Below are 144,179 nucleotides of genomic sequence, written 5' to 3'. Positions count from 1 at the left end.
TCATTCGTTGTCGTCCGTAGTATTTGTCATGCTCAACCACCCCAACAAGTAGCACTTACTGAGAGTAAACACAAGCCAATGCTCAAGTTGAGGTAATATAAAAGACTTCAAGTGAGGGTATCCCTGGGTGCACCTGGTTCTTCCTTGGATCCTTGCTGTGTCCCAGAAGCTGTGCAAGTGATGTTTCTTACACAGATTTGCCCATCTTAAATACTAAATGCCGGCCAGTCACACGAACCCTGCCTACTTTGAGATGAACTTTCAATGGTCTTGACGATGTCGCTAAACAATAGCCTCAAGAGACGATCATCCTAGATGTATGCATGGCATTAGCATTTGACGAGTGGTCAATTAGACTGCAATGAGTCATCCTGGTGCCACTCCCTGCCACATGATGGCCTGCAGTTGCAGCTTCATCAGCCGTACTTTGAAGCAAAACAAAACAAATGTAGTTAGCACTGTGTAAAATAGCATATCTCACTGGACTTTTTAAGTTAAATACTGCGTACATACTTGAAGATGCATACATCAGCAAAACTACCCCAACAAGAAGCACTTACTGAATTCAACAGTCAATGCTCAAGTTAGAGTATGAGGATATAGAAAGCGTGTAACGCTCTGTATAGCTCCCCTGCTGTCTCTTGATACGTCTGTCGAATAAAACACAACCAAGACAACTACAAAGAGAAGCACTTATGAACGTAAGCATCATCAGTGTCTCCGTTTGAGGTTATCTTAATGTGGCGTCTTTGAGATCCATCTTTAGTAGAGCACGTCCAACCAGCATTTCCAAATGACACACAGCTTGCATACTTGAAGAAACCTAGATCAGCAAAACTACCACAACAAAAAGCACTTACTGCATTGAAAACAAGTTAGTGTTTTTGTAAGGGTAATCAGATTGACTAAATCTGCACAAAGAGAGGAACAACTGGACTGAATTCAATCCAATCCGATTGTCACAACCAAGACAACCCCAAAGAGAAGCACTTATGAACTAAAGAATCATCGGTGTCTCCGTTTGAGGTTATCTGAATGTGATTTTGTTGCGATCTATCATTCGTTGTCGTCCGTAGTATTTGTCATGCTCAACCACCCCAACAAGTAGCACTTACTGAGAATAAACACAAGCCAATGCTCAAGTTGAGGTAATATAAAAGACTTCAAGTGAGGGTATCCCTGGGGTGCACCTGGTTCTTCCTTGGATCCTTGCTGTGTCCCAGAAGCTGTGCAAGTGATGTTTCTTACACAGATTTGCCCATCTTAAATACTAAATGCCGGCCAGTCACACGAACCCTGCCTACTTTGAGATGAACTTTCAATGGTCTTGACGATGTCGCTAAACAATAGCCTCAAGAGACGATCATCCTAGATGTATGCATGGCATTAGCATTTGACGAGTGGTCAATTAGACTGCAATGAGTCATCCTGGTGCCACTCCCTGCCACATGATGGCCTGCAGTTGCAGCTTCATCAGCCGTACTTTGAAGCAAAACAAAACAAATGTAGTTAGCACTGTGTAAAATAGCATATCTCACTGGACTTTTTAAGTTAAATACTGCGTACATACTTGAAGATGCATACATCAGCAAAACTACCCCAACAAGAAGCACTTACTGAATTGAAAATCAAAGTCAGTGTTTTTGTAAGGGTAGTCATAATGACACAATCTGGACACAGAGCGGACATCTGTTCTGCATTCACTTAAATCTTCTTCCATTCAGTTGCTTTATTTACCTTAAACTGCCCCAACATTCAGCACTTACTAAATTCAACAGTCAATGCTCAAGTTAGAGTATGAGGATATAGAAAGCGTGTAACGCTCTGTATAGCTCCCTTGCTGTCTACACAACCAAGACAACTCCAAAGAGAAGCACTTATGAACGTAAGCATCATCAGTGTCTCCGTTTGAGGTTATCTTAATGTGGCGTCTTTGAGATCCATCTTTAGTAGAGCACGTCCAACCAGCGTTTCCAAATGACACACAGCTTGCATACTTGAAGAAACCTAGATCAGCAAAACTACCACAACAAAAAGCACTTACTGCATTGAAAACAAGTTAGTGTTTTGTAAGGGTAATCAGATTGACTAAATCTGCACAAAGAGAGGAACAACTGGACTGAATTCAATCCAATCCGATTGTCACAACCAAGACAACCCCAAAGAGAAGCACTTATGAACTAAAGAATCATCGGTGTCTCCGTTTGAGGTTATCTGAATGTGATTTTGTTGCGATCTATCATTCGTTGTCGTCCGTAGTATTTGTCATGCTCAACCACCCCAACAAGTAGCACTTACTGAGAGTAAACACAAGCCAATGCTCAAGTTGAGGTAATATAAAAGACTTCAAGTGAGGGTATACCTGGGGTGCACCTGGTTCTTCCTTGGATCCTTGCTGTGTCCCAGAAGCTGTGCAAGTGATGTTTCTTACACAGATTTGCCCATCTTAAATACTAAATGCCGGCCAGTCACACGAACCCTGCCTACTTTGAGATGAACTTTCAATGGTCTTGACGATGTCGCTAAACAATAGCCTCAAGAGACGATCATCCTAGATGTATGCATGGCATTAGCATTTGACGAGTGGTCAATTAGACTGCAATGAGTCATCCTGGTGCCACTCCCTGCCACATGATGGCCTGCAGTTGCAGCTTCATCAGCCGTACTGAAGCAAAACAAAACAAATGTAGTTAGCACTGTGTAAAATAGCATATCTCACTGGACTTTTTAAGTTAAATACTGCGTACATACTTGAAGATGCATACATCAGCAAAACTACCCCAACAAGAAGCACTTACTGAATTCAACAGTCAATGCTCAAGTTAGAGTATGAGGATATAGAAAGCGTGTAACGCTCTGTATAGCTCCCCTGCTGTCTCTTGATACGTCTGTTGAATAAAACACAACCAAGACAACTACAAAGAGAAGCACTTATGAACGTAAGCATCATCAGTGTCTCCGTTTGAGGTTATCTTAATGTGGCGTCTTTGAGATCCATCTTTAGTAGAGCACGTCCAACCAGCATTTCCAAATGACACACAGCTTGCATACTTGAAGAAACCTAGATCAGCAAAACTACCACAACAAAAGCACTTACTGCATTGAAAACAAGTTAGTGTTTTTGTAAGGGTAATCAGATTGACTAAATCTGCACAAAGAGAGGAACAACTGGACTGAATTCAATCCAATCCGATTGTCACAACCAAGACAACCCCAAAGAGAAGCACTTATGAACTAAAGAATCATCGGTGTCTCCGTTTGAGGTTATCTGAATGTGATTTTGTTGCGATCTATCATTCGTTGTCGTCCGTAGTATTTGTCATGCTCAACCACCCCAACAAGTAGCACTTACTGAGAATAAACACAAGCCAATGCTCAAGTTGAGGTAATATAAAAGACTTCAAGTGAGGGTATCGCTGGGGTGCACCTGGTTCTTCCTTGGATCCTTGCTGTGTCCCAGAAGCTGTGCAAGTGATGTTTCTTACACAGATTTGCCCATCTTAAATACTAAATGCCGGCCAGTCACACGAACCCTGCCTACTTTGAGATGAACTTTCAATGGTCTTGACGATGTCGCTAAACAATAGCCTCAAGAGACGATCATCCTAGATGTATGCATGGCATTAGCATTTGACGAGTGGTCAATTAGACTGCAATGAGTCATCCTGGTGCCACTCCCTGCCACATGATGGCCTGCAGTTGCAGCTTCATCAGCCGTACTTTGAAGCAAAACAAAACAAATGTAGTTAGCACTGTGTAAAATAGCATATCTCACTGGACTTTTTAAGTTAAATACTGCGTACATACTTGAAGATGCATACATCAGCAAAACTACCCCAACAAGAAGCACTTACTGAATTGAAAATCAAAGTCAGTGTTTTTGTAAGGGTAGTCATAATGACACAATCTGGACACAGAGCGGGCGGACATCTGTTCTGCATTCACTTAAATCTTCTTCCATTCAGTTGCTTTATTTACCTTAAACTGCCCCAACATTTAGCACTTACTGAATTCAACAGTCAATGCTCAAGTTAGAGTATGAGGATATAGAAAGCGTGTAACGCTCTGTATAGCTCCCCTGCTGTCTCTTGATACGTCTGTCGAATAAAACACAACCAAGACAACTCCAAAGAGAAGCACTTATGAACGTAAGCATCATCAGTGTCTCCGTTTGAGGTTATCTTAATGTGGCGTCTTTGAGATCCATCTTTAGTAGAGCACGTCCAACCAGCGTTTCCAAATGACACACTGCTTGCATACTTGAAGAAACCTAGATCAGCAAAACTACCACAACAAAAAGCACTTACTGCATTGAAAACAAGTTAGTGTTTTTGTTAGGGTAATCAGATTGACTAAATCTGCACAAAGAGAGGAACAACTGGACTGAATTCAATCCAATCCGATTGTCACAACCAAGACAACCCCAAAGAGAAGCACTTATGAACTAAAGAATCATCGGTGTCTCCGTTTGAGGTTATCTGAATGTGATTTTGTTGCGATCTATCATTCGTTGTCGTCCGTAGTATTTGTCATGCTCAACCACCCCAACAAGTAGCACTTACTGAGAGTAAACACAAGCCAATGCTCAAGTTGAGGTAATATAAAAGACTTCAAGTGAGGGTATCCCTGGGTGCACCTGGTTCTTCCTTGGATCCTTGCTGTGTCCCAGAAGCTGTGCAAGTGATGTTTCTTACACAGATTTGCCCATCTTAAATACTAAATGCCGCCAGTCACACGAACCCTGCCTACTTTGAGATGAACTTTCAATGGTCTTGACGATGTCGCTAAACAATAGCCTCAAGAGACGATCATCCTAGATGTATGCATGGCATTAGCATTTGACGAGTGGTCAATTAGACTGCAATGAGTCATCCTGGTGCCACTCCTGCCACATGATGGCCTGCAGTTGCAGCTTCATCAGCCGTACTTTGAAGCAAAACAAAACAAATGTAGTTAGCACTGTGTAAAATAGCATATCTCACTGGACTTTTTAAGTTAAATACTGCGTACATACTTGAAGATGCATACATCAGCAAAACTACCCCAACAAGAAGCACTTACTGAATTGAAAATCAAAGTCAGTGTTTTTGTAAGGGTAGTCATAATGACACAATCTGGACACAGAGCGGGCGGACATCTGTTCTGCATTCACTTAAATCTTCTTCCATTCAGTTGCTTTATTTACCTTAAACTGCCCCAACATTTAGCACTTACTGAATTCAACAGTCAATGCTCAAGTTAGAGTATGAGGATATAGAAAGCGTGTAACGCTCTGTATAGCTCCCCTGCTGTCTCTTGATACGTCTGTCGAATAAAACACAACCAAGACAACTCCAAAGAGAAGCACTTATGAACGTAAGCATCATCAGTGTCTCCGTTTGAGGTTATCTTAATGTGGCGTCTTTGAGATCCATCTTTAGTAGAGCACGTCCAACCAGCGTTTCCAAATGACACACAGCTTGCATACTTGAAGAAACCTAGATCAGCAAAACTACGCCAACATAAAGCACTTACTGCATTGAAAACAAGTTAGTGTTTTTGTAAGGGTAATCAGATTGACTAAATCTGCACAAAGAGAGGAACAACTGGACTGAATTCAATCCAATCCGATTGTCACAACCAAGACAACCCCAAAGAGAAGCACTTATGAACTAAAGAATCATCGGTGTCTCCGTTTGAGGTTATCTGAATGTGATTTTGTTGCGATCTATCATTCGTTGTCGTCCGTAGTATTTGTCATGCTCAACCACCCCAACAAGTAGCACTTACTGAGAGTAAACACAAGCCAATGCTCAAGTTGAGGTAATATAAAAGACTTCAAGTGAGGGTATCCCTGGGGTGCACCTGGTTCTTCCTTGGATCCTTGCTGTGTCCCGGAAGCTGTGCAAGTGATGTTTCTTACACAGATTTGCCCATCTTAAAGGACATGTATTACAGAATGCAGTCGCTCTACGTCCCTCGAGTGGTGTGAAGACTTAAAGGACATGTATTACAGAATGCAGTCGCTCTACGTCCCTCTAGTGGTGTGAAAACTTAAAGGACATGTATTTCAGAATGCAGTCGCTCTACGTCCCTCTAGTGGTGTGAAGACTTAAAGGACATGATTTCCATAATGCAGTCGCTCTACGTCCCTGTAGTGGTGTGAAGACTTAAAGGACATGATTTCCAGAATGCAGTCGCTCTACGTCCCTCTAGTGGTGTGAAGACTTAAAGGACGTGATTTACAGAATGCAGTCGCTCTATGTCCCTCTAGTGGTGTGAAGACTTAAAGGACATGTATTACAGAATGCAGTCGCTCTACATCCCTCTAGTGGTGTGAAGACTTAAAGGACATGATTTACAGAATGCAGTCGCTCTATGTCCCTCTAGTGGTGTGAAGACTTAAAGGATGTGTATTACAGAATGCAGTCGCTCTAAGTCCCTCTAGTGGTGTGAAGACTTAAAGGACATGTATTACAGAATGCAGTCGCTCTACGTCCCTCTAGTGGTGTGAAGACTTAAAGGACGTGATTTACAGAATGACAGCACGACATTGTGTGGAGTTGTTCTCCAGAGGTCTTTGGTCAAATCTGCCCAATCGGCCATTCACAAATCCAAGATGGCGGCTATTTTTCAAGATGGCTGCTAATTGGGTCTCCAAAAAATAGTTTTCTTCATAAAACTGTTTGCATTTGCCCGATTTGAATGATCTTGGTGTCTATTTTTATGTTTCTAAGTGCTAATTTTAAACATGCTAATTTATTAGACTTACTACGATACATCTCACAGGTACTGATTGTATTGTTACTGTACTACATCACAGAGGTACATATTGTATTGTTACTGTACTACATGTCTGATTTTCCTAGCTGCTCCTGAACGCATCATCTCAACTCTTCCGGTAAGCTCCGGTTGCCAGCTCAGCAGCGAGCATGATTTCTTCTTCTCTCCCTCCCGCTCCCTCTTGCTCAGTGTGTCTCATGTATAGTTATCCCTCTGCCTCCCTTAATGATAACGATACATGCAACAAGTGTAGTTTATTTGCTAGGTTGGAGGCAGGTCTAAGTGGGTTAGATGCACGGCTCCGCGCCATCGAAGCTCAGACAGCTATGCTAGTTAGCCCGCCCTCTCCCGTAGTCGGCGCGGAGCTACAGTCAGCTGATGCTGTTCTCCGGTAGTCCCCGAGCAGCCGGGATCGTGGGTAACTGTTCGCAGGAGTAGTAAGTCTACACAGAAGCCCGCTGTGCACCAACCACTTCACGTTTCCAACCGGGTTTCCCTGCTCAGCGACACACCCGCTGAGGAGCACACCCTGGTTATCGGGAGCTCTATAGTCAGGAACGTGAAAATAGCGAAGCCGCGGACCACAGTCGTGTGCCTCCCGGGGGCCAGAGCGGGCGACGTGGAGTCTTGTTTGAAACTGCTGGCTAAGGACAAGCGGAGATACAGTCAGATTGTAATACACGCCGGTGGTAATGACGCCCGAGCCCGCCGCTTGGAAGTCACTAAAATTAATGTGGAATCCGTGTGTGCTTATGCCAAGATGTTGTCGGACACCGTCGTTTTCTCTGGCCCTCTCCCAAATTTGCAGACAGACGAATTGTTTCGCCGAATGTCGTCTTTCAACCGCTGGCTGTCGAGGTGGTGCCCAGCGAATAATGTGGGCTACGTAGACAACTGGAAGACTTTCTGGGGAAAGCCTGATCTGATGAGGAGAGACGGCATCCATCCCACGTTGGACGGAGCGCGTCTCGTTTCTGCAAACATAACCAAGTTGATCAACGGACAGCCATATCTGTGACAACGCAGGGTTCATGTCATAAAGCAGAAACAGAGTAGCCCCACGCCCCTGTCATCCCTGTCACCCAGTGTCCCCCATAGCACATCCCCCCCCCCCTGGGGCATCTGCCCCCTCTCACCCAGTCCCTCCCAGAGCTCCATAGATAGATAGATAGATAGATAGATAGATATATACTTTATTAATCCCCAAGGGGAAATAAATTTGTCGTGACAGTAGCAGCAACACACAAGAATAAAAAACAAAACGCAAAATATAAGAAACACGGATGGAAGATATACAAGTATACAAGATAAAAGTAAAATACAAAACAAAATATATATGTAAATATACAACACACATGCATACACAACACACAACAACACTGACAAATCAAATACAAAAATATTAAATATAGACAGAGTGCAAAAAGCAAAGTGTGTGTATGAGTGCAGAGCAAATGAAATGAAATGTGTGTGTATGTGTGTAGTGCAAACAAATGAGATGTGTGAAGTGCAGATCAACATAGTGTAAGTATTCAGTTATTGCACTATGATCTGGCAAGAGGTGATTTGTTATAGAGCCTCATAGCCGTCGGCAGGAATGTTCTCCTGTATCTGTCCTTGTGGCAGCGGAGCGTGAGGAGACGTCTGGAGAAAGTACTCCTCTGTCCCTGTAGGAGGTGGTGGAGAGGGTGGTCCGGGTTGTCCAATTTGGACACAAGTTTCTTCAACGTCCTCCTCTCCACCACCTGTTCCAGGTGCTCCAGCTGGCAGCCGATGATGGAGCCAGCCTTCCTAACCAGTTTGTTGAGACGGCTGGTGTCACCGGCTCCGATGCTGCTCCCCCAGCAGACAATGGCAAAGTGCAGTACACTGGCGACAACCGACTGGTAGAATAACTCCAGCATCTTGCTGCACACGTTGAAGGATCGAAGCTTTCTCAGGAAAAGAGTCGACTCATCCCCTTCTTGTACACAGCGTTGATGTTGGCCTTCCAGTTCAGTCGGCTGTCGATGGAGACGCCCAGGTACTTGTACTCCTCCACCATGTCCACGTCCACTCCCAGGACACTCAGAGGTGTAGGAGCAGTCGCCTTCCTCCTGAAGTCCACCACCATCTCTCTGGTCTTGGCCACGTTCAGCCGCAGGTGGTTCTCATCGGGCCACTTTACAAAGTCACTCACCACTGCCCTGTACTCCTCCTCCCGTCCATCCCTAATACACCCGACCACTGCAGAATCATCAGAGTACTTCTGCAGATGGCATGACTCCGTGTTGTACTGGAAGTCACTGGTGTACAGGGTGAAGAGGAAGGGAGACAGAACAGTTCCCTGTGGGGCTCCAACATCACTGACCACCGTTCCAGACAGCACACGGCCCATTCTGACAAACTGTGGTCTGCCTGTGAGGTAGTCAGTGATCCAGGAGATGGTGGACGCGTCCACACCGACCACCCGCAGCTTCTCACTCAGCAGCAGTGGCTGGATGGTGTTAAATGCACTGGAGAAGTCAAAGAAAGTGACTCTGACAGAGACACCGGTTCCATCCAGGTGCGACTGAGCTCATTGCAGCAGGTAGATGATGGCGTCGTCCACTCCCACATGAGGCTGGTAAGCAAATTGCAGAGGGTCCAACGACGATTTCACCTGCGGCCGGAGGTGGGCCAAGACCAGCCTCTCCAGCACCTTCATCACATGGGAGGTGAGGGCGACCGGTCGGTAGTCATTGAGTCCAGATGGTGTTGACTTCTTTGGGACAGGGACCAGGCACGACGTCTTCCACAGCACCGGGACTTCCCCCAGCCTCAGGCTGAGGTTGAAGAGGCGCTGCAGGACACCAGACATCTGGGTGGCGCAGGTCTTTAGGACCCTGGGGCTGATGCCATCAGGACCTTCAGCTCTGCGCTGGAGTAGTTTCTCCAGCTGTCTTCTCACCTGGTCAGTCGTCACAGAGAGAGGGGGGAGGGTGGAGGAGCCCATTGTTATTGAGGGCTCGGTGGATGTGCAGCTCAGCAGGGGGGACAGAGGGGGAGGTGTTTGGGAGGTGTGATGTGTGGAGGAGACAGGAGAGGGCTGTGAACTGAACCTATTGAAAAAACAGTTCAGCTCGTTGGCCCTCTCCAGGGAGCCCCCTGGCTGTCTCCCTCCCACCTTGAAGCCAGTTATCTGCTTCATCCCAGACCACACCTCCTTAGTGTTGTTCAGCTGGAGTTTGGCCTCCAGCTTCCTCCTGTAGGAGTCCTTGCCTCCCTGAGCTTCACCTTTAGGTTGCGCTGGGCTTTCCTCAGCTCATCCCTGTCTCCAGACCTGAAAGCAGCTTTCTTCTTGTTAAGAAGCGCCTTCAGGTCCCTGGTGATCCAGGGCTTGTTGTTGGGGAAGCAGCGCACAGTCCGTGATGGGATGGTGGTGTGTTCACAGAACTTGATGTATTCCGTGATGCAGTCGGTCATACTGTTGATGTCCTCCCGTGCGGTCCACACAACACATCCCAGTCCGTTGACTCAAGCAGTCCTGTAGAGCGTCGTTAGCCTCCAGAGACCACCTCCTCACAGTCCTGGTGGTCACCGGCAGCCTCTTCACCAGAGGAACATACCTGGGTGTCAGCCGGACCAGGTCATGATCAGACCTGCCGAGGGGGGGAAGGGCAGTGGCGCTGTATGCGTCCTTAGTATTAGCATACAGCAAGTCCAGAGTTTTATTGTTCCTTGTTGGGCAGTCTATGTATTGATGGAAGGTTGGCAGAGCTTTATCCAATGTGGTGTGGTTAAAGTCACCAGTGATAGCCATGAATGCTCCAGGCTGATGATTCAGCAGAGCAGACACAGTGGAGTGGATGGTGTCCACTGCTTCCTCAGCGTCAGCTGATGGTGGCACGTACACGACAACCACAATGGCGGACGTGAACTCTCTCCGCAAATAGTACGGGCGCATCCCCACGGCCAACAGTTCAATGTTCGGGCTACAGAAGCGCTCCTTCACGCACACATGGTCCGGATGGCACCACCGTTCATTCACATAAACAGCGATCCCGCCCCCCCTCTTCTTACCGCTCTGTGTAGCGTCTCTGTCAGCCCGAACAGTCCTGAAGCCGGGTACAGACGCGCTGTGATCCGGATAGTCCGCGTGCAGCCACGTCTCAGTAAAACACAAGAGACTGCTCTCACGGAAGATCCTCTCAGTCATTACCAGCGCGCCGAGCTCATCCGTCTTATTCGCCAAAGACCTCACGTTCCCCGTTATGATCGACGGTACCGAGGGTTTGTATCTCCTCGTTTTAGCCCTACGTTTGACACCCGATCTGCAGCCGCGAGCCCTTCTCCGTAGCTCCAGCGGGATCAAAGGTCTTTCTCCAGGCAGAAGCAGCGGCTTGCACAGCGCGATCAACTGAGCACGCGAGTAGACGACGGTCCCCGTCATTGTTTTGCTGTGGCTCTCCGATACTCACGACAAAGTGAACAAAAGCCACAGTAGAAGTATCGAAAAAGTAGTTATGGTCCAGTGTCCGACCGTAACTAAGACAAACGTGAAAGAAAAGAAAAAGAGAGGAAAAGTGCAAAAAAAGACAATAAAATAAAAGCAAAACGCCACTACTGAAACAAGCAGCCGTTGGCACAGCGCCATTTTGTTGAAGAGACTGTGTCTGTCCCACGGTCACTTAAACTTAAATTAATTCTATCAAAAGAAAGCAGAAGAGGAGTCGTACACAATAACCTTATTCAAGTTAACACCATTATTTCAGCAGTGCAACAAAACAGGACTATTAAATGTGGTCTCCTAAATATTAGATCTCTGTCATCTAAAGCTGTGTTACTAAATGATTTAATATCAGATAATCACATTGATTTATGTTGTCTAACTGAAACCTGGCTGAGCCATGAAGAATATGTCTGCCTAAATGAATCGACTCCTCCAAGTCATATTAATACTCACATTCCTCGAGGCACCGGTCGAGGAGGTGGAGTAGCAGCCATCTTTGAATCGAGCCTATTTATTAATCCTAAACCTAAATTACACTACACCTCATTTGAAAGCCTTGTTCTTAGTCTTTCACATCCAACCTGGAAAACACTACAGACAATTCTGTTTGTGATTCTGTACCGGCCACCAGGTCCATATTCAGAGTTTATATCTGAATTCTCAGAATTTATATCAAGTTTGGTTCTTAAAACTGATAAAGTTATTATTGTAGGAGATTTTAATATCCATGTGGATGTTGATAATGATTGCCTAGGTGCTGCATTCATCTCATTGTTGGACTCGATTGGCTTCTGTCAGAGAGTACAGAAACCCACTCACAGCTTTGGCCACACGCTTGATCTTGTTCTTACCTATGGCGTTGACATTGAGCATTTGAAGGTCTTCCCACAGAATCCTCTTCTGTCAGACCACAACCTCATAACTTTTGAATTGATACGACCGGAGTGTACACCGTTAGTCAAATGTTTCTACACCAGATGTCTAACTGACAGTGCTGTAGCTAAATTTCAAGAAGCGATTCCTTCTGCATTTGATTCGATACCACGTCTCAATATAACAGAGGACTCCTGGTCTAACTTTAGTCCGTCCCAGATTGATCATCTTGTTGACAGTGCCACAGGCTCTCTGAGAATGACACTGGACTCGATAGCCCCTCTGAAGAAGAAGACAGTGAGGAAGAGGAGGTTTGCTCCCTGGTATAACCCTCAGACCCGCAAACTAAAGCAAACGTCACGAAAGCTTGAAAGCATATGGCGTTCAACTAATCTGGAAGAATCCCGCTTAGTTTGGCGAGATAGTCTTAAAACTTATAAGAAGGCCGTCTGTAATGCCAGAGCAGCCTATTACTCGTCAGTAATAGAGAAAAATAAGAACAACCCCAGGTATCTCTTCAGCACTGTAGCCAGGCTGACAGAGAGTCACAGCTCTGTGGAGCCGAGTATTCCTATAGACCTCAGTGGTAATGACTTCATGAACTTCTTTTATGAAAAGATTTTAACTATTAGGGACAAGATTAATAATCTCTTGCCCTTAACCAGTGCCAATCTGTCCTCAAGTGGAATGGCCTTGGAAACCGCTGTATGCCCTGGTGTATATTTGGAGGGCTTTTCTCCCATCAACCGTGACCAATTATCTTCAGCGGTTTCTACTTCGAACACGTCTACCTGTCTCTTGGACCCCATCCCGACGAGGCTGCTTAAAGACGTTTTGCCTTTAATTGGCAGCTCTCTATTAGATATAATCAATGTGTCTCTGCTAACAGGCCACGTACCACACTCCTTCAAAGTAGCTGTTATTAAACCTCTCCTGAAGAAGCCCACTCTGGATCCAGAGGTGTTGGCTAACTACAGACCGATCTCTAACCTCCCTTTCCTCTCCAAGATCCTTGAGAAAGTGGACGCAAATCAGTTGTGCGACTTTCTACATCATAATAGTTTATTTGAGAAATTTCAATCAGGATTTAGAAAACACCACAGCACCGAGACAGCACTGGTGAAAATTACAAATGAACTCTTAATGGCAGCAGATAAAGGACTCCTCTCTGTACTGGTCTTGTTAGACCTTAGTGCTGCATTCGACACCATTGACCATGACATCCTATTACAGAGACTGGAGCAGTCGATTGGCATTTCAGGCACGGCACTAATTTGGTTTAAATCCTATTTATCAGATCGATCACAATTTGTATTTGTAAACGATGACGCCTCGATAACCACCAACGTTAATCACGGAGTTCCACAAGGTTCTGTGCTTGGACCAATTTTATTTACCGTATACATGCTTCCTTTGGGCAATATTATCAGGAAACATTCCATAAACTTTCATTGTTATGCAGATGATACTCAACTATATCTATCGATAAAACCAGAGGAGAGCAACCAACTCGGTAAAATTCAAGCATATCTTAAAGACATAAAAACATGGATGACCTGCAACTTCTTGATGTTAAACTCAGACAAAACCGAAGTAATTTTAATCGGCCCTGAGCACCTCAGAGATCAATTATCTGGTGATGTGGTTTCTGTAGACGGCATTGCCCTGGCATCCAACACCACTGTAAAGAATCTTGGCGTTATCTTTGATCGGGACTTGTCCTTTAACTCCCACGTAAAGCAAATCTCAAGGACTGCATTCTTTCATCTATGTAATATTTCAAAAATCAGGCACATCTTGTATCAAAAAGATGCAGAAAAATTGGTTCACGTGTTCATTACTTCGAGACTGGATTACTGCAACTCCTTATTATCAGGCTGCTCTAATAAGTCTCTTAGGTCCCTCCAGTTGATCCAGAATGCTGCAGCTCGTGTTCTCACTAAAACTAAGAAAAGAGATCACATCACTCCTGCACTAGCTGCTCTGCACTGGCTCCCAGTAAAATCAAGAATCACTTTTAAAATTCTTCTCTTAACCTACAAAGCCTTGATTGGTGATGCACCATCATATCTTAAGGAGCTTGTAGTACCATATTGCCCCACTAGAGAGCTACGCTCACTAAATGCGGGACTACTTGTAGTTCCTAGAGTCTTAAAAAGTAGAATGGGAGCCAGAGCCTTTAGTTATCAAGCTCCTCTTCTATGGAACCAGCTTCCACCTTCAGTCCGGGAGGCAGACACAGTCACCTCATTTAAGAGTCGACTTAAGACCTTCCTCTTTGACAGAGCTTATAGTTAGGGCTGAATCAGGTTTGCCCTGGTCCAGCCCCTTGATATGCTGCTATAGGCTTATAGCTGCCGGGGGACATTTTAGGATGCACTGAGTACCTATCTCCTCTTTTTGCTCTCCTTATGGATGAATTTTCATCTCTCAATCACACGTTACTAACTCTGCTTTCTCCCCGGAGTCCTTTTGACTTCACGTCTCATGGGGTCATCGGACCCTATGAGACGGCATAGATCATATCTGCCTGATGGATCATCGAGGTCTGGGTCGTGGAATTCCTGCTCCTGACTACGCCACTGTCCTGTTGAGATTCCGCCCACTGTTGAGACTCCGCCCACTCCTCCTCTCTACCGCCATCTGCCTGATGGATCGTGGAGGTCTCCATCGTGGAATATGCCTACAATGAACTATTCATACACTCTGTCACATTCATTGAATGTATTTAAACTCTAAAACTGTCCTTCTGTACACATGACATCTATTGCACCTGTCCATCCTGGAGAGGGATCCTCCTCTGTTACTCTCCTGAAGGTTTCTTCCCTTTTTTTCCCCCTGAAGGGTTATTTGGGAGTTTTTCCTGGTCCGATGCGATGTTTTGGGGCAGGGATGTCTATGTGTACAGATTGTAAAGCCCTCCGAGACAAATTTGTAATTTGTGAAATTGGGCTATACAAATAAACTGAATTGAATTGAATTCTGCTCTGTTGTGTATTTATTGAAAGGAGAGAAGATTTAATAATAATAATCAAAATAACTTTATTTATATAGCACCTTTAAAAACAAAGTTTACAAAGTGCTCTACAGAGAGTCGAGGCAAAACAAATAGAAAAGTAAGAAACAAATATAACATTAACAAAATAATATATATATATATATATAAAAATTTAAATTAAAAAGTAAAAACAGACAAACTAAATTAGGGGAACCAAAGTTCTGCATAAAAGGACGAAAACACTTAAAAGCTGTTCTATAAAAATGGGTTTTAAGAAGTGATTTAAAATAAGTTACTGATTCTGCACTGGAACCCTCTGTGTGAGAAAAGGAAAAAGGTAAACAAAGTGCATTCAGTGTGCTGTTGATGCTTTGAGAGATGCATGTAAATGTCTGCATCATGTTGTTAAGAAAAGGTTTAATTTTGACACAAGTGAGACGTTCATGTGAGCAGTAAAGAAAAGAGAAAACCCAGCTGGACGACAGTTCTCCAGTCTCCAGGCTCGGACTCTCTGGTTTGGTGGTCCTCTAGCGCCACCTGGTGATGGACTTTCATTCTGTTTGACGTTGACATGTTGAATAGTCAGACTAAAGGTCGAGGCGGGTGTGTTCTGTTGTTGTTGGATGACCCAATACAATAATATTGAAATATATAATGAACCCTGAACCCTCAAAGGCTCACTGACGTCACCTGCTAAGAGCTTGGGAGTGTGGGAGACTGTAGGGCTTGACTACATCCCGTTACCATGACAACATGACAGCATATTGTGTATATATCGTTGCGTTTGTGGTCAAATCTAAGAGCCAATCAGCTCTCCGTGACGACAGCGAGGCGTTTCCCATCATGCACTACATCCAACTACGCATGCGTCGTTCAAAGATGGAGTCCGACGAGCCTCCGGTGTCGGTCTCCGTGTCTCCGGGAGAAAAGATGAGGCTGTTGGTGAAGCAGCGAGTCCACGCGGCCGTTGAAGAGTCTTCTGGGCTGTTGGACACATTGACAGCAGCTTATGAGGACTCCGTGTCTCAGCTCAGAGAACACGAGTGACACGCATCAGGTTGGTGCTTCTTCTTTCGTTGTTCCGGGTCTCCATGCCGCGTGGTACGGGGTCTGCACGTGGAGACTGCGGTCAACTCAGCCGTCACATACATTTCTGTGCCCCTATAGACTAATGTTCACGGTAAACGCATCGATCGGGAGCGCGCAAGGGTTTTGATAAAGTTAGCGGAAAGAACCACGTGAAACAACATCTGGTTTTGCAAAGTTAGCGGAAGAATTCACGTGAAACGATATCTGTTTTTCAAAATAAGATGTCGACAAATCATACACTAGCATATAAAAGTAAACAATTAACTGATTTTGTATCTTTATAGATGTATAGAAAGATTGTTTCTGAGATTTAGCTTAAATTATGCTAAAATTAAAACATTTTTACTGTACCAAGGAAGAGAGAGGGGGGGGGGGGGCAAGTGACTTTTTTTTTCTCTGCTCTGATGCGGGCAGACACGTCGCCATCGGAGCTCTGCGGCTCAAGAAGGAGAGCGGAGAAGTGTTAACGTGACACGTAGAGACAGAGTGACATGCTGCTGTAGAGACGACCAACAACAGACGTTTAGTTTAAGAAAAGAACAAAGATGTCTTTAAGAAAAGGACCTGAATTACTTCTGCTGTAATCTGGCGCTATAGAGAAAATTATAGGGTTAGGGTTTCTTCTTATTTTTGCTTCCATCCACTCTCATCCGCTTAGTCCGGGGTCGGGTCTTGGGGGCAGCAGACCCAGCAGGTTGACCCAGACTTCCCTCACCCGCAACATTTTCCAGCTCTTTCTGGGGGATCCTGAGGCGTTCCTAGGCCAGCAGCGAGATGTAATCCCTCCAGCGGGTCCTGGGTCTTCCCCGGGGTCTCCTCCCAGTTGGACGTACTTGGAAAACCTCTAAAGGGAGACGTCCAGGAGGCGTCCGAATCAGATGCCCGAACCACCTCAGGTGACTCCTTTCGATGCGAAGGAGTAGCGGCTCGACACTAAGCTCCCTCCTGATGTCCGAGCTCCGTACCCGATCTCTAAGGCTGAGCCCGGCCACCCTACGGAGGAAACTCATTTTGGCTGCTTGTATTGGCGACCTTGTTCTTTTGGTCACGGCCCAAAGTTCGTGACCATATGTGAGGATTGAAACGTAGACCGACCAGCAAATTGAGAGCTTTGCCTTTCGGCTCAGCTCCTCTTCACCAAGACGGTCCGGTATAGCGCCTGTTTTACTGTTGCAGCCGCACCGATCCGCCTGTCGATCTCTCTCCATCTTACCCTCACTCGTGAACAAGACCCAGAGATACTCTAACTCCTTCGCTTGGGGCACTCTGTCCCACCTGGAGGGAGCAGTCCACCGGTTTCCGGCAGAGCACCATGGCCTCAGATGTGGAGGTGCTGACTCTCATCCCCGCCGCTTCAAACTCGACTGCAAAACGCCCCAGTGGTGATACACAATATTATGGAATTTGATGATTATTGTTAAGGTTATAGTTTTAAAGAGCAGTCTCTGTGATTATTTTCTGCACGTGTTGTGATGATAGCTGGTTGTTATCGTCAGAGCTCAGATTCAAACCTTCACTGTTTACTCTAAATGTGGATTCAGACTTTGACTATTGGCATTTTTAAGGAACACCAATGTTAAGACTTTATCCAGTTTGCCCAGTTAAATCTTTAGTAAGAATTGTTTAAATTTCGAGTGAAACATAAAGAGTGTATTTGGGTTTTCTTTTAGCACCTGCAGTACTGAAGTAGCCCTGGGGCGGAGCTCTTGAGAGGTACGGGAATGCGCTCCTGACTGAGTTACTTAAACATCTGGTTTTTACATATTCTTTCTGGAATATACTATTTCAGAAGGTATGAATTAAATATACATACTTATACAGGCCGCTTATCATTATATAAAATGAAGTGGTAACCTCAAGTGTGAAGTCATATGTGTCATTGAAGCTGGTCGCCATTAGCTAGCCAATGTTATTTTAGGTTGACATGTGTGATGGCAAAAACTAACTAATATAATCACACCAGAGCTAAAGCTGTAGCTAGACTTCATCCAGTTTGCAGAGTAAAATCTTTAGTATGAATTGTTTAAATTTCCAGTGAAACATATAGTGTATTTGGGTTTTCTTTTAGCACCTACAGTACTGAAGTAGCACTGGGGGCGGAGCTCTTGAGGAGAGTTAAGCCCCAAGTCTTGGTACCAATCGATTCTATTGACTTTTATATATGTTTGAATGTGTATATATATATGTATATATATAGGTATATATTAGGGATGCACCGATCTGATCGCCGCCGATCCATATCGGCCGATATTCCCATTATCGGTTTTGATCGGCGTTCTCAAAACGGCCGATCAGATGACGTAACATCTGCGAGAACTATCAGACGTTTCAATCGCCGCGCACCGCAACGGAGACAATGCGCCCGGCGAGGGCCGGCAGAGGTCAGAGGTCCGCGAGGGGATCCTCACTCACCGAGTGGCGTCCCCGTCCCCCGAGTTGAATCTCTGGGTCAACTCAGCCGATTCTCACATGTCTGCTCCTAGAGACTGATGCTCACGGTAAACGCATTCGATCAGGAGCACGCGAGGGTTTTGATAAAGTTAGCGGAAGGATTTAAGTGACAACATCCGGTTTTGCAAAGTTAGCGGAAAGAACCACGTGAAACAACATCCGGTTTTCAAAATAAGATGTCGACAAATCATACACTAACATATAAAAGTAAACAATGAACTGATTTTGTATCTTTATAGATCGTTTCTGAGATTTAGCTTCAGTTATGCTAACATTAAAACATTTTTCCTTTACCAAGGAAGAGTTTATAAAAATAAGTCAGACTTTTGTATGTTAAGAAAAGTCCTGTAAATAGATTTCCCCAAGAGTTCCAGGAAATGAATAATGCAGATGTGTTCCATACATATCTGAAATCCCCGACAATAACAATCAAACAATTTTAATGTATCAATTAGGACATTTTTCAAAGTAAAAGATGTAAGAAATCTGTAATTTCTTTAATGTTTGACGTGCTTTATATATGTATTTCCTCAGTCCTAGGTAATAATGCTACACAATAAATAGAATGCTTCAATCGACACCGTGAACGGTGATCGGTATTATCGGTGATCGGCAGATCCTGATTTCGGTGAAATTTAAAGACACTTGACAATTAAATGCAGTATATGAATTCTTTGACATTTTATAATTTAACCAGTTTGCTCCAACAGATGAAAAACTAATACAAGTTTTTAATCACTTTGTTTGATTACAAATACAGTTCTATCTGTGCAAAAAATCGCTTATTGTGGCTGCAATTAACCTGTTTTGCACTGAATATCTTTTCAAGATCACAAAAATAACTTGCAAAACAATACTAGCAGACATGTCAGTCATCACGTGTTATCATTATTATTAAAGCTTAATGTTGAGCTCTTGTTTTGAAGGGCAACGGTAGAATTCAAGGAGGTAACACCTGGTAAGTCGCCAAGAATCTCGGCCGTCGCGCAATCAGATGTTTTGTTTATGATTTGTCGACCAATCAGAGGTCTTCTTCGAATCTCATATTAATGAGATGCCAAGTCATAATTATGAGATACTATCTATTAGACCAAAAGCATCTCAACGTACAGACGCGTGTTGTTGCGATAGACGCAAATCTTTTCCTAGCGGCGCGTTTTCGGCACTGCGAATTTTGCCTTTTTGCATCTTTGGGTTATATAATTTAATCAAATCATGAACTTTGAGATCCATCTTTAGTAGAGCACGTCCAACCAGCGTTTCCAAATGACACACTGCTTGCATACTTGAAGAAACCTAGATCAGCAAAACTACCACAACAAAAAGCACTTACTGCATTGAAAACAAGTTAGTGTTTTTGTTAGGGTAATCAGATTGACTAAATCTGCACAAAGAGAGGAACAACTGGACTGAATTCAATCCAATCCGATTGTCACAACCAAGACAACCCCAAAGAGAAGCACTTATGAACTAAAGAATCATCGGTGTCTCCGTTTGAGGTTATCTGAATGTGATTTTGTTGCGATCTATCATTCGTTGTCGTCCGTAGTATTTGTCATGCTCAACCACCCCAACAAGTAGCACTTTCTGAGAGTAAACACAAGCCAATGCTCAAGTTGAGGTAATATAAAAGACTTCAAGTGAGGGTATCCCTGGGGTGCACCTGGTTCTTCCTTGGATCCTTGCTGTGTCCCAGAAGCTGTGCAAGTGATGTTTCTTACACAGATTTGCCCATCTTAAATACTAAATGCCGGCCAGTCACACGAACCCTGCCTACTTTGAGATGAACTTTCAATGGTCTTGACGATGTCGCTAAACAATAGCCTCAAGAGACGATCATCCTAGATGTATGCATGGCATTAGCATTTGACGAGTGGTCAATTAGACTGCAATGAGTCATCCTGGTGCCACTCCCTGCCACATGATGGCCTGCAGTTGCAGCTTCATCAGCCGTACTTTGAAGCAAAACAAAACAAATGTAGTTAGCACTGTGTAAAATAGCATATCTCACTGGACTTTTTAAGTTAAATACTGCGTACATACTTGAAGATGCATACATCAGCAAAACTACCCCAACAAGAAGCACTTACTGAATTGAAAATCAAAGTCAGTGTTTTTGTAAGGGTAGTCATAATGACACAATCTGGACACAGGACATCTGTTCTGCATTCACTTAAATCTTCTTCCATTCAGTTGCTTTATTTACCTTAAACTGCCCCAACATTTAGCACTTACTGAATTCAACAGTCAATGCTCAAGTTAGAGTATGAGGATATAGAAAGCGTGTAATGCTCTGTATAGCTCCCTTGCTGTCTCTTGATACGTCTGTCGAATAAAACACAACCAAGACAACTACAAAGAGAAGCACTTATGAACGTAAGCATCATCAGTGTCTCCGTTTGAGGTTATCTTAATGTGGCGTCTTTGAGATCCATCTTTAGTAGAGCACGTCCAACCAGCGTTTCCAAATGACACACAGCTTGCATACTTGAGGAAACCTAGATCAGCAAAACTACGCCAACATAAAGCACTTACTGCATTGAAAACAAGTTAGTGTTTTTGTAAGGGTAATCAGATTGACAAAATCTGCACAAAGAGAGGAACACCTGGACTGAATTCAATCCAATCCGATTGTCACAACCAAGACAACCCCAAAGAGAAGCACTTATGAACTAAAGAATCATCGGTGTCTCCGTTTGAGGTTATCTGAATGTGATTTTGTTGCGATCTATCGTTCGTTGTCGTCCGTAGTATTTGTCATGCTCAACCACCCCAACAAGTAGCACTTACTGAGAGTAAACACAAGCCAATGCTCAAGTTGAGGTAATATAAAATACTTCAAGTGAGGGTATCCCTGGGGTGCACCTGGTTCTTCCTTGGATCCTTGCTGTGTCCCGGAAGCTGTGCAAGTGATGTTTCTTACACAGATTTGCCCATCTTAAAGGACATGTATTACAGAATGCAGTCGCTCTACGTCCCTCGAGTGGTGTGAAGACTTAAAGGACATGTATTACAGAATGCAGTCGCTCTACGTCCCTCTAGTGGTGTGAAAACTTAAAGGACATGTATTTCAGAATGCAGTCGCTCTACGTCCCTCTAGTGGTGTGAAGACTTAAAGGACATGATTTCCATAATGCAGTCGCTCTACGTCCCTGTAGTGGTGTGAAGACTTAAAGGACATGATTTCCAGAATGCAGTCGCTCTCGTCCCTCTAGTGGTGTGAAGACTTAAAGGACGTGATTTACAGAATGCAGTCGCTCTATGTCCCTCTAGTGGTGTGAAGACTTAAAGGACATGTATTACAGAATGCAGTCGCTCTACATCCCTCTAGTGGTGTGAAGACTTAAAGGACATGATTTACAGAATGCAGTCGCTCTATGTCCCTCTAGTGGTGTGAAGACTTAAAGGATGTGTATTACAGAATGCAGTCGCTCTAAGTCCCTCTAGTGGTGTGAAGACTTAAAGGACATGTATTACAGAATGCAGTCGCTCTACGTCCCTCTAGTGGTGTGAAGACTTAAAGGACGTGATTTACAGAATGACAGCACGACATTGTGTGGAGTTGTTCTCCAGAGGTCTTTGGTCAAATCTGCCCAATCGGCCATTCACAAATCCAAGATGGCGGCTATTTTTCAAGATGGCTGCTAATTGGGTCTCCAAAAAATAGTTTTCTTCATAAAACTGTTTGCATTTGCCCGATTTGAATGATCTTGGTGTCTATTTTTATGTTTCTAAGTGCTAATTTTAAACATGCTAATTTATTAGACTTACTACGATACATCTCACAGGTACTGATTGTATTGTTACTGTACTACATCACAGAGGTACATATTGTATTGTTACTGTACTACATGTCTGATTTTCCTAGCTGCTCCTGAACGCATCATCTCAACTCTTCCGGTAAGCTCCGGTTGCCAGCTCAGCAGCGAGCATGATTTCTTCTTCTCTCCCTCCCGCTCCCTCTTGCTCAGTGTGTCTCATGTATAGTTATTGCCTCCCTTAATGATAACGATACATGCAACAAGTGTAGTTTATTTGCTAGGTTGGAGGCAGGTCTAAGTGGGTTAGATGCACGGCTCCGCGCCATCGAAGCTCAGACAGCTATGCTAGTTAGCCCGCCCTCTCCCGTAGTCGGCGCGGAGCTACAGTCAGCTGATGCTGTTCTCCGGTAGTCCCCGAGCAGCCGGGATCGTGGGTAACTGTTCGCAGGAGTAGTAAGTCTACACAGAAGCCCGCTGTGCACCAACCACTTCACGTTTCCAACCGGGTTTCCCTGCTCAGCGACACACCCGCTGAGGAGCACACCCTGGTTATCGGGAGCTCTACAGCACCGGGACTTCCCCCAGCCTCAGGCTGAGGTTGAAGAGGCGCTGCAGGACACCAGACATCTGGGTGGCGCAGGTCTTTAGGACCCTGGGGCTGATGCCATCAGGACCTTCAGCTCTGCGCTGGAGTAGTTTCTCCAGCTGTCTTCTCACCTGGTCAGTCGTCACAGAGAGAGGGGGGAGGGTGGAGGAGCCCATTGTTATTGAGGGCTCGGTGGATGTGCAGCTCAGCAGGGGGGACAGAGGGGGAGGTGTTTGGGAGGTGTGATGTGTGGAGGAGACAGGAGAGGGCTGTGAACTGAACCTATTGAAAAACAGTTCAGCTCGTTGGCCCTCTCCAGGAGCCCCCTGGCTGTCTCCCTCCCACCTTGAAGCCAGTTATCTGCTTCATCCCAGACCACACCTCCTTAGTGTTGTTCAGCTGGAGTTTGGCCTCCAGCTTCCTCCTGTAGGAGTCCTTGCCCTCCCTGAGCTTCACCTTTAGGTTGCGCTGGGCTTTCCTCAGCTCATCCCTGTCTCCAGACCTGAAAGCAGCTTTCTTCTTGTTAAGAAGCGCCTTCAGGTCCCTGGTGATCCAGGGCTTGTTGTTGGGAAGCAGCGCACAGTCCGTGATGGATGGTGGTGTGTTCACAGAACTTGATGTATTCCGTGATGCAGTCGGTCATACTGTTGATGTCCTCCCGTGCGGTCCACACAACACATCCCAGTCCGTTGACTCAAGCAGTCCTGTAGAGCGTCGTTAGCCTCCAGAGACCACCTCCTCACAGTCCTGGTGATAATCCGCAGCCTCTTCACCAGAGGAACATACCTGGGTGTCAGCCGGACCAGGTCATGATCAGACCTGCCGTCCTTAGTATTAGCATACAGCAAGTCCAGAGTTTTATTGTTCCTTGTTGGGCAGTCTATGTATTGATGGAAGGTTGGCAGAGCTTTATCCAATGTGGTGTGGTTAAAGTCACCAGTGATAGCCATGAATGCTCCAGGCTGATGATTCAGCAGAGCAGACACAGTGGAGTGGATGGTGTCCACTGCTTCCTCAGCGTCAGCTGATGGTGGCACGTACGACAACCACAATGGCGGACGTGAACTCTCTCCGCAAATAGTACGGGCGCATCCCCACGGCCAACAGTTCAATGTTCGGGCTACAGAAGCGCTCCTTCACGCACACATGGTCCGGATGGCACCACCGTTCATTCACATAAACAGCGATCCGCCCCCTCTTCTTACCGCTCTGTGTAGCGTCTCTGTCAGCCCGAACAGTCCTGAAGCCGGGTACAGACGCGCTGTGATCCGGATAGTCCGCGTGCAGCCACGTCTCAGTAAAACACAAGAGACTGCTCTCACGGAAGATCCTCTCAGTCATTACCAGCGAGCCGAGCTCATCCGTCTTATTCGCCAAAGACCTCACGTTCCCCGTTATGATCGACGGTACCGAGGGTTTGTATCTCCTCGTTTTAGCCCTACGTTTGACACCCGATCTGCAGCCGCGAGCCCTTCTCCGTAGCTCCAGCGGGATCAAAGGTCTTTCTCCAGGCAGAAGCAGCGGCTTGCACAGCGCGATCAACTGAGCACGCGAGTAGACGACGGTCCCCGTCATTGTTTTGCTGTGGCTCTCCGATACTCACGACAAAGTGAACAAAAGCCACAGTAGAAGTATCGAAAAAAGTAGTTATGGTCCAGTGTCCGACCGTAACTAAGACAAACGTGAAAGAAAAGAAAAAGAAAAAGAGAGGAAAAGTGCAAAAAAAGACAATAAAATAAAAGCAAAACGCCACTACTGAAACAAGCAGCCGTTGGCACAGCGCCATTTTGTTGAAGAGACTGTGTCTGTCCCACGGTCACTTAAACTTAAATTAATTCTATCAAAAGAAAGCAGAAGAGGAGTCGTACACAATAACCTTATTCAAGTTAACACCATTATTTCAGCAGTGCAACAAAACAGGACTATTAAATGTGGTCTCCTAAATATTAGATCTCTGTCATCTAAAGCTGTGTTACTAAATGATTTAATATCAGATAATCACATTGATTTATGTTGTCTAACTGAAACCTGGCTGAGCCATGAAGAATATGTCTGCCTAAATGAATCGACTCCTCCAAGTCATATTAATACTCACATTCCTCGAGGCACCGGTCGAGGAGGTGGAGTAGCAGCCATCTTTGAATCGAGCCTATTTATTAATCCTAAACCTAAATTACACTACACCTCATTTGAAAGCCTTGTTCTTAGTCTTTCACATCCAACCTGGAAAACACTACAGACAATTCTGTTTGTGATTCTGTACCGGCCACCAGGTCCATATTCAGAGTTTATATCTGAATTCTCAGAATTTATATCAAGTTTGGTTCTTAAAACTGATAAAGTTATTATTGTAGGAGATTTTAATATCCATGTGGATGTTGATAATGATTGCCTAGGTGCTGCATTCATCTCATTGTTGGACTCGATTGGCTTCTGTCAGAGAGTACAGAAACCCACTCACAGCTTTGGCCACACGCTTGATCTTGTTCTTACCTATGGCGTTGACATTGAGCATTTGAAGGTCTTCCCACAGAATCCTCTTCTGTCAGACCACAACCTCATAACTTTTGAATTTATACGACCGGAGTGTACACCGTTAGTCAAATGTTTCTACACCAGATGTCTAACTGACAGTGCTGTAGCTAAATTTCAAGAAGCGATTCCTTCTGCATTTGATTCGATACCACGTCTCAATATAACAGAGGACTCCTGGTCTAACTTTAGTCCGTCCCAGATTGATCATCTTGTTGACAGTGCCACAGGCTCTCTGAGAATGACACTGGACTCGATAGCCCCTCTGAAGAAGAAGACAGTGAGGAAGAGGAGGTTTGCTCACTGGTATAACCCTCAGACCCGCAAACTAAAGCAAACGTCACGAAAGCTTGAAAGCATATGGCGTTCAACTAATCTGGAAGAATCCCGCTTAGTTTGGCGAGATAGTCTTAAAACTTATAAGAAGGCCGTCTGTAATGCCAGAGCAGCCTATTACTCGTCAGTAATAGAGAAAAATAAGAACAACCCCAGGTATCTCTTCAGCACTGTAGCCAGGCTGACAGAGAGTCACAGCTCTGTGGAGCCGAGTATTCCTATAGACCTCAGTGGTAATGACTTCATGAACTTCTTTTATGAAAAGATTTTAACTATTAGGGACAAGATTAATAATCTCTTGCCCTTAACCAGTGCCAATCTGTCCTCAAGTGGAATGGCCTTGGAAACCGCTGTATGCCCTGGTGTATATTTGGAGGGCTTTTCTCCCATCAACCGTGACCAATTATCTTCAGCGGTTTCTACTTGAACACGTCTACCTGTCTCTTGGACCCCATCCCGACGAGGCTGCTTAAAGACGTTTGCCTTTAATTGGCAGCTCTCTATTAGATATAATCAATGTGTCTCTGCTAACAGGCCACGTACCACACTCCTTCAAAGTAGCTGTTATTAAACCTCTCCTGAAGAAGCCCACTCTGGATCCAGAGGTGTTGGCTAACTACAGACCGATCTCTAACCTCCCTTTCCTCTCCAAGATCCTTGAGAAAGTGGACGCAAATCAGTTGTGCGACTTTCTACATCATAATAGTTTATTTGAGAAATTTCAATCAGGATTTAGAAAACACCACAGCACCGAGACAGCACTGGTGAAAATTACAAATGAACTCTTAATGGCAGCAGATAAAGGACTCCTCTCTGTACTGGTCTTGTTAGACCTTAGTGCTGCATTCGACACCATTGACCATGACATCCTATTACAGAGACTGGAGCAGTCGATTGGCATTTCAGGCACGGCACTAATTTGGTTTAAATCCTATTTATCAGATCGATCACAATTTGTATTTGTAAACGATGACGCCTCGATAACCACCAACGTTAATCACGGAGTTCCACAAGGTTCTGTGCTTGGACCAATTTTATTTACCGTATACATGCTTCCTTTGGGCAATATTATCAGGAAACATTCCATAAACTTTCATTGTTATGCAGATGATACTCAACTATATCTATCGATAAAACCAGAGGAGAGCAACCAACTCGGTAAAATTCAAGCATATCTTAAAGACATAAAAACATGGATGACCTGCAACTTCTTGATGTTAAACTCAGACAAAACCGAAGTAATTTTAATCGGCCCTGAGCACCTCAGAGATCAATTATCTGGTGATGTGGTTTCTGTAGACGGCATTGCCCTGGCATCCAACACCACTGTAAAGAATCTTGGCGTTATCTTTGATCGGGACTTGTCCTTTAACTCCCACGTAAAGCAAATCTCAAGGACTGCATTCTTTCATCTATGTAATATTTCAAAAATCAGGCACATCTTGTATCAAAAAGATGCAGAAAAATTGGTTCACGTGTTCATTACTTGAGACTGGATTACTGCAACTCCTTATTATCAGGCTGCTCTAATAAGTCTCTTAGGTCCCTCCAGTTGATCCAGAATGCTGCAGCTCGTGTTCTCACTAAAACTAAGAAAGAGATCACATCACTCCTGCACTAGCTGCTCTGCACTGGCTCCCAGTAAAATCAAGAATCACTTTTAAAATTCTTCTCTTAACCTACAAAGCCTTGATTGGTGATGCACCATCATATCTTAAGGAGCTTGTAGTACCATATTGCCCCACTAGAGAGCTACGCTCACTAAATGCGGGACTACTTGTAGTTCCTAGAGTCTTAAAAAGTAGAATGGGAGCCAGAGCCTTTAGTTATCAAGCTCCTCTTCTATGGAACCAGCTTCCACCTTCAGTCCGGGAGGCAGACACAGTCACCTCATTTAAGAGTCGACTTAAGACCTTCCTCTTTGACAGAGCTTATAGTTAGGGCTGAATCAGGTTTGCCCTGGTCCAGCCCCTTGATATGCTGCTATAGGCTTATAGCTGCCGGGGGACGTTTTAGGATGCACTGAGTACCTATCTCCTCTTTTTGCTCTCCTTATGGATGAATTTTCATCTCTCAATCACACGTTACTAACTCTGCTTTCTCCCCGGAGTCCTTTTGACTTCACGTCTCATGGGGTCATCGGACCCTATGAGACGGCATAGATCATATCTGCCTGATGGATCATCGAGGTCTGGGTCGTGGAATTCCTGCTCCTGACTACGCCACTGTCCTGTTGAGATTCCGCCCACTGTTGAGACTCCGCCCACTCCTCCTCTCTACCGCCATCTGCCTGATGGATCGTGGAGGTCTCCATCGTGGAATATGCCTACAATGAACTATTCATACACTCTGTCACATTCATTGAATGTATTTAAACTCTAAAACTGTCCTTCTGTACACATGACATCTATTGCACCTGTCCATCCAGGGATCCTCCTCTGTTGCTCTCCTGAAGGTTTCTTCCCTTTTTTTCCCCCTGAAGGGTTATTTGGGAGTTTTTCCTGGTCCGATGCGATGTTTTGGGGCAGGGATGTCTATGTGTACAGATTGTAAAGCCCTCCGAGACAAATTTGTAATTTGTGAAATTGGGCTATACAAATAAACTGAATTGAATTGAATTCTGCTCTGTTGTGTATTTATTGAAAGGAGAGAAGATTTAATAATAATAATCAAAATAACTTTATTTATATAGCACCTTTAAAAACAAAGTTTACAAAGTGCTCTACAGAGAGTCGAGGCAAAACAAATAGAAAAGTAAGAAACAAATATAACATTAACAAAATAATATATATATATATATAAAAATTTAAATTAAAAAGTAAAAACAGACAAACTAAATTAGGGGAACCAAAGTTCTGCATAAAAGGACGAAAACACTTAAAAGCTGTTCTATAAAAATGGGTTTTAAGAAGTGATTTAAAATAAGTTACTGATTCTGCACTGGAACCCTCTGTGTGAGAAAAGGAAAAAGGTAAACAAAGTGCATTCAGTGTGCTGTTGATGCTTTGAGAGATGCATGTAAATGTCTGCATCATGTTGTTAAGAAAAGGTTTAATTTTGACACAAGTGAGACGTTCATGTGAGCAGTAAAGAAAAGAGAAAACCCAGCTGGACGACAGTTCTCCAGTCTCCAGGCTCGGACTCTCTGGTTTGGTGGTCCTCTAGCGCCACCTGGTGATGGACTTTCATTCTGTTTGACGTTGACATGTTGAATAGTCAGACTAAAGGTCGAGGCGGGTGTGTTCTGTTGTTGTTGGATGACCCAATACAATAATATTGAAATATATAATGAACCCTGAACCCTCAAAGGCTCACTGACGTCACCTGCTAAGAGCTTGGGAGTGTGGGAGACTGTAGGGCTTGACTACATCCCGTTACCATGACAACATGACAGCATATTGTGTATATATCGTTGCGTTTGTGGTCAAATCTAAGAGCCAATCAGCTCTCCGTGACGACAGCGAGGCGTTTCCCATCATGCACTACATCCAACTACGCATGCGTCGTTCAAAGATGGAGTCCACGAGCCTCCGGTGTCGGTCTCCGTGTCTCCGGGAGAAAAGATGAGGCTGTTGGTGAAGCAGCGAGTCCACGCGGCCGTTGAAGAGTCTTCTGGGCTGTTGGACACATTGACAGCAGCTTATGAGGACTCCGTGTCTCAGCTCAGAGAACACGAGTGACACGCATCAGGTTGGTGCTTCTTCTTTCGTTGTTCCGGGTCTCCATGCCGCGTGGTACGGGGTCTGCACGTGGAGACTGCGGTCAACTCAGCCGTCACATACATTTCTGTGCCCCTATAGACTAATGTTCACGGTAAACGCATCGATCGGGAGCGCGCAAGGGTTTTGATAAAGTTAGCGGAAAGAACCACGTGAAACAACATCTGGTTTTGCAAAGTTAGCGGAAGAATTCACGTGAAACGATATCTGTTTTTCAAAATAAGATGTCGACAAATCATACACTAGCATATAAAAGTAAACAATTAACTGATTTTGTATCTTTATAGATGTATAGAAAGATTGTTTCTGAGATTTAGCTTAAATTATGCTAAAATTAAAACATTTTTACTGTACCAAGGAAGAGAGAGGGGGGGGGGGGGCAAGTGACTTTTTTTTTCTCTGCTCTGATGCGGGCAGACACGTCGCCATCGGAGCTCTGCGGCTCAAGAAGGAGAGCGGAGAAGTGTTAACGTGACACGTAGAGACAGAGTGACATGCTGCTGTAGAGACGACCAACAACAGACGTTTAGTTTAAGAAAAGAACAAAGATGTCTTTAAGAAAAGGACCTGAATTACTTCTGCTGTAATCTGGCGCTATAGAGAAAATTATAGGGTTAGGGTTTCTTCTTATTTTTGCTTCCATCCACTCTCATCCGCTTAGTCCGGGGTCGGGTCTTGGGGGCAGCAGACCCAGCAGGTTGACCCAGACTTCCCTCACCCGCAACATTTTCCAGCTCTTTCTGGGGGATCCTGAGGCGTTCCTAGGCCAGCAGCGAGATGTAATCCCTCCAGCGGGTCCTGGGTCTTCCCCGGGGTCTCCTCCCAGTTGGACGTACTTGGAAAACCTCTAAAGGGAGACGTCCAGGAGGCGTCCGAATCAGATGCCCGAACCACCTCAGGTGACTCCTTTCGATGCGAAGGAGTAGCGGCTCGACACTAAGCTCCCTCCTGATGTCCGAGCTCCGTACCCGATCTCTAAGGCTGAGCCCGGCCACCCTACGGAGGAAACTCATTTTGGCTGCTTGTATTGGCGACCTTGTTCTTTTGGTCACGGCCCAAAGTTCGTGACCATATGTGAGGATTGAAACGTAGACCGACCAGCAAATTGAGAGCTTTGCCTTTCGGCTCAGCTCCTCTTCACCAAGACGGTCCGGTATAGCGCCTGTTTTACTGTTGCAGCCGCACCGATCCGCCTGTCGATCTCTCTCCATCTTACCCTCACTCGTGAACAAGACCCAGAGATACTCTAACTCCTTCGCTTGGGGCACTCTGTCCCACCTGGAGGGAGCAGTCCACCGGTTTCCGGCAGAGCACCATGGCCTCAGATGTGGAGGTGCTGACTCTCATCCCCGCTTCAAACTCGACTGCAAAACGCCCCAGTGGTGATACACAATATTATGGAATTTGATGATTATTGTTAAGGTTATAGTTTTAAAGAGCAGTCTCTGTGATTATTTTCTGCACGTGTTGTGATGATAGCTGGTTGTTATCGTCAGAGCTCAGATTCAAACCTTCACTGTTTACTCTAAATGTGGATTCAGACTTTGACTATTGGCATTTTTAAGGAACACCAATGTTAAGACTTTATCCAGTTTGCCCAGTTAAATCTTTAGTAAGAATTGTTTAAATTTCGAGTGAAACATAAAGAGTGTATTTGGGTTTTCTTTTAGCACCTGCAGTACTGAAGTAGCCCTGGGGGCGGAGCTCTTGAGAGGTACGGGAATGCGCTCCTGACTGAGTTACTTAAACATCTGGTTTTTACATATTCTTTCTGGAATATACTATTTCAGAAGGTATGAATTAAATATACATACTTATACAGGCCGCTTATCATTATATAAAATGAAGTGGTAACCTCAAGTGTGAAGTCATATGTGTCATTGAAGCTGGTCGCCATTAGCTAGCCAATGTTATTTTAGGTTGACATGTGTGATGGCAAAAACTAACTAATATAATCACACCAGAGCTAAAGCTGTAGCTAGACTTCATCCAGTTTGCAGAGTAAAATCTTTAGTATGAATTGTTTAAATTTCCAGTGAAACATATAGTGTATTTGGGTTTTCTTTTAGCACCTACAGTACTGAAGTAGCACTGGGGGCGGAGCTCTTGAGGAGAGTTAAGCCCCAAGTCTTGGTACCAATCGATTCTATTGACTTTTATATATGTTTGAATGTGTATATATATATGTATATAGGTATATATTAGGGATGCACCGATCTGATCGCCGATCCATATCGGCCGATATTCCCATTATCGGTTTTGATCGGCGTTCTCAAAACGGCCGATCAGATGACGTAACATCTGCGAGAACTATCAGACGTTTCAATCGCCGCGCACCGCAACGGAGACAATGCGCCCGGCGAGGGCCGGCAGAGGTCAGAGGTCCGCGAGGGGATCCTCACTCACCGAGTGGCGTCCCCGTCCCCCGAGTTGAATCTCTGGGTCAACTCAGCCGATTCTCACATGTCTGCTCCTAGAGACTGATGCTCACGGTAAACGCATTCGATCAGGAGCACGCGAGGGTTTTGATAAAGTTAGCGGAAGGATTTAAGTGACAACATCCGGTTATGCAAAGTTAGCGGAAAGAACCACGTGAAACAACATCCGGTTTTCAAAATAAGATGTCGACAAATCATACACTAACATATAAAAGTAAACAATGAACTGATTTTGTATCTTTATAGATCGTTTCTGAGATTTAGCTTCAGTTATGCTAACATTAAAACATTTTTCCTTTACCAAGGAAGAGTTTATAAAAATAAGTCAGACTTTTGTATGTTAAGAAAAGTCCTGTAAATAGATTTCCCCAAGAGTTCCAGGAAATGAATAATGCAGATGTGTTCCATACATATCTGAAATCCCCGACAATAACAATCAAACAATTTTAATGTATCAATTAGGACATTTTCAAAGTAAAAGATGTAAGAAATCTGTAATTTCTTTAATGTTTGACGTGCTTTATATATGTATTTCCTCAGTCCTAGGTAATAATGCTACACAATAAATAGAATGCTTCAATCGACACCGTGAACGGTGATCGGTATTATCGGTGATCGGCAGATCCTGATTTCGGTGAAATTTAAAGACACTTGACAATTAAATGCAGTATATGAATTCTTTGACATTTTATAATTTAACCAGTTTGCTCCAACAGATGAAAAACTAATACAAGTTTTTAATCACTTTGTTTGATTACAAATACAGTTCTATCTGTGCAAAAAATCGCTTATTGTGGCTGCAATTAACCTGTTTTGCACTGAATATCTTTTCAAGATCACAAAAATAACTTGCAAAACAATACTAGCAGACATGTCAGTCATCACGTGTTATCATTATTATTAAAGCTTAATGTTGAGCTCTTGTTTTGAAGGGCAACGGTAGAATTCAAGGAGGTAACACCTGGTAAGTCGCCAAGAATCTCGGCCGTCGCGCAATCAGATGTTTTGTTTATGATTTGTCGACCAATCAGAGGTCTTCTTCGAATCTCATATTAATGAGATGCCAAGTCATAATTATGAGATACTATCTATTAGACCAAAAGCATCTCAACGTACAGACGCGTGTTGTTGCGATAGACGCAAATCTTTTCCTAGCGGCGCGTTTTCGGCACTGCGAATTTTGCCTTTTTGCATCTTTGGGTTATATAATTTAATCAAATCATGAACTGCAAGTAACCACATAGATATGCTTAATATTTGTTGATTTCATTTAATTACCATAATCTGGATGTAACAGAGTGGAAATCATACCAGTGAAAAATACATTTCATAAATGAAGAATATTCATTTCACATGCAAATTATAAATGTAACTTTCTTAAGCAACCATTTAAACATTTATCATGAACACACATATTTAGTTTGAAAAGAAAAAGCAGCAGCTGCAGCTTGCTTACAAACTCTGGGACAAATATGGAAGAACAACATTGAACTGAAGTCATTTTGGTGGAAACATTGGCTGAACTTTCCAAATGTTTGTGAGCCACCAAGAAAACAACAGATGACTTGAACAGCTGTTACAATACTAGTGAATCAAAGGGAGAACGTTCGGTGAGCAAAAGGTAAAATATTCACGTCTTAAAACAAAGGATTCCCTAAATCTCAAAGAGAGATCAGTAGAGGATGATGTTGAAGAAGAAAGGAGGAAGGAGACAATTAACCACAATTATTTTCTCAATTTAGTCATTCTTCAGTTATGGAACACAATGTCAGTTTCTCTTTAATGTGGGGGGCTCTCGGTCCTCTGGAGAATAATAAAATGCATTAATACGTCTTATGAATCTCATATTAAACTCTTTATTATTCAAGAGGTTTATCAATGAGAAAGCAGTGAATGAGAGAAGCATGACCTCTAAATAAAAAGCTGGCGCTGTCATTAATTGTCCTTTTATTCATGAAGAAAAATATAATAAAGCCTTGGACTGCAGAAGAGGAGGAACCAGTCCTCCCATCAGGGACGTTCCAGTGAAGCAAACGCAGCCTGAAGCTGGAGAGCAGAAGATCTGAGCAAGAAAACTAAATCAATAAGTAAAATGTACCTCTGAGAAGTAGGACATTAAAAAGTACTCTGTACCTCTGAGAAGTAGTACAGTAAAAAGTAATATGTACCTCTGAGGTGTTGTACAGCAAAATGTCCAATATTTACCTCTAGGGTGTAGTACAGTGTGGTGGAAAATGTATCATTAATCTTTCTTCTAAATGGATCTGTGTTACTGAACTCAGAGCAGAGCTCAGTTCAAGGGACAATAACTGATTTTATTATGGTATGGCAGAGTGCTTTGTTGTTTTTCTCTCTCTCTATCACCTCGTAGGTAGACAGCACAACACCAACTGGGAAAGCAAACAGAACCTGCTCCCATGGATGCCGTGGGAAGGAGGAAGAAGCAAGAAAGGGAGGGTGGATGGAGAGCATACACTTCATCAATAATTATGACTGCATAGGACTATGTTGGGGCTGCCAGAACATCGGAGTGCTTTCAGGCCTCTGGATGTTTTGACTCCCAGTATGACCCAGTCCCGTTGTTTGCTCCAGTCTGAGACCGCATGTCCCTTTGCAACCCCAGCTTTCCTCTCTCTGTATGTTTGCCTTGTGAATTGTAGCTTCAGTGCATCCTTACAGACTCAGATTGACTCTCACACTGCTCCTTCTCTGCGCAGAGAACAAAAGAGCCTAAAGAAAAGTTCTGGTATCATGATATATATTAGTTCAGCTTAAAAGGACATAAAAAATGAATGAATGTCAACTTTACCAAAACCAGAACAACTAAAATGAGTTCTCTCTTGTATGAGTTAACATGTGACTCTTTAAATGACCACTCCGTGCAAAAGATGTTTTACAGACCAAACAGCTGAAAGGTTTCTCTCCTGTGTGAGTCATCATGTGACTCTTCAAAGTTCCTCTCTCTATAAATGATGTTTTACAGAATGAGCAGCTGAACGGTTTCTCTCCTGTGTGAGTTAACATGTGACTCCTCAAAGTGCTCCTCCGTGTAAAAGATGTTTTACAGAGTGAGCAGCTGAAAGGTTTCTCTCCTGTGTGAGTTAACATGTGACTCCTCAAAGTTCCTATCTCTGTAAAAGATCTTTTACAGACTGAGCAGCTGAAAGGTTTCTCTCCTGTGTGAGTTAACATGTGACTCTTTAAAGTTCCACTGTGTGCAAAACATGTTTTACAGAGTGAGCAGCTGAAAGGTTTCTGTCCTGTGTGAGTTAACATGTGACTCTATAAATGACCACTCCGTGTAAAAGATGTTTTACACACTGAGCAGCTGAAAGGTTTCTCTCCTGTGTGAGTTAACATGTGACTCTTTAAATCTCGTTTAAGGTGAAATTGTTTCCCACATTTAGAGCAGCTTAATGGTTTCTGACTAGAACTACATTTTGAATCACTGACAGAAACTTCATCATTATTCAGAGAGTTTAAACCTGATTGAGTTTCTCTGGTCTTCTTCCAATCAACAGAGTCATCAGTATCTGGTTCAGAAGAGTCTCCAGTCTTTTCATCTGGATCTGGGTTCCTGGCTGGTTCTGGTCCTCCACAATCATCTGCATCAGCTTCTATTTCCATCGGTTCAGTTTGTCTTTGATGAAGCTGAGAGGACTGAGCTTCCTCTTCAGCTTCACTCTTCACAGGAGTGAATGAGAACTTGAGACCAACCTCCTCCAGCCCTTGAAGCTGCTCTCCCTCCTGACTGGTCTAGAGTTCCTCCTGTTCCTCTTTAATGTGGGGGGGCTCAGGGTTCTCCTGGTCCTCCTGTTCCTCTTTAATGTGGGGGGGGGGGCTCTTGGTCCTCCTGTTCCTCTTTAATGTGGGGGGGCTCAGGGTTCTCCTGGTCCTCCTGTTCCTCTTTAACTAGCAGGGACTCTGGATGCACCTGGTCCAGACTGGAGATCCAGACCTGCTGCTCAGAAAGAACCTCTTCTTTAACCACCAACAGCTGCTGGACGTCTGTGGAGAATAGTAACATACATTTATACATCTTATGAATCTCATATTAAACTGTTATTTATTCAAGAAGTATATCACTGACAAATCTGTGAATTAGTTGTGTATGAGAGAAGCATGACCTCTAAATAAAAAGAACATTACATATCATGTAGCAGACACTTATCCAAATCGACTTAGAAAGAGTGAATTCAACCATGAGTACAAACTCAGAACAACAACAAAGAATATTTTTTATTCAAGAAAGTCAAACTACAAAAATACCATAAGTAATAACATAATACAATAAGTAATTCCATAAGTAAAGACATAAGTAATTCCATAGTGCAATTCAAGTGCGACTGAAATTCTAATCTATTTTTATTCAAGGTATAGTCGGAAAAGATGTGTTTTTAATTTTCAGGGGAAGATGTAGAGACTTTCTGCTGTCCTGATGTCATACGAGCAAATGACAGAGCCGAGAGAATTAGTGAACAGAGAAGAAGAAGGGACCCAGGACGGAGCCTTGAGGGACGCCAGTAGTGAGAGGAAGAGGGGACCGAGGACAGAGCCTTGAGGGATCCCAGTAGTGAGAGGAAGAGGGGACCCAGGACAGAGCCTTGAGGGACGCCAGTAGTGAGAGGAAGAGGGGACCCAGGACAGAGCCTTGAGGGACGCCAGTAGTGAGAGGAAGAGGGGACCCAGGACAGAGCCTTGAGGGATCCCAGTAGTGAGAGGAAGAGGGGACCCAGGACGGAGCTTTGAGGGACGCCAGTAGTGAGAGGAAGAGGAGGGGACCCAGGACAGAGCCTTGAAAGATCCCAGTAGTGAGAGGAAGATGGGACCCAGGAGGGAGACTTGAGGGACCTCCGTAGTGAGACGGCAAGCTTTACATACAGATCCTCTTCAAGTTACCCGGTAAGTGCGGTCGTTGAGGTAGGATGGGAAGAGGGAGAGTGCAGTGCCTGAAATACCATGAAGGGAGGAAATAAGGATCTGGTGGTTCAATGTGTCAAATGCTGAAGAAAGGTCTAGAAGGATAAGGACAGATCAGAGAGAGGCTTCTTTAGCAGTGTGAAGTTGCTCAGAGACAGCAAAGAGGGCAGTCTGTCGAGTGGCCGGCCTTGAATCCAGATTGGTGAGGGTCAAGAAGGTTGAGATGTGGTACAGTACAAAGTACAACAAGTACCTGGGTGTTCACTTGAACAATAAACTGGATCACACTCATGCACTTTACAAAAAGGGACAGAGCAGACCATCGGCTGAGGAGACTGAGGTCTTGTGGACCTTCTTTGACTCTGCGGTGGCATCAGCCATCTTTGATGGAGTGGTCTGCTGGAGCAGCAGCATCTCTACAGCTGACAGGAAGAGACTGACCTAACTGGTAAAGAAGGTCAGCAGGATGGGTATCGTTTGGGTTTTTTCCGAAACCAGTGCTAAACCGGTACTTTTAAAACGATACCGGTAACTAAATCGATACTTTAAAAAAAGAAGCACAAAACGACGATTGACAAAGACAACATTAAAAACCTCTTCGGCCACATTCCCTGTAAAAGCCGTTCACATGGCCGCACTGACAAAAAAAGGATATCAGACTTTCGCGCTCGTAGGTAGCGTGAGCTATGAGCTAGATTACACATGGATATTATGGCCAATTTATTATTTGTTGGCCTAATTGTATGAATGCAAGATTTGCAATCAACATTACGGTACTAATCTGAATTAAGGCTGCTCTCGTCATCATCGGTCTGCAAGTTTTGAGTGGAACCGGTCTCCCAATCGCGCCCAGCCTGACTGCTGATGTGCACGGCATATTGGCACCGGTTTTCAGTACCCATCCCTAGTCAGCAGCCCATAACTGGGGCGCCACCGTACGGATTGGTTAGACAACAGAGAAGACGTTTGGTGAGGGGAAGGAAGGAGGGGCAACGAGTGGGAAAAACAGGGAGATCTATGCAGAGAAGCAAGGAGTAGCAGCGGCTGTTGAAGGACACCAGAGTTGCAGGTTGTATGCACTGGTTGACTCCTCAGCTCCACATCAGTGTTGGGCCAGAGTGGAGGCAAAGAGAAGAACAATGGTGAAAGCAGGGGTTGACCATCAGTAATAACATAAATAATACCATCAGTAATACTACAAGTAACACCATCAGTATTATAAGTAATACAATAAGTAATTCCATGAGTTGTAACATAATACAATAAGTAATACCATAACTAAGTGCCAATCAAGTGACACTGAAGTGCTAATCTGTTTTTATTCAAGGTATAGTCGGAAAAGATGTGTTTATAGTTGTAGACTTTCTGCTGTCCTGATGTCAGTGGGGAGCTCGTTCCACCAATGAGAAGCCAGAACCACAAACAGTCTTTTTGTTGAGTGATTGTACTGAGATGTAGTACAGTAACAATACAATATGTACCTGTGAGATGTATTGTAGTACAAAGTATGACTGTTTAAATACTGCAGTACAGTACCTGTAACTCTACCTCAGTACATGATGTGAATACTTCCTCCACTGAGATATTTGGTAACTCTTCTACAGCACAGTGGAGCCATCTCAATGTGAAGTCCACCAAACATTATTACCATGTTGTCCTCTCCATAACCAGGCCACTGCTATTGGATTTGATCAGCAGTAACAACAGGTGTCGGCTCTCGGTTAAGGATAGAGCCTGGTCTTGCATTAGTGGCATCAGTGCTGACATGCAAACTTCAAATGGATGGCTCCTGTTCTGCTCTCCATGATGGGCTGACTATGTTATGCAAGCAGCATTATCCACATCTTCAGTGAGGTAAACATTTTCAATCAGGCAAATTCTTGTTTGACGTGTGACTGGATTGACTCTGGTGCTGGGAGGGAATTGTATGCTTCTGGTGGAGGGTTGGGATTCTTTGTAATGTAGACTGAGATGACATTGGTGAATGCTTCTGCTAAATCTGGAACTTTCTTCACCTTCACATCTGAATTCACATTTTAAATCATGATTTTGACAATTTAACAACATTTTTGGTCAAAAGTCTAATAAATTAGCATGTTTAGCTCAAGATTACTTAGAAACATAAGAATAGAGACCGAGATCATTCAAATGCAAACAGTTTTATGAAGAAAACTATTTTTTGTAGACCCAATTAGCAGCCATCTTGAAAAATAGCCGCCATCTTTGATTTGTGAATGGCCGATCGGGCAGATTTGACCAAAGACCTCTGGAGAACAACTCCACACAATGTCGTGCTGTCATCATAAATTACACGATTATTCTACCATCTGCCCCACTATCATGTTAATAATAAATAATAATTATTATTATTTATTTTATATAGCGCTTCTCTAGACACTCGAAGTCGCTTTACAGTCCAGAGTCCAGTAGTCATACACACACAGTCATACCGGTGGTGGTGAGCTACATCAGTAGCCACAGCTGCCCTGGGGCAGACTGACGGAAGCGTGGCAGCCAATCAGCACCTACGGCCCCTCCCCCACCACCAACACTCATACGAAACGGGGTGAGGCTGCGGTGCATGTCTTTATGATGGTGGGGGAAACCACACAGGCATGAGGAGAACATGCAAACTCCACACAGAAAGGACCTGGAACGACCAGGACGACCGCGATTCGAACCCAGGGCCTTCTTGCTGTGAGGCGACAGTGCTAACCACTGAGCCACCGTGCTCAGTGATAAACAAAGAGAACCCACCTGCTCGTTGGACCCGGACTTCCGGGTTGAACACGGCGTGCAGCAGCTTCCGGTGTCGCTCGTTCTCCTCTTTTAAACTACACAGTTCCTCCTCGTACTCTGCGATCGTTCCTTCAAACAGTCCGCATATCTCCTGCGCAGCCGCAGTGAGTCGCTGGTTGACTAAACCTTTCAGCATTTGGGCTTTAGACATTTTCACGAGCTCAGAAACGTTTCCAGACAGCTCCGTTAAAAACGCTCCGCTCGGTGTCGCTCGGCTCCGCTCGGTGTCGCTCGGCTCCGCGTATCTCCTGCTGGCACGATGACGTCATGAGCTCAGCAGGACACGAGGATACAATCCGGACGTTTCCACTGAAGCGGAACAACACAGAGTCGCTCGCACGTGGGCATCGTGGGCGATGAGACGCGTCGTTTAGTCTCCAGAGAGTCGCTGCGACTCGCGCCGTGTGGCCAAGTTCCATCTCCGTCTCCTTCCTGTTGCCACGCGACGCGAGCTTCGTGAGTCTGAGGTTACACTTTCTAGTCCACTTCAACACGTGTGTCCGCACATCCGGGCTCTGGTGGGCAGCGACGTGTCCTTTGTCTCGAGGCTTCCACACGTGTGTCGCTTCTTCTTCTTTTTTTCTTTTAACGGCGGTTGGCAACCATATAATTGGTGCATTACCGCCACCCTCTGGAGTACTATTCCGTCAGTTGATGCCTTACCCCCAAAACCAACAAAACAAACACCCCCCCACCCAAAAATAAATAAATAAAATTATATATATATATATTAGGGCTGTCAGATTAACGCGTTAATCTATGCGATTAATTTGGCCGCGATTAACGCACTAAAATATTTTAACGCAATTAACGCAACTTTGTTTACTTCCGGTGTGCGTTGAAGTTTTTGCACTCCTGTGAGTGTCAAGCCGCGGCAGTCCGCCTCCTTCCTCTCGATATTCACAGAGAAACAGAGGGCGACGTGTTCTATGACACGGGGCGGAAGGTGTAGGTGACTTCTTTTTTTTTCTCCGCCCGATGCGCGCGCAGACACGCCGGCATAGAGCTCTGCGGCGCGCGAGACGGAGAGCCGAGAAGAGTGACCGACACGTAGAGACAGAATAACATGCTGCTGTAGAGACGACCAAGAACAGACGTTTAGTTGAATAAAAGAACAAATACGTCTTTAAGGAAATAACCTTACATTACTTCTGCTGTAATAGAATATACACTTTTATTAATCCCCAAGGGGAAATTAGTTCTCTGCATTTAACCCATCCTTAGTTATTAAGGAGCAGTGGGCTGCGGTGAAGCGCCCGGGAAGCAACTGGGGGTTCAGTGCCTTGCTCAAGGACACATCGACTTGCAACTAATGGGGAGAGCGGGGATCGAACCCACAACCCTGCGGTTGCAGGACGGCCCTCTTACCCCACTGAGCTAAAGCCGCCCGCAAATCTGGCGCAATAGAGAACATTTCAGGGGGGCGGGGCCTCACCCTGATGGAATGGTGGGGGAAACACTGGGATGTGTCACATGCAAAAGCCTTTAAAAGGTGAAATTACATTTTTTTGTAAAATCGAGAAAATGAGCCCAGACTCCAGAGGATTAACGTGACATATTTGTCAGTTTACCAAGGCCACTGGTTCTGCTGTTGTTCAATGTTAAAGATGACAGGACCAATGGGGTCTCAAATACACCTTCTTTTTTTTCCTAATCTGGATGTTTCACTGAAGAAACAATTTATCATCCACGATATGAAATACCTCGTTGGCACTTTATAGGTAGGAGCCTCTTTGAAAACACAGCTCTGTGTGAAGTTTTGTCTTTAAAAAAGAATACAATTAAACAAGTGTCTAAAATACACGCTGTCTGAAGTGATTATCCGTTCATTTAGAAGATTTAGTCTTGAGAAGAAAAAAAACCTTTTAATCGCGATTAATCGCAATTAATGATTTTCAAAATGTGCGATTAATTAGTTAATTTTTTTTAATCGATTGACAGCCCTAATATATATATATTACAAATATATATATATACAAAAAATTTAACCCTCATCCCTATATTTCAATTATACACTATAATAAACCCCTGTGTCCTTTAAGAACGTGAACAGTACTCTAATCTGTGCTCTCCCCCCCATGCTCAGTATTCCCTTCAGTGTACACTCACGCACCCCCAATTCCCCCAGTTTCTTCCTCATCACCTCTCTATGAGTCTCATGCGCCTTACAATTAACCACCACATGCTCCACCGACTCCTCTTCTCCACAGCCTTCACACAGCCCTGTCTGGTGTTTCCCTATCATTTTCAGTGTCATGTTGAGTGCAGTATGGCCCAACCGTAGCCTTGTCACCACTGTTTCCTCTCTCCTGTTCCAACTTCCCACCCTGGTTGCCGTAACACTCCTGTGAATAAGATACAAATGTCTCCATTTTTCCTCTCTGTCCCACCTATTTTGCCACATTTGGTTGACGTTTTCCCAGATAATACTCTTGACCTCCGCCTTACTGATGCTAACTCTCATTTCTATATCTCCTTTCTTTAAAGCCCTCTCTGCCAACTTGTCTGCCCTCTCATTCCCACTCACCCCTATATGTGCTGGAACCCACATGAATTGCACCTGACCTCCCTGGTTGGTTACGCGAGTGGCCGACTGAAGAACCTCATAGAGAATGTCTTGCCGACTGCTTGAATGAAAAGATCTGAGGCTTGCTAGGACTGAAGCTGCATCGGAGCATATTAACACCTTGCCCTGTTTTGCCTTTTCCACCCATCGTAACGCCACTAGCACTGCCACCATCTCCACTGTGTAGACCCCTAGCCTATCAGATGTTCTCCTGTTGATCCCTACTCCTTTATCTGGTATTGCCACCCCAAATCCTGTCACTCCTGTCTCAGGTTTCTTAGCACCGTCCGTATAAATCATAGTATATTCACTGTCTAGTTTCATTACTCGATATTCAAATGCACTTAACAAATCCCCTCTTCCTTTCTTTTCTCTTTTTAAATCTAACAGATACCAGTCTACTTCAGGCCACACCAGTGTCCATGGAGCCACCACCGGGTAAACCACAGAGGGGCTTATTCTTAGATCAAACACCTTAAACTCCTTTGCAATGTCATTGCCTATCCGACCAAAGTTATTTGTTTGGCTCCTCCCATTCTCCCAGACCGCCTGCAACACTTCTTTTGCAGGGTGAGCATTATTGTGTCCCTGCAAATTAGCCCAGTAGTTTGCCATTAGTTGCTTTCTTCTTAAATCCAGCGGCATTTCTCCCATTTCTACCTGCAAGGCAGGGATTGGCGATGTTTTAAAAGCTCCACTACAAACTCGTAATAATAATAATAATAATAATACATAACATTTCTATAGCGCTTTTCATAATTCTCAAAGATGCTTTACAACACATCATTTAAAAAATCCTAAAAGCTATGCATTAAAAATTACAATAAAAACAAACGATAAAAGCAAATAAGAACGTTCAGAGCACACAATCACACATTAAAAGCAGTTTTGAACAGGTGGGTTTTGATTAGTGATTTAAACGATGAGAGTTCGGTGCAGTCACGGATGATTTTGGGGAGAGAGTTCCAGAGGGAGGGGGCAGAAATGGAGAAGGCTCTGTCACCCCATGTCCGGTGCTTGGTCCTGTGAGGAATGGAGAGGAGGTTGGCATCAGAGGAGCGGAGCCGACGGGATGGGGTGTGATGGTGAAGCAGATCGGTCAATTCAATTCAATTCAGTTTATTTGTATAGCCCAATTTCACAAATTACAAATTTGTCTCAGAGTGCTTTACAATCTGTACACATAGACATCCCTGCCCCAAAACCTCACATCGGACCAGGAAAACCTCCCAAATAACCCTTCAGGGGGAAAAAAAGGGAAGAAACCTTCAGGAGAGCAACAGAGGAGGATCCCTCTCCAGGATGGACAGATGCAATAGATGTCATGTGTACAGAAGGACAGATTTAGAGTTTAAATACATTCAATGAATGTGACAGAGTGTATGAATAGTTCATAGTAGGCATATTCCACGATGGAGACCTCCACGATCCATCAGGCAGATGGCGGTAGAGAGGAGTGGGTGGAGTCTCAACAGTGGGCGGAGTCTCAACAGGACAGTGGCGTAGTCAGGAGCAGGAATTACACGACCCAGACCTCGATGATCCATCAGGCAGAGAGGATCTATGCCGACTCATAGGGTCCGATGACCCCATGAGACGTGAAGTCAAAAGGACTCCGGGGAGAAAGCAGAGTTAGTAACGTGTGATTGAGAGATGAAAATTCATCCTTAAGGAGAGAAAAAAAATGAGATAGGTACTCAGTGCATCCTAAAACGTCCCCCGGCAGCTATAAGCCTATAGCAGCATATCAAGGGGCTGGACCTGGGCAAACCTGATTCAGCCCTAACTATAAGCTCTGTCAAAGAGGAAAGTCTTAAGTCGACTCTTAAACGAGGTGACCGGGACCAAACAGCTACTCCCTGACTCTCTCCAAGGCTCCCACACGTGTGTCGAGGCGCCAGGAAGATTTTTTGTGACGCTTGTTGATGACGTATGTGATTACGAGCCAGCTGTACCACGTGACCGATTCAGAAAATGGTTCGTATTTGGTGCTCGATTAGAAATAAAAGTGTCATTAAAGCACACCGGATTCCCAATCACATTCTGTGGACTCTGGACTTTATTGCGCATTTGTTTGCAAAGTATTCAAACTTCTTTTTTATGATGGAAGCAGCAAGAAAGACGAGAGTTCCTCTGTCTGGAGCATTTTGAGCTGATCTCTCCGAGTAAGGGATGCACATAGTAATAATAACTATGGTAAATATTATATCCATCCAGCTTCATCTGTGCCCTGTGAAAGGGTATTTTCATAGGCACTGTGGATATGTTGATATTTTTTAAATAAAAATGTATAAATTGTTGTCCATAGTAACATAAGCACAGTCTCCCGAATGTCTTTCCACTTTCTCTTTTGACCCTGTCTTTGTATCATGAAGACAGACACCATATTAATTAGTTCATAATTCATTTATTGGCATCACAAACATCATTCATTAATTTTTTTCAATTCAAAGCTTCACAAAGTTACGGTGTCGTTGTCATCCCTCTGCCTGTGTTACATTTATTGTCCACTTGGTGGCGCAGTAGAGCAGATGAAGCTTCGGCACATGAGTGAACCAACTGGATGGAAAGCTTCAGGAGGCTTCATCAATATATATGTATATATATATACACATAATATATATATATATAAATATATATATATATGTTGACTTCCGTTCATAAAGCTGCAGCTTTTAATATGAAAAGTGTTTTAAAGTGTTCCTGCTGCACTAAACCAGTTGAATGTGTTCCTCTGTGTATTAGAGGCTTTCTCGTCTTTAATCAAAGGAAACGTGGGACTCACATGACGGAGACGATGTCTCCTCATGGACCTCGGAGCTCCTCACGCTCCACCGGTTCAGCAGAACCACGTCAGTCAGACCCCCATCTGGGTTCAGGGAGGGCTGCAGGAACAGAGACAGGGTTTATCCATGAAGCATAGACTTCTATACAACCAGAGGAATCGTCCCCTGGTGGTCAGCAGAGAGAATACAGCTTTAACACATGAAGCATAGACTTCTATACAACCAGAGGACTCGCCCCTGGTGGTCAGTGGAGAGAATACAGCTTTAACACATGAAGCATATACTTCTATACAACCAGAGGACTCGCCCCCTGGTGGTCAGCAGAGACCACTATTGTGGATGGGGGCCATCGGACCGTGAAATAGCACTTTGAGGAGCTCATAAACCCGGCCAACATGTCCACTGGAGAGGAGGCAGCTCCTGAAGACTCGGGGAGGGTTCACCCAAACCCCTGGCAGAGGTCACTAAGGTGGTCGAAAAGCTCCTTGGATGCTGAAGGCACTGAACATTGTTGGACTGTCTTGGCTGACACGCCTCTTCAATGGAACAGTGTCCATGGACTGATTTCTGAGTTATTCAGTTTTTATTATTTCAACTTTCTTTAAGAAATATAACTCTTCAGATTCATCAATATAAATGAATTGATTTAACTTTTGGAATAAAGGATCAGAATCAATCAGCCTCCACTTTTATAATGTTATAATATAATACTAATATTTATTTGACCCTGACTTCACCTTCATCCTCTTTAAAAACACCTTCATGTACAAATCAGCTGTTGTGGTACAGTTCAGAATAAATAAAAACAGTGGCCAGCGCCAGAGGTTCGATCCCGGGGAGAGAATGAGAGTCAGTCCCTCCTCAGAGAAGTACTGGAAGTAACCAGTGATCCAAACCAGTGCAGCAACAGGAAACTGGCTTCATGACCACGACTCATCTGCTCAGAACGCTGCTGCTTCTCCCTACTGGATCGGATTGGCAGAGGAGCGTCACGTGGGATTATTTATTCAACGGCTCTGTGGGTTAAAAAAACCGTGAAGGTGAAATAAAAGCTGTTAAAAAGCTGAAAATATAAAACAAAAATGAACGTTAAATGAACCTAAAGCTTGTTAAGTTCAGACAAAGAGGCTTGAGATCAATTTAATAATAATTTACTGGTAAGTATCACAAACATCTTCTCTCCTGGTGTCCTGTGAGGAGAGCAAACACAACCCTCAAGCGGAGGAGAGTCGTCCAGTGGTGAGAGATTTGATGAAGGACTTGAACAAAAGATTGAGTAAATGTGTTATTTATATTTTAGTCCTCTGGGATCTCTAGCGCCCCCTTCAGGGGAGATTCTTATGTACAGTCTATGTCATGTAGCCACTTTCCTGCTACAGCTCTTGCACTGGTTTAGCTCAGTGGTTACTTCCCCAAATCTATCAGAATATGATGTTCTCTCCCTCCCTGGGTTCAAACCTCGGGCGCTGTCCAGTGTTTTCTGTCTTTGACTTTGACTCTTTATGATACAATGACAGGGTCAAAAGAAAAAGTGGAAACACATTCGGGAGAGTGTGCTTATGTTACTATAGACGACAATTTATACATTTTTATTGAAAAAATATCAATGCACCTCAAACATTAAAGAAATTACAGATTTCTTATATCTTTTACTTTGAAAAATGTCCTAATTGATACATTAAAATAGTTTGATTGCTATTGTAGGGGATTTCAGATATGTATGGAACACATCTGCATTATTCATTTCCTGGGGAAATCTATATACAGGACTTTTCTTAACATACAAAAGTCTGACTTATTTTTATAAACTCTTCCTTGGTAAAGTAAAAATGTTTTAATGTTAGCATAATTTAAGCTAAATCTCAGAAACGATCTATAAAGATACAAAATCAGTTCATTGTTTACTTTTATATGTTAGTGTATGATTTGTCGACATCTTATTTTGATAAACGGATGTTGTTTCACGTGGTTCTTTCCGCTAACTTTGCAAAACCGGATGTTGTCACTTAAATCCTTCCGCTAACTTTATCAAAACCCTCGCGCGCTCCTGATCGAATGCGTTTACCGTGAGCATCAGTCTCTAGGAGCAGACATGTGAGAGTCGGCTGAGTTGACCCAGAGATTCAACTCGGGGGACGGACGCGCTTCGCTGCGTGAGGATCCTCGCGGACCTCTGACCTCTGCCCGCCCGGCGCATCGTCTCTGTGCGCGCGCATTGATTGAAACGTCTCTGATAGTTCTCGCAGATGTTACGTCATCTGATCGGCCGTTTTGAGAACGCCGATCAAAACCGATAATGGGAATATCGGCGCCGATCACATCGGTGCATCCCTAATATTTACCTATATACACTATATACTATATCTTATTCAGTAGATATAAATGTATGACAGACTAAAATGACAGACTAAAACGTTCTGCTCTGAACCTCTTTCATGTGAGGGTGAAACTCTTTTATTTTGCAAACCTCTGAAACCCAACCCAATGTTTCTTAAAGCATTCTGCTCTGAACCTCTCATGCCCAAAGTTACAGTGTGTTGATAGTTGTTATTGGACAGTGTTGAGCACGGTGTTTTCTTGAAATAAAGCTTTATTTTTTACAATATTCGACTCAAAACCTCTTTTCTTCTCATTGTTGAGTGCTATTTAAACCGCGTCGCCCAACTGCGCCCCCCCCCCCCCCAAATAAAATGTCACCAGCCGCCACTGGTCAAAAGAAAAAGTGGAAACACATTCGGGAGACTGTGCTTATGTTAGGCTACTATGGACAACAATTTATACATTTTTATTTAAAAAATATCAACATATCCACAGTGCCTATGAAATAACCTTTCACAGGGCACATATAAAGCTGGATGGATATAATATTTACCATAGTTATTAATACTATGTGCATCCCTTATGAGGAGAGATCAGCTCAAAATGCTCCAGACAGAGGAACTCTCGTCTTTCTTGCTGCTTCCATCGTAAAAAAAGAAGTTTGAATACTTTGCAAACAAATGCGCAACAAAGTCCAGAGTCCACAGAATGTGATTGGGAATCCGTTGCGATTTAATGACACTTTTATTTCTAATCGAGCACCAAATACGAACCATTTTCTGAATCGGTCACAGGGCTCTCATGTTTTGAAGACAGGCAAGAGTGACATTTCCATCAGCCCCCCCCTCGAAATTTTCGGATATCAGTCAGTCGCGCGCAAATCTTTCCCAGATACAACAGATACGGTATTTTTTCTGATTGGCTATTGTGTTGCCCATTTCTTTTTTTTGATTGGCTAAGTGGCTCCTCACAGCAGAACTCCAGGGAGCTTGATTCCTCCATGGTGAGGGCAGGCTCATGTTTGAGCGCGCACATTAAAACATTAAATAGCCGAGAGTTTTTTTCAGCGTGAGAAATACGATGTGTGGCGGGAGTGCGTGACTTAAGACCGAAATGCGTGAGTCTCACGCTCAATGCGTGAGTCTCACGCTCAATGCGTGACTTAAGACCGAAATGCGTGAGTCTCACGCTCAATGCGTGAGTCTCACGCTCAATGCGTGAGTCTCACGCTCAATGCGTGAGACTTGAGAGCCCTGGGTCACGTGGTACAGCCGGCTCGTCATCACATACGTCATCAACAGGCGCCTCGACATCCGCTTCACGAAACATCTTCCTGCGCCTCGACACACGTGTGGAAGCCTCGAGACAAAGGACACGTCGCTGCCCACCAGAGCCCGGATGTGCGGACACACGTGTTGAAGTGGACTTTGTAGAAAGTGTAACCTCAGACTCACGAAGCTCGCGTCGCGTGGCAACAGGAAGGAGACGGAGACGGAACTCGGCCACACGGCGCGAGTAGCAGTGACTCTCTGGAGACTAAACGGTGCGTCTCATCGCCCACGTGACCCTGTGCGAGCGACTCTGTGTTGTTCCGCTTCATCGGAAACGTCCGGATTGTCTCCTCGTGTCCTGCGGAGCTCATGACGTCATCGTGCCAGCAGGAGATACACGGACTCGAGCGGAGCCGAGCGACACCGAGCGGAGCCGAGTGAGCGGAGCCGAGCGACACCGAGCGGAGCCGAGTGAGCGGAGCGTTTTTAACGGAGTTGTCTGGAGGAAACGTTTCTGAGCTCGTGAAAATGTCTAAAGCCCAAATGCTGAGAGGTTTAGTCAACCAGCGACTCACTGCGGCTGCGCAGGAGATCTGCGGGCTGTTTGAAGGAACGTTCTCAGAGTACGAGGAGGAACTGTGTAGTTTAAAAGAGGAGAACGAGCGACACCGGAAGCTGCTGCACGCCGTGTTCAACCCGGAATTCCGGTTGCAACGAGCAGGTTGGTTCTCTTTGTTTTTCACGTTAACCTGATGGAACCAGTTCTGGAGGAAGTATTCACATCATGTACTGAGGTAGTTACAGGTACTGTACTGCAGTATTTAAACACGGTCATACTTTTTACTACGATACATCTCGCAGGTACATATTGTATTGTTACTGTACTACATCAGAGGTACATATTGTATTGTTACTGTACTACATCAGAGGTACATATTGTGTTACAAACAGCAGACCTCATCTGGTGGTGCTGGATGAAGAGTGTCTGCTCTTCCTCCTTGGGCTGGTTCTTCTCAGCTGTTGCTCCGCTGTGGCGTGTTTCAAAGCGGGCAAAGAAGCGGTTCAGTGTGTCACTGCTGACTGATCTGTGTGGTGCTGCTCTTGAATGCTTTTGTCGGCTGGTCTTGTTGAGAGGAACATACAGTGGGTACGGAAAGTATTCAGACCCCTTTTAAAATGTTAACTCTTTGTTTCATTGCAGCCATTTGCTAAGATCAGAAAAGGTTTACTTTAAATCCTGATGGCAAGTCTGAATGTTGAATTGGGTTGGGCGTGTAGCGAACCTTGAAATGCAGACATGATATTTCTTTATCAGGCCCATATTTCATATTTAAGACCGGCTGCTGAAGATCTTCGGGCTGTCTGACTCTGAGCGGGCTCGCCGCTTACTCTCGCTGAACGGCCTCGGCGACAGCAAGCCGTCAGAGCTCATGGACACAATGTTAGCTCTGCTGGGACGGCACAGACCGGACTTTCTGTTTCAAGAACTCTTTCTGCAGCAGCTATCCCTGCCGGTGCGAGCCGCGTTGGCCAACACCGCGATCACCGACTGTCAGGAGTTAGCCGAGGAGGCCGTTAAGTTTTTTCTGGCTGGCCAACAGAGCTACACTGCGGCGCTGAGGCCGACTCAACCCACGGCATGGCTGCCGAGAGACGGATGTCGTTGCCACAGCGGCAGCAGTGAGCCAACGGCAGAGGTCTACCGGCATGTGCTATTACCATGCTAGGTTTGGGCCAAAGGCTACACGCTGCAGATCTCCGTGCAGCTTCAGCAGGACGAGAAATGCCAGAGCCGGCGCAGCCATGAGCGTCGGGCAGGAAGGCAGGCTGCTGTTCATCAAGGACGACGTTTCCGGGCGGCGCTTTCTCTGCGACACGGGTGCGCAGAGGATCGTGGTGCCTGCATCGCGGGTGGACATGCTGACCGGCGGGCAGGGCCCCCCCCTAGAAGCAGCTAACGGTACCCCCATACGCACGTTTGGGACGCGGTGCCTGGATTGCCATCACCACGGACGCTTCGGACTACGCGGTGGGTGCCGTGCACGAGCAGTGGGTGAAGGGGGCGTGGCAACTAGGGCTGGAACAACGAATCGATAAAAATCGATTTTTAAAATAGTTGGCAACGAATTTCATTATCGATTCCTTGTGTCGCGCGATTATTACGGCGCTCAATAAGTCACGGAGTGTAAACAAAGTAGATTTGAGCGCAGAGCGGCGCAGGGGAAACCAGAGTGGAGGGAGAGACGGAACGCTGCGTTGTGAGAGCCAATCAGCGCTGAGCTGCTCTGCACGACGTGTGTGGCATTTCCACAAGAGTATAACGTAGAAAATGTGGTTATTTATTCCGTGGCGGATGGCTGAAAATATTTTTTCATGGAGAAAGGCAACAGAGATAAGCCACGCCCCCTCACTGTATTAGGCGTTTAACCCATAAATGGCCAAACCGCTGTCAGTCTGTTTGTGACAGGGTTCATCCACATGACCAGTGAGCAGGTTCATACACATGCTGACCAGTGGATCTCCAGGACCTTTCCATGACTTTAAACCAAATTTCCATGATTAAACATTTAATGAAAACTCTGTGTATACATGAACAAGTGAGAAGATGTAGTATTTAAAATAACAATGAGAATTCCAAAGCATACCGTAAATATACCGTGTAAATTAACATTTGAATAAAACAAATTTGCATTACTTTTCCAAACATTTGGGGATTTTATTTTTTTCAATTACTTTTCTAGGCCTGCTAATAGCCATTTAAAAATTCCATGACTTTTCCAGGTTTTCCATGACTGTATGGACCCTGTTTTGAATAAAGGGTTGAAAATTAGTGTTTTTGTTTTTTTAATCGATTAATCGATAAAATAATCAACAGATTAATCGATTATCAAAATAATTGTTAGTTGCAGCCCGAGTGGCAACCGCTCGCTTTCTTCAGTCGGCAGTTGCGCCCAAATGAGCGGAAGTATAGTACGTTCGACCGAGAACTCCTCGGCCTTTTTCTGGCCGTTCGGCATTTCCGGTTCTTGCTGGAGGCTCGGCAGTTCACCGCGTATGTGGACCACAAGCCGCTGACGTTTGCCATGAGGAAGAGCGCCGAACCGTGGTCTGCGCGGCAGCAGCGCCAGCTCGCCTACATATCAGAGTTCACGACAGATCAGCAGCATGTCGCAGGCAAGGAGAACCTGGTCGCAGACTGCCTCTCCGGGGCTGTCCAGATGGGATTGGACTACAGCAAGATGGCCGAGGAGCAGATTACAGACCCAGGCATTCTCGGATTGAGGACGGCAGAGACGGGGCTGCGGTTGGAGGACGTTCCGTTTGGCGAGACCGGCACAACGCTTCTGTGCGACGTCTCCACAGGCCAGCCACGGCCAGTGGTTCCAGACGGCTGGAGGCGACAGGTTTTCCAGACGGTGCTTGGGCTGTCACAGAAGTTGGTGGCAGCAATGTTCGTCTGGCACGGGCTGAAGAAGGATGTACGAGAGTGGGCCAGGACCTGTGGTGTGCCAGCGCGCCAAGGTCCACCGTCACATAAAGGCCCCTTTAGCACAGTTCTCGGTGCCGGAAAGGAGGTTTGACCACGTGAATGTGGACTTGGTAGGCCCTTTGCCCCCATCCCGTGGTTTCACGTATCTCCTCACAATGGTGGACCGAACCACTCGCTGGCCAGAAGCGGTGCCGTTGGCATCGACAACAACGGAGGAAGTGGTTCGGCTTTCATTTCAACCTGGGTTTCAGGTTCGGAGCCCCAGCTGATGTATCCTCAGACCGAGGCCCGCAGTTCACATCGGAGCTGTGGAATGCGGTGGCAGGAAGCCTCGGGGTGAAGCTCCATCGGACAACGGCCTACCACCCACAGGCTAATGGGTTGTGCGGCTTCCATCTCTTTGAAAGCTGCTCTCCGGGCCAGCCTCAAAGACAGTGGTTGGGTGGACAGGCTTCCGTGGGTCATGTCGGGGCTTAGGTCGGCCCCCAAAGAGGATCTACAGGCCTCATCTGCCGAGCTGGTTTATGGACAGCCACTGCGGGTCCCGGGGGAGTTTATCCCCAAAGTCACAGACCCTTGGTCTGTGACCCAGGAGAGAGAAACATTGTGGGAAAAGGCCAGGCTGTTCAAACCGGTGCCCACATCGCAGCACGGCCTGCCGCAGTCACACGTCCCATCCAGCCTCAAGTCAGCGGAGTATGTATTTGTGCGCCAGGACTGCCACCGGGGAACCTTTCAACCCACCTATATCGGGCCGTTTCGCGTTCTGGAGACCGGAGACAAAGCCTGCAAAATCGACATGGGCGGCCGCCGGGAATACGTGTCGGTAGACCGCCTTAAACCTGCACATTTGGACCTGGACCAGCCGTAGGTGGCTTTACCCACAACGGGGCGACCTCGCCCCTTACCTGCCCACAGCCAGACCCAAGGGAAGCCTCAACAGAGGTCCTGCCCCGCCCCAGAGACACGGAGTCATGGTCGATTGATCCGGCCCCAGACATTGAGCGGGTTGTAGGGCTAGGTGAATTCTGGGGGAGTGATGTAGTGGTATACGACCACGAGGGCCCTTTAAGGAAAGGGGCGTAGCCCTCGTGACGAGGGGGGTTAAAGGGCACCAGGAAGTGGAGAACATGGCAGGTGTTGGAAAGGAAAATAAACAACCACGAGCAAGCAGAATCACTCGACTCTTCGTTATTTTCCACGCACCTACACTACAGTAACAATACAATATGTACCTCTGAGGTGTGGTACAGTAAAGTACTATATGTAACTCTGAGATGTAGTAGTACAGTAAAAAGCAAAGAAGTCGATTTTATTTCTCATTTTTCACTCGGCATCCCTTCTTGACAGAAAAAAAACCGAAATGTAGAAATGTTTGCAAATGTTTAAAAAAAAACCTGAAATATCACATTGTTATAAGTATTCAGTGTGTATGTGTATATATATATATAAATCCTATACTGGTCCGGCAGTGGGGACATTTCCAAGATTACAGCAGCAAACATGGTAAAGTAAACACAAGAGACAGTCAAAATAAAGTAAAACAAACAATAATAATTTGAACAGTAAATAATGAACAATAACTGAATATCTATACCAGGGGTCCCCAAACTTTTTCCTGAGGGCCACATAACGTTTCCCTTGTCTGCTGGAGGGCCAGCCGGGGGGTGGGGGGGGGGGGTGCTAGTGAGAGGTGAGTGTGCTCACCTGTGCGTGCGCATCACGGCTGAGTGCAGACAGCATTTAACAGCGCTCTGATCGCGCTCTTTAATGAAGTATCGATACTAAAAATATGCTAAATCACATCGTGTTTAACGACGTGGTACTTTGTTAGTATCGCTGCAGCGTGACAGCAGCAGATGTAGCGGCTAACATTCAAGCTAACCTAACTTCCCAAACGCTGATTGGCCGAGATGCGAGCACGTCCCGTCCATCAAAGATGTTTTATTGCGAAGAGCACCACTTCACACATTTTCTCCCGTCTCACTGCAATCTCAACGGCAGCGGGCCAGGTGAAAAAAATAATAAATCGGAACGCGTCTCTGGTATTGTTCAGGGGGCCGGTCCAAATGTGAAGTCGGGCCGGATTCGGCCCGTGGGCCATAGTTTGGGGACCACTGATCTATACAGACAGAATAAATATAACTATTTTGCACAGTGTATATATGTTGCTCAGGTTGAAGTGTGTTGTGGTCTCCTGGGAGGTCAGCTGGTTGTGCAGCCTGACGGCAGCAGGAAGGAAGGACTTGTGGTTCCTCTCCTTCACACAGCGGGATGAAAGGAGCTGTGCAGAGCTGCTAGTAGCCTGCATGGGGTGGGAGGTGCTTTCCAGTTTGGTCAGTCTCTTCCTGTCAGCTGTAGAGATGCTGCTGCTCCAGCAGACCACTCCATCAAAGATGGCTGATGCCACCGCAGTCAAAGAAGGTCCACAAGACCTCAGTCTCCTCAGCCGATGGTCTGCTCTGTCCCTTTTTGTAAAGTGCATGAGTGTGATCCAGTTTATTGTTCAGGTGAACACCCAGGTACTTCTACTTTGTACTGTACCACATCTCAACCTTCTTGACCCTGACCAATCTGGATTCAAGGCCGGCCACTCGACAGACTGCCCTCTTTGCTGTCTCTGAGCAACTTCACACTGCTAAAGAAGCCTCTCTCTGATCTGTCCTTATCCTTCTAGACCTTTCTTCAGCATTTGACACATTGAACCACCAGATCCTTATTTCCTCCCTTCAAGACCTGGTATTTCAGGCACTGCACTCTCCCTCTTCCCATCCTACCTGAACGACCGCACTTACCGGGTAACTTGGAGAGGATCTGTGTCTGAACCTTGCTCTCTCAATTCAATTCAATTCAATTCAGTTTATTTGTATAGCCCAATTTCACAAATTACAAATTTGTCTCGGAGTGCTTTACAATCTGTACACATAGACATCCCTGCCCCAAAACCTCACATCGGACCAGGAAAAACTCCCAAATAACCCTTCAGGGGGAAAAAAGGGAAGAAACCTGCAGGAGAGCAACAGAGGAGGATCCCTCTCCTAGGATGGACAGATGCAATAGATGTAATGTGTACAGAAGGACAGATTTAGAGTTAAAATACATTCAATGAATATGACAGAGTGTATGAATAGTTCATAGTAGGCATATTCCACGATGGAGACCTCCACGATCCATCAGGCAGATGGCGGTGGGGAGGAGGTCCCTTAAGTCTCCCTCCTGGGTCCCCTCTTCCTCTCACTACTGGGGTCCCTCAAGGCTCTGTCCTGGGTCCCCTCTTCCTCTCACTACTGGGATCCCTCAAGGTTCTGTCCTGGGTCCCCTCTTCCTCTGACTACTGGTGTCCCTCAAGGCTCTGTCCTGGGTCCCCTCCTCTTCTCTGTGTTCACTAATTCTCTCGGCTCTGTCATTTGCTCGCATGATATCTGGACAGCAGAAGGCTTTTACATCTTCCCTTGAAAATTAAAAACACATCTTTTCCGACTATACCTTGAATAAAAATAGATAAGCATTTCAGTCACACTTGAATTGCACTATGGTATTACTCATGTCATTACTTATGGAATTCCTTATTGTATTATGCTATTATGGTATTATAGTAGTTTGACTTTCTTGAAAAAATGTTACTTTCTTTATTGTTCTGAGTTTGTACTCGTGGTTGAATTCACTTATTGTAAGTCGATTTGGATAAAAGTGTCTGCTACATGATATGTAATGTTCTTTTTATTTAGAGGTCATGCTTTTCTCATACACAACTAATTCAGATTTGTCAGTGATACTTCTTGAATAAATAACAGTTTAATAAGAGATTCATAAGATGTATAAATGTATGTTACTATTCTCCACAGACGTCCAGCAGCTGTTGGTGGTTAAAGAAGAGGTTCCTTCTGAGCAGCAGTTCTGGAGCGCCAATCTGGACCAGGTGCATCCAGAGCCCCCACTAGTTAAAGAGGAACAGGATGTCCCAGATACCCCCACATTAAAGAGGAACAGGAGGACCAAGAGAACCCTGAGCCCCCACACATTAAAGAGGACCAAGAGAACCCTGAGCCCCCCCACATTAAAGAGGAACAGGAGGACCAAGAGAACCCTGAGCCTCCTCACATTAAAGAGGAACAGGAGGACCAAGAGAACCCTGAGCCCCCACACATTAAAGAGGTACATGAGAAACTCTGGACCAGTCAGGAGGGAGAGCAGCTTCAAGGGCTGGAGGAGGCTGGTCTCACGTTCTCAGTCACTCCTGTGAAGAGTGAAGCTGAAGAGGAAGCTCAGTCCTCTCAGCTTCATCAAAGACATACTGAACAGATGAAAATAGAAGCTGATGGGGATGATTGTGGAGGACCAGAACCAGCCAGGAACACAGATGCAGATAGACCTCCAGATCCTGATGAAAAGACTGGAGACTCTTCAGAACCAGATCCTGATGACTCTGTTGATTGGAAGAAGACCAGAGAACCTCAATCAGGTTTAAACTCGTTGACTAATGATGAAGTTTCTGTCAGTGATTCAAAATGTAGTTCTAGTGAGAAACCATTAAGCTGCTCTAAATGTGGGAAAAGATTTCACCTCAAAGGAAATTTTAAGAAACACATGTTAACTCACACAAGAGAGAAACCTTTCAGCTGCTCAGTCTGTAAAACATGTTTTGCACACAGTGGAACTTTAAAGAGTCACATGTTAACTCACACAGGAGAGAAACCTTTCAGCTGCTCAGTCTGTAAAACATGTTTTGCACACAGTGGAACTTTAAAGAGTCACATGTTGACGCACACAGGAGAGAAACCTTTCAGCTGCTCAGTCTGTAAAACATGTTTTGCACACAGTGGAACTTTAAAGAGTCACATGTTAATGCACACAGGAGAGAAACCTTTCAGCTGCTCAGTCTGTAAAAGATCTTTTACAGAGAGGGGACATTTAAAGAGACACATGTTAACTCACACAGGAGAGAAACCTTTCAGCTGCTCAGTCTGTAAAACATCTTTTACAGAGAGCAGTCATTTAAAGAGACACATGTTAGCTCACACAGGTGAGAAACCTTTCAGCTGCTCAGTCTGTAAAAGATGTTTTACACTGAGCAGTAATTTAAAGAAACACATGTTAACTCACACAGGAGAGAAACCTTTCAGCTGCTCAGTCTGTAAAAGATGTTTTACACTGAGCAGTAATTTAAAGAAACACATGTTAACTCACACAGGAGAGAAACCTTTCAGCTGCTCAGTCTGTAAAAGATGTTTTACACTGAGCAGTCATTTAAAGAGACACATGTTAACTCACACAGGAGAGAAACCTTTCAGCTGCTCACTCTGTAAAACATCTTTTGCACGGAGTGGTCATTTAAAGAGACACATGTTAACTCACACAGGAGAGAAACCTTTCAGCTGCTCACTCTGTAAAACATCTTTTGCACGGAGTGGTCATTTAAAGAGTCACATGTTAACTCACACAGGAGAGAACTCATTTTAGTTGTTCTGGTTTTGGTAAAGTTGACATTCATTCGACTCCCTCACTTGTCAACAAGACCGTGAGAAACTGGACCTCCCTCGTTTGGGGCAGTGACTCACTTCCAACTGGGAGGACTCTATCCACTAACCACTACGAAGCCATCTCCACTAAGAGAATATTATCTGGGTAGAGAAGTCACCGTGTTTGTTTTGTTTAGCTTTACCTGCCCTGTTCTTTGTCATCGGGTATTTTGTGAACCCCCGAGTGTTCCTGTTGTGCTTGTAGCTACTGTCATAGCGATCCAGTCTGCTGAGCTTTGTTGAGTTGAGATCCTCCACCAAGAATATGTCAGCAGACTGAATTTCATCAGTTATCGGTCCAATGCCGCGGCTTTTGTGTGATACAATTATAGTTACTGTACTTTACTGCTGCGGTGAGGATCTGCCTTGTTTAGAGTACTTTCTTCTTATTTTTGTTTCCATCCATCCACTCTCATCCGCTTAGTCCGGGGTCGGGTCTTGGGGGCAGCAGACCCAGCAGGTTGACCCAGACTTCCCTCTCACCCGCAACATTTTCCAGCTCTTTCTGGAGGATCCTGAGGCGTTCCTAGGCCAGCAGCGAGATGTAATCCCTCCAGCGGGTCCTGGGTCTTCCCCGGGGTCTCTTCCCAGTTGGACGTACTTGGAAAACCTCTAAAGGGAGACGCCCGAACCACCTCAGCTGACTCCTTTCGATGCGAAGGAGTAGCGGCTCGACACTAAGCTCCCTCCTGATGTCCGAGCTCCGTACCCGATCTCTAAGGCTGAGCCCGGCCACCCTACGCAGGAAACTCATTTTGGCTGCTTGTATTGGCTACCTTGTTCTTTTGGTCACGGCCCAAAGTTCGTAAGGATTGGAACGTAGCCCGACCAGTAAATTGAGAGCTTTGCCTTTCGGCTCAGCTCCTCTTCACCAAGAGGGTCCGGTATAGCGCCTGTTTCACTGCTGCAGCCGCACCGATCCGCCTGTCGATCTCTCTCCATCTTACCCTCACTCGTGAACCAGACCCAGAGATACTTTAACTCCTTCGCTTGGGGCACTCTGTCCCACCTGGAGGATCAATCCACCGGTTTCCGGCAGAGCACCATGGCCTCAGATGTGGAGGTGCTGACTCTCATCCCCGCCACTTCAAACTCAACTGCAAAACGCCCCAGTGGTGATACACAATATTATGGAATTTGATGATTATTGTTAAGGTTACAGTTTTAAAGAGCAGTCTCTGTGATTATTTTCTGCACATGTGTTGTAATGATAGCTGGTTGTTATCATCAGAGCTCAGATTCAAACCTTCACTGGTCGCCATTAGCTAGCCAATGCTATTTTAAGTTGACATGTGTGATGGCAAAAACTAACCAATATAATCACACCAGAGCTAAAGCTGTAGCTAGACTTCATCCAGTTTGCAGAGTAAAATCTTTAGGATGAATTGTTTAAATTTCAAGTGAAACATATAGTGTATTTGGGTTTTCTTTTAGCACCTACAGTACTGAAGTAGCACTGGGGGCGGAGCTCTTGAGGAGAGTTAAGCCCCAAGTCTTGGTACCAATCGATTCTATTGACTCTTATATATGTGTATATGTATATAGGTATATATTAGGGATGCACCGATCTGATCGGCGCCGATCCATATCGGCCGATATTCCCATTATCGGTTTTGATCGGGCTCAAACGGCCGATCAGATGACGTAACATCTGCGAGAACTATCAGAGACGTTTCAATCGCCGCGCATCGCAACGGAGACGATGCGCCCGGCGAGGGCCGGCAGAGGTCCGTGAGGGGATCCTCACGCAGCGAGCGGCGTCCCCGTCCCCCGAGTTGAATCTCTGGGTCAACTCAGCCGACTCTCACATGTCTGCTCCTAGAGACTGATGCTCACGGTAAACGCATTCGATCAGGATCGCGCGAGGGTTTTGATAAAGTTAGCGGAAGGATTTAGAATAGAATAGACAATAGAATATACACTTTTATTAATCCCCAAGGGGAAATTAGTTCTCTGCATTTAACCCATCCTTAGTTATATTAAGGAGCAGTGGGCTGCGGTGAAGCGCCCGGGAAGCAACTGGGGGTTCAGTGCCTTGCTCAAGGACACTTCGACTTGCAACTAATGGGGAGAGCGGGGATCGAACCCACAACCTTGCGGTTGCAGGATGGCCCTCTTACCCCACTGAGCTAAAGCCGCCCAAAAGTGACAACATCCGGTTTTGCAAAGTTAGCGGAAAGAACCACGTGAAACAACATCCGTTTATCAAAATAAGATGTCGACAAATCATACACTAACATATAAAAGGAAACAATGAACTGATTTTGTATCTTTATAGATCGTTTCTGAGATTTAGCTTAAATTATGCTAACATTAAAACATTTTTACTTTACCAAGGAAGAGTTTATAAAAATAAGTCAGACTTTTGTATGTTAAAAAAAGTCCTGTATATAGATTTCCCCAGGAAATGAATAATGCAGATGTGTTCCATACATATCTGAAATCCCCGACAATAGCAATCAAACAATTGTAATGTATCAATTAGGACATTTTTCAATGTAAAAGATGTAAGAAATCTGTAATTTCTTTAATGTTTGAGGTGCTTTGATATTTTTTAAATAAAAATGTATAAATTGTTGTCCATAGTAACATAAGCACACTCTCCCGAATGTGTTTCCACTTTTTGTTTTGACCCTGTCATTGTATCATAAAGAGTCAAAGTCAAAGACAGAAAACACTGGACAGCGCCCGAGGTTTGAACCCAGGGAGGGAGAGAACATCGTAATCTGATAGATTTGAGGAAGTAACCACTGAGCTAAACCAGTGCAAGAGCTGCAGCAGGAAAGTGGCTACATGACATAGACTGTACATAAGAATCTCCCCTCAAGGGGCGCTAGAGATCCCAGAGGATTAAAATATAAATAACACATTTACTCAATCTTTTGTTCAAGTCCTTCATCAAATCTCTCACCACTGGACGACTCTCCTCCGCTTGAGGGTTGTGTTTGCTCTCCTCACAGGACACCAGGAGAGAAGATGTTTGTGATACTTACCAGTAAATTATTATTAAATTGATCTCAAGCCTCTTTGTCTGAACTTAACAAGCTTTAGGTTCATTTAACGTTCATTTTTGTTTTATATTTTCAGCTTTTTAACAGCTTTTATTTCACCTTCACGGTTTTTTGAACCCACAGAGCCGTTGAATAAATAATCCCACGTGACGCTCCTCTGCCAATCCGATCCAGTAGGAGACGAAGCAGCAGCGTTCTGAGCAGATGAGTCGTGGTCATGAAGCCAGTTTCCTGTTGCTGCACTGGTTTGGATCACTGGTTACTTCCAGTACTTCTCTGAGGAGGGACTGACTCTCATTCTCTCCCCGGGATCGAACCTCTGGCGCTGGCCACTGTTTTTATTTATTCTGAACTGTACCACAACAGCTGATTTGTACATGAAGGTGTTTTTAAAGAGGATGAAGGTGAAGTCAGGGTCAAATAAATATTAGTATTATATTATAACATTAATATAAAAGTGGAGGCTGATTGATTCTGATCCTTTATTCCAAAAGTTAAATCAATTCATTTATATTGATGAATCTGAAGAGTTATATTTCTTAAAGAAAGTTGAAATAATAAAAACAGAATAACTCAGAAATCAGTCCATGGACACTGTTCCATTGAAGAGGCGTGTCAGCCAAGACAGTCCAACAATGTTCAGTGCCTTCAGCATCCAAGGAGCTTTTCGACCACCTTAGTGACCTCTGCCAGGGGTTTGGGTGAACCCTCCCCAAGTCTTCAGGAGCTGCCTCCTCTCCAGTGGACATGTTGGCCGGGTTTATGAGCTCCTCAAAGTGCTCTTTCCACCGGTCGACGATGGCCCCCATCCACAATAGTGGTCTCTGCTGACCACCAGGGGGCGAGTCCTCTGGTTGTATAGAAGTCTATGTTCATCTGTTAAAGCTGCATTCTCTCTCCTGACCACCAGGGGGCGATTCCTCTGGTTGTATAGAAGTCTATGCTTCATGGATAAACCCTGTCTCTGTTCTTGCAGCCCTCCCTGAACCCAGATGGGGGTCTGACTGTGACGTGGTTCTACTGAACCGGTGGAGCGTGAGGAGCTCCGAGGTCCATGAGGAGACATCGTCTCCGTCATGTGAGTCCCACGATTCCTTTGATTAAAGACGAGAAAGCCTCTACTACACAGAGGAACACATTCACCTGGTTTAGTGCAGCAGGAACACTTTAAAACACTTTTCATATTAAAAGCTGCAGCTTTATGAACGGAAGTCAACATATATATATATATTTATATATATATACAGGACTGTCTCAGAAAATTAGAATATTGTGATGAAGTTCTTTATTTTCTGTAATGCAATTAAAAAAACAAAAATGTCATACATTCTGGATTCATTACAAATCAACTGAAATATTGCAAGCCTTTTATTCTTTTAATATTGCTGATTATGGCTTACAGCTTAAGAAAACTCAAATATCCTATCTCTAAATATTAGAATATCATGAAAAAGTATACTAGTAGGGTATTAAACAAATCACTTGAATTGTCTAATTAACTCGAAACACCTGCAAGGGTTTCCTGAGCCTTGACAAACACTCAGCTGTTATAAATCTTTTTTTTTACTTGGTCTGAGGAAATATTAAAATTTTATGAGATAGGATTTTAGAGTTTTCTTAAGCTGTAAGCCATAATCAGCAATATTAAAAGAATAAAAGGCTTGCAATATTTCAGTTGATTTGTAATGAATCCAGAATGCATGACATTTTTGTTTTTTTAATTGCATTACAGAAAATAAAGAACTTTATCACAATATTCTAATTTTCTGAGACAGTCCTGTATTATGTGTATATATATACATATATATTGATGAAGCCTCCTGAAGCTTTCCATCCAGTTGGTTCACTCATGTGCCGAAGCTTCATCTGCTCTACTGCGCCACCAAGTGGACAATAAATGTAACACAGGCAGAGGGATGACAACGACACCGTAACTTTGTGAAGCTTTGAATTGAAAGGAGTCAGCTGAGGTGGTTCGGGCAACTGATTCGGATGCCTCCTGGACGCCTCCCGTTAGAGGTTTTCCAGGCACGTCCTACTGGGAGGAGACCCCGGGGAAGACCCAGGACACGCTGGAGAGATTATATCTCCCGGCTGGCCTGGGAACGCCGATCCCCAGAATGAGCTGGAAAGTGTCGCGGGCGAGAGGGAAGTCTGGGTCAACCTGCTGGGTCTGCTGCCCCCGCGACCCGACCCCGGAATAAGCGGATGAGAATGGATGGATGGATGGATGAATTGAAAAAAATTAATGAATGATGTTTGTGATGCCAATAAATGAATTATGAACTAATTAATATGGTGTCTGTCTTCATGATACAAAGACAGGGTCAAAAGAGAAAGTGGGAACACATTCGGGAGACTGTGCTTATGTTACTATGGACAACAATTTATACATTTTTATTTAAAAAATATCAACATATCCACAGTGCCTATGAAAATACCCTTTCACAGGGCACAGATGAAGCTGGATGGATATAATATTTACCATAGTTATTATTACTATGTGCATCCCTTACTCGGAGAGATCAGCTCAAAATGCTCCAGACAGAGGAACTCTCGTCTTTCTTGCTGCTTCCATCATAAAAAAAGAAGTTTGAATACTTTGCAAACAAATGCGCAATAAAGTCCAGAGTCCACAGAATGTGATTGGGAATCCGGTGTGCTTTAATGACACTTTTATTTCTAATCGAGCACCAAATACGAACCATTTTCTGAATCGGTCACGTGGTACAGCTGGCTCGTAATCACATACGTCATCAACAAGCGTCACAAAAAGTCTTCCTGGCGCCTCGACACACGTGTGGGAGCCTTGGAGAGAGTCAGGGAGTAGCTGTTTGGTCCCGGTCACCTCGTTTAAGAGTCGACTTAAGACTTTCCTCTTTGACAGAGCTTATAGTTAGGGCTGAATCAGGTTTGCCCAGGTCCAGCCCCTTGATATGCTGCTATAGGCTTATAGCTGCCGAGGGACCTTTTAGGATGCACTGAGTACCTATCTCATTTTTTTTCTCTCCTTAAGGATGAATTTTCATCTCTCAATCACACGTTACTAACTCTGCTTTCTCCCCGGAGTCCTTTTGACTTCACGTCTCATGGGGTCATCGGACCCTATGAGACGGCATAGATCCTATCTGCCTGATGGATCATCGAGGTCTGGGTCGTGGAATTCCTGCTCCTGACTACGCTACTGTCCTGTTGAGACTCCGCCCACTGTTGAGACTCCACCAACTCCTCCTCTCTACCGCCATCTGCCTGATGGATCGTGGAGGTCTCCATCGTGGAATATGCCTACTATGAACTATTCATACACTCTGTCACATTCATTGAATGTATTTAAACTCTAAATCTGTCCTTCTGTACACATGACATCTATTGCACCTGTCCATTCTGGAGAGGGATCCTCCTCTGTTGCTCTCCTGAAGGTTTCTTCCCTTTTTCCCCCCCTGAAGGGTTATTTGGGAGTTTTTCCTGGTCCGATGCGAGGTTTTGGGGCAGGGATGTCTATGTGTACAGATTGTAAAGCACTCCGAGACTAATTTGTAATTTGTGAAATTGGGCTATACAAATAAACTGAATTGAATTGAACGTTACGCAGGAACTTCCTGTAAGCTTCAGCTTGGGTTTTTGGATCCGAGTGGGCTTTTGCTAACTAAACGGCGGAACTACAGCAGCAACAGTCAGTTGGCATTGGGAGAACATGGCGGGGCGTCCCCGAGATAGAGGTGGAGGGAGGGGTGACGTGTCGACAAACCTGCAAAGTTACCGAAAAGAGCGCTCTCGAAGTAGGAACCGTGATCGAGAGAAAGAGATGGCGGCGTCATCTACAGGACATGCACGAGGAAGAGCTAGTCGGCAGGTTGGGCGACATTTGAATCAAGAGGAGACAGATTCTTTGGAGGCAGTTGGGCACGATTGCTCCGTGAAGGTATCAGGCATAGGCAGCTGGGCAGACATGGAGTGTGGTCATAGGAGTGAAGAGAGTGAGGGGGAGTTAGGGGGGCTGAGAAGTAATGGTCGAGGCAAGTATGTACAGACTAATAAACAAACAAAAGCCGACAATAATAATTCGGAAAGTGAGAGAGAAAGAGATGAGCAAGGGCAGAGAGGAAAAACAGATACATGTATTGTCATAGTAAGGTTCCATGAGAAGGATCAAGAGAACATGAAGAAAATCAGTCCGTTTGTACTAACAACAGCTCTGGCAAATAAAATAGGGGAGATTATGTATGCAAAGGTTCTAAGTGATGGCAATTTACTGGTGAGGTGTGCAAATGAAGAACAACTTGAGAAAGCACTCGGTCTGAAATAAATAGTAAAAATGAAGGTGTTGAGCACAGGGAGGGTGGGAGCACAAAATGGTGGGGGTAAAGGAGTTATCACAGGGGTGCCAGTGAGTGTTGATATGGAAGAACTAAAGAGGAATCTCAAAGGAGGAGCAATTGTGAATGCTAAAAGGATGAAAATGACAAGAGAGGGAGTTAAAATGGACAGTGAATCAGTACTGATAGAGTTTGAAGAGAAGAATGTGCCAAACAAGGTATTTCTGGGTTATCTGAGTTACCCAGTGAGAGTGTATGTGCCAAAGCCACTGAGGTGCTTTAAATGCCAGAGGTTTGGGCATATAGCCAACAACTGTAAAGAGAAAAGGAGATGTGCTCAGTGTGGTGGCGACCATGAGTATGGAAAGTGTGGAACAGGGACACGGCCACAATGTTGTAACTGTGGAGGAGCCCATAGTGTGGCATACGGGGGGGTGAAGTGATGAGACGGGAGACTGAAATCCAAAAAGTAAGAGTGGAAAGAAGGATCACTTATGCAGAGGCGGTAAGAGAAACAAAAGTAATGAACAATGTGACCAGGAGTCAAGCAAGACAAGGGGATCAAGAGCTACAGAAAGTAAATGACAGGATATATGTGGACAAGAAGAATTTAGTAACTTTCATTGCAGGAGTGATAAACAGCACGGCAGAAGTTAAATCCAAAAATGATAAAATCCAGCTGATTGTCAAAGCAGCAGTGAACCACTTGGGATTAGTGGGACTGACATGGGAAGAGGTGAGGGAGAACCTTACGAATCAGTCAAGCCAGGAAGCACCATGGGTTGGTTAGTACTGATAATGGTTATATTACTACAATGGAATGCCAGAAGTCTACTGGCCAATGGCCAAGAATTCAAGCATTTCATTAAAGAAATGGGTGTAAAACCAGATGTAATGTGTGTTCAGGAGACTTGGTTGAAACCTACTTTAGACTTTTTAATGCATGGATATTCAATAATTAGGAATGACAGAGATCCTGGGGTGGGGGGAGGGTGTGCTACATTTATCAAACAAAATATTCCATATAGGGTACTGGAAAAGGCAGACAGTCAAGAGTATATAGTGGTGGAAGTGTGGGAAAAAGCGGAGCAGGTGGTTATAATTAATTATTACAATCCATGCAGATGGCTGGATTTGGACAGCCTGCAGAAAAATTCAAGTGCAAAGCGGAAATAGAATTGTATGGTGTGCGGATTTCAATGCTCACAGTACAATGTGGGGGGGTATGCAAACAGATTCAAATGGAAGGGTAATTGAAGATTTGATGGATGATAGGGGTCTGATCTGTATGAATGATGGTAGAGGAACAAGGATCAATATAAATACAGGTGCAGAGTCAGCATTAGATATCACATTAGTGTCCAAAGCATTAGCTGGAGTAGGTAAATGGGAAGTTTTGACAGCTACAACAGTAGGCAGTGATCATTATCCAGGATCATGTTTGATAGGAGAAAAAGTGGAAGTTAGACCAGGAAGTGGAATCCCAAGCTGGATCTTTCAAAAGGCAAAGTGGGAGGAGTTTCAAACATTAAGTGAGGGAACAATGACAAAGATTGACATTTCTGGAGACATAGACGACATAAACAAGCAGGTAACTTCAGCAATTATTATGGCAGCCAGGAGTAAGAATCGGATAAGTAAGACACTTGTTCCTTGGTGGACAGAGGACTGTGGCAAGGCAGAAGCAGGAACAAAGCATTTAGACTCGTCAGAAGAACCCACAACATGCAGCATTTGATTCAATACAAAAAAGCACAAGCAGTGGTGAGAAGAACAATACGACAAGCTAAGAGGCATTTTTGCAATAAAATAGGAAGAACTACTCCTGTGGGAGAGGTATGGGGAATGATAAAGAGGATGGGAGGAGATAAAAGGGAATGGGAATACCCAGTTTTGACTTCTGGCAAAGAAGCGGCGGTCTCCAATAGGGAAAAAGCAGAGATAATGGCAAAAGCATTTGTGAAGATTCATGGTTCAGATAAGTTGTCGGAAGAAGAAAGAAGGAGAAGGGAGAGTAAAATTAACCAGCATCCAGGTGTGCTAGATAGGAGGGAAAGAACACATGATAACATTGATGAACCTTTTACTCTGGCAGAGATGGTGAGAGCCATAAATGGATCAAAACCAACATCGCCAGGGGACGATCAGGTATGCTACGTCATGCTAAAGCATTTGGGAAAGGGAGCACTTTTTAAGCTGCTGTGCCTTTATAACAGAGTATGGGAGGAAGGAAAGTTACCGAGCGTATGGAAGGAAGCAATAGTGATCCCAATTAGAAAACATGGCAAAGATCCATCTAAACCAGGGGTGTCCAAACTTTTTGCAACTAGGGCCAATTGTGATAAAGTAAAGATGCCCGGGGGCCAATAGTTCCTTTAGACATTTTTTAAACCACAAAAGTTACATGAAAATACACTGTTATAAAACAATTTATTTTTACTGTCACAATTACTTTTATTTTTTAAATGACAATGTAACCACATATAATATAACCAAGTCTGCCTTTCATTCAGTCAGATAACAATGAAAAAGCTGTATATAGAATACCTTACATTTCTATGAGTTACATAATGTTGCAATAAACCTGTTTTGCACTGAATACCTTTTCAAGATAATATCAATAAAGTGCAACCTGTGAAAAATTAAACAAAATAAGATCAAATATTTGGGCATAAAGAGTTTACTGAGTGTTAGTGACACTGCATATCTTTTCAAAATAACAATAACGCGCAACCTTTGAAAAACAAAACAAGTGCAGATATGTCTGAGTCATTAAGTTTTTTTCTATGTGTGATAAAATGGGCTTTCCACTACACCTCTTTTTACAACGGGGTTGCAGGCTTGATACGGCCACTCTCCATAAAGCTCAATGTTGAGCTCTTGTTTTGAAGGGCAACAGATGGAACGCTGAGAGGTAACACCTGGCAAGTCTCCAAGAATAGATAGATAGATAGATAGATAGATATATACTTTATTAATCCCCAAGGGGAAATTTGTCGTGACAGTAGCAGCAACACACAAGAGTAAAAACAAAACACAAAATGTAAGAAACAGGGATGAAAGATATAGAAGTATACAAGTAAAATAAAAGTAAAATACAAAACAAAATATATATGTAAATATACAACACACATGCATACACAACACACAACAACACTGACAAATAAAATACACAAAATATTAAATATAGACAGAGTGCAAAAAGCAAAGTGTGTGTATGAGTGCAGAGCTAATGAAATGCAATGTGTGTGTGTGTAGTGCAAACAAATGAGATGTGTGAAGTGCAGATCAACACTATGATCTGGCAAGAGGTGATCTGTTGTAGAGCCTCATAGCCATCGGCAGGAATGTTCTCCTGTATCTGTCCTTGTGGCAGCGGAGCGTGAGGAGACGTTTGGAGAAAGTACCTCTGTCCCTGTAGGAGGTGGTGGAGAGGGTGGTCCGGGTTGTCCAATATGGACACAAGTTTCTTCAACGTCCTCCTCTCCACCACCTGTTCCAGGTGCTCCAGCTGGCAGCCGATGATGGAGCCAGCCTTCCCAACCAGTTTGTTGAGACGGCTGGTGTCACCGTCTCCGATGCTGCTCCCCCAGCAGACAATGGCAAAGTGCAGTACACTGGCGACAACCGACTGGTAGAATATCTCCAGCATCTTGCTGCACACGTTGAAGGATCGAAGCTTTCAGGAAAAGAGTCGACTCATCCCCTTCTTGTACACAGCGTTGATGTTGGCCTTCCAGTTCAGTCGGCTGTCGATGGAGACGCCCAGGTACTTGTACTCCTCCACCATGTCCACGTCCACTCCCAGGACACTCAGAGGTGGAGGAGCTGTCGCCTTCCTCCTGAAGTCCACCACCATCTCTCTGGTCTTGGCCACGTTCAGCCCGCAGGTGATTCTCCCCGGCCCACTTTACAAAGTCGCTCACCACTGCCCTGTACTCCTCCTCCCGTCCATCCCTAATACACCCGACCACTGCAGAATCATCAGAGTACTTCTGCAGATGGCATGACTCCGTGTTGGGGCGGCTAAATATTGTGTTGTTTTTTATTTGTAAATAGTGTGTACTTGTTGCCCTTGCACATTCCTGCTGAGCATTGCCACTTTCATTTCACTGCACACCCTGTGTGTGTATGTGACAAATAAAACATCTTGAATCTTGAATCTTGAATCTACTGGAAGTCACTGGTGTACAGGGTGAAGAGGAAGGGAGACAGAACAGTTCCCTGTGGGGCTCCAACATCACTGACCACCGTTCCAGACAGCACACGCCCCATTCTGACAAACTGTGGTCTGCCTGTGAGGTAGTCAGTGATCCAGGAGATGGTGGACGCGTCCACACCGGCCACCCGCAGCTTCTCACTCAGCAGCAGTGGCTGGATGGTGTTAAATGCACTGGAGAAGTCAAAGAAAGTGACTCTCACAGAGACACCGGTTCCATCCAGGTGCGACTGAGCTCGCAGCAGGTAGATGATGGCGCGTCCACTCCCACATGAGGCTGGTAAGCAAATTGCAGAGGGTCCAGCGACGATTTCACCTGCGGCCGGAGGCGGGCCAAGACCAGCCTCTCCAGCACCTTCATCACATGGGAGGTGAGGGCGACCGGTCGATAGTCATTGAGGCCAGATGGTGTTGACTTCTTTGGGACAGGGATCAGGCACGACATCTTCCACAGCACCGGGACTTCCCCAGCCTCAGGCTGAGGTTGAAGAGGCGCTGCAGGACACCAGACAGCTGGGTGGCGCAGGTCTTTAGGACCCTGGGGCTGATGCCATCAGGACCTTCAGCTCTGCGCTGGAGTAGTTTCTCCAGCTGTCTTCTCACCTGGTCAGTCGTCACAGAGAGAGGGAGGGTGGAGGAGCCCATTGTTATTGAGGGCTCGGTGGATGTGCAGCTCAGCAGGGGGACAGCGCGGGAGGAGGTGCTTGGGAGGTGTGATGTGTCGAGCAGACGGAGGCGGCCTGTGAACGTAACCCATTGAACAAACCGTTCAGCTCCTTGGCCCTCTCCAGGAGCCCCTGGCTGTCTCCCTCCCACCTTGAAGCCAGTTATCTGCTTCATGCCAGACCACACCTCCTTGTGTTGTTCAGCTGGAGTTTGGCCTCCAGCTTCCTCCTGTAGGAGTCCTTGCCTCCCTGAGCTGCACCTTAAGGTTGCGCTGGGCTCTCTCAGCTCATCCTTGTCTCCAGACCTGAAAGCAGCTTTCTTCATGTTAAGCGCCTTCAGGTCCCTGGTGATCCAGGGCTTGTTGTTGGGGAAGCAGCGCACAGTCCGTGATGGGATGGTGGTGTGTTCACAGAACTTGATGTATTCCGTGATGCAGTCGGTCATACTGTTCATGTCCTCCCGTGCGGTTCACACAACACATCCCAGTCCGTTGACTCAAGCAGTCCTGTAGAGCGTCGTTAGCCTCCAGAGACCACCTCCTCACAGTCCTGGTGGTCACCGCAGCCTCTTCACCAGAGGAACATACCTGGGTGTCAGCCGGACCAGGTCATGATCAGACCTGCCGAGGGGGGGAAGGGCAGTGGCACTGTATGCGCCTTAGTATTAGCATACAGCAAGTCCAGAGTTTTATTGTTCCTTGTTGGGCAGTCTATGTATTGATGGAAGGTTGGCAGAGCTTATCCAATGTGGTGTGGTTGAAGTCACCAGTGATAGCCATGAATGCTCCAGGCTGATGCTTCAGCAGAGCAGGCACAGTGGAGTGGATGGGGTCCACAGCTTCCTCAGCGTCAGCTGATGGTGGCACGTACACGACAACCACAATGGCGGACGTGTACTCTCTCGGCAAATAGTACGGGCGCATCCCCACGGCCAACAGTTCAATGTTCGCACAGAAGCGCTCCTTCACGCACACATGGTCCGGATGGCACCACCGCTCATTCACATAAACAGCGATCCCGCCTCTTCTTACCGCTCTGTGTAGCGTCTCTGTCAGCCCGAACAGTCCTGAAGCCGGGCAAAGACGCGCTGTGATCCGGATAGTCCGCGTGTAGCCACGTCTCAGTGAAGCACAAGTGACTGCTCTCACGGAAGATCCTCTCAGACATTACCAGCGCGCCGAGCTCATCCGTCTTATTCGCCAAAGACCTCACGTTCCCGTTATGATCGACGGTACCGAGGGTTTGTATCTCCTCGTTTTAGCCCTCCGCTTGACACCCGATCTGCAGCCGCGAGCCCTTCTCCGTAGCTCCAGAGGGATCACAGGTCTGTCTCCAGGCAGAAGCAGCGGCCTGCACAGCGCGATCAGCTGAGCACGCGAGTAAACGACGGTCCCAGTCATTGTTTTGCTGTGGCTCTCCGATACTCACGACAAAGTGAACAAAAGCCACAGTAGAATCTCGTCTGTCGCGCATGCGCAGCGTAACCGCTTAACGTCGTAACGTACACATTTACACGAAAGTCGGCGACAGGCATTTCGCAAACAAGGTCTTGAAATAAAAGAATCTGCATTTCCCCTCGCGCCCCACCTCGTCTCTGCTCTTGAACCCGGAGCAGAGAGCTACTCTGAGACGACTTGTCTTCACCACCGTGGGAACGCAGAGGTGTCGGTTTGCTGTTCCCGCGACATATTGGACGCTCTCTGCCGGCTGGTTGGAGCGTGCTCACCTGTATGTGCGCATGGGGGCGGAGCTCCGCCGCGATACCGAGAGCCAGGAGAAGTGTGAACGCCACCACGTAGAGACAGAAATGACATGCCGCTGTGTAGATACGATCAATAATATACGACCGTTTAGTTGAATAAAACAACCTGACATTACTTATGTTGTAATCTGGCGCTATAGAGAACATTGCAGTGGGGCGGACCCCCACCCTGTTCTCATGGTATGGGAAACACTAGTAATTCCCACCGCTCCTGAAAGCGGCGGCCCTCACTGTCAACTTTTCTCCTTTTTTTTTGCCGTCGCCATGGCAAATAGGTTTCGAGAAGGATTTACGCCACCAGATACATTAGAAAGGAGGAATTACATCTTTCAAGTTTTTATGATTTATTTATTCTGACAGATCTGGCGGGCCACAATCACACATTATATGACCGATGTCGCGGGCCGTATGAAATCTGACCGCGGGCCGCCATTGGCCCGCGGGCCGGACTTTGGACACCCCTGATCTAAACCCACCAGTTACAGACAAATATCACTGACATCTAATATGTGTAAGGTAATGGAAAGGATGATAACGGAAAGATGTTCATATACACTTGAGAAGAGAGGAATGCTGGCAAGTTTTCAGAGTGGCTTTCGGAAGGGTAGAAACACCATGGACTCAGTGATCAGACTGAAAGGCCCAGGCAAATAAAGAGTCAGTCGTTGCAGTGTTTTTTGACATTGAAAAAGCCTATGACATGATGTGGAAGGAAGGTTTGCTAATCAAGATGCACGACATGGGAATTGGTGGGAGAGTCTATAACTGGGTAAAGGATTTTCTGTTTGGAAGGAAAATTCAAGTACGGATAGGGTCAGACGTGTCAAGTCAATACTTAGTCGATAATGGCACGCCTCAAGGCAGTGTGATTAGCTTGCTACTCTTCATCATTATGATTAATGACATATTCACAAAGGTACCAATAGATATAGGTAGGTCTCTGTGTGCTGATGATGGGGCATTATGGAAGAAAGGAAGGAATATTGAACATGCAGTCAGAAAAGTTCAAAAAGCAATCGATGAGGTGGTGGAGTGGGGATATGATTGGGGGTTCAGGTTCTCAGTGGAAAAAACACAAACAGTATTTTTCACCAGGAAAATAATTAAGGATGGGATGAAGCTTACGATGTATGGGAAAGAATTAGAAAGGGTGGGCACATTTACATTTCTGGGGGTTCTTTTTGATTCACGGTTAACATGGGCAGATCACGTCAGGAGAGTAGAGGAAAAATGCAAAAAAGTAATAAATGTGATGAGATGTGTGAGTGGTAGGGAGTGGGGAGCCAGCTGTTCAGCTTTAAAAAACATTTATGTGGCCTTGATAAGATCGGCGTTGGATTATGGAAGCATAGCATATGGATCAGCAGCTAAATCTTTCATTGGTAGATTAGATGTGGTTCAGGCTCATTCTCCTGGATCTCACTGCAGCCTTCGACACCATCAACCACAACATCCTTCTCTCCCGCCTCAAAACGTCCCTCAATATCACCGGATCTGCTCTATCCTGGCTCAAATCATATCTGACAAACAGACAACAATTCATCAGCATCAACAACTGCACCTCCTCCACTGCTCCTCTGTCTCAGGGCGTCCCACAGGGTTCAGTGCTTGGTCCACTTCTATTTATTCTGTACCTACTCCCCCTTGGAAATATCATACGCCAACACGGTCTCATGTTCCACTGTTATGCCGTTGATGTCCAGCTCTACATCTCCACAAAGGCCATCACCACTGCCACTCACTCTACTCTAACCAACTGCCTCACTGACATCAAATCCTGGATGAACACCAACTTTCTCAAACTTAACTGTGATAAATCTGACATGCTCATCATCGGTCCCAAATCTCTCACCAAAACCTGTCATACCTTCTGCCTCGCCATGGATAACTGCACTCTGTCCCCGTCCCTACACATCCGAACCTCGAGTCATGTTTGACAGCAACCTGTCCTTTGAACACCACGTCAAACAAATCACCCGCACCGCCTTCTTTCACCTGAAAACATCGCCTGCCTCTCCCGCCCATCACTCTCCACATCTGCTGCTGAAACACTGATCCACGCCTTCATCACCTCCAGAATAGACTATTGTAACAGCATTCTTTATGGCACAACATCCAAAATTATAAATAAACTCCAGTATATTCAGAACTCTGCTGCTCGCCTGCTCACCCACTCCCGCTCCCGTGATCACATCACCCCTGTTCTCCAGACCCTGCACTGGCTCCCCATCCCAGAGCGTATCCAGTACAAAATCCTTCTCCTCACTTACAAAGTCCTCCATAACCAGGCCCCCTGCTATCTGACCTTCGCTGTATCCCTTATTATTTTCCCAGCTGCTCCTGAACGCATCATCTCACTCTTCCGGTAAGCTCCGGTTGCCAGCTCAGCAGCGAGCATGATTTCTTCTTCTCCCCCTCCCGCTCCCTCTTGCTCATGTATAGTTATCCCTCTGCCTCCCTTAATGATAATGATACATGCAACAAGTGTAGTTTATTTGCTAGGTTGGAGGCAGGTCTAAGTGGGTTAGATGCACGGCTCCGCGCTATCAAGCTCAGACAGCTATGCTAGTTAGCCCGCCCTCTCCCGTAGCCGGCGCGGAGCTACAGTCAGCTGCTAGCTGTTCTCCGGTGGTGCCCGATCAGCCGGGATCGTGGGTAACTGTTTGCAGGAGTAGTAAGTCTACACAGAAGCTCGCTGCACCAACCACTTCACGCTTCCAACCGGTTTTCCTGCTCAGCGACACACCCGCTGAGGAGCACATCCTGGTTATCGGGAGCTCGATAGTCAGGAACGTGAAAATAGCGAAGCCGGACCACAGTCGTGCCTCCGGGCCACAGCGTGCGACGTGGAGTCTTGTTTGAAGCTGCTGGCTAAGGACAAGCGGAGATACAGTCAGATTGTAATACACGCCGTGGTAATGACGCCGAGCCCGCGCTCGGAAGTCACTAAAATTAATGTGGAATCCGTGTGTTATGCCAAGACGTTGTCGGACACCGCCGTTTCTCTGGCCCTCTCCCAAATTTGCAGACAGACGAATTGTAGCCGAATGTCGCCTTTCAACCGCTGGCTGTCGAGGTGGTGCCCAGCGAATAATGTGGGCTACGTAGACAACTGGAAGACTTTCTGGGGAAAGCCTGATCTGATGAGGAGAGACGGCATCCATCCCACGTTGGACAGAGCGCGTCTCGTTTCTGCAAACATAACCAAGTTGATCAACGGACAGCCATATCTGTGACAACACAGGGTTAATGTCATAAAGCAGAAAGAGAGTAGCCCCACGCCCCTGTCATCCCTGTCACCCAGTGTCCCCCATAGCACATCCCCCCCCCCCCGTGGCATCCGCCCCCTCTCACCCAGTCCCTCCCAGAGCTCCATAGAGACTGTGTCTGTCCCACAGCCACTTAAACTTAAATTAATTCTATCAAAAGAAAGCAGAAGAGGAGTCGTACACAATAACCTCATTCAAGTTAACACCATTATTTCAGCAGTGCAACAAAACAGGACTATTAAATGTGGTCTCCTAAATATTAGATCTCTGTCATCTAAAGCTGTGTTACTAAATGATTTAATATCAGATAATCACATTGATTTATGTTGTCAAACTGAAACCTGGCTGAGCCATGAAGAATATGTCTGCCTAAATGAATCGACTCCTCCAAGTAATATTAATACTCACATTCCTCGAGGCACCGGTCGAGGAGGTGGAGTAGCAGCCATCTTTGAATCGAGCCTATTAATTAATCCTAAACCAAAATTACACTACACCTCATTTAAAAGCCTTGTTCTTAGTCTTTCACATCCAACCTGGAAAACACTACAGACAATTATGTTTGTGATTCTGTACCGGCCACCAGGTCCATATTCAGAGTTTATATCTGAATTCTCACAATTTATATCAAGTTTGGTTCTTAAAACTGATAAAGTTATTATTGTAGGAGATTTTAATATCCATGTGGATGTTGATAATGATTGCCTAGGTGCTGCATTCATCTCATTGTTGGACTCGATTGGCTTCTGCCAGAGAGTACAGAAACCCACTCACAGCTTTGGCCACACGCTTGATCTTGTTCTTACCTATGGCGTTGACATTGAGCATTTGAAGGTCTTCCCACAGAATCCTCTTCTGTCAGACCACAACCTCATAACTTTTGAATTTATACTACTGGAGTGTACTCCGTTAGTCAAAATTTTCTACACCAGATGTCTAACTGACAGTGCTGTAGCTAAATTTAAAGAAGCGATTCCTTCTGTATTTGATTCGATACCACATCTCAATCTAACAGAGGACTCCTGGTCTAACTTTAGTCCGTCCCAGATTGATCATCTTGTTGATAGTGCCACAGGCTCTCTGAGAATGACACTGGACTTGATAGCCCCTCTGAAGAAGAAGACAGTGAGGAAGAGGAGGTTTGCTCCCTGGTATAATCCTCAGACCCAAAACTAAAGCAAACGTCACGAAAGCTTGAAAGCATATGCTCAACTAATCTGGAAGAATCCCGCTTAGTTTGGCGAGATAGTCTTAAAACTTATAAGAAGGCCCTCCGTAATGCCAGAGCAGCCTATTACTCAGCAGTAATAGAGAAAAATAAAAACAACCCCAGGTTTATCTTCAGCACTGTAGCCAGGCTGACAGAGAGTCACAGCTCTGTGGAGCCGAGTATTCCTATAGACCTCAGTGGTAATGACTTCATGAACTTCTTTAATGAAAAGATTTTAACTATTAGGGACAAGATTAATAATCTCTTGCCCTTAACCAGTGCCAATCTGTCCTCAAGTGGAATGGCCTTGGAAACCGCTGTATGCCCTGGTGTATATTTGGAGGGCTTTTCTCCCATCAACCGTGACCAATTATCTTCAACAGTTTCTACTGTTAGAAGTGGGACAAATAAATGCGAATTTTTCTGGGATTAGCGAGAATAGACCAGGCCGGGAAAAGTAAATGCGGAATGTGGGTAATAAAACAGATCAAAGGGGACCCCAGTTCCATTAGACTACGACAATAGGAAAGCAACAAGGAATCCATCATGCCGGCCGACAGGGAGAGTGGCTGTAAAATCAGATGAAAGCATCGAGGCCATCGCTGGGACGAGAAGCAGAGGGCCAGGTGTGACAGAACACAGGTCCTGAGGGGTCAGTTGAGGCGCATAACCGCTCGACACGACAGGACCATGGCACCTCTTGTGATATTCAGATGAAGACCTGGTTGATTGTGTGTTCAGGAGCCCAAATCCTGACCAAATGGGCCAGAGAGGATGTTACTACGAAAGTGAATAAACACAAGCCTGGATTCATGTGTGTTAACCTGCCTGTAGATCAATGGTCATTGATATGATAATGTGATATATGTCTCACAATATGTTCCGTATCGTGACCCCCGGTTAGAGTGTGTTTGATGTCACTGGCATCGGGAAGTCTCACCAGGTCTGAAAGGGTCATAAAGAGGGTACCCTAAATGCCTGAGAGATAAGAGAAGACGGTCCCCTCTTTGAAGTGGGACAGAGTCTCTCCAGAACCTCTCAGGAAGAGAGGGGGGATGAACCCCATCAGCACCCCAAAGAGGGGGACGGATATCCGGTAAAAGTGGGAGGAGCCGAGGGTATAAAGGTGACGAACAGAAGAAAGAGGGGGCTGAAGAAAAATAGTTTTTTAAGTTCTTGTGACTTTTGCGTCAGGCTTCCGTGAGGGAACTGACTGGTAATTGTACTTTGTTTATTTCTTTCTTCTTTTTTTGAATAAAATACTTGGCTGCCTTGCAGTCTTAAACTTTACATTCGGTTCGTGGACCTACTTTTTTGTGAGTCCTATTTCTTCACCCGTCGACCCACCCGAGGAGACCAAAGGCGGAGACCCGAAAGCGGACCCCCCGCCTCGAGGTGAGTCTGAGCGACATCTGCACGGCTACACCCACTGATCTCCGTCACTCAGGGCACATACTGATTCCTCACACACTGGTAACTGACATTTTGTACTAAAGAGAGATATCGCTGCAGCCGTAGACCTCCCTCTCCGAGCCGTGGTTGGTTCGGGGACCAAGAGAGGGACTCGTACCACCGAGTCCTCGTCGCGGAGTTTGTCCTAAAAATAAGAATATTAATAAGTGTCCCGCCAGCCGCTCTACGAGCCTTGTACCCTCCGAGCGGGCTGGGAGGAGACCAGATAATTGAATACACAGCGCTTTCTCCATGGAGATCGATCTGACATCATCTAGGGTGTCGCGCCGAGCCAAACAGCAACCACTGTCGAGGTGCACGCTTGCACCATCAGGCCCGAACGATCGCAGAATCATATAGAGGAGTTACTGATCTCCGCCTCTCTTCCCTTAACTCGGTCTCGCCCGCCGAAGTTTCCTCTCCTCGAAGCGCAAGGTGAGGGACCGTGACCGGGGCGGTCGTCAGAAGAGAGGCCGGGCATCGTGACCCGTGTGGACCCGTGTCCTCTCCAGTGCGACAGGTTAGCAGCGCTGTGACGCTGCGCCTGGGCGCCGCCGACGGGCTTTTACGACAGTTATCTACACGTCTGTCATTAGAGCAGGGTTATTTCCCCTCAATAGTACCCGGCAGCCGCCGCACCTCAAACCTTTCCCCTCCTCTCCATCTCTCCTCTCCTCCCCTTCCTGCTCCTCCCCTCCTCCTCCCCGGGTTCTACCCGAGCAGACTGCGGCGTGCCTTTTCTTTCCGTCTCACCCGAGGCGACAGAATTCGGTTCACGACGCTCTCTAACACTACTTCAACACGCTACCTGTCTCTTGACCCCATCCTGACGAGGCTGCTTAAAGACGTTTTGCCTTTAATTGGCAGCTCTCTATTAGATATTATCAATGTGTCTCTGCTAACAGGCCACGTACCACACTCCTTCAAAGTGGCTGTTATTAAACCTCTCTTGAAGAAGCCCACTCTGGATCCAGAGGTGTTGGCTAACTACAGACCGATCTCTAGCCTCCCTTTCCTCTCCAAGATCCTTGAGAAAGTGGTCGCAAATCAGTTGTGCGACTTTTTACATCATAATAGTTTATTTGAGAAATTTCAATCAGTATTTAGAAAACACCACAGCACCGAGACGGCACTGGTGAAAATTACAAATGACCTCTTAATGGCAGCAGATAAAGGACTCCTCTCTGTACTGGTCTTGTTAGACCTTAGTGCTGCATTCGACACCATTGACCATGACATCCTATTACAGAGACTGGAGCAGTCGATTGGCATTTCAGGCACGGCACTAATTTGGTTTAAATCCTATTTATCAGATCGATCTCAGTTTGTATTTGTAAACGATGACGCCTCGATAACCACCAACGTTAATCACGGAGTTCCACAAGGTTCTGTGCTTGGACCAATTTTATTTACCTTATACATGCTTCCTTTGGGCAATATTATCAGGAAACATTCCATAAACTTTCATTGTTATGCAGATGATACTCAACTATATCTATCGATAAAACCAGAGGAGAGCAACCAACTCGGTAAAATTCAAGCATGTCTTAAAGACATAAAACATGGATGACCTGCAACTTTTGATGTTAAACTCAGACAAAACCAAGTAATTTTAATCGGCCCTGAGCACCTCAGAGATCAATTATCTGGTGATGTGGTTTCTGTAGACGGCATTGCCCTGGCATCCAAGACCACTGTAAAGAATCTTGGCGTTATCTTTGATCGGGACTTGTACTTTAACTCCCACGTAAAGCAAATCTCAAGGACTGCATTCTTTCATCTACGTAATATTTCAAAAATCAGGCACATCTTGTCTCAAAAAGATGCAGAAAAATTGCTTCACGATTACATTTCCGAGACTGGATTACTGCAACTCCTTATTATCAGGCAGCTCTAATAAGTCTCTTAGGTCCCTCCAGTTGATCCAGAATGCTGCAGCTCGTGTTCTCACTAAAACTAAGAAAAGAGATCACATCACTCCTGCACTAGCTGCTCTGCACTGGCTCCCAGTAAAATCAAGAATCACTTTTAAAATTCTTCTTAACCTACAAAGCCTTGATTGGTGATGCACCATCATATCTTAAGGAGCTTGTAGTACCATATTGCCCACTAGAGAGCTACGCTCACTAAATGCGGGACTCCTTGTAGTTCCTAGAGTCTTAAAAAGTAGAATGGGAGCCAGAGCCTTTAGTTATCAAGCTCCTCTTCTATGGAACCAGCTTCCACCTTCAGTCCGGGAGGCAGACACAGTCACCTCATTTAAGAGTCGACTTAAGACCTTCCTCTTTGACAGAGCTTATAGTTAGGGCTAAATCAGGTTTGCCCTGGTCCAGCCCCTTGATATGCTGCTATAGGCTTATAGCTGCCGGGGGACGTTTTAGGATGCACTGAGTACCTATCTCCTTTTTTCTCCTTAAGGATGAATTTTCATCTCTCAATCACACGTTACTAACTCTGCTTTCTCTCCGGAGTCCTTTTGACTTCACGTCTCATGGGGTCATCGGACCCTATGAGACGACATAGATCCTATCTGCCTGATGGATCATCGAGGTCTGGGCCGTGGAATTCCTGCTCCTGACTACGCCACTGTCCTGTTGAGACTCCACCCACTGTTGAGACTCCGCCCACTCCTCCTCTCTACCGCCATCTGCCTGATGGATCGTGGAGGTCTCCATCGTGGAATATGCCTGCTATGAACTATTCATACACTCTGTCACATTCATTGAATGTATTTAAACTCTAAAACTGTCCTTCTGTACACATGACATCTATTGCACCTGTCCATCCTGGAGAGGGATCCTCCTCTGTTGCTCTCCTGAAGGTTTCTTCCCTTTTTCCCCTGAAGGGTTATTTGGGAGTTTTTCCTGGTCCGATGCAAGGTTTTGGGGCAGGGATGTCTATGTGTACAGATTGTAAAGCACTCCGAGACAAATTTGTAATTTGTGAAATTGGGCTATACAAATGAACTGAATTGAATTGAATTCTGCTCTGTTGTGTATTTATTGAAAGGAGAGTAGATTTAATAATAATAATCAAAATAACTTTATTTATATAGCACCTTTAAAAACAAAGTTTACAAAGTGCTCTACAGAGAGTCGAGGCAAAACAAATAGAATAGTAAGAAACAAATATAACATTAACAAAATAATATATATATATATATATTAAAATGTAAATAAAAAATTAAAAACAGACAAACTAAATTAGGGGAACCAAAGTTCTGCATAAAAGGACGAAATCACTTAAAAGCTGTTCTATAAAAATGGGTTTTAAGAAGTGATTTAAAATAAGTTACTGATTCTGCACTGGAACCCTCTGTGAGAAAAGGAAAAAGGTAAACAAAGTGCATTCAGTGTGCTGTTGATGCTTTGAGAGATGCATGTAAATGTCTGCATCATGTTGTTAAGAAAAGGTTTTATTTTGACACAAGTGAGACGTTCATGTGAGCAGTAAAGAAAAGAGAAAACCCAGCTGGACGACAGTTCTCCAGGCTCGGACTCTCTGGTTTGGTGGTCCTCTAGCGCCACCTGGTGATGGACTTTCATTCTGTTTGACGTTGACATGTTGAATAGTCAGACTAAAGGTCGAGGCGGGTGTGTTCTGTTGTTGTTGGATGACCCAATACAATAATATTGAAATATATAATAAACCCTGAACCCTCAAAGGCTCACTGACGTCACCTGCTAAGAGCTTGGGAGTGTGGGAGACTGTAGGGCTTGACTACATCCCGTTACCATGACAACATGACAGCATATTGTGTATATATCGTGGCGTTTGTGGTCAAATCTAAGAGCCAATCAGCTCTCCGTGACGACAGCGAGGCTTTCCCATCATGCACTACATCCAACTACGCATGCGTCGTTCAAAGATGGAGTCCGACGAGCCCGTGTCGGTCTCCGTGTCTCCGGGAGAAAAGATGAGGCTGTTGGTGAAGCAGCGAGTCCACGCCGTTGAAGAGTCTTCTGGGCTGTTGGACACATTGACAGCAGCTTATGAGGACACCGTGTCTCCGCTCAGAGAACACGAGCGACACACATCAGGTTGGTGCTTCTTCTTTCGTTGTTCCGGGTCTCCATGCCGCGTGGTACGGGGTCTGCACGTGGAGACTGCGGTCAACTCAGCCGTCACTTACATTTCTGTGCCCCTATAGACTGATGTTCACGGTAAACGCATCGATCGGGAGCGCGCGAGGGTTTTGATAAAGTTAGCGGAAAGAACCACGTGAAACAACATCTGGTTTTGCAAAGTTAGCGGAAGAATTCACGTGAAACGATATCTGTTTTTTAAAATAAGATGTCGACAAATCATACACTAGCATATAAAAGTAAACAATTAACTGATTTTGTATCTTTATAGATGTATAGAAAGATTGTTTCTGAGATTTACCTTAAATTATGCTAAAATTAAAACATTTTTACTGTACCAAGGAAGAGAGAGGGGGGGGGTGTGCAAGTGACTTTTTTTTTCTCTGCTCTGATGCGGGCAGACGCGTCGCCATCGGAGCTCTGTGGCTCAAGAAGGAGAGCGGAGAAGTGTTAACGTGACACGTAGAGACAGAGTGACATGCTGCTGTAGAGACGACCAACAACAGACGTTTAGTTTAAGAAAAGAACAAAGACGTCTTTAAGAAAAGGACCTGAATTACTTCTGCTGTAATCTGGCGCTATAGAGAAAATTATAGGGTTAGGTTTAGGGTTAGGGTTTCTTCTTATTTTTGCTTCCATCCACTCTCATCCGCTTAGTCCGGGGTCGGGTCTTGGGGGCAGCAGACCCAGCAGGTTGACCCAGACTTCCCTCACCCGCAACATTTTCCAGCTCTTTCTGGGGGATCCTGAGGCGTTCCTCGGCCAGCAGCGAGATGTAATCCCTCCAGCGGGTCCTGGGTCTTCCCCGGGGTCTCCTCCCAGTTGGACGTACTTGGAAAACCTCTAAAGGGAGACGTCCAGGAGGCGTCCGAATCAGATGCCCGAACCACCTCAGGTGACTCTTCGATGCGGCGAGTAGCGGCTGGACACTAAGCTCCCTCCTGATGTCGGCGCTCCGTACCCGATCTCTAAGGCTGAGCCCGGCCACCCTACGGAGGAAACTCATTTTGGCTGCTTGTATTGGCGACCTTGTTCTTTTGGTCACGGCCCAAAGTTCGTGACCATAGGTGAGGATTGGAACGTAGACCGACCAGCAAATTGAGAGCTTTGCCTTTCGGCTCAGCTGCTCTTCACCAAGACGGTCCGGTATAGCGCCTGTTTTACTGTTGCAGCCGCACCGATCCGCCTGTCGATCTCTCTCCATCTTACCCTCACTCGTGAACAAGACCCAGAGATACTCTAACTCCTTCGCTTGGGGCACTCTGTCCCACCTGGAGGGAGCAGTCCACCGGTTTCCGGCAGAGCACCATGGCCTCAGATGTGGAGGTGCTGACTCTCATCCCCGCCGCTTCAAACTCGACTGCAAAACGCCCCAGTGGTGATACACAATATTATGGAATTTGATGATTATTGTTAAGGTTATAGTTTTAAAGAGCAGTCTCTGTGATTATTTTCTGCACATGTGTTGTGATGATAGATGGTTGTTATCGTCAGAGCTCAGATTCAAACCTTCACTGTTTACTCTAAATGTGGATTCAGACTTTGACTATTGGCATTTTTAAGGAACACCAATGTTAAGACTTTATCCAGTTTGCCCAGTTAAATCTTTAGTAAGAATTGTTTAAATTTCGAGTGAAACATAAAGAGTGTATTTGGGTTTTCTTTTAGCACCTGCAGTACTGAAGTAGCCCTGGGGGCGGAGCTCTTGAGAGTTACGGGAACGCGCTCCTGACTGAGTTACTTAAACATCTGGTTTTTACATATTCTTTCTGGAATGTACTATTTCAGAAGGTATGAATTAAATATACATACTTATACAGGCCGCTTATCATTATATAAAATGAAGTGGTAACCTCAAGTGTGAAGTCATATGTGTCATTGAAGCTGGTCGCCATTAGCTAGCCAATGCTATTTTAGGTTGACATGTGTGATGGCAAAAACTAACTAATATAATCACACCAGAGCTAAAGCTGTAGCTAGACTTCATCCAGTTTGCAGAGTAAAATCTTTATTATGAATTGTTTAAATTTCCAGTGAAACATATAGTGTATTTGGGTTTTCTTTTAGCACCTACAGTACTGAAGTAGCACTGGGGGCGGAGCTCTTGAGGAGAGTTAAGCCCCAAGTCTTGGTACCAATCGATTCTATTGACTCTTATATATGTTTGAATGTGTATATATATATGTATGTATATAGGTATATATTAGGGATGCACCGATCTGATCGGCGCCGATCCATATCGGCCGATATTCCCATTATCGGTTTTGATCGGCGTTCTCAAAACGGCCGATCAGATGACGTAACATCTGCGAGAACTATCAGACGTTTCAATCGCCGCCATAGCAACGGAGACAATGCGCCCGGCGAGGGCCGGCAGAGGTCAGAGGTCCGCGAGGGGATCCTCACTCACCGAGTGGCGTCCCCATCCCCCGAGTTGAATCTCTGGGTCAACTCAGCCGATTCTCACGTCTGCTCCTAGAGACTGATGCTCACGGTAAACGCATTCGATCAGGAGCGCGTGAGGGTTTTGATAAAGTTAGCGGAAGGATTTAAGTGACAACATCCGGTTTTGCAAAGTTAGCGGCAAGAACCACGTGAAACAACATCCGGTTTTCAAAATAAGATGTCGACAAATCATACACTAACATATAAAAGTAAACAATGAACTGATTTTGTATCTTTATAGATCGTTTCTGAGATTTAGCTTCAGTTATGCTAACATTAAAACATTTTTCCTTTACCAAGGAAGAGTTTATAAAAATAAGTCAGACTTTTGTATGTTAAGAAAAGTCCTGTAAATAGATTTCCCCAAGAGTTCCAGGAAATGAATAATGCAGATGTGTTCCATACATATCTGAAATCCCCGACAATAACAATCAAACAATTTTAATGTATCAATTAGGACATTTTTCAAAGTAAAAGATGTAAGAAATCTGTAATTTCTTTAATGTTTGACGTGCTTTATATATGTATTTCCTCAGTCCTAGGTAATAATGCTACACAATAAATAGAATGCTTCAATCGACACCGTGACCGGTGATCGGTATTATCGGTGATCGGCAGATCCTGATTTCGGTGAAATTTAAAGACACTTGACAATTAAATGCAGTATATGAATTCTTTGACATTTTATAATTTAACCAGTTTGCTCCAACAGATGAAAAACTAATACAAGTTTTTAATCACTTTGTTTGATTACAAATACAGTTCTATCTGTGCAAAAAATCGCTTATTGTGGCTGCAATTAACCTGTTTTGCACTGAATATCTTTTCAAGATCACAAAAATAACTTGCAAAACAATACTAGCAGACATGTCAGTCATCACGTGTTATCATTATTATTAAAGCTTAATGTTGAGCTCTTGTTTTGAAGGGCAACGGTAGAATTCAAGGAGGTAACACCTGGTAAGTCGCCAAGAATCTCGGCCGTCCGCAATCAGATGTTTTGTTTATGATTTGTCGACCAATCAGAGGTCTTCTTCGAATCTCATATTAATGAGATGCCAAGTCATAATTATGAGATACTATCTATTAGACCAAAAGCATCTCAACGCAACAGACGCGCGTTGTTGTTGCGATAGACGCAAATCTTTTCCTAGCGGCGTTTTCGCACTGCGAATTTTGCCTTTTTGCATCTTTGGGTTATATAATTTAATCAAATCATGAACTGCAAGTAACCACATAGATATGCTTAATATTTGTTGATTTCATTTAATTACCATAATCTGGATGTAACAGAGTGGAAATCATACCAGTGAAAAATACATTTCATAAATGAAGAATATTCATTTCACATGCAAATTATAAATGTAACTTTCTTAAGCAACCATTTAAACATTTATCATGAACACACATATTTAGTTTGAAAAGAAAAAGCAGCAGCTGCAGCTTGCTTACAAACTCTGGGACAAATATGGAAGAACAACATTGAACTGAAGTCATTTTGGTGGAAACATTGGCTGAACTTTCCAAATGTTTGTGAGCCACCAAGAAAACAACAGATGACTTGAACAGCTGTTACAATACTAGTGAATCAAAGGGAGAACGTTCGGTGAGCAAAAGGTAAAATATTCACGTCTTAAAACAAAGGATTCCCTAAATCTCAAAGAGAGATCAGTAGAGGATGATGTTGAAGAAGAAAGGAGGAAGGAGACAATTAACCACAATTATTATCATTCTTCAGTTATGGAACACAATGTCAGTTTCTCTTTAATGTGGAGGGCTCTCGGTCCTCTGGAGAATAATAAAATGCATTAATACGTCTTATGAATCTCATATTAAACTCTTTATTATTCAAGAGGTTTATCAATGAGAAAGCAGTGAATGAGAGAAGCATGACCTCTAAATAAAAAGCTGGCGCTGTCATTAATTGTCCTTTTATTCATGAAGAACAATATCATAAAGCCTTGGACTGCAGAAGAGGAGGAACCAGTCCTCCCATCAGGGACGTTCCAGTGAAGCAAACGCAGCCTGAAGCTGGAGAGCAGAAGATCTGAGCAAGAAAACTAAATCAATAAGTAAAATGTACCTCTGAGAAGTAGGACATTAAAAAGTACTCTGTACCTCTGAGAAGTAGTACAGTAAAAAGTAATATGTACCTCTGAGGTGTTGTACAGCAAAATGTCCAATATTTACCTCTAGGGTGTAGTACAGTGTGGTGGAAAATGTATCATTAATCTTTCTTCTAAATGGATCTGTGTTACTGAACTCAGAGCAGAGCTCAGTTCAAGGGACAATAACTGATTTTATTATGGTATGGCAGAGTGCTTTGTTGTTTTTCTCTCTATCACCTCATAGGTAGACAGCACAACACCAACTGGGAAAGCAGACAGAACCTGCTCCCATGGATGCCGTGGGAAGGAGGAAGAAGCAAGAAAGGGAGGGTGGATGGAGAGCATACACTTCATCAATAATTATGACTGCATAAGACTATGTTGGGGCTGCCAGAACATCGGAGTGCTTTCAGGCCTCTGGATGTTTTGACTCCCAGTATGACCCAGTCCCGTTGTTTGCTCCAGTCTGAGACCGCATGTCCCTTTGCAACCCCACCTTTCCTCTCTCTGTATGTTTGCCTTGTGAATTGTAGCTTCAGTGCATCCTTACAGACTCAGAGTGACTCTCACGCTGCTCCTTCTCTGCGCAGAGAACAAAAGAGCCTAAAGAAAAGTTCTGGTATAATGATATATATTAGTTCAGCTTAAAAGGACATAAAAAATGAATGAATGTCAACTTTACCAAAACCAGAACAACTAAAATGAGTTCTCTCTTGTGTGAGTTAACATGTGACTCTTTAAATGACCACTCCGTGCAAAAGATGTTTTACAGACCAAACAGCTGAAAGGTTTCTCTCCTGTGTGAGTCATCATGTGACTCTTCAAAGTTCCTCTCTCTGTAAATGATGTTTTACAGACTGAGCAGCTGAACGGTTTCTCTCCTGTGTGAGTTAACATGTGACTCCTCAAAGTTCCTATTTCTGTAAAAGATCTTTTACAGACTGAGCAGCTGAAAGGTTTCTCTCCTGTGTGAGTTAACATGTGACTCTATAAATGACCACTCCGTGTAAAAGATGTTTTACACACTGAGCAGCTGAAAGGTTTCTCTCCTGTGTGAGTTAACATGTGACTCTTTAAATCTCGTTTAAGGTGAAATCGTTTCCCACATTTAGAGCAGCTTAATGGTTTCTGACTAGAACTACATTTTGAATCACTGACAGAAACTTCATCATTATTCAGAGAGTTTAAACCTGATTGAGTTTCTCTGGTCTTCTTCCAATCAACAGAGTCATCAGTATCTGGTTCAGAAGAGTCTCCAGTCTTTTCATCTGGATCTGGGTTCCTGGCTGGTTCTGGTCCTCCACAATCATCTCCATCAGCTTCTATTTCCATCGGTTCAGTTTGTCTTTGATGTAGCTGAGAGGACTGAGCTTCCTCTTCAGCTTCACTCTTCACAGGAGTGAATGAGAACTTGAGACCAGCATCCTCCAGCCCTTGAAGCTGCTCTCCCTCCTGACTGGTCTAGAGTTCCTCCTGTTCCTCTTTAATGTGGGGGGGCTCAGGGTTCTCCTGGTCCTCCTGTTCCTCTTTAATGTGGGGGGGGGGCTCTTGGTCCTCCTGTTCCTCTTTAATGTGGGGGGGCTCTGGGACATCCTGTTCCTCTTTAACTAGCGGGGACTCAGTATGCACCTGGTCCAGACTGGAGCTCCAGACCTGCTGCTCAGAAAGAACCTCTTCTTTAACCACCAACAGCTGCTGGACGTCTGTGGAAAAGAGTAACATACATTTATACATCTTATGAATCTCATATTAAACTGTTATTTATTCAAGAAGTATATCACTGACAAATCTGTGAATTAGTTGTGTTTGAGAAAAGCATGACCTCTAAATAAAAAGAACAACATTACATATCATGTAGCAGACACTTTTATCCAAATCGACTTAGAATAAGTGAATTCAACCACGAGTACAAACTCAGAACAACAATAAAGAAAGTAACATTTCTTCAAGAAAGTCAAACTACAAAAATACCAAAGGTAATACCATAAGTAATAGCATAATACAATAAGTAATTCCATAAGTAATGATATAAGTAATGCCATAGTGCAATTCAAGTGCCACTGAAATGCTAATCTATTTCGATTCAAGGTATGCTAATTGCAACCGTAAAATTGTTTGATTGCCAGAGTAATGGAAGTCAGGGACATCCTGAACACATCTGCATCAGTCATTGCCTGGGACTCTGAGGAAAAACATATCTAGAATGTCTCAAACAATAAAGAAATGACAGATTTCTTTAATCATTTAGGACTTCTACTTTGAAAAATGTCCTAATTGATACATTAAAATAGTTTGATTGCCAGGCTAGGGGAATTTAGATACGTCTTGAACACATCTGCATCAGTCATTTCCTGGAACTCTTGGGGAAATATATTTACAGGACTTCAAATAATCAGAAATGTGCTTTTTTAACATACAAAAGTCTGAATTTTATTTTTATAAACTCTACCTTGCTACAGTAAAACATTTTTAATTTGAGCATAATCCAAGCTTAATCTTAGAAACGATCTATAACATATATATATATGCTCGTGTATGATTTGTCAACGTCTTATTTTGAAAAAACGGATGTTGTTTCACGTGGTTCTTTCTGCTAACTTTGCAAAACCAGATGTTGTTTCACGTGGTTCTTTCCGCTAACTTCATCAAAACCCTCACGCTCCCGATCGATGCGTTTACCGTGAACATCAGTCTATAGGGGCACAGAAATGTAAGTGTCGGCTGAGTTGACCGCAGTCTCCACGTGCAGACCCCGTACCACGCGGCATGGAGACCCGGAACAACGAAGAAGAAGCACCAACCTGATGCGTGTCGCTCGTGTTCTCTGAGCTGAGACACGGTGTCCTCATAAACTGCTGTCAATGTGTCCAACAGCCCAGAAGACTCTTCAACGGCCGCGTGGACTCGCTGCTTCACCAACAGCCTCATCTTTTCTCCCGGAGACACGGGCTGTGTCTACTACCGCGCACTTGAGCACTTCGAGCACTGACTTTCAGTGTTCGAAGTGCGTCACTGAAAAAACCAGCAGAATTCAGTGCACTGAAAGTACCCGGATGGTGCACTGCAAACGGGCAAAAAATGTCGTGTAAAACGATGGTGTGAGGAGTAGTCGGGTTATCACAGATAACTGATAATAAGGGAAACAAATTAAGTACCATTCGCATAAAAGTAATTGGAATATTAAAGAGGCTTGGTTTATCAAAATTCACAAGAGAGGGTGTTAGAAGTGGGACATATAAATGCGAATTTTTCTGGGATTAGCAAGGGGATCCGTAGACCAGGCCGGGAAAGAGCGAATGCGGAATGTTAGTAATAAAACAGATCTATGGTGACCCCAGTTCCATAAGACTACAACAACAGGAAAGCAACAAGGCATCCATCAGGCCGGCCGACGGGGAGAGTGGCTGTAAGGTCAAATGAAAGCGTCGAGGCCATCGCTGGGACGATAAGCAGAGGGCCAGGTGTGACAGAACAAGGGTCCTGAGTGGTCATCTTTGGCGTTTACAACCGGTGACCCTCTGTCTGAACTCACTCAGGGGCCCCACTCGACACGAGATGTAAACATGGCAACTCTTGTGATATTCAAATGAAGACTTGTTTAATTATGTGTTCGGAGCCCATATCCTCACCATACGGGCCCAAGATGATGTTATTGCGGAGTGAATCAACACAAGCCTGAATTCATGTGTGTTAACCTGCCTGTAGATCAATGTTCTTTGATATGATAATGTAACCTATGTCTCCCATATGTTCTGTATCCTGACCCCCGGTTATAATGTGTTCTGCGTCACTGCCCACGGGAAGTCTCACCAAGTCTGAAAGACTCATAAAGAGGGTACCCTAAGTGCCTGAGAGATAAGAGGAGACACCCGGAGACAGGTCACAGAGGTGACTCAGCTCATCTAAACCAGCTAAGACAACGGTCCCCCTCTTTGATGTGGGACAGAGAGTCTCCCCAGAACCTCTCAGGAAGAGAGAGGGGGGGGATGACCCCCCCATCAGCACCCCAAAGAGGGACGGATATCCGGTAAAAGTGGGAGGAGCCGAGGGTATAAAGGTGACGAAGAGAGGTTTTTGAAAAGGGAGTTTTTGAAAAGAAAAGAGGTTTTTTCATAGGTTGTGGTTTGCGTCAGGCGTCCGTGAAGAACTCACGGGCGCCTGACGTACTTTGTCTATTTTTCTTCTTTTTTTCTGAATGGGTTAGAAAAAGAGAATTTTTTTAGTTGTTGTGATTTTGCGTCAGGCTCCCGTGAGGGAACTCACTTGTAATTGTACTTTGTTTATTTCTTTCTTCTTTTTTTGAATAAAATACTTGGCTGCCTTGCAGTCTTAAACGTTACATTCGGTTTGTGGACCTACTTTTTGTGAGACCTATTTCTTCACCTGTCGACCCACCCGAGGAGACCGAAGGCGGAGACCCGAGAGCGGACCCCGCGCCCCGAGGTGAGTCTGAGCGACATCTGCACGGCTACACCCACTGACCTCAGTTACCCAGGGCACATACTGATTCATCACACACCTGTAACTGACATTTTGTACTGAAGAGAGATATCGCTGCAGCTGGTAGACCTCCGTCTCGGCCGAGCCGTGGTTGGTTCTGGGACCCAGAGAGGACTCTTAACACCGAGTCCTCGTCGGGAGGTTGTCCTAAAATAGAATATTACTAAGTGTCCCGCCAGCCGCTCACGAGCCTTGTACCCTCGAGCGTGTTGGGGTGAGACCCGATAATTGAAGAAACAGCGTTTCTCCGCGAGATCGATCTGACATCATCTAGGGGTGTCGCGCGAGCCGAACAGCGACCACTGTCGAGGTGCACGGTTCTTTCCCATCAGGCCCGAACGGTCGCAGAATCATATAGAGGGAGTTACTGATCTCCGCCTCCCTCCCCCTTAACTCGGTCTTCGCCTTCGCTCGAGTTTCCCTCTCCCCCTCGGAGCGCAAGGCGAGGATACCATGACCGGGGTGATCGTCAGAAGAGAGGACGGTCATCGTGACCCGTGGACCCGCGTCCTCTCCAGTGCGACAGGTTAGCAGCGCGCGGTGAAGCACTGCGCCTGGGCGTCGCCGACGTGCTTTTACGACAGTTTGCTACACGTCTGTCCTTAGAGCACGATTATTTCCCTCAATAAAGTACCCGGTGTGAGCCGACTCGCACCTCAAACCTTTCCCCCTCTCCATCTCTCCTCTCCCGTCTCGTCCCCCACCCCCTCCCCGCTCCTCTCCTCCCCCGTTTCCCCTACACGAGAATAAGCGGCGTGACTTTTCTTTCCGTCTCCCACCCGAGGCGACCGAATCGGTTTACGCACGCGTCTCTCTTAACAATGGACACTACTCGCCCTAAACGGCCGCCATCTTGGCAACGTAGTGGAAGAGGAGGAGCCCTTTCGCCAGCTTTTCATTTTATTTCTAAAACAATGGCGGACAGCACAAGCGGTAGACCACAAAACTACAGACCGTAAATGTAAGTATCAGCGGTAATTACACATTGTACTGGTATTACAATGTACTACTAACATGCCATTCTCAGATTAGTTAGCATACCGAGGTAGCATTAGATGCCATTGGATCTGCATGGCAGTTATGATAAGCTAGCTGGGTAATCCACCACCCGGTCCTCTTGCCAGTCCGACGAAGGTGCACTTTTATCGGACACTTTTCGCTTGACGAGCCGGGGCAGGTGGCGGGCTCCAGGCGCTTGCTCCAGCGGCAAGTCCGACGACAGATAGCTATGTCAGTCATCGGACAGTGTTAAACAACGGCTGTTCTGTTAAACAATCGAAATAGCAATTTTAATAATGGATTAACAATGGATATGCTCAGCTTAATAACGGGTTAACATGACACCGCGAACGTTGCCCACACGCCGCCCGATAATTAATACCATTACGATAGTTATCTAAGCTTGTCCTTCTAGAAATAATTGTAGCTTTCAATCATCGTTGTGTTGTTTTTTTAATGTCGTGTATGTATGTATTAATTTAAATGTAATCGTGGTCTGGGACATAGCACTGAATGGCTATCCTATTTCTGTTTTCTGCCACAGAGACGTTTCCTGGAGGTGCTGGTGCTGGCTGGTCCTCTGCTGCCCTCCCGACATCTGCATCTGGCTCCAATGACCTCTGGCACAAACCTCACATACACCTCCAGGGCCTTTAAGAAGATGGACCGCCATCGCGTCTTCAGTATCCCGAAGGACCTCTCTACAACACACCTCGCCTTTGACAGGCAGCAGTTGTAGCGTGCTTGGAGGTGGTTGTGGACAGGCTGCCTGAAGGGGGTCATGAGGCAGATGGGTTGGGACAGGCAGGGGTAGCCACCATCCCCAAGGATACAGTATCCTGGTGTAGGGTATGACTGCTCATAGAAGATGGGGCTGTTATTCAGGACCCTGGCATCATGCACTGAGCCTGGGTAGCCCACACACACATCTATGAATTTGCACTTATCATCACAGATGGCCTGCAGCTGGATGGAATGAAAAAGCTTCCTGTTAAAATAGCAGGCAGCATCCTCCGCTGGGGGCTTCACTCTGACGTGGCAGCCATCAATAGCCCCCACCACTCTGCTGAAGGCTGCCGACCCAGCTAGACGGGCAAAGCGGGCACCTAGGCGTGGGAGTTCCTCTCCTGTAGGGTGGTGGACAACAGTGTACAGGAGCGCAGCGATCTGGCCACTTATCCTGTGCAACAGCTGGTGAACGGTGGCCCGGGGCCTGTCGAAGGCCCTGGCCACCACGCGATAGGAGGTGGCGCTGGCAAGCCAAAAAATTAAAACTAGACAGGAGATCTTGGGGCCCCAACCGTGGTCACAGTCAGTGCCCAGCACAGTGTTAGGTTGTAATAGTTTATTTTGATATTGCACATGTACAGAGAGGTCTTATGCTTTAAATTAATACATATAGAAAGATATTATAACGGGAAATATTAGGGAGAATATTGATATTGGTGTTAATGTGTTATGAAGCATAGGGGTAATGTCTACTCTATGCATATGTCGATGGCAAGAAGTAATGTTATGTATGTGCATGGAGTGAATGTTAGTTTAGTATGATTTTAGAACTGTTGGAGCCGGTTGAAGCCCGTGAAAGTGACTTAAATCAGACAATAATAGACGGGACTTTTATTGTGAAGGTGACTAATGCTGACAAAATGGTGGACGGGACTTTTATTGTGAAAATACTTGACCGGGAAGGACGTTTTGACCGGGGGATCATGACATTCGACCCCTCATTGTTCTAGCGAGACTTTGAACCAACGAGAAGGTGTTAAGGGTGGGACTAACCTGTGAGAATAGGTGATTGGCTGATGTTCTACTAACACGATGGATTGGGAGACTCGCTCTCTTTCGTTCTGATGCTGGTTAGGTAGAACACTTGTTTCTCCTTGGAACATTGTACCTACAGAGCCTTACATCACCACGGAACCCACCATCGTGAGCTTTGGATTATTTGTTAAACTTTCGTTTATACTCCTTGCCATTAAATACTGTTAAACTTGATTCATCGTATCCAGTCCTGATTTTCCATCGAGCGCGAGGTGCCCCATCACAACTCTCACTCTTCAACAGCCATGAGGGCGTTGAATGACTTTCGGGTGAGCCTGAAGTCCACCCTCGTGTCACTGTGGCCATCAAAATACAACGCCAGCAGTGGCATTGCAACATTGATACGGCAGCACCGCCTGGGACTGGGTGGCTGCTGTAGAGTGTGGGGAGGGGAGGGGAAGGGAAGATTATATTAATATGCGTCATTTTATCAATAAAATGTTGTCATTGAGGTTTTGTAGTCTTTTATTGCGTTTTCTGATTTATATTAGAATTTATGCATGTTTGTAACAATAATTAATATGCCTGTGTGTTCAATTGCTCATTGATTCCTGTATCAGGGTAAACTTAACTACAACAGATATGTGTATAAAAGTACAGTCAGTCAAAGTAGGCCTATTACTGTGTGAATTCAAGCAGATGATGCCTATCATTTCAGTGGATAATTCTTAAAACTAATTGGAATCTAGGGACAAACATGTACAGATTTGTCATGTTTTATTTCCATATGGTGTGTATGTGGATTGCAAAGAAGAAGGCTACTTCTGACAAAGATAATTGAGAATTTAGCATACCTAGCTAGGAGAATTTAATTGCAACTACTACATGAAGCTATGCTGTGAAGGTAAGGCAAAATCACAATTAAATTTACATATACCATCTCGACTTCAGCCAGAAGGCGGAGGCTCCTGCCGCGATTGTGGAGGTATCGCAGTTTCCACATGGGGTGGAGAAAGGGGTAAACAAGGGACAACAAGAGGGCAAGAAGTGCATTCATTTTGTCAGGGGTATCGCAAGCAGATTTGCATATGTCACTCCCGGCTTAATTTCGCAGATGCCGTGAACAGATTTGCGACCGTCACTTCCGCCAAGTGGTTAACGTAAGTGTTCCATTTGAGACAGCACTTATCAACGACGCAGTGCACTGCAATACAGTGCACTGAATTGTAGTGCACTGTATTGCAGTGTACTTCGTAAAGTGTGCGGTAGTAGACACAGCCACGGAGACCGAAACCGGAGGCTCGTCGGCAGGCACGTGCACAGACAATTTAGGGGGCAGGTGCTCAAACCCCAAAAAAGGGCACCCAATGCCAAAAAAAAAATTCTGACAGAGTTGAAGCATAAGCAGCATTACACTGATGATGCTGTCCTCAACCTGCGTTTCCTCTGGCAGCATCAGACAGCTAGCTTACATTTTCTTTATGAATAAAGAGGTATTATTCTATAACAACAACAGTACAAGAGTTCTGATTGGCTAATGGGTCGTCATGCCAGCCACGTATTGCCCTCCTCGCTGGTCTGATACGGATCCGTATTGCCCTCTTACATCATTTTCAAAATGGCGATATTGATAGACATCAACAGCCAAGATCAGTGGTCCTCAAACTAAGGCCCGCGGGCCGGATACGGCCCGCCTCCACATTTGGCCCGGCCCTCTGAACAAGAGAGGCCGTATGATTTTTTTTGTCAGTCTGGCCACGCAAATCCTAGACTAGCCCCTGTTGAATAGAACGGAATAAGAACTCTCTCTCTCTCTCTCTCTCTCTCTCTCTCTCTCTCTCTCTCTCTCTCTCTTCTCTCTCTCTTCTCTCTCTCTCTCTCTCTCTCTCTCTCTCTCTCTCCTCTCTCTCTCTCTCTCTCTCTCTCTCCTCTCTCTCTTTTCTCGCCTCTCTCTCCCTCTCTCTATTCTCTAAACATAACTAACGTCAGTAAACAGCTGGACGAGGCTTTGAAATCACGGAGTTTTTGTTGGTTTATTTTTTTAGGAAACGTCGGACCCGTTGTGACGTCATGTTTTCAGCAGCGCTAATGTTGTTGTTGATTTATCACAAAACAACGTACGGGGACAAACGCCGTCATGACCTGTTTGGTGGCGCGAGGAGCACTGCGCGGAGGAGGAAGTGGAGGATGGAGGGGCGCGGCGGGGGGGGCTCGTGAGCGCCGCGGAGCATGTCGGGGCGAAATTCTCACACAAACTCAAATAAATGCCCCGTCGGATATTAAAACACATTTGGGGGGACTTGATGACCGAGAGACTCATTTTTATTCTTAAATACTGATGAATGAAAAAATGTGTCTCCAGCAAAAAGGGCACTTTTCTCATCCAGGGCAAAGGGGCTGGTGCTTGAGCACCACTAGGGCTCTATCTGTGCACGCGTGCCTGCTTGTCGGACTCCATCTTTGAACGACGCATGCGCAGTTGGATGGAGCGCATGATGGGAAACGCCTCGCTGTCGTCACGGAGAGCTGATTGGGTCTTAGATTTGACCACAAACACCAGGATATATACACAATATGATGTCATGTTGTCATGGTAACGGGATGTAGTCAAGCCCTACATTCTCCCACACTCCCAAGCTCTTAGCAGGTGACGTCAGTGAGCCTTTGAGGGTTCAGGGTTTATTATATATTTCAATATTATTGTATTGGGTCATCCAACAACAACAGAACACACCCGCCTCGACCTTTAGTTTGACTATTCAACATGTCAACGTCAAACAGAATGAAAGTCCATCAGCAGGTGGCGCTAGAGGACCACCAAACCAGAGAGTCCGAGCCTGGAGAGTGGAGAACTGTCGTCCAGCTGGGTTTTCTCTTTTCTTTACTGCTCACATGAACGTCTCACTTGTGTCAAAATAAAACCTTTTCTTAACAACATGATGCAGACATTTACATGCATCTCTCAAAGCATCAACAGCACACTGAATGCACTTTGTTTACCTTTTTTGTTTTCTCACACAGAGGGTTCCAGTGCAGAATCAGTAACTTCTTTTAAATCACTTCTTAAAACCCATTTTTATAAAACAGCTTTTAAGTGATTTCGTCCTTTTATGCAGAACTCGGGTTCCCCTAATTTAGTTTGTCTGTTTTTAATTTTTAATTTTAATATATATATATATATATTATTTTCTGAATGTTATATTTGTTTCTTACTATTCTATTTGTTTTGCCTCGACTGTTTTTTGTACAGTGTTTTTTAAAATATATTTTTCATATTTATATTATTATTACTGTTACTACTATTATTATTATAGTGTGTTTGTTTTGTATCTCTGCTGACTGAGAGCCCTGCAAAAATAATTCTGATGTGTCTGGACTGCTGTCTTGGCACAGATGGCAAATAAAAAACCTTGAACCTTGAACCTTTCAGTCAGTGACAGTAAAGTTCATTATAACTAAGGAATTAATATCAGTTTGACACTTTTCACCATTATGACACGAGAATAATTTACCGGACACGTTTTCATGAGACTAAAAACCTGTTGGGTGTAAACTGTGTGGACAGAGAGTCGAGGTGCTTGGACCTCCACTACATCCTGGTTATCAGGAGGAGGGCGCCCCCTGGTGGTGAGCTTCACTTTCACATTTCACTTGTTGACCTGCCGTGATGTTCACGACAGGAAGACGTGGACACGCTTCACTGAGCCTCTGGCAGCTTTAAACTATATAAGAGACATTTAAAGTGATGTAAACTCAGTCAGTCTGCTCGAGGGAACAAGGATGCTGCGTTCAGGGCACATGGGGAAGGTGGGAGAGAAGAGCTTCCACTTTACAAACACTTCTCATCAGCTCTCAGGTTGTAAATAGTATTTCTGGATTGTGAGATTTGAGGCTGTGTTAAAGTTTCTGACTTCTTTAATTATCAAGAAAGAACAAACTAATACTTGTAAATAATCAACTCCACAGTATCCAAACATGTTATTATTTAAGGTTTTTAAATGTGTGATGAATCTTTTGTAGACACACATTGTGGTTGTAAAAATCAAGTGATATCAAACTCTCATTTCTCTGTGACAAACATGTTTTAGAGGAAAGTTTAAAGCACAGAGACGGACTGACAAATATTCTCTGGTCTCAACATGAACTCTGGACTTTGTGGTGTTTCAGGAGGACAACTGACTCAGTTATTCTCTTATTAGTTTAATATGTTATGCAACCTTGAAAATAAGACAAGAAGAAAGTACTTTGTTCATGTTTGTTTATTAGTCATGTTAACATTAATGTTGTTCTCAGATTACAAATGACAAAAACATCTTGATAAATGAAGGTCTGGTGCTTTCTCTCTTCAGAAACATGCAGAAGAAGAGAAACAATATAAAAGCACCACTATGAATATTCAGACATTTAGAGCTCAGAGAAGTTTAAATGTTCATGCAGATAAATATGAGTTCTGTAAGGGTTATAGGTACTGGAACCCAAAAGCACGACAAACACCTGAATGCAGGAGGAGGCAGTTTACTGTGTGTTTCAGGCAGGCTCAAAACCAGGTAGTCAGTCCAACAGGGCAACAAATCCAAAAAGGGGCAGGCAAAATCTTGAGTCGGGTAAACAGGCAAATAGGGTCGTAACAGGCAGGTCAGGAAGAAACTCTATTAACGCTGGAAGGTTTGGCAGTGACACACAAGACAATCTGGCAGAGGACAAGTGGAAGTGAGGGAGCTAAATAGTGAGGGACTAATGAGGTGATGGGCTGCAGGTGAGAATCACGTGAGGACCAGGTGCAGGGAATGAGGGACAATCAGGTGAGGATGACAGGCTCTGGAATGACAGGTGAGTTAATGAAACATGTAAGCAGGATGAATTTAACTAGGAAGGTGGAGAATTCGTGACAGAACCTCACCTTCTAGAGAGGGCCCTGGGCTGATCAGGATGAGCATGGTGGAAGGCAGTGATCAGGGAGGGGTCCAGAATGTCACGAGTGGGGACCCATTGTCGCTCCTCCGGCCCATAGCCCTCCCAATCCACAAGGTATTGAAGTCCCCTACCCCGTCGCCGAGATTTGAGCAGGCGATGGACCGTGTAGATAGCATCCCCGTCGAGGAGCCGGGGGGGTGGTGGGGGTGGGGTGAAGCGGGCTCTCCTAGACAGGTTTAACCCTGGAGACGTGGAAGGTGGGGTGAACTCTCATGGCTGGTGGTAGACGCAGCCGGATGGCTGCAGGATTAATGACCCGTGACACCGGAAACGGGCCCACGAAACGAGGAGCCAGTTTCTTGGACTCCACTCTGAGGGGAAGGTCCCGTGTAGAAAGCCAGACCCGTTGTCCTGGAGCATACTGAGGTGCAGGGAGGCGACGTCTGTTGGCAGACTGTTTGTAGCGCTCGGAAGTGCGCATCAGCGTGGAGCGGGCCTGCCTCCAAGTGCGTCGGCACCGCTGGATAAACGCCTGGACAGAAGGAACACTGGCCTCGAGTTCCTGCTCCGGGAAGAGTGGGGGCTGATATCCACGGGCACACTGGAAGGGTGAGAGCCCTGTGGCTGAGCTGGGAAGGGTGTTGTGGGCATACTCGACCCACAGAAGTTCCTTGGACCAGGATTGCGGGTTGCGGGAGGAGAGGCATCGTAACGCTGTCTCCATCTCCTGGTTCATGCGCTCCGCCTGTCCATTAGATTGCGGATGGAACCCTGATGACAGGCTGACTGTGGCCCCCAGTAGCCTGCTAAACTCGGCCCAAAAACGAGAGGTGAATTGTGGGCCACGGTCGGAGACCACATCCATGGGCAGACCATGGGAGCGAAACACCTCCTGCAACAGAATCTCAGCCATTTCCTTGGCAGTAGGCAATTTTGTCAGTGGGATAAGCCGGGCAGATTTGGAGAATCGATCAATAACTGTCAGAATAACTGTTACCACTGGAGCTGGGTAGGCCGGTTCCGAAATCCAATGCAATATGGGACCAAGGGCGATGCGGAAGTGGTAGAGGGTGGAGTAGACCAGAGGGAGCCTTGCGGGAGGTCTTGTGCTGAGCGCAGATTTGGCAAGCACCAACGAATCCCTTGGTGTCCTCCTCCATGGACGGCCACCAAAAGCGTTGCTTGAGCATTGCTAGCGTGCGTTGGATCCCGGGATGGCAAGCAAGGCGAGAAGAGTGACCCCACTGGAGCACCTGCGAGCGGAGGTGAGCAGGAACAAACAACCGGTTAACCGGACAAGCACTGGGAGCAGGATGTTCGGCGTTGGAGCGTTTTACCCTGTCCTCCACCTCCCAGGTTACTGCACCGACAACACACTCAGGAGGGAGGATACCTTCAGGATGAAGGGGGGAGCTCTCAGGCTGGAACTGATGGGACAAGGCGTCTGGTTTGAGGTTCTTGGAGCCTGGTCTGTAGGAGAGCAAAAAATCAAAGCGATTGAAAAAAAGGGCCCACCTAGCATGTCAGTCGTTTGGCCGAGCGGATATATTCCAGATTGTTGTGATCCGTCCAGACCACAAATGGCTGCTCCGCTCCCTCCAACCAGTTAATATTAATCTGATTTATTGAAAGGACCGTAATGACTAGGTTCCGGCAAAGCATCAGAAGAGACGGCACTTTGCCTGTGAGGAGAGAGAGATATTGTGTCTGCAGCTCAAGGGCAGCTACACGCCTGACAGTATTCAACATTCACACTTATCAGTATTTACACATACCAAGAGGGGCGCACGGCCAACAGACAGCCCCACCCGGGGGTAAGAGGGAATTCTCATGAGATGACGAGTCAAGAAGATCTCAGGGAGGTGGGATATGCACCTGTGACGAGATCTGGGTATAAAAGCTTGAATCTTAATGTGAGGAGGGAGTATGGTTTTTGGGCCTCGACTTGCATGTCGAGGAGAGCTCCCCGTGTGATTGCAATCGCTCGTGAGCGTTTGTACTTTGCTTTTGATCAGTGAATAAACGTCTCCCTAAAGGAGAGAACTACAGCAGACTGTGGATGGTATTATTGTAGAAGCTCTTCCAGGCTGTAAATTCTGAATTACGTTACAATTCCTCCAATGCCAGTTTGACCGCCAACAACTCCCGGTTCCCAATGTCGTAATTCCTCTCTGCAGGAGACAGCTTCTGGGAGAAGAAGGCACATGGATGAACCTTTTGGTCCTTAGCCGACCGCTGAGACAGGACCGCTCCTACCCCCGTGTCAGAGGCGTCCACCTCCACAATAAACTGCCGGGCAGGATCTGGAAATATGAGGATGAGAGCAGAGGTAAAACGGAACTTTAACTCACTGAACGCCGCTTCAGCCGCAGAGGACCACCGGAAGGGCATGAGTTGGGATGTGAGAGAAGTGAGAGGGGTAGCCACGGAACTGGAGTTACGGATGAACCGCCGGTAGAAGTTGGCAAAGCCAAGAAAGCATTGAAGTTCCTTTCGAGTGACAGGCACAGGCCAGTCAGCGACTGCTCTCGTCTTGGCTGAGTCCATCCGGATATCACCAGCATTGATGACAAAACCAAGGAATGATACCGTTGTGGTGTGGAACTCACACTTCTCTGCTTTTACGAAGAGGTGGTTCTTCAAAAGCCTTTGGAGGACTTGACGAACATGCACCACATGTTCCTGTGGAGACTTTGAAAAGACAAGAATGTCATCCAGATACACAAAAACGCTAATATTGAGCAGGTCCCGGAGAACCTCATTGATCAACCCCTGGAAGACTGCCGGGGCATTGGTGAGACCGAACGGCATAACCAAATACTCATAATGTCCACTAGGAGTATTAAAGGCAGTCTTCCATTCATCCCCCTCTCGAATTCTTACCAAATGGTAAGCGTTACGGAGATCGAGCTTGGAAAAAATGGTAGCACCTTGTAGCAGCTCAAATGCAGAGGAGATAAGGGGAAGAGGGTACCTGTTCTTCACCGTAATGTCATTGAGTCCTCTATAGTCTATGCACGGCCGCAGGGTCTTGTCCTTCTTACTGACAAAAAAAAAAATCCAGCTCCTGCAGGAGACGAAAATGGTCTAATGAGACCCGCAGCCAGAGAGTTGTTGATATATCTCTCCATTGATTTAGTCTCCGGAGCAGAAAGTGAAAACAGTCTACCCCTGGGAGGGGTTGTACCTGGAAGCAGGTCAATGGCACAGTCATATGGACGATGCGGCGGCAACGATGTGGCCCGGGTCTTGCTAAACACCCCCTTCAGATCAAGGTATTCCTTGGGAACCTGGGAGATATCTGTAGAGTCAGAGGGATCAACCCGACTAGGGACCAATGATGAAACAGGTTTTAGGCAAACAGCATGGCAATGAGCACTCCATTGTAATATAGTTCCTGTAGCCCAGTCAATGTGTGGATTATGTCACCTAAACCATGGATAGCCCAAAATGACTGGCTGCTGTGGTGAATGGATGAGGTGAAAGGTGAGTGTCTCACTGTGAGTACCTGACATGGTCATCGGCAGCGGAGTGGATTGATGAGTGACCCTGCAGAGGAGATGGCCGTCTAAAGCCGTGGCGCGGATGGGTTCCTCCAGGGCTATCCGCCCGATACCCAGCTGTGAAGCGAGAGTCATGTCCAGGAGGTTTGCATCTGCACCAGAGTCAATGAGAACAGTGTGATAGTTCCCTGAACATGGCAGCTGAGCCTTAATCAAAGGTCGAGAGGGCGTTTTAAAGTTCACATTCCGGCTCGCCAGCGCCCTCTGGATTACTGGTGAGCCGACCGAAAAATCCCTCTCCTTTCTCGCAGACGACTGTCGATACGGATGGCCAGAGCGACCAACTCATCCAAACCAGCAGGAAGATCTCGAACCGCCAATTCGTCCTTGATGCGGCCCGAAAGGCCGTGGTAGAATGCGTCAAGAAGCGATTCATCGTTCCAGCTGCTGTCGGCTGCTTTGGTGCGGAACTCAATGGAATATTCCGACACGGGCCTCGCCCCCTGCTTCAGCTCTAACAACCCTCGAGCGGCCTCTCTTCCCGGTGTGGCGTGATCGAAGACCTTCAGCAGTTCGTCAGAAAATAGCTGGACCGAAGAACAGCTTAACGATCCTCGTTGCCACTCAGCGGTCCCCCAGGCCCTGGCTCTGCCCATGAGTAGAGAGACAATGTACGCCACCCGGGACCTCTCTGGTCAAAGGCGAGAGAGCACTGGACCAGGAATGGCCGACAGGAACCAGGAACCCCCGAACAACGCTCCGGTGGAGGCAAGCGCGCCTCTGACCTGGACGCAGGGTGAGGCGGAGGTCTGGAAGAAGCAACAGCATCTGGACCCCGAGCCGCATCAGAGAATTTCAGCAGATGATCACGGAGAGACTCCATGTTGCGCTCGTGGCGGATCTTCATGGACTCCATAGCTTCCGTTATGTCGGCGAGCTGCTGCTCGTGTCGTTGCGTCGTGTCCGTCTACATCATAGGTCCTGTCCCGAAAAGTGGGAAGTCGGCTGGGTTCATATCTTGGCCAGATTGTACTGTAAGGGTTATAGGTACTGGAACCCAAAAGCACGACAAACACCTGAATGCAGGAGGAGGCAGTTTACTGTGTGTTTCAGGCAGGCTCAAAACCAGGTAGTCAGTCCAACAGGGCAACAAATCCAAAAAGGGGCAGGCAAAATCTTGAGTCGGGTAAACAGGCAAATAGGGTCATAACAGGCAGGTCAGGAAGAAACTCTATTAACGCTGGAAGGTTTGGCAGTGACACACAAGACAATCTGGCAGAGGACAAGTGGAAGTGAGGGAGCTAAATAGTGAGGGACTAATGAGGTGATGGGCTGCAGGTGAGAAGGGCGTGAGGACCAGGTGCAGGGAATGAGGGACAATCAGGTGAGGATGACAGGCTCTGGAATGACAGGAGAGTTAATGAAACATGTAAGCAGGATGAATTTAACTAGGAAGGTGGGGAATTCGTGACAAGTTCAGGTAAACAAAGAGCATCATGAGCAGTGAGAGCCTCCATGGATAAACACACACAGGAAGGAGCGCCACCTACAGGAACTCAGACATCTACACAACAATAAGGAGAAGATGTACAAGTCCCGCCCACAAGGTTTGATTGACAGGTGAAGAAAAGTCTGCTTTCAGCGACAATGATGGAAACAAAATAAGTTTAAGACTTAAAACACAGACTTTAACCAGCTGTCCCTGAACTCACTTCTGTCTAATTGGGTTTAAAGAACTCAGCAGAGGCTCCAAAATGACTCATTCTAAGTCCAGCATAGAGAGGCTGAGTGAATGTGGTCTGGACTCTGTGGAGGAGGGTCATGGTTTCAGAGATGCTGTAGAAGGACAGAATACCTGCTCTGTGATTCAGGTACACTCCTAATCTGGAGGACTGAGGACCAGAGACGGAACTGTAGATGCTGTTGTGGCGAAAGCTATAACCGTTTTTGTAACAATCAAAAACCCAAGATTTGTTATTCCATCCAAACAGAGATTCATCCCCGACCTCTGTTCTGATGATATTCTTGTATGAGAGGGCTACATGAACTCCTCCTCTTCCTTCTCCTCCATTCCACTCCAGCTCCCAGTAACCACGTCCAGTCAGACTCTCTCTACTCAGGACCTGCTGACATCTAGTGAACCTGTCTGGGTGACTAGAATAGAACTAGAATAGAACATCCTGCAATCATGGAAGATTTAAGGCTGATCATGTTTTCACATTATGTTTTTGATTCGATATGTTGACTTCAATTAACTTGCAATATTAACAATTTAAATAAGAATAGGCTGTTCATCTTCCATGACTTATATTAAATTGCAATATTAACAATTTAAATAAGAATAGGCTGTTCATCTTCCATGACTTATATTAACTTGCAATATTAACTCTTTAAATAAGAAAACGCTGTTCATCTTCCATTCTGAATGGTTCTGCTGTGTCTGTTCATTCACTCACTTACTGCAGCTATGCGAAAAGGCCACGAGGTGCCAGGAGGGAGCTGCTTCTGTTGAGTTTGAACTAATTTTGGGGCATGGGTGGATTGAGACACAATCGAAATTATTTCGAAGTGAATTGTGTTCATCCCTCTGACATTTCAGGGGGATGAAGACACGTCCTCTAGTGCTGACTCCCAAATCTGGCTGTGTTGAGGTTTATAGTAGTATGAACATATTTGTAATGCCCGTGAATATATTGAGTGATATACTTCACTCAATATATCATAGTTTATGCAAGACTTGTGTGATGCAACTAATAGATTAGAAATTAAAAACGGTTCTCACTATATAGTTAATATTTATATAAGATTACATATTTTAATCAAGAGGTTTTTTTTTACTTTGTCTTTCCTTGAAGGATAAGATGAACATATTTATTTTTCGGGCTGTACCTGTCCAAGGTGAACCCGGCCTTTGCCCAATGCCAGCTGTGATCAGCTCCAGTGCCCACACGACCCTGAATAGGATAAGTGGTCTGGCCGTCATCATGGATGGTGTTTCAGACTGTTTCAAGATTCCTTACAATATAACTGGTAGGTATTCACCATGGATACAAAATATGCTATGTTAAGTAAAGGCAAAACACAAGAAAGCACAAGCTTCACCACCACATCCTTACATCAATAGGCATTTACAAATTGTTATCTTGTCCTCCTTTCAATATATGGGGCAACGCTTTCATGAAACGGTGCCTCCAGATATCGAGTTATGTCAGAGAAGTGTGGGTGGAAGCCAGTCCAGAGTAGAACACTTTTTATTAAAAAGGATTTACTATAATCATAAAATCATAACACACCCATACATCATTCAGTGGGCATTGAACATTCACGAGGAAATATAACATTCAGATGTCAAATGAATTACTCTCAAAAATTCCAACCTTCAAACTAAACATTCTGACCAGTTGTGCAAGTTTTAGTGTTGACCAGGTCATCTGACCGCTTAATCAAAAAGACATACCTGACCTTTGATGGCAAATGTAAAGTCAAATCATTTAAACAAAAAACAATGACACCCTACTGGCAAGTAAAACTAGACTGAAGGAAAAGCCCACCCATAGATATTGTTTCAGATCTAGATACATCCCAGCTGTAGGTTCTCTGATAAATAACCTCTGGAATGCCTTTGTTGCTGATCCTAGATCTCTAAACCTACATCATCACTTTGTGATTCCCCAAAGATTTTTCATTCACCAGTGGTTCCTATGGCAACAAGTAGTGCCATGCTCCTTGTTCAAAGATGTCCCTCTTACCTTTGTACTGTGATGTAACCAACAGTCATTTTAGAGCACATTTATTCTGTTTAACTTAATTGGAGCTTCCGGAAATGATCAAAGAGAATGAGAACATTCTCCACCAAGATTAGATTGAAAATACCAGTTTTTAACAAAAGGTTGAATTGCGAATAATTGGTCCAATTTCATAGTTGACTACAATTTAGATTTCAACAACGTGGTGCACGTTGCCACAGATCACTCCGGCATCTTCATAATGGGCACAGTTATGTGTTCCCACACCAGCATGTATGCAGTGCAGCAGGCTGGACTCGGTTCCTTCACACTGAACATCATCCAGAAGAATCTGAAGTTGTGTCCCCTCCCCAAACTCTGAATTCTTGACTGCCTTCAGAGCATACCTGAAGCCCAGCTGCCGGCAAACCACTTCAGCATTTTTGGTGGTCCATAGGTCATCGCACACGGTGCCCCAGACCTTGTTAATGTAGATCTCCACCCGTCCACGGTCGCTGCGGCCCTGTTCATCCCCAACCAGCCTCACCATTCCATTCTTCCTGTGTCTGCCTTTCCGCCTCAATTGTCTGGTTGATTTTGTGGTAGTTGGTAACGGGATGGTCGGTTCGGGTCCGAGACGATCAAGGAAGTCTTGGATCCAGTCGAAGGACTCTGTGGGTTGGGGCTCAGGCACAGTTTTGATTGGTGGCTCAACAACAACTAATACTAAAGGAGAATGAAAAAACAAGACCAAATGTGAATATAAACTAATGAATGTTACAGATGAATGTATGTTGTAACCAGTTCGTAGTGAGGTAGTATACTTACTTTCCTGTGGAACAAATTTGATGAGGTTGCTTTTCACTCTGACAGGAAGGGGGTCATAGTGACATTGTCTTGGTGGAGCACGTCTGAAAACGAGTAACACAACGGAATGAAATATTGTTGCACATAAGAGTTTTTCCTGATCGCATGTGAGGTCCTGGGACAGGGATGCCGTTTGTGTACAGATTGTAAAGCCCTCTGAGGCAAATTCGTAATTTGTGATATTGGACTATACAAAATAAACTGAATTGAACAATGTAAGCAAGCGGACAAAAACATTTTCCAGTCATTTGTGGAGCATCTCAAGCCACAACAATGGCAAGTAACAGTTAAATAAGATCAATGGCTGTGAGAGCAGAGAGAGCCCTGAGCATGCAAGAGAAGTGAGATTTAGGAAGGCAGGCAGATGCCTTCCTTAATCTACTACTGCCAACACTGCTTCATTTTCATTTTTATAGGAATTCATATAAATAGAGAAAGGCAATGTTATCTCCATATTCAGCAAAGGAAAACACTAAACCTACATTCAGGCCAAGTATGATCCTGATACTACACATCCCTCAAGCACACAGAGAAGAATGGCATGCCTGTGTTTGTAATACGAAACAGATGTGTGTCTATCAAAATAACTCTATATACTGTAGTATCTACGCAGTGAGCAGTTATTGTACATGACACATTAAACAAATGTCCTTTGTGTTATGTAGGTGGAAACACAAGTAAGCAAAACAAAGTAATGATTATGTTACTAAAACCTTTTCTCTGCCGCAACAGAGGGATAAAATGTTGCCGCAAAATAGAGGGATTACATTTTGTTCAAGGACTTTTCCAGGCCTAGAAATTACTATTTTTAAACTCCATGACTTTTACAGGTTTTCCATGACCGTACGAACCCTGAAAGTCATGTCTTCATCACAGTCAGGCAGGAATAAATAACTGCTAAGTTCCTCTTACTCACCTGGAGGGGTCCACGACTTTATAAATGACTCCCGAAGGCGACGTGGCACTCGGTATTCCTGTTGACATGAAGTACAGTTCGCCTGATGGAAAGAACAACAACACATTACATGAACATGACATTACAGATGGACAAATTACAGCTAGTAAAAGTCAAGATGCATTCTGGGATAGAAGGCGTGCATGTGATCATGCATTACCAGCTTCATCTTCTGCAAAGGAGATGATGTACTGGTGGTAGTTGTTTATGAGTCCAGGGAAGGCACAGGTCAGGCCCATCCCCATACATATCTCATTGTATTTCCATCTCCCTGTGTTTCTGTCCTCCCACAGACTCATCAAACGCCTGGAAAAAACAACAACTCCAATCTTCAATGTGCTGAACGTTTTTGTCGTACTAACAAGTATTGTTCAATTTGGTTTATGTTTTCCTACATGTCCTAAAGTACTTTTAAACAGCCTTTGAGATCATTTGCATGAAGCACATGAAACTCTCTGTCCTTTGACGTTGATTTCAGAGGTAGTAAAAAGGAGAACAAAAACTCTTAACCCTCCTGTTACCTTAGGGTCAATTTGACCCCATTCAATGTTTAACCCTCCTGTTACCTTTATATTTACTGACATATTTTACCCTTGGGGTCAATTTGACCCAGCAATTAAAACCTCCAGAAAATTATTAGAATTAATATTGTTTCCCAAGTTTAAGTGTGAGGTACTTTATGTTTGTTTGTTGACTACCTAAATAGCCCTTTAAATATATAAAAAAGTTGATATTTATTTTTGTTTGACAGTGAAAAACAGCCTGGGGTCAAATTGACCCGAAAGAACACCAACATTAAACATTGAATAGGGTCAAATTGACCCTAAGGTAACAGGAGGGTTAAACACACAGAAGATGAGCAACAGACAGACAAACAATGTATATTCTATCCAGAACAACATAATTCGACAATCCGAATGACAATTGTGAAATTATACATTGAATGTTTCAAATGCAGGTATTGCAGGCATTAAACAAACACCTATGCCAGTTATCTTTCGGCTAATGTCTTACATCATGTTTTTACCATTCCTCAAAAGCGTTTAACAACAGCAGTTTATGAAAGTGTTGTTATTTTTAAGAGATATTTACCAGAATCGACCTTACCCGCTCATGAAGTCTCCAAATATGTACATGCCATTCATGTTGGGGTATTCACAGCCTCGGTAAACATAGCCACCAGTCACTGACTTGCCCACCTTGTGAGGGTATGCATAAATAGGGAGGACATCATCTGTGAAAAATCCCAAGGGTCATTATTGGTATTGTTAAATTTCTAATTCATCTTCTTTAGCCATTTCTATACAATGAACACATTTGTTTACTTAATTAAACAAATTTGTAGGTGTGAAAGTAGATTTAAAAGGTGAATACATATATTTTTGATAATATGATTATGCCTAATGATTAAACGTCCAACTTCAATTCGATTCAGTTTATTTTGTAAAGCCCATTATCACAAAATTGCATCTGCAGGGCTACCAGGCAGGAGGCATCACAAAAGAGGCCCGACCAATGAAATTGGCCTTTGAGGCAGGAGGCACAGAAGGAAGCAAGGCCATTTGGAAGGAGGCCGGGTCCAGGCCAGTGGCTGGATGCAAGAAGCAGGGGCAGGGGGGCAGGACCCAGGACCAGCATGGCATCTGAATGCCAGTGTGTGGTTCCTTTTAGGGGAATATCTTTTGCAAATATTCGAAACAAGCATAGCAATCCCACTATAACGTCATGGTGACAGTTATACATAGTATAGAGAACAATGGCATTTCTACTAATTTGAATTGACTTGTGATGCATAATGCCTATATATATATATATATATATATATAGGCATTATACATCATAAGTCAATAGTATATTATAGTATATAGTCCTGGCTCTTCATGACACCGATTGGAGACGCTGCTGTTTGCAGTCAAAAGAGGAAACCATTTTCCGAACATGCCTACCTAGCGAGCTGTTGGCACACAGTCTCTTGTCGTAGCAAAAGAAGCCCTCCTTGGCTCTCCATCCGAAGTTTCGACCTTTCTCAATGATGTCAATCTCTTCAAACTTGTTCTGGCCCACATCCCCGCAGAAGATACGCCCTTTGCCCTCTTTGGTCCATTGGTCGCCCCGATCCACAGAACACCTCCACATATTGCGGACCCCGAAAGCATAAACCTCTGGCCGTGCCCCCTGCTCCTGTATGAAGGGGTTATCTGGAGGAATTCTGTACAATGGGCCTCTCTCATTGTCATTCACATCAATGCGGAGCACTTTACCCAACAGAGCTGACCTAAAGTAGATGTGGTAATATGGAAAAAGTCAGATTTTATCTCAAATGCAAAGAAACATACATAATTTCTCTGTCGCCACATATTCTAAAATTGGGAATATTCTTGGATGCTTCAGATCATTTGAGGTGTAGTTTCCGAAACCTTTGTGGACATCTTACTTGTTCTGGGCATTCCCATATTTCCCAAAGGGATCTCCTGCCATTCCACCATCCCCTGTGAAAATATACAAGTAGCCATCATCGGCAAATAGAATTTGCCCTCCATTGTGGTTGGATGCTGGTTCATCAATCTCCAAAATAACCCTGGAAGAAAAGTGGACAAGAAAAGTGAGAAAAGACAAAGAGCTGGTACATTGGACCATTGTGGTTTGCTAACCAAGATCAGTCCATACCTACCGCTCAGAGGCATGATCCACCACATTCATGTCTTTGGCTGAAACATGGAACTCACTAATCCTAATCCTCTCATCAAAACCCACCTCCACCGAGTAATATACATAGAGCTTCCCATTGTATTTGTACTTGGGGTGTAAGGTGAGTCCTAGAAAGCCTCTCTCATCACCTTCCCATGATGACGTCAACACCGCCTTAGTAATGTTCAAAAAAGGTATCTCGAGTTTGGACCGCTCGGGAAGATAAATCCACACCAAACCCACTTGTTCTGCCACAAAGAACCGATGCGTGCCATCGTTGGCATGCACCATGGCAAGCGGGTTCCTTAGCCCATTCGCAACTTCTTCTAGGCACAGCTGGAGACAACCCTCAGAGTCTGACTGAACCCGGCCCAGATTCTGGGTGAGCTTCTGGCTGCTGAGAAGGTGAGGGTAACAGTAGTCCACATCGCCAAGCTTAAGATACTGGCAGAGAAGTGTTTGGTCTTCTTTGACTTTGGCTATGTGTGGGTCGTCAGACAGGAATGGGATGGCGGCGCTGCACTTTGTCCAAAACCGGGAGCAGTAGTCCGGACACAGGCCGGGGATGGTCCGGACTGGGGTGCTCGGGTCCTCCGCATCAAAGAGGTGAGCTGCATACGGAGAGCATTCCTGAGCAGATGAAGAAGAGACGTGAGGAGGCAATGATGAGAAAGACTGAGTATGATAAGTAGAGATTTCATTAAATGTGCATTAACAGTTTTTTGGTCCATTTGATCACTAACTGTGTAGCACACAATGGTCTGATTACACCTCCTACAAGATCTACATTTGTATTCATTTTAAGTCACGCTTCTGTCCAATTGATAAATATAACATTGATTTAAAAAAAAAAGTGTTGTCTGACTGCTGCTGTTGAACCCAGGCTGATGAAAGCAAGTTCTCCTCAGTGTCAGGTGAACAATATTTGTGGGTTAATCACCAGAACCAACTCCTTTCCCCTTGCACACATATTGATTGGAGCAGCATTAATGAGATATAAATATTCAGATTATTCTTATTGCCAACTAAAAAATACTTTTTTGTTTAGCTAAATGAAATAGTTTGATTATCCAGTTATTTTTTTTATATTGCAAAAAAGAAGGGATAATAATAATGTTAGGAATATAGCAGTTACACAAATAAAAGACATTATAGCCTGCTAAAGGAAATGTTGGCACAGTCATCAACAAGTAACTGTCAACTAACACAAGAGGCTGCTATGTCATATTTAAGTGCATGCAAGCATATGTTTAAAAAATATATATCTGGAAGTTTTAATTCCACAAAATACTGAGGTAAAGTTATTGAATTATATTTGTGTCAATTTTCCTGGAGATAAATGTAGTAATTGGGGAATATTTGTCCAAATGTAATGTGAAACAACTTTACATATGAAGAGGAAGTGCCCTTTTTCCGAAGTGTACAATGTGTACACAAAATCATCATCAACAAGACAACAACAACAAAATATGTAAGAATTTCCAGTTAGGAATGATTGCGCTTTAACCTGGTTGAGAAATGTTCATAAATACAAGCACAAATATGATGAATAGAGTTAGTGACAGGGAAGAGAGCCCGTAGTAGTAAGTAAGCCTGTTGTGAGATCCGAGAAATAAATACAGTTGCATAATCATCAAAGGTCTCAATGCATCCAGCCCTTAAAACTGTAGGAGTTTTCAGAGAAATCAGTCATTTATTCAGCTCATCAGTTAACTTCATGAAAAGAACATTTTTTACATTTAATGGCATTCTGTTTAACTGTTTAGGAGTCATCATTATGCCGTTTGGTCACAGTCATGGCGCGTGAGCCAAACGACCTTTGCCCATAATGCCTACCTGGCAGAGCAGCTCCTGGACGAACCCAGCACAGGTGGCATATCCAGACTCATCAAAATGACCCATCACGTGGTAATACTTCGTCATCAGCTCTTGGTCCCTCTGATAATCACAGCAGCCGAACTCCTTGTACATGACGCAGAACTCCAGCTCCCTGGGCGGGCGGTAGGGCGGCTTGAAGTCCAGACACTGCGGGTGTGCCCGCACACGTGCCACACACACCGCCAACACACAACACATGCCAATCGGCCAGAGCCACGGTCGACCCGAGCCTTCTCCGTAACGCCGCTGCATGGTGGCGTGCGTCGGCTGGAGATCGCGGACGGTGACGTTGTGCAGAAGCGACTTCCTGTGTGCACTTTGCTCCGGACTCGTCCGCGCTCCTCTGTGGCCACCTGAGGGCTCGGTCACACCAGACGCGACTCTAAAAAACGCAGCGGCACCAAAAACGCCTTGTCAAAAACCTGCCGGGCAAAACAGCGTGGTGCACCTGTGAAACGGACCTGCGTGCGCAACCAACTGTTGATTTTGGGTTTAAGATATTAAAAAAAGAAAAAGGAAAGAGTACGGCGAACACCACCATCTATTCCGCCAATTGTGTCTCGATGGCGAGGCTTTCAGTTTCACTTCCGACCGAGCAGGAGTCAGTTTGAGTAGTGTTTAGATTTAGGATTATAAAACTCCTCGTCATTAAATACCGCTAATATGAGGTTCTCCTCGGGAAAACAGGAAGGAAAGCCCGTCTCCTGCTTGATTCGATTGGCTGCATTGGCCGAGTGTGACGTTGATGAGCTGTGCGCCTCCGCGCCTCGTGCTTAAAGTTGAGAATATTTTAACTTTTAACCGCCCCTGAAAAACGCCAAAAACCCGCGCCGCGTGGCATTTAAAAGGCGCGTCTGAAAGTTGCGCCGTACCATAAGGAATCAATGGTTTTGCGGGCTACTGAGAGGCGCGTCTTGTGTGATCGAGCCCAAACGCGGTGCGTCAACCCGGACTGCGACGTCCTAAGCGCGCACTCAACCCGTCTGTGTCCTGGAACATCTGCACACACCAGCTACAGATATTACTCCCACTACTTATCCTCATAATAATAATAATATTATTAATAATAATGACGTCGCAGTCTAACATAATATCACTCTTGAATCACAGTAGGCTACATTGCCTCACAGTGAAAACAATACATGTCCTTCATATTAATCACAATTACACCACACGTGGATTGTGCTACTGCGGGTTCTTCTGATATTGTTATTGTAGTTTAAAGTATTTTATTGTGCAACATATTATTGTTGAATAATCATGCATCCAGCAGAGGGCGACCTTGCCTAGCGTGAGTCGTTTCACTCAGTCGCCATCACTGTTATAATATTGATGGCATTACTGATATATTAATATGAATACCTAGGCTACTGAAACGCTGCACACTACACCTAGTCTATTTCAGATCCAGGTCATGAAATGTGGAAATATGAATGTATTAAACATATAAATAGATTTAATGAAACGGAACACTCATCATGCAAAGGATGACATTCAGCCTTTTAACTGATGAAATGCACTTATTTTAGCAAATGTAGGCATTTAATAATCAGTGTATGAATGGGTGTGAATGAGTGAATGAAGACAATAGGGTGAAAGCGCATTGAGTGGTCAGAAGATTAGACAAGATCTATATAAGTACAGGTCCATTTAAGATTTTCATCTTTGTGAGCTTGAAAACAGATTCAATAGTTTATGGAACATCAATACACAAAATAGAGCGCAAGAGTGCACATTATTATCAGTTTCACAAGCCTATATTGAGAATATGACCTTCTGGAAGCCTGTTACATGTGTCCAATATTCCAGATGTTGCTTGCTTGATATTTCCTGAGGCATTAACATCACACCTTATGAAGACCCTGTAGAGGTTGGTCCTTGTACATCTCCGCCCCCTCGTGAGCTCATCTCTAGACCCACTTCAGTTCGCAACCTTAACAGTTAACAACCTGGCATCGGGGGGAATGGCACGGTCATCTTCCTGCTGCAGCTATGCCTCTCTCACCTGGAAATGGCTGGAAGCACTGTGAGAGTCATGTTCTTGGACTTCTCCAGAGCCTTCAACACCATCCAGCCTTTGCTTCTGAGGGACAAGCTTGAGCAGACCGGGGTGGTCCACCACCTCACTGCATGGATCCTGGACTACCTCACCAACCGTCCACAGTATGTGAGGATATGGGGGTGTGAGTCAGACCGGGTCTCCTACAGCACGGGGGATCCACAAGGAACCGTTCTGGCTCTGTTCCTCTTCACCATTTAAACTTCAGACTATCCTGGATATGGTGGAGGTGGTGGGAGACAGGATGAACAACACCTCCCACCCCATGCAGGACACTCTGTAAGCTCCTTCATCACCGGCTGATTCATCCCTGGTATGTGAAGAAGAGGAACCACAAGTCCTTCCTGCTGCTGGCTGCACAACCAGCTGAGCTCCCAGTAGACCACAAAACACTTCACAGAGTCCACTTCAACCAGTGCAATATAAATACTGTACAGAATAGTTATATGTATTGTCTGTATATATAATATGTATTCAGTTTCTGTGGACTCTGCATTGTTTTTGTTTTGATTATTACAGTTTTTTTTACTGTTTATTATATATATCACTTGTTTTTTTATTTTAATATCTCGTGTGCCCTTCATTCCTCTGCTGATGTAATCCGTTAATGTTCTCCACTGCGGGACTAATAAAGGATTATCTTATTTTATTTTATGAAGAAATATAAAACCGCACCAAGTATCAGTTGTATAGGTGGATAAATGTGCGACACTTTTTGCAACTCTAAATTTTGTATCATATTTCCATATGAAGCCAATATATTAAATCGACACACTACGGAACCCCCAAAATGTTGACCTTACTTCGGGGATATTTTTCAGTATTATGTTCAAAGGGAAAATGTCCCATGCATCAGTGTTTCTTAGATCTGGCACAGTTCATGCTGAAATCTGGGACACAAATTAAAAGGATAATTTATATAAATTATTTTTTAATTCATCAAATTTATTTGGTTAAATGTGCATGCCCATGTTTTGTTTGGTAAGCCAGCAATGTTTTACTAAATAGGCTTAACAACTAGTCGTCTTTATGTTATACAATGTATATGTTTAACTATATAACCTGCACAGAAAAAACTAATGAGAGAAATGTATCTATTTCAGTTAGTAACAATAATAACAAAAAATGTGATGAAGTCATGAATTGTAGTCTCTCTCTGCTTTCCTTTTGTCTTTTGGATACTCAGAAATTTCTTTAAGAAATCTATTTTGTAAACAGATGAATAAAGAAATTAATTTGTACCATTCGCATAATAAGCTTGTATGTAATAATATATAATAATAACAATAATAATGCATTTAATTTATATTACGCTTTTCAAGGTACTCAAAGACCCTTTACATAACATCCTTAAAACATCCTAGAAGGTATACAATAAAAAGAAATACAATTACAGATAAAAACAATAATAATGCAGAGCACACAATCACACATTAAAAGCAGTTGTGAACAGGTGGTTTTTAATTTGTGATTTGAAAATGCAAAGATCGGTGCAGTCTCGGATAAGTTTGAGGAGAGAGTTCCAGAGGGAGGGGGCAGGAATAGAGAAGGCTCTGTCACCCCATGTCCGGTGCTTGGTCCTGTGGGATGGATAGGAGGTTGGCATCAGAGGAGCGGAGCCGACGGGATGGAGTGTGGTGGTGGAGCAGGTCGGTGAGGTAGGAGGGGGCTGATTATGGAGGACTTTGTGAGTGAGAAGAAGGATTTTTTATTGGATCCATTGTGGGACAGGGAGCCAGTGAAGGTTCTGGAGAACAGGGGTGATGTGATTCAATTCAATTCAGTTTATTTGTATAGCCCAATTTCACAAATTACAAATTTGTCTCGGAGTGCTTTACAATCTGTACACATAGACATCCCTGCCCCAAAACCTCACATCGGACCAGGAAAAACTCCCAAATAACCCTTCAGGGGGGAAAAAAGGGAAGAAACCTTCAGGAGAGCAACAGAGGAGGATCCCTCTCCAGGATGGACAGGTGCAATAGATGTAATGTGTACAGAAGGACAGATTTAGAGTTTAAATACATTCAATGAATATGACAGAGTGTATGAATAGTTCATAGTAGGCATATTCCACGATGGAGACCTCCACGATCCATCAGGCAGATGGCGATGGGGAGGAGGAGTGGGCGGAGTCTCAACAGTGGGCGGAGTCTCAACAGGACAGTGGCGTAGTCAGGAGCAGGAATTCCACGGCCCAGACCTCGATGATCCATCAGGCAGATAGGATCTATGCCGTCTCATAGGGTCCGATGACCCCATGAGACGTGAAATCAAAAGGACTCCGGGGAGAAAGCAGAGTTAGTAACGTGTGATTGAGAGATGAAAATTCATCCTTAAGGAGAGAAAAAAGAGGAGATAGGTGCTCAGTGCATCCTAAAACGTCCCCCGGCAGCTATAAGCCTATAGCAGCATATCAAGGGGCTGGACCAGATGAACCTGATTCAGCCCTAACTATAAGCTCTGTCAAAGAGGAAAGTCTTAAGTCGACTCTTAAATGAGGTGACTGTGTCTGCCTCCCGGACTGAAGGTGGAAGCTGGTTCCATAAAAGAGGAGCTTGATAACTAAAGGCTCTGGCTCCCATTCTACTTTTCACTTGATCACGGGAGTGGGAGTGGGTGAGCAGGCGATCAGCAGAGTTCTGGATGTACTGGAGTTCATTTAGGATTTTGCATAATGCACCATTAAGAAAAGCCGCTATCGCAATAGTCAATTCTAGAGGCGATGAAGGCGTGGATCAAAGTTTCAGCAGCAGCCTACTTGTGTTCAGTTTGGATTTTTGATAACAAGTATGCATATGAAAAATGAAAGAATACGAAAAAACATGATGACAGTTTTCTAAAATACATATATATGTATTTTTTTAGAAACATTTTAAAGCAAAATGTCCTATTGTGATCTTTATTCATAGCTGGACACAACAGTCAGATTAGTTTGCACCAGTGAAGGAGATCCATTTGGTTCTATTCAAGGAAACAACCTACTAACCAGTTCTTACCTTTGTCAGTCATACTGCTCATACTGGACAGGCTACTGGGACTTTATAATTCTACTATTTAGAATAAAAAGAGAACTTCACATGTAATCTTCCCTTTTTCCATGCACCACTTTCGTGCTGTTGACTGCTGTCCTCAAATGAAAAAGAAAAGTTAGGGCTAGTGGTGGAGCATGCACCTGGGACTCTCAGAAGGTGTTAAAACAACAGGAGCCTTCTCCCACAAAGCAGAGGGGGATCATGTTAGGCTAGCAGGTGAACAATTAACATAAAAGCAAGGAATAAGCCGTCCCTAATAAATACCTTTATGACTGCATCTGATTTCAAGTCCTGTGGTGGTAATGTCAGCAAGAGGGAGGAATGTTTTATAGGCTAGCAAAAACTCCAATGTTATTAACAGATATGTTCAACAGAAACAATATAAAGCCTGAAGGTGGGAAAACAACCTCTTTAACCAAAGATGTGTGACTCAATTGTAAATGGACCTGTACTTACATGACATCATTCATGACAAATGCTGTTGCTAACCCTGAAGCAACAGCATTTCCTTGTGTTCTAACTCTTGGCTTTTTAAGTTATTTTTTATGACTGAATATGATTTGTAACATCTTTAAATGATAATAAGGTTGGTGAAATACCTGCTCCAGTTCCATTCCTACTTGTGATAACATGGTGAAAACATAAAAGGATGAGAATGTCTTGCCGTCAATGGGTGAGTGAAGGGTAAAAAATATTCTGGGGCCCCTGACTACTAAGCAAAAGCAATTTGATATCACAGCTTATTAAGTGTATTATAAAGTCATATTGTCTTTACAAAACCTATAGTTTGTTGGTTTTATGAAGTTATAGAACATGAATAAAGACAATTCTCGATATTGTATTGCTATTATACGTATGTTATAACAATACAAACTCTTATGAAGAGGAGAAAAAAAAGTAGCAATTTAATATGTCCATGCAGAAATCCTTTTGTTGTCCGTAACAGATTGAGACAGAGGACCTCCAACCCAAAGCCTGGTTCTTTGTCATGGAGGAATGTGTCTGTAAATTAAGGAGAACTTTCTAGGCTTGATAAGTGTCAAAAGATAATTTACGTTTCAATTTGACGCAATACAAATCTCCCCCCACCCACACACAGTCTCCGGGATACTTACTCTGATGCCGACATAGAACACAATGTGCCGCATAAATAGTGCTACGCCGGTGTATGCTTGTGGCTGTGACGCTGTGGACTGATGTGTGACGAGCTGAACCCCCGGGAAGAATGGATGGGATGAGATCAAGGGTTGCATGATGGAGATCGAAGAGGGAAACGGTAAAGAGGAACGGTATCCTGATGCACTTTGTCCCTGTGTCGCATGAACCTTCACCATTCCTCTACCCGTGACTTTCCACTTCTGTCACCTCTGAAACTGAAACGAAGGTTCGTTGGGCATATGACTCGATCCGCACCAGCGGATCAGCCATGCAAGGGTCAGACAAAAGATGTTACAGTCAGTCCCTCATGTTGTCCTTCCCTAACATCATCCACATCATTCCATCTTATTTTCCAGAGACTGACGTTAGCAAGAAGGAAAGAGGCCAGGTGTGGGTGGGCCAGTGAGCAGACTCTCCAGTCGCCTCAATCTCACCTTTTTTTCGATGTCCCCCGTATCCCCCCGTCTCTGGGCTTGTTGTTGTGTTGTTAGGTTTGTCTGCCGCCTCCACCCGCTGATTCGAGATGAAAAAAAAAAAGTGGAAGAAACTTGTGTTTTTAAAAAAGTTTATGTCCAAAGTGTTCGTGATCCGTGTATGCTGTTAGTGTTATGTGTAAAAACATTAAAAAAAAAAAAAAAACTAAAAGCGCACAATCTCCAATCTCCATGATCGGGGCGCGTCTGGACACAGCCGCGCCATCTTATTTGTGACAGCTTCCGGCCGTCACCTGTGGGTTTCCCGCCAACGCACCAGAGATTAGCAGACAACGAGGAACATGGTTTATTCACTCCAGCAGACCGCACAACGGCGCCTCTGTTCACTCTTCTCCCCTTCCACTCTCTGCTCCACTTCTATGGGTGCAGCGTCAGCTGCTGACTGATGCCAATCAGCCAGAGCAGCTGGCTGATTCCCACCAGCCAGCAGCCGAGGCCAATTGCAGACCTCACCCCCACAACTGCCACACAACCCCACCGCCTGTTTTATGCCGGGGCTCCATCCGGCCTAACGTACTCCGCCTCCCCCCCATGAGAGCGGGGCCGGAGGAGGGGGCTCTGGGGGGACCGGGCTCAGGAAGAGGGGGCTCTGGAGGACCGGGCTCAGGACGAAAGGGCTCTGGGGGACCGGGCTCAGGATGAGGGGGCTCTGGAGGACCGGGCTCAGGAGGAGGGGGCTCTGGGGTCGGCCAGGACTGGGGGACGGGGAGCTGAAGCCCGCCGGGGGCCCGGGGATCAGGGGGCGGCAGCGTCGACGGGTCACGGGGTACAGGGGTCGGCCTTCGCGCCGACGGGTCCCGGGGAACATGGGTCGGCGGCAGCGCCACCGGGTTGCGGGCAACATGGGTCACCGGGTTCAGGGGTCAGCAGCGGCGACGGGTCACAGGGATCAGGGTTCTGCCGCAGTGGCGACGGATCACGGGGATCAGGGTTCGGCCGCGGCGATGGGTCACCGGGATCAGGATTCCGCCGCAGCGGCGACGGGTTCCGGGGAGCAGGGGCCAGCCACAACTGCTCGAGGGCGCACGTCTGCCTTGCAGCCAGGTCCTGGAAGCCCTCCAGGAGCTGGCGGTTAGTCTCTGCCTGTTCCCGCCGCATCTCCTGGATCCAGCCCAGCATCTGCCCCAATCCACTCCATTGCTGGTCTGGCTCTTCTCCTTCCCGGTGCTTTTTTCCTCCAGGGGCCCCCACGTTGGGCTCCAGTGTGCCAGCTTTTTGGGCCGTCACCGGTGAGTTTCCCCCTAAAGCAGCAAGGATTAGCAAACACCAACGAGGTTCTGTTCGATAACATACTTTATTCACTCCAGCACAGCAGACCGCACGACGACGACGCCTCTGCTCACTCTACACACTCCTCACCTCACTCTCGACTGCTCCTTTTATGAGAGCAGCGCATGATTGTTAATCAGCCAGCAGCCGAGGCCTAATTGGAGACTCACAGTTGCCACAACAAATAAAAAATGTACTTGATTTAACCATTGGGCCATGTAAAGAAGTTCTGATAGTATATTTTGAAATGTACCAATAAAAAAAAATAAAAAAAATCCTCCTACAGGGTATGTTTCTGGCCTTGAGGTTTTACAGCTGCACCGTTTTCATGAAGGATTGTTACATTTGATGTATCAGCCTTGTCGGGGCTATAATTAACTTACCAGAGCTGTTTCATAGATAATGACAAAGCATTTATTCCTGTTGTAAAAACCTTTCGGTGACATCATGGACACTTCCTCATGTCTCTTGCTGTTGTTTGGATACCTAACTTCATTATCGACACATGTGGTGTGTCCACTGAAACGCCATGTTTGTGTTTATAGCAGCAACATTGCAGTAAAGTGACTCAGTGTGTCAGAAGATCTCAGCTTGTGGTCCTGCTGCTGTTTGTTTTCAAGGGAGACATTTCATGGTATCGCACCTGTTTGTTTGCATAAGATCATGACTCACTTACATCCACGTTGTAGTGTTATAGATAATCGTTAGCCATCTTGTTTTAATTTGTTGTTGCAAGTAATGTTACACCACGGAATAACAATGCAGTCATCTCTTGGTGGTTTTATTGTTCTATTACAAATGGAACAAGGCACAGGGGCAACCTGCCATATGTGTCAGCCAGAGATACGGCATGTGTTTAATTAAAAAAATATGTCTGAGAAGAATGTCCCACCGTGACACCAATATTCTCTCTATCATTGTTTTTGTCCGAGATTCCGTCTGCAGCAAAAAATCTTGGCGGAGAAATGTCAATGATGGTTTTGAAAACTTGTCACAGAAATGATGTTGACTCACCATCAGCGAAAAGAGACATTTAGCTAACGAGATGAACTCTCTCCAGTTAAAGATAAACTTGTATTTCTTCACATGGTTGTTCTATATTGGTCAAGGATCAATTATTGTCATTACGAAATACCAATTGTTACCCATTTGCGTGACAAAACCCAAAACATATTTCTGTAATTTTTTAAATTGCATTTGGAGAAATGTAAACAGCAGTAATCTAAATATTTTTTGGGGCCAGATAATGCCTCAAAATGCAGCTCAGTGGTAGATCAGGGTCGTCCTTCAATCAAAGCATCGGTGGTTAAATCCCTGGTTCTGCTAGCCCATTACAATTTGTCCTGGGGCAAGACACTTAACCACGAATGTCTCCCGTAGCTGTGCCTACGGCGTGTGAATGCTACTTAATCCTGATGTGCAGGTGGCAGTTTAGCTCCTTCCATCAGTGTATGAGTGGGTGAATGATGACAAGTAGTGTGAAAGTACTTTGACTGGTCGAAATACCAGAAAAGCGCTCCACAAGCACAGGCCTGTTTACCATAATCATAATATGGTTAGCATCTCAACATAAAAAGAAGGAAAACATTGTGTAACGGATCCCCGTAGGCTATATCAATCGGTGTGAGACTTACTGCTGGTGAACTTCTTTATATTCTTTCTTTCGGTGAATAAACATGAACCAACACTCTCGAATAAATACCACCTTGTCACCACCGTAAGAGCATTAGCCTCATACGGGTCCATTAAAACTATGAAACTTTATATGAAATGCGCATCCGTCCTTAACATCTTTAGCCATACCGTCAATTTTATATTTTAACATAAAATAAAGTTGCGCTTCCTTTAAACATTTCAAAATAAAAGTCCGATTTAACTCTAAGATGAAGTAGATTAAAACGTCTATAAAATTATTAAAACAATACAATATAAAAGGTATACATCAAAACCAATGAAGCAGATACAAAAGAAGGCAATCAACACAAAACAATAAACCTTTTAAGGGGTTATTTCCACGTTGAGTATCAACTTTGACTGTTTGAGCCACAATAATCTGCCTCCTCGCCTCCCAACTAGTCCCACGTCCTGTTCTGTGGTCCTTATTCAATTCAATTCAATTCAGTTTATTTGTATAGCCCAATTTCACAAATTACAAATTTGTCTCAGAGTGCTTTACAATCTGTACACACAGACATCCCTGCCCCAAAACCTCACATCGGACCAGGAAAAACTCCCAAATAACCCTTCAGGGGGAAAAAAAGGGAAGAAACCTTCAGGAGAGCAACAGAGGAGGATCCCTCTCCAGGATGGACAGGTGCAATAGATGTAATGTGTACAGAAGGACAGATTTAGAGTTTAAATACATTCAATGAATGTGACAGAGTGTATGAATAGTTCATAGTAGGCATATTCCACGATGGAGACCTCCACGATCCATCAGGCAGATGGCGATAGGGAGGATGAGTGGGCGGAGTCTCAACAGTGGGCGGAGTCTCAACAGGACAGTGGCGTAGTCAGGAGCAGGAATTCCACGGCCCAGACCTCGATGATCCATCAGGCAGAGAGGATCTATGTCGTCTCATAGGGTCCGATGACCCCATGAAACGTGAAGTCAAAAGGACTCCGGGGAGAAAGCAGAGTGAGTAACGTGTGATTGAGAGATGAAAATTCATCCTTAAGGAGATAAAAAAGAGGAGATAGGTACTCAGTGCATCCTAAAATGTCCCCCGGCAGCTATAAGCCTATAGCAGCATATCAAGGTGCTGGACCAGGGCAAACCTGATTCAGCCCTAACTATAAGCTCTGTCAAAGAGGAAAGTCTTAAGTCGACTCTTAAATGAGGTGACTGTGTCTGCCTCCCGGACTGAAGGTGGAAGCTGGTTCCATAAAAGAGGAGCTTGATAACTAAAGGCTCTGGCTCCCATTCTACTTTTTAAGACTCTAGGAACTACAAGTAATCCCGCATTTAGTGAGCGTAGCTCTCTAGTGGGGCAATATGGTACTACAAGCTCCTTAAGATATGATGGTGCATCACCAATCAAGGCTTTGTAGGTTAAGAGAAGAATTTTAAAAGTGATTCTTGATTTTACTGGGAGCCAGTGCAGAGCAGCTAGTGCAGGAGTGATGTGATCTCTTTTCTTAGTTTTAGTGAGAACACGAGCTGCAGCATTCTGGATCAACTGGAGGGACCTAAGAGACTTATTAGAGCAGCCTGATAATAAGGAGTTGCAGTAATCCAGTCTCGAAGTAACGAACGTGAACCAATTTTTCTGCATCTTTTTGAGACAAGATGTGCCTGATTTTTGAAATATTACGTAGATGAAAGAATGCAGTCCTTGAGATTTGCTTTACGTGGGAGTTAAAGGACAAGTCCCGATCAAAGATAACGCCAATATTCTTTACAGTGGTGTTGGATGCCAGGGCAATGCGTCTACAGAAACCACATCACCAGATAATTGATCTCTGAGGTGCTCAGGGCCGATTAAAATTACTTCGGTTTTGTCTGAGTTTAACATCAAGAAGTTGCAGGTCATCCATGTTTTTATGTCTTTAAGACATGCTTGAATTTTACCGAGTTGGTTGCTCTCCTCTGATTTTATCGATAGATATAGTTGAGTATCATCTGCATAACAATGAAAGTTTATGGAATGTTTCCTGATAATATTGCGCAAAGGATGCATGTGGGTAAATAAAATTGGTCCAAGCACAGAACCTTGTGGAACTCCGTGATTAACGTTGGTGGTTATCGAGGCGTCATCGTTTACAAATACAAACTGAGATCGATCTGATAAATAGGATTTAAACCAAATTAGTGCCGTGCCTGAAATGCCAATCGACTGCTCCAGTCTCTGTAATAGGATGTCATGGTCAATGGTGTCGAATGCAGCACTAAGGTCTAACAAGACCAGGACAGAGAGGAGTCCTTTATCTGCTGCCATTAAGAGGTCATTTGTAATTTTCACCAGTGCCGTCTCGGTGCTGTGGTGTTTTCTAAATCCTGATTGAAATTTCTCAAATGAACTATTATGATGTAGAAAGTCGCACAACTGATTTGCGACCACTTTCTCAAGGATCTTGGAGAGGAAAGGGAGGTTAGAGATCGGTCTGTAGTTAGCCAACACCTCTGGATCCAGAGTGGGCTTCTTCAGGAGAGGTTTAATAACAGCCACTTTGAAGGAGTGTGGTGCGTGGCCTGTTAGCAGAGACACATTGATAATATCTAATAGAGAGCTGCCAATTAAAGGCAAAATGTCTTTAAGCAGCCTCGTCGGGATGGGGTCCAAGAGACAGGTAGACGTGTTCGAAGTAGAAACCGTTGAAGATAATTGGTCACGGTTGATGGGAGAAAAGCCCTCCAAATATACACCAGGGCATACAGCGGTTTCCAAGGCCATTCCACTTGAGGACAGATTGGCACTGGTTAAGGGCAAGAGATTATTAATCTTGTCCCTAATAGTTAAAATCTTTTCATTAAAGAAGTTCATGAAGTCATAACCACTGAGGTCTATAGGAATACTCGGCTCCACAGAGCTGTGACTCTCTGTCAGCCTGGCTACAGTGCTGAAGAGAAACCTGGGGTTGTTCTTATTTTTCTCTATTACTGGTGAGTAATAGGCTGCTCTGGCATTACGGAGGGCCTTCTTATATGTTTTAAGACTATCTCGCCAAACTAAGCGGGATTCTTCCAGATTAGTTGAACGCCATATGCTTTCAAGCTTTCGTGACGTTTGCTTTAGTTTGCGGGTCTGAGGGTTATACCAGGGAGCAAACCTCCTCTTCCTCACTGTCTTCTTCTTCAGAGGGGCTATCGAGTCCAGTGTCATTCTCAGAGAGCCTATGGCACTGTCAACAAGATGATCAATCTGGGACGGACTAAAGTTAGACCAGGAGTCCTCTGTTATATTGAGACGTGGTATCGAATCAAATACAGAAGGAATCGCTTCTTTAAATTTAGCTACAGCACTGTCAGTTAGACATCTGGTGTAGAAACTTTTGACAAACGGAGTACACTCCGGTAGTATAAATTCAAAAGTTATGAGGTTGTGGTCTGACAGAAGAGGATTCTGTGGGAAGACCTTCAAATGCTCAATGTCAACGCCATAGGTAAGAACAAGATCAAGCGTGTGGCCAAAGCTGTGAGTGGGTTTCTGTACTCTCTGGCAGAAGCCAATCGAGTCCAACAATGAGATGAATGCAGCACCTAGGCAATCATTATCAACATCCACATGGATATTAAAATCTCCTACAATAATAACTTTATCAGTTTTAAGAACCAAACTTGATATAAATTCTGAGAATTCAGATATAAACTCTGAATATGGACCTGGTGGCCGGTACAGAATCACAAAACAGAATTGTCTGTAGTGTTTTCCAGGTTGGATGTGAAAGACTAAGAACAAGGCTTTCAAATGAGGTGTAGTGTAATTTTGGTTTAGGATTAATTAATAGGCTCGATTCAAAGATGGCTGCTACTCCACCTCCTCGACCGGTGCCTCGAGGAATGTGAGTATTAATATAACTTGGAGGAGTCGATTCATTTAGGCAGACATATTCTTCATGGCTCAGCCAGGTTTCAGTTAGACAACATAAATCAATGTGATTATCTGATATTAAATCACTGCTCTCTCCACTGCTCTTCTCCCTCTACACCAACGACTGCACCTCAGAGGACCCGTCTGTTAAGCTCTTGAAGTTCGCAGACGACACAACGGTCATCGGCCTCATCAGGAACGGTGACGAGTCTGCGTACAGACGGGAGGTTGAACGGCTGGTCCTCTGGTGTGGACAGAACCACCTGGCGCTGAACAAGCTCAAGACTGTGGAGATGACAGTGGACTTCAGGAGGAGCCCCCCAACACTACCCCCGCTCACCATACAAAATAGCACTGTTTCTGCGGTGGAGACCTTCAAGTTTCTGGGATCCACAATCTCCCGGGACCTGAAGTGGGCCTCCAACATTAACACCATCCGCAAAAAGGCCCAGCAGAGGCTGTACTTTCTGCGCCAGCTCAGGAAGTTCAACCTGCCTCAGGAGCTGCTGATCCTTTTTTACTCCGCCATCATCCAGTCTGTCCTCTGCTCTTCCATCACTGTGTGGTTTGGATCGGCCACCAAACAGGACAGAGTCAGACTACAGCGGATCGTCAGGTCTGCAGAAAGAACCATTGGTTCCAGCCTCCTCCATTCTGGACTTGTACACCGCCAGAGTCAGGAAGCGGGCAGGAAAGATCACTGCAGACCCTTCACACCCTGGACACAAGCTGTTCCAACTCCTGCCCTCTGGTAGGCGCTACAGAGCACTGTACGCCAAAACCACCAGACACAGAAATAGCTTCTTTCCACTGGCCGTCACCCTGATGAACAATTAATCAGACTCTTCCATCTGCACTATCTGCACTTTTTGACTACTGTCTTTAATGTCTTTTTTATATTTATCCCGCTTATTGTATATTGTGTGTGTGTATAAGTACGGAAGAGCAAAGTGAAACCGGAGTCAAATTCCATGTATGTGCAAACCTACATGGCCATTAAAGCTGATTCTATTCTATTCTATTTAGTAACACAGCTTTAGATGACAGAGATCTAATATTTAGGAGACCACATTTAATAGTCCTGTTTTGTTGCACTGCTGAAATAATGGTGTTAACTTGAATAAGGTTATTGTGTACGACTCCTCTTCTGCTTTCTTTTGATAGAATTAATTTAAGTTTAAGTGGCCGTGGGACAGACACAGTCTCTATGGAGCTCTGGGAGGGACTGGGTGTGTGGCTTGATCCACGATGCCACAATGAAGCCAGGTCTCTGTAAAGATGGCTTTTTTTGTATCCCAGAAATGATATCCATATTTGACAATTACCTTGTGATTTTTGTCCAAAGCAAAAGTGTGGAGTGTGTGTGGCAGTCAGGGTGTTGGATGAGAGTCAGACTTTCAGAAGATCGGAATTTGTGCCCAAACACAAACCTTTTATTTGGGATGTCCCGATTCATTTACATTAAATATTTCGCAATTAATAAAACGTATGCTTTAAAAATCATTGCATTGCATGAAGAAAGAAATGCCATCATTGAAGGTTAAAGCAACAACTCCTGTGTAATCTGTTTGGCCTCGTTTCCCCTTGAGGTGTCCTCCAGTGTTCGTTGCTTTGGTACAGCTTATTGCTTGAGGAACATGAATTGAATTGAATTGTCGTATAAGTATAGGCCTACTGATTGTATTAATAAATTAGACTTATTGGCTTTTTATTAGTGGTGTATTTTGTTGATGCTCCACATTGTCCTCAACTCTCCGCCGCTGTCTGTCTGTCAATTAGGTAAAACATACCATAAATAAACAGCATCATTCTGTGTTAGTCTGTCACTTATAGTCTGCAGTGTTCAATATAATGTATTTAATAAAAAAAATGCTCGATCTTTGAGATCTGATCAAGACATCACTACTTTTTATTAACCATAACCACCATCTTTCCCTAGCTTTCAGTATTTTTGGACATACTTCTGACCATACCTTTTTACAATACTTCATTTGCATCAGCATACTATTTTCAAATAACACTATTGTAGTTACCATGCACTGACTTTAAAACAATGTTGACTGGATGTTAAAAACATTCACTAAACATGACCCTGGGTTTTGTAGAATTTGATGTCAATCAAAAGGATTTCCCCCATTCAACAGGTCAACTCGACCGTTAGTAACTTATTCAACATTTGGGAATACTCATTGTGTTGTTGAGTCAGCTTCGGCACACGCAATGCTGTGTTCTCGCAACATTTTGAAAAGGCACGGTAAAAAGAAGCGTAAAAGAAAAGAAAAAAGTCTCGCTTAAAAAGCAAATTCACAGCAACGGGGAGTCCTGTGAGTTCTGAAAACTATGAAGGAATTAAGTGGCAGCTAACAATATCAGCCCAACAACTGGTTAACTAAAAAACTACTTTCAGTGTCGGCCAACAAAGATATTGAAAGTCGAATTACAGTACTGACATCTTTAGGCTTCAATAGAAGTCCTGTCTCACTTCTCAGTTCCTCGCTAAGCAGACAAATCACGTTATATTTAACATTGCTAACTCTTCTAATCCAATGGCAATTTCTTCAGTTGAAATAAATATATATATTTTTTAAATCAGAGAGGACAAGGAAACAAGAGCAGGGGGACTTGGCAACCCGGTCCAGTGCTGTCATGTCTTCTCACTGACATCATCATTGTAAAATTACAAACGTGGTTTCATCTTTTTTGCAGATGTGGAAGCTTGACATTGCATTCCCTGGGCCTGTGCCACATTTCATCACTCAATATTCCCCAAGGTGGTGTCCAAAAAAGGGGGCGTAGCTGCAAACAGTCTCCCTCAGACCCCCACCCTGGCCCTCACTACTTGGTGTGAACATTGGAGTTTCACCTCCGTAGGGAGAGCTGTTTTCTTAAGAGCAGGCTAGTTTACTGACTAATGTCAATGGCAAAGACACAAAGATAATGAAATAACATATAGGTGCCTTCTATTTTATTACCATATCAAATCTTGGAAGATATCAGCTCATGAAAACTTTCCAAAAGTCATAAACTGACATTAACATTGTTTTAGAAAGGAAGTGAGGGGCCTTAATGATTAGTTTCTGTTGGGTTGTGTTTGTGAGTTGATGGTTTAGGTCATAAACCTAATGCAACAATTTAGGTTTCGTCAGTGCCTTCCAACAATACTCATGACTAAAACGTCTTTAAGTTCATTCTTGAACATTAGAACATTAGTTTCATAAAATCATCTTCATTCAAGGTCCATACGCTTTTTGACCATCGTCTTAGAATTGTCAATGGTCGCCATTGGATCCAAGTATGGAACTTAACCAGCCGAGATGGTCAGATGTTGGCATATGAGAATGTTCTTGTTGGTCTTCCTCCAGTGGTCCACTAACTGCTGTACCATGACCTTTGACCTCTTTAAGTGCAGGAAGTGAGAGGTTGTGGTTTGGTGTTCATACTTTTTTCCAGGGTCGTTGCTGTTTCATTGACTGTTTCCCACAGCTGTCATATTTAACATATTATGTGTGACTGAAGCTCCATACTTAGTTGATGTGAAGATGATCTCTATGGCTCTCACCATAATTTGCACAATATGTATGTGAATGACACGGTCATGTGCTGCGTTTGCTTTCCGTGAGTAAAGTACCTCACCTCGTAGAATTTTTTTGATCACTTGAGGAGAAATGTATTTTCTTATCGAGAAAGTAAAACGTGTATTGGACAAATAACCCGATAACTGAGATTGGGTATGACTTTAAGATTTTGACTTGTATTTACTGAGATACGAAAGACATACACAATACAACAACCATGACTAAATATTGGTACCTGGTAGGACTTTAGTGCAACATTACTTGAACAATGATATGAAAAAAGCCTACATTACTGGGGTATACATTGAAACCAAGGCTCATTAACTATCCTTGAATGTATTCAAATAGAACATGAAACTCTGTGCCCGGATTGTAAAGCCCTCTGAGCCAAATAAATTAATTGAATTTACTGTACGGATAACCAACTACTTTATTGTTAAGGTAAGATAACGTGTTTGATACATAAAATCTGTGGTTCTTTTGATTCCATGCTGAATTGAACACGTTTGTCTGCCTCTGACAAACTCTTTGTGTAAATAAAACACCACTCTGCCTGACACCTTTGGCACTTTCCCCATCTCGGTGTTGCACTCCTGCCTTCAGTATCCTCCTCTCTTCTCCTCCCGTGTTTGGCTCAGGAGAACCGGGTCTCTCCACTTTTCCAGTGTTTCCAACGCCGGGCTGTCTAATCCCTGTGCAGAGCCCTGCACCTGTGGCTGATGGGATCCTTCTGGAGTACAAAGGCTCTGATTTACAGCCCCAGGAGCTGCACGGCCCGGCTGCAGCTGCACAGCGGCAGGAAAGGGAAGTTGTTCATCACAGTGTGCATTTCACCAGCAACAGTCGCTGTGCTGCTCGTGCAGACCCTTTAACTTTAAAATGATAGGTGGCAAAATTGTGTCACAATATGACGTATAATAAACACCACCTGTGGAGTCAAACGTACAAACTGCTTTTTATTTGGATTTTTTACTTTTTAAATGATGATTCAAATTGGTTATATTGTTAGCTTTGCTTAGCATGTTACGTTTCCACATTCCATTTGCAAGTCCAACAGAATTTGCTCTGCACTTTTGGGAATGCTTGGAGATGAATAGTTTGAAGAGAAGATGGAGCCAGGAAAGAAATGGATTGGTTCGGGTTTCGAAAGCAGAGCGATGACGACTGCAGATGAGCCTGAGGAACATGAGTTTCTGAATTAAATTATTGATTATCCTAACATGTTGGAAGCTTTTGATCTGCCCCCTGCTTAATACCTAAACAGAACCCTGTCGTGCATCTAGTGTGTGTATTTATGGATGGAAGAAGGGAATCCACATCCTGAAAAATGATTTATTAGTTTGACTGTTTAGTGTTTGAATAGACATGAAATCTGGAAAGATAATTTTTCTCACTGAGAATAATCTGTTGATATAATGAGCTCATATGCACATGTGAGTATTGGACACACACACTGGAACTAATGCATTTGGTTAAGCTTTTTCAAATCATTTCCATACAGTGTATCGTCAAGACAAAAGTCACATCTCATGCAGACGGGGAAGTGCGCTACATTTAGAGAGCTCCATAAATGTCACCAGTGAAACTAAATCATTATTAAAGCTCAACATGCACTCAAGTAAAAGTTTACAAGTAAAAGATAATTAAGTGGGTGCCGGGGTTGCTTTTTGTTGATGTTTTTTTAATTTTTTTATTGTTGTTGTTTTTTATGGGGGGGGGGGGATATGTATGTATGTGTTTATATGTGTGTGTATGTATGCATGTGTATATGTATGTGTGTGTATGTATGCGTGTGTATATGTATATGTGTGTATGTATGCGTGTGTATATGTATGTATATACAGGACTGTCTCAGAAAATTAGAATATTGTGATAAAGTTCTTTATTTTCTGTAATGCAATTAAAAAAACAAAAATGTCATGCATTCTGGATTCATTACAAATCAACTGAAATATTGCAAGCCTTTTATTCTTTTAATATTGCTGATTATGGCTTACAGCTTAAGAAAACTCTAAAATCCTATCTCATAAAATTTTAATATTTCCTCAGACCAAGTAAAAAAAAAGATTTATAACAGCTGAGTGTTTGTCAAGGCTCAGGAAACCCTTGCAGGTGTTTCGAGTTAATTAGACAATTCAAGTGATTTGTTTAATACCCTACTAGTATACTTTTTCATGATATTCTAATATTTAGAGATAGGATATTTGAGTTTTCTTAAGCTGTAAGCCATAATCAGCAATATTAAAAGAATAAAAGGCTTGCAATATTTCAGTTGATTTGTAATGAATCCAGAATGCATGACATTTTTGTTTTTTTAATTGCATTACAAAAAAAATGCACTCAGGGTACATCATCACATGACATTTAAACTTATTATTCAATTCAATGCAACTCAGTTTATTTTCTATAGGGCTTTACAATCTGTACACATACGACACCCCTGTCCCAGGACCTCACATCAGATCAGGAAAAACTCCCAAGAAATAGAAAATAAATAGATGCCATGTGTAGAGAAGGAATCATTACAGAGTTACAACACATTCAATGACTATGACAGAGTGTTTGAATAGTTGGTAGTAGGCATGGACCACGATCCAGACCTCCATGATCCATCAGGCAGATGGAGGTAGAGAGGAGGAGTGGGCGGGGCATCAGCAGCGCCATGACATCAGACCCAGCCAGGTCCAATGGACCCTATGAGACATGAAGTCACAGAGACTCTGGGGAGGAAGCAGAGTTAATAATGTGCAATGGAGAGATGAAAATTCATCCATAAGTAGAGAAAGAAGAGGAGCGAAGAGCTCAGTATATCCTAAAACGTCCTCCAGCAGCCTACCTTAAGTCTACTCCTACATGAGGTGACTGTCTGCCTCCAGGACTGAAGGTGGAAGCTGGTTCCATGAAATAGGAGCTTGATAACTGAAGGCTCTGGCTCCCATCCTACTTTTTAAGACTCTAGGGACCACCAGTAGCTCACATGTATGTCTGCTGTGTCTCTGGGAATAGCTGTTTGTAAATCCTTGCACTGAATCATCACAACAATGAGCCCTCTTGGTTTACCATTGAGTACTTTATGATGGCATATAGTACATATGGCATTGTCTTGTCTGGGAAGAAGGGAAGAGAACGTGAATTCAAATGTATGTATGCATCCTTTGTAATTATTGTGTACTAAACAAATAAATGAATTATTTGACAGTAACTGCAATTGTGTCATTATAATTAATGTTCATGTATCAACGTGTAATGTCCTCAAATCATCTTTGAGTCTCTCCCGAAATAAAGTGAAAGGTACATAACAATAAACAATAACAATACTAAAACAATAGAAATATAATATAAACAATTGAAATATCTAAACATGGTGAGTAACAACTGATATTGCAAGAAAAAAAATGAACAAGACAAAATGATTTAAAAAGAATATTTTATAAAGCATCAAGTGAACACTGCAGGAACAACCGAGAGACGGTGAGAAAAACTGGGGATAAGACATAGCACAGGGGCCAAAAGTAACCAAGACCAGACGAACTGAAATCAGAGGTAGGGCTGACACTGGACAGCATGGACAGGGAGGAGATGAACAAAATAAACAATCAGGGAGACAACAATGAGATGAGAGGAGAATGGGAGACAGGTGTGATGACAACAGAAAACAGACAGGACCAACAAATAGAGAACACACTAATGAGAGTGATGGTAACTGTAAACAAAGACCTTGGAAATCTAAATGAAATGTCTATAGGGCCTCTAGCCTCTGAGACAAACCACCTGAAATCTCATAGGGTGCTTGTGCCTCCCCCTATCCCGGAACCTCACAGCTTCCCCCCTCCCTAGGTAACCCACCTTGTTCAGGCCTCCGGACTGGAGGGCTTGGCGGCGGCGAGAACAGGGCCTCCAAGTTACGGCTTTTTCCCTTCCCACATGGGTGCCCGTTGTGCGGGGGGACTCAGTGAAGGGGTTACTAAAGTGTGACCGTGCTTTTTGCTGATGCGGAACACTGACGGCACTCTTGGCAAGCTGAAGCCAGTTTCTTTGAACGAGGTAAGTGTGGGAGCGGTGAGGCAACCTGGTTTGGTGGGGGTGTTGCCAAAGAGACTTGGAGAGGGAGGGTGGAACAGCCTTCCTCGAGCTGAACTTCGGGAAGGAAGAAGCGAGCACCAGGACAGACAGACGAGCCACAGTCCTGATCAACGCCTGCGTCCCGCACATGCCGATACGTGAAGAGTTCTGGCACAAGCCGTTGTCAAATGGAAGTGGGCTGAAACCATTGACACATGTGAATGGCAGGACATCATGTGGCTGGAATGGACCTGTGTGTGGGCTGGAAACTCCATGTGGTCAATGGTCACTCATAGGTGGGAGACCCGAGGTGCGGTGGTCACTCTCGGTGGGTCGGTTCCCATTGACAGGTGGTCTTGGAGTTGACCTGATGACGGTGATAGACTCTGGCTGGGCTGGCGACCTGACCACAGTCGACAAATGGCACCTGGGACGGCGAAAAACAATGTCAGTGGGGAATGAAACATCCTGAACTCTTTCCATGGATCCTGAATCGGGTGACTTCATGATCTGAATACGTGATTGGGAATCCATGGATCCTGAAATGGGAGAATGACTTTACCCATATGAAGCAATATCATTTGAACTATATCAGACCTGGTCTTGAAAAATCCTGTCAAAAATGTGGAAAAAACATCGGGAAAAATCTGCAGCGGGGAAAGGGGAAAATGTGTGAAACCTGATGAAAATGTGTGACAACGAGATGACACGCACACATGCTAATGAGCTACGGACAAGCCGCTACATCTTCATGGATGGCACACCGGCCAATGCCCTTACGGCATAATCGTTTCCTCAATGAGATTGATTTGAATGTAGACGCACCACATCTAAAGCACAGACATGATTACACGAGAAGATCATTGATGAACAGAGCAGATGGTTGATGCAGGACATTGGCTGGAACAAACGGCGATGGATTTGACAGTGAAAGAGCCCAGCTCATGCCACAAATGGGCCTTTCCTGACTGACTTGCCAGGAAAAAGTGGTACACTTGGTAAGTGGTGGATCGTAATCTAGGGATGGCTCGCAAGTGGGTGGAAAGGCTGAGATAGAGAAAGACAAGTTGAGAATTGAGAGGTGAAGGACAAAAAGAGCGGGAAAAGTGTCCACCTGGCCTAAATCGGTTTTCTGAGTTGCTTCGGGTTTCTTAAATTCGCTTGTCTTCTGTCCAGATTTATGTGATCTGTCCAGACTAAAACCAGTGCTTCCTCCTGGCCTGCACCCGGCCAACAGCTAACTCCAGCTTTTAGCTGCTAAATTCCGTGTTTCGCTTCTCATTTCACGCCACCCATTCCTTTGTTACCATCTTTGTTACGGATGCAGAACGTTGAGACAGTACTCCTCCCGTTCCCTCACCTGAGCATCCTCGACCAGCTGCTAAACTGGCTCTGGGATCTGGGGGCTTGAGGTATGGATGAGAAGATCTCCAGCTGAGAAGTTTGAAAGAGTTTGAGATGGGAACTGAACCTGAAGAGAAGAAGATTGAAGGCAGAAGAGAGGGAGAAGCAACAGAGAACTGAAAGAACTTCCTATCCAAGAAACTAGAGCAAACTTAGGAACTGCTGGAACTTTACAGAACTTCTTGTGGGCCACTGGGACACTGACTACTTTCTAGGATCCATTTGGATATGACTTGGAGGACTATCTAAGAAAGACAAGACACTAAAGAACCACACCTCTTCTGTGTGGAACTCTGCTCTGCCTTGACATACTATTCTGTCTTCAGTATAGTCATCATGGACTTGGTTAACATGAGATTTAGCTGAGTTTGGGAAAAATGAGATAAATCATCATGTCATCCAAATGAACAATTCACAAAGAATTCAAAAACCTCATTCACAAAAGCTTGAAAACAAAAGTGAAAAACAGCACAGTCATGCACAGTCAAAAATAGTGAGTGACCATGTGAGTGTTGACCCAGTCTTCCACTCATCCCTTTTCTAATTCTTGATATGCATTCTTTAATCCAACTGATATTATTATCTCCAACTTGATTGGTGAAAGCAGATGACATGAAGGCAGAGCACAGATAGAGCAGAGTGGCAGAGGATGTTCTTCTTCTGTCATGTGTTGTCATTTAGTGGACAGTAGTCTATGCAAGGTCTCAAGAAAGAAATCAAATCCGCCCTAGACGATGAAGGACGATAATCCCTGATGATGAGTGTGAGGAGGATGTGAGGATCCATGCTGTTCTCTCAGGTCTCTCTCAGGTCGAAAAATCAGCTAGGAATACCCTTCCCCGGGGAGAAGATCAGATCAACAGTCAAAGTCAAAATGAGGAGGAGGGAGGACAAGAGCAGGCTTTAGACTTGTTAAATTTTTTTCAAGGTAACAGGAAGGAACCTACTGTGTGAGATCAGGATAGTCAGGGTTACTAGGTTGCCCCTCTAAAGTTTATACCGGCTTAACAGTCCCTCTCCCCTTCCCTATCTCCTCCCCCCAGTTTCCTTTAAGAGGATTGTGGATGAGGAGAGTGGAAAAACCCCAAAATATGGGAAACCTGAAAACTCAAAAAAATATGAATGCTCTGCTCTGTATGGTATATATATAGTAAATTGATGGGCTCAGTAATGGCAATCAGATAAGAACAACAAGCGGCAAACAAAAGCACGTGCACACTAACAGGATGAGATAGTTTGATTTTTTTTTATTTTTTTTTTCGTCAAGGCCCCTGTCAGGCCCAGCCCCCTGTTTCTGGCCCCTAACACTCCCGTCCTTTAACACTCCTGGTCAATGGTCTGATTGTTAGTACCTGAGTATCGAGGAGGGAGGTCTCTTCTTGAAACTTGCCCTGGCTTGACTGGTGAGCACGATGTGATGATGCATCCGGGAGCATGGCGAGTTGATGACCCGGCTGCCCGCAGTAGAAACAACAACTCTCCCGTGAAGCCCCCTCCTGCTCTCTCCAAGGTGTGTGGTGGTTCTTCAAGGGTTGTGAGTCATTAGTCATAGTAGTCTTCGATGGTCCGCGGTAGCGCTCCGCTGGCCCTCCTCCGCTGGCCGCGGCCGAGGCTGAATTCCGGAAGCTGGGAATAACATCTCTCTCTCTCCTCGTTCTCCTCTCGAAGACGCATCTCGATGATCGTTCCAGAGCCCCGAGGGATTCCAGATCCCGGGTGTTCTGCGGAGCCAGCGGAAGGTCTGTCAAGTCCTCGAAAGTCCTGTCAGAAGGCCACGAAGAAGCCCGGTCCGCTCTCCGCTGCTGTCCGCTGCTGCTGTATCAAAATCGATGGCATAATCAACCACCTGACGGTTGAGCTGTTGATTTGAAACATCTTCTTCTGCTGGGTCTGTGAAGAGTATGAAATGTCAAGTCCTCATAGTCTCTATGAAAGATTGCCAATGATCGGATCGGTGTCTCTTCTCGTGTCTGCACCAGCAGGCAGCTCAGCTCTTCAGTTAAATGAATGACACAGAAAACGCCCGCCCACTTACAGATATGCTCAGAGTTGGTTGTGTTGAAAAAAAAACACTGTCACACTGTACCAGAAAAGGCTCTGCAGTCCCGAAAATCTCGGAAAAATCTCCCAGCGAGCCAGGGTAACGGAGGAAACAGCCCTCTGGTGGGTCAGCTGAGTATGACAGGCAAATTTCAGCTGTGATGACGCCACCGAGAGAGCAGTCTGTGATGAGTGAAAAATTACAGTTTTTCCTCGCGATGAAAAACGAAAATCGCCACAAAGCGGCAGAGCGGTTCAATGGGTTGCTGGGTCCTGGGTGTCGTCCTCTAACTCAGAACAGAGAACTCACAGAGGGGACCCAGGACCACGACCGAGAGAGACAGAGAGAGAGTAAAAGTTTTTTTTTTTTTTTTTTTTTGAACAAATGAAAATGAAACTCACGTGGTGAGAGGAAAAAAAACCTTTTCACACACACACCCGACCTGATCATGGCAAAAGACCAGACAGACTGACAAGGAACACTGGGAGACAGGGGAATTTAAGAGAACATAAATGACATGAACCTCTCTAGCATATCTGTCGGTGCACAACAATATATCAGTACTTTAAAACAAGTATATATTTTAAAATATGGCCGTGCTGAGTGCTTTTCCCATGTAGCCAGTGATTTATTTTACCTTGAAATGAATCACAGAGTAAAGGCAGACATCGCCCGACGGAGTTGCCATGTTCATGGCTTCCTCCCAAGTTTCCATCCACAGTTCCTTTTGCGCAAGTGAAAGACATTGATTTTCGCTCGGCGAAAAAGCAAAAAGAGATTATTGACGAGAGTGTGTCAATGGAAACGTGCCCACAACCCGATGTAGCAACAGAAGCACATCAGAATCAGAATCAGAAACCGTTTATTGCCAGGAATGTTTACACAAACGAGGATTTTTTTTTGGCGGAAGGTGCAACATTAGACATGACAAACAACAATCAACGCAACAGTGCAATGTGTGTATTAACTTAAGTATAAGATAAGATAAAGTGCTCGGACAACAAATAATGTTAAAGTGTTTAGGTGTGTGTTTCAAGAGACATGTGTGTTTAAGTTAAAGTGCATGTTAAAGTGACATGTGTGTGGAGGAGGCCTCCAGGAGGGAAGAAGAAGGAGGAGGAGTAAGAAGAAGAAGAAGGAGGAGGGGGAAGGAGGGGGAAGAAAGAGGAGAGAGGAAGGACGAAGAAGAGGAGGTAGTCCTGGGGGTGACAGTCAGTCAGTGGGGGACCCGGGCTCCATTGATGAGCCCGACTGCCGACGGGAAAACACTTTTGGTGTGGCGGGAGGTCTTTGTCCTGACCTCGCGCCAACAACCCGATGTAGCAACAGAAACACATGAGAACAGTCGTAACGCTCATACGCCGAGTGAAGCCGAAGTAGATGCATGACAAGTTGAAGTAATAGCCTGTCTTGTTGAGCTGATAAACCCATATTCTGAATCATTAGTCCCACATCCAACAATGAGGCACAGTACCATAATCACAAGGCACGCCGTTTTGAACTGAAATTGTGTCTCCTACAGGATATGATGGTCATTTCTAAAGAAGAGCGGCATATAAAAAAAAGCAAAACAATGCCGTGCATTGACCCCAACGTGGCCGCCAAAGGTTGTTGTGGTCACGTGAGTGAATACACTCTATTGTGTGTAGCCCAAAATCCGTGAATTTGTCCATAAGTAGAGAGAGAAGATGCGATAGGTGCTCAGTGTATCCTAAAACATCCTCCAGCAGCTTATAAGCCTAGAGCAGCATCTCAAGGGGCTGGACCAGGTGAACCTGATTCAGCCCTAACTATAAGCACATACGAGGACATTCTTTAGTCTACTCTTAACCCTCCTGTTACCGTAGGGTCAATTTGACCCCATTCAATGTTTAACCCTCCTGTTACCTAAGGGTCAATTTGACCCCATTCAATGTTTAATGTCGGTGTTCTTTCGGGTCAATTTGACCACAGGCTGTTTTTCACTGTGTCAAACATATAAGAAATATCAACTTTTTTATATATTTAAAGGGCTATTTCGGTCGTCAACAAACAAACATAAAGTGCCTCACACTTAAACTTGGAAAACAATATTAATTCTAATAATTTTCTGGAGGTTTTAATTGCTGGGGTCAAATTGACCCCACAGGTAAAATATGTCAGTAAATATAAAGGTAACAGGAGGGTTAAACATTGAATGGGGTCAAATTGACCCTAAGGCAACAGGAGGGTTAAATGAGGTGACTGTCTGCCTCCTAGACTGAAGGTGGAAGCTGGTTCCATGCTATGTTGACTAAGACTGAAATTATTTGACTTTAAAGAGTCATTCCATCATCTTCCGAATCTGCTTGATTTATGTTTTTCACAATAATTAAATTAATTTTATATAGCTCAATATCACTCATTACAAACTCACCTCAGAGGGCTTTACAATCTGTACACAAACGACATCCCTTCCTAGGAGCTCACATAGGATGAGGAAAAACTCCCAAAAAATAGAAAAAGCCCTTTCACAGGGAAAAAGAGAAGAGGACCTGATGATAATACAGTATGAATCTATACTTTGAACCATAAGGCAAAAGGAGCACATGCTGTTACTTCTTTAAACTTTTGGCACAGTAATGTCAGGCACAGCTGTCTTGGACCCGGCTCTCTTGTTTGCGTACCCATTCGCAAATGCATGCTTTGGAGTTTTATTTGCAGATCCCTGAGCATCACAGCTATGTTCCCTGAGCCAGACCACCTGCAACAATTAAAAATGTCTCTGCAGCTTGCTGGCTCAGCGGGGCTCAGCTCAACACTGCATTATATTATAAAGAGAAGTTGTTTTGCAAATGGCTGTAAAAGGGGGGGGGGATCTGGTTTCAGCCCCCAGGCTTGCTTAGTCTGTCCGTCTTCCCACAGTTCTCCCACTTCTCTGATCAAGTGGTGTAAACCAGACGTGCAGTAAATGTTTCCCATCAAACAGTACTTTGGTTTGAAGTTAATCCATGCAGTTGGTACGGTCCAGTCAGAAATTGAAAGTGAAATATTCACATTTGAATAAACATCCATGCAATTTAGTTTTTTAGCATTTGATGAGTGCAAAATCTTAAACAAATAGGAAAATTGCACCAAACATGAGTATACAGGATGAGTTGTGATGATTAATCTCTACAAATGATGGGACACAAACTGGCAAACAATGAAACAGGTAAGTGGTGAACGTATCATTATAGCATCCATTTATATCACAAGCAATATATCCAGGCTGCTAACAAGGGCTACAAGTGGAGCTCATACCTGGTTTCAAATATGTACATTCTAAATGCATATGACTACACATTGGGGCAATCGCAGCTACATAGATACCTGATGGGTAACTCTGATTGGTCAGCTTTGACTGACTTTTTTATTTTTTTACAAGTAAAATGCTCCAGCAAAATGAAGACAATGAGATTTAGTTGGTCAACTGCTGTTGGTCAGGTGGAATTACACATCTAACTGTTGTCACTGACAGTTCATGTACCTCTGCATACAGCCAGTAAAACTAATTGAAGATGCAAGATGGTGCCGCTGATCCCGCATAGGGCACTGCCTCTGCATCTACATCAGAAATGTATTTAGGCCATAAACCTTTCAGTGAAGACTCTGAGGAGATGGACCAATGAGGCCAAGCTGGAGTTACGGTCCTGCTCGGCCTCCACTGATTGGAGTGTTGTTGAGGCTGCTGCTACAGACCACCTGGATGATCTCGCTTACACTGTGACATCATACATTAGTTTTTGTGAGGACATCTGTGTGCCGAATAAAACCGTCTGCACATACAGCAATAAACCCTAGTTCACTGCAAGACTCAAGCAGTTCCGTCAGGCCTTCAGAGGAGGCCTTCACAGGTGGAGACAGGACTGCCAGGCCAGGATTGGTCTGGCCTCTTTCGCGATGCCTCAGGCCTGGTGGTCCGGCCTCCTGCCATGGCCCTGATGATGTACCCTACCCCCCACCCCTCCTCCTCTCTACCTCCTTCTGTTTCATGGATTGAGGAGGTCTGGATCGTGGTTCATGCCAACTACTCATTATTCATACATTTCTGTCATACTCATTGAATGTGTTGTAACTCTGGAATGATTCCTTCTGTACACATGGCATCTATTTATTTTCTATTTCTTGGGAGTTTTTCCTGATCTGATGTAAGGTCCTGGGACAGGGGTGTCGTATGTGTACAGATTGTAAAGCCCTATAGAAAATAAACTGAGTTGCTACGTAATGCTGTTCATTCTGTACACATGACCTCTAATGCTTCTTTTCATCTGGGGACAGGGATCCACCTCTATTGCTTTCCTGAAGGTTTCTTCCCATTTTTACTTTGGAAGTACTCACTAATTACAGGAGACCATCCCCCCGAGCACAATCACCGACCGACGACCTGAATGTCGTCTCCTGCAAGTTTGATAAGTCCACTTCCGCCCCCCTCCCCCCAACTGCCAAACAACCACCTACACTCTCTGCCTCCAGCTCACCTCTCCCAAACAACCCCCCTCTTCTTTGCCCTGATATCCTTTGAACGACTGGCGTTGAGCCAGGTCAGGAAGTATAACCTGACTCAGGAGCTGTTGATCCTGTTCTACTCCACCATCATCTACTTCCTCCATCACTGGGTGGTTTGGATCGGCCACCAAATAGGACAGAGACAACGGATAGTCAGGTCTGCCAATAAAATTATTGGCTCTAGCGTGCCCTCCATCCTAGACTTGTACCACCTCCAGAATCATGAAGCGGGCTGGAAAGATGACTGCAGAACTTTCACACCCTGGACACAAGCTGTTCCAACTCCTCCCTTCTGGGGGGGGGGGGGGGGGCTACAGAGCACTGTACGCCTAAATAACCAGACACAGGAACAGCGTCTTCCCACTGGCCGTCATTCTGATGAACCGTTAATCAGACACATCCATCTTCACGACTTCAACTATCATCAAATTCTGCACTAACATCCCCATGCCCCATGTCATTGTTGTTGTTTTTGTATTGTACATACTTGTTGAGTTGTCCTTAATGTCTTTTGTCTTTAATGTCTTTTGAAGACACCTGTATCAGATGTCTAAGTTCACCAAATTTGGTGAGTTTTGGAGTATGGCAAGTACCCCACATTGTTATCCAGATACAGACATTGACCAACTCCTGGAAGACTGCAGGGCCATTGGTGAGACAAAATGGCTTAACCAAATTCACGTAATGTTCACTAGGAGTATTAAAGGCAATGTTCCACTCGTTCCACTTCCACATTCTGACCAAAAGGTAAGCATTGTGGAGATCAAGTAAAAAAAAGAAATGGTAAGACCGTGTAGCAGCTCAAAAGTAGAGGAAATTAGTGGAAGAGGAACCTGTTCTTGACAGTGAAGTCATTGCGTCCTTTGTAGGAAATGCAAGGGTGCAGGGATTTGTCCTTCTTACTGACAAAGAAAAACTTTACTCCAGCAGGAGTGTAGATGGTCAAATTATCCCAGTATTCAACAAGTTTTAGTCTCAGGCAAAGCCAGTTAGAATAGTACATTTCAACAAGACAATTAAAAGTGATTCAAATTAAACCATTAAAAACATAATGCAATTTTTTTTATTTTAAAACAATTAAGAACATTCATTAAAACATAAAAAAGTAAAACAGCAAGAAATAGAATAAAAGTTGCAGTGTGGTCAAATAACTAAGATGCAGTAGTATGCCATGGCAACAACTAGATTTCTGGCTTGGTTTGTGGTTTTTAACATCAGCGATTGATCACTGACTTTCAATCGTTCGCCCTTCTGACCAAAAACAATGACTTGTTTTATTTTTATTTAATTCTGGCACTTATAGTTGTTGATTTCTTCAATGCATTTAACCGGCCCTTGTGTGGGATTATGGTCCCCTGGTGATATAGTTATATAGATCTTTGTGTCATCTGCATAATTATGATAACTCACTTTGTTCCTTTCCATAATCTGAGCCAGTGAAAGCATGTCGATGTTGAACAGAAGAGGCTCCAGTATTGAACCTTGGGAAACACCACATGTCCTCCTAGTCAGCTCTGTGTGTAATTAGCTTCAGACACAAAGTATTTCCCAGGCTCATTATATTTTAGTGTCTTTTTTAATGTAGTCAATTGCATGGGCCGTTTCATGTTTTTATTTTAGCTTGTGGGGTTTTGTGCTGTGCTGAAGGGTGGGGGATGGGGGGGGGGGGGACACACAGTAATAGAGCTACCATATATTGTGCATGGGTATTTTATTATTGTGCCACTTATTGTTTTTGCTGTGAACAGGTACATTTTATTTGGTTTGTTTGACTATTTCCAGTTTCTTTAACTCTACACTGACCTCCCAGACAGTGTAGTTTAGCCCCATATGATTTACTTTCTTATTTGTGCACTTTTGATTTATGTATGTGTATGTGTTGTTTTATGGACCCATGAGTCTGGAATAAAGATATATATATATATATATATATATATATATATAGTTTACGATATCCATAAATACAACCTTTGTTTTTTTTCTTAGCCACAAATGTATGAAAATCTTGTTTAAAACGTGACTTCTACTTTTGACTTTCACTCACATATTCTTTAGCTGGGGACCAAGTGCAAGTGGAATGATATAAATAGGAAGGGGCTTAAAAGAGAAGGGAAATGGGCCTGGAAGACCAGGTGAGGGGAATGAGTGATTTCATTGTGTGATTGACTGATTAACCACTTTTTTAGATCCGGGCACTGTATTTGTTTTGTTAAAAATACAGTTTCAATTGTAAAGAATTAATTTTCATGCTCATTCTTAAAATTAGTTATGTTCTACTGTAATCACTGAATATTGAGCACTTACCATACAGAGACATATGTCAACCTTAACCTTACCAGAGTTTAGAGGTCTGTATGTGTTTAGTTAAGATCTGGAATCCAGCTTTGGGATGAGAAAACTGGAGACATCCAGAAAGCGTCACTTTTGTGATTTGGAAGATATTGAGTATCAAACGCTTAAAATGTTCTGCTGTCTTTTACATCCATATCCAAAAGTTATGCTTTTACTGATTCTGTACATCTCTGTATGTTTGACTTTGATAAGAATACATTTCACTTCATGTCTGCATACAACTGATATATCTGATATGTCAATGACACAAATACAGTCAAATGTATTGGCCTTCTTTTTGTTTTTTCTAGCCTCTAAAGGTAATGTAAAGCCCATGTAGGCGAGCCACCTGAAGACAAACATATTCAACTCTACAGTAGAATATGTTCTGTCCTGAGTGCACTATATTTTCCCCATATTGTATCAGTATGATATAGGGACTGTAATATTCACAGCTGCTCTGCTATCATGGTTGGTTGCGTCTAGTTACAATGCGACTAATCTAGCCGTCTTCACAATGCCTCTCTTTGATTCATTTGTAATACATGTACCAATATCATTGTTTAATGAATCACGCTGTGTCACAAACAGCATGCATTAGTCTATTGCCTTGTATATAACATTGTTCAACATATTTTTAAGAGTGAACTGACAGCCCATAAAAAAGTCTTCCAACCTTTCCGTGTCTGTCAT

General features: G+C 44.5%; 2 protein-coding genes and 1 pseudogene across 2 annotated transcripts; 1 reads left to right on the top strand and 2 right to left on the bottom strand.

The window, feature by feature from the left end:
- Nucleotides 1-34,926: 34,926 nt before the first annotated feature.
- LOC130201131 (gastrula zinc finger protein XlCGF8.2DB-like) lies at nucleotides 34,927-87,583 on the bottom strand (annotated as a pseudogene).
- On the top strand, nucleotides 56,400-59,289 carry LOC130201125 (gastrula zinc finger protein XlCGF17.1-like). The gene has a single exon (XM_056425852.1). It carries the CDS (start codon nucleotides 56,470-56,472, stop codon nucleotides 57,625-57,627), a length of 1,158 nt encoding a protein of 385 aa, XP_056281827.1. The 5' UTR covers nucleotides 56,400-56,469; the 3' UTR covers nucleotides 57,628-59,289.
- A 17,560-nt stretch (nucleotides 87,584-105,143) lies between the features above and the next one.
- hhipl1 (HHIP-like 1) lies at nucleotides 105,144-112,542 on the bottom strand. Its single transcript, XM_056425849.1, has 9 exons — nucleotides 111,980-112,542; nucleotides 110,127-110,773; nucleotides 109,890-110,033; nucleotides 109,402-109,730; nucleotides 108,563-108,689; nucleotides 107,616-107,761; nucleotides 107,417-107,498; nucleotides 106,462-106,544; nucleotides 105,144-106,359 (listed from the first exon to the last, which is right to left on the bottom strand). The coding sequence occupies exons 1-9, from the start codon at nucleotides 112,271-112,273 to the stop codon at nucleotides 105,842-105,844; spliced, it is 2,370 nt and encodes a 789-aa protein (XP_056281824.1). The 5' UTR covers nucleotides 112,274-112,542; the 3' UTR covers nucleotides 105,144-105,841.
- Between the last annotated feature and the right edge of the window lie 31,637 nt (nucleotides 112,543-144,179).

The sequence above is a fragment of the Pseudoliparis swirei genome, chromosome 11 (assembly GCF_029220125.1).
Source record: "Pseudoliparis swirei isolate HS2019 ecotype Mariana Trench chromosome 11, NWPU_hadal_v1, whole genome shotgun sequence".
Classification (NCBI taxonomy): domain Eukaryota; kingdom Metazoa; phylum Chordata; class Actinopteri; order Perciformes; family Liparidae; genus Pseudoliparis; species Pseudoliparis swirei.
The sequence above is the reverse complement of the archived record's forward strand: the minus strand, read 5'-3'. Positions and strand labels throughout refer to the sequence as shown.

Excerpts from the sequence above, each read along its gene's own strand:
- LOC130201125 (XM_056425852.1), top strand. The coding sequence starts at position 56,470 with ATGAAAATAGAAGCTGATGGGGATGATTGTGGAGGACCAGAACCAGCC.
- hhipl1 (XM_056425849.1), bottom strand. The coding sequence starts at position 112,273 with ATGCAGCGGCGTTACGGAGAAGGCTCGGGTCGACCGTGGCTCTGGCCG. Across the intron at positions 110,774-111,979 it reads TCCAGGAGCTGCTCTGCCAG|GAATGCTCTCCGTATGCAGC; the intron begins GTAGGCATTATG and ends TCATCTGCTCAG. Across the intron at positions 108,690-109,401 it reads GTGTGCCAACAGCTCGCTAG|ATGATGTCCTCCCTATTTAT; the intron begins GTAGGCATGTTC and ends GATTTTTCACAG.